This window comes from Ciconia boyciana, chromosome 16, assembly GCF_034638445.1.
Source record: "Ciconia boyciana chromosome 16, ASM3463844v1, whole genome shotgun sequence".
In the NCBI taxonomy this organism is placed as follows: domain Eukaryota; kingdom Metazoa; phylum Chordata; class Aves; order Ciconiiformes; family Ciconiidae; genus Ciconia; species Ciconia boyciana.
This window is the reverse complement of record NC_132949.1, coordinates 5,974,464-6,118,642: the sequence shown is the minus strand read 5'-3', so window position 1 is coordinate 6,118,642 and position 144,179 is coordinate 5,974,464.

The following is a 144,179-nucleotide window of genomic DNA, read 5'->3' as shown; positions in this document are numbered from 1 at the left end:
GGCAGGGGCCAGCCGGGCAGCGTCGGTGCCACTTGCAAGGCCCCGAGAAGGTACCTGCAGCAGCACCGGGCATTGCGCTCTGGTGGCAGAGGCAAGGTTGTCGGGAGGGGAAGCAGCGGGCAGGGCAGCGTGGAGGAAGGAGCGAGGCCGTGGTGGTCGTGGCTGCGTGCAGCTGGAGGCGGGCGCCGGTGGTGTTGGTGTGGGGCTCGAGGGGAGTGCAGAGCGGGGCAGGTGGAGGAGGAGGAGGAGGAGGAGGGGCGAGAGGCTGTTGTGGTTGGGTAGGGGCGGGCGGGGTGGTGTGGGGGAGCCGGGGGTGCGAGGCGTCGGGAGTGGGGCGCGGCGTCGGGGCGGCGTGGGCGCGGGCGGCGGCGCGTGGGTCGGTGGTGTGCGCGGGGGCTGGGTGGGAGCGGTGGGGCGCAGGGCGGCGCGAGGGCTGTAGGGGTCGCTGTGCGCCCCCAACGCTGGGCCTCTCACGTGGACAAGCAGAGATGCCGAGTGCCTCTGGTCCCGAGGGCCCGGGGTTCGAGCCCCTTTTGCCCCCGACGGGGCCCCGCGCAGCTCTCCTTTGCCCGTCGCATCGCCTCGGCCGCACGCAGCCTAGCGCGGCACGGGCAGCTTTGGCGCTCCTCCTTCAAGTGCCGTTACCCTCCGCCCGCAGGCTTTTTGCCCTCTCTCTCTCTCTCTCTGTCCTCCCCTTCCCAGGGGAGAGGCCCCAGAGCGACAGGCAGGAGGGGCGTCCGGCCGCTGCCCGGCCTCAGCCCAACGCCAAAGGCATAGGCGAGGCTGACCGTGGCAAAGAAAGGCAGCAGAAAGGAGAAGCAGGGCTGTGGGCGCCGCTGGAAGCCCGCAGCGGCTCCAGTCCCGAGGCTGCCTTCCGGAGCGGGGGGGCTGTAAGACTCGGCACACCCCAACCACCTACACCTGCTCTGAGGAAAACTCTCCTTCCCTAACTGTCGTACCCATGAGTCTTTAACCTCTGACACTGCGTGAACTTCCTTAAGAGAGGGAGGGGGGGAGAGAGAGAGAGACTGAGAGAGCTGGGTAGTTGACGATGTCTACTGCATGGTCCTGGTTACGGAAGCATGGCTAAAGGTCCCCAGCTCATTGCAAGGAGGAGAAGGACAGCCCCGGACTGCCCAGGTAAGGCCAGCGCCCCAGCCCCTGCAAGACCTCTGTGAAACCCTCCCCTCATCTGGCATCTCAGAGAAGTCAGTGTCGCCAGACCGACTCCAGGGACGTTGAGATCAAGAAAGAAGCAGATGGACGATGACGCCGGAGAATCAGAGTTGCTTTGCAAAACAGTAGTACGCGTGTGCGCGTGGCTGCACACGCGTTCGGCGGCCCTTGGTGAAATCGTGTTGTAGCTGAACGCCGGAAAGGCGGAAGAAGCAAGCGTAAAAGCGCATTCGGGGTGCCCCGAGTTGAAGGGGCCACGTCACGCGCGTGACTAAGGAGCCGCTCTTGTAACGGTCTCCTTTGGGTCCTAGCCCCTCTGCTGGGTGGGCAGGGGCCAGCCGGGCAGCGTCGGTGCCACTTGCAAGGCCCCGAGAAGGTACCTGCAGCAGCACCGGGCATTGCGCTCTGGTGGCAGAGGCAAGGTTGTCGGGAGGGGAAGCAGCGGGCAGGGCAGCGTGGAGGAAGGAGCGAGGCCGTGGTGGTCGTGGCTGCGTGCAGCTGGAGGCGGGCGCCGGTGGTGTTGGTGTGGGGCTCGAGGGGGAGTGCAGAGCGGGGCAGGTGGAGGAGGAGGAGGAGGAGGAGGGGCGAGAGGCTGTTGTGGTTGGGTAGGGGCGGGCGGGGTGGTGTGGGGGAGCCGGGGGGGTGCGAGGCGTCGGGAGTGGGGCGCGGCGTCGGGGCGGCGTGGGCGCGGGCGGCGGCGCGTGGGTCGGTGGTGTGCGCGGGGCTGGGTGTGAGCGGTGGGGCGCAGGGCGGCGCGAGGGCTGTAGGGGTCGCTGTGCGCCCCCAACGCTGGGCCTCTCACGTGGACAAGCAGAGATGCCGAGTGCCTCTGGTCCCGAGGGCCCGGGGTTCGAGCCCCTTTGCCCCCGACGGGGCCCCGCGCAGCTCTCCTTTGCCCGTCGCATCGCCTCGGCCGCACGCAGCCTAGCGCGGCACGGGCAGCTTTGGCGCTCCTCCTTCAAGTGCCGTTACCCTCCGCCCGCAGGCTTTTGCCCTCTCTCTCTCTCTCTCTCTGTCCTCCCTTCCCCAGGGGAGAGGCCCCAGAGCGACAGGCAGGAGGGGCGTCCGGCCGCTGCCCGGCCTCAGCCCAACGCCAAAGGCATAGGCGAGGCTGACCGTGGCAAAGAAAGGCAGCAGAAAGGAGAAGCAGGGCTGTGGGCGCCGCTGGAAGCCCGCAGCGGCTCCAGTCCCGAGGCTGCCTTCCGGAGCGGGGGGGCTGTAAGACTCGGCACACCCCAACCACCTACACCTGCTCTGAGGAAAACTCTCCTTCCCTAACTGTCGTACCCATGAGTCTTTAACCTCTGACACTGCGTGAACTTCCTTAAGAGAGGGAGGGGGGGAGAGAGAGACTGAGAGAGCTGGGTAGTTGACGATGTCTACTGCATGGTCCTGGTTACGGAAGCATGGCTAAAGGTCCCCAGCTCATTGCAAGGAGGAGAAGGACAGCCCCGGACTGCCCAGGTAAGGCCAGCGCCCCAGCCCCTGCAAGACCTCTGTGAAACCCTCCCCTCATCTGGCATCTCAGAGAAGTCAGTGTCGCCAGACCGACTCCAGGGACGTTGAGATCAAGAAAGAAGCAGATGGACGATGACGCCGGAGAATCAGAGTTGCTTTGCAAAACAGTAGTACGCGTGTGCGCGTGGCTGCGCGCGCGCGTTCGGCGGCCCTTGGTGAAATCGTGTTGTAGCTGAACGCCGGAAAGGCGGAAGAAGCAAGCGTAAAAGCGCATTCGGGGTGCCCCGAGTTGAAGGGGCCACGTCACGCGCGTGACTAAGGAGCCGCTCTTGTAACGGTCTCCTTTGGGTCCTAGCCCCTCTGCTGGGTGGGCAGGGGCCAGCCGGGCAGCGTCGGTGCCACTTGCAAGGCCCCGAGAAGGTACCTGCAGCAGCACCGGGCATTGCGCTCTGGTGGCAGAGGCAAGGTTGTCGGGAGGGGAAGCAGCGGGCAGGGCAGCGTGGAGGAAGGAGCGAGGCCGTGGTGGTCGTGGCTGCGTGCAGCTGGAGGCGGGCGCCGGTGGTGTTGGTGTGGGGCTCGAGGGGGAGTGCAGAGCGGGGCAGGTGGAGGAGGAGGAGGAGGAGGAGGGGCGAGAGGCTGTTGTGGTTGGGTAGGGGCGGGCGGGGTGGTGTGGGGGAGCCGGTGCCCTCCGAGGCGTCGGGAGTGGGGCGCGGCGTCGGGGCGGCGTGGGCGCGGGCGGCGGCGCGTGGGTCGGTGGTGTGCGCGGGGGCTGGGTGGGAGCGGTGGGGCGCAGGGCGGCGCGAGGGCTGTAGGGGTCGCTGTGCGCCCCCAACGCTGGGCCTCTCACGTGGACAAGCAGAGATGCCGAGTGCCTCTGGTCCCGAGGGCCCGGGGTTCGAGCCCCTTGCCCCCGACGGGGCCCCGCGCAGCTCTCCTTTGCCCGTCGCATCGCCTCGGCCGCACGCAGCCTAGCGCGGCACGGGCAGCTTTGGCGCTCCTCCTTCAAGTGCCGTTACCCTCCGCCCGCAGGCTTTTTGCCCTCTCTCTCTCTCTCTCTGTCCTCCCCTTCCCAGGGGAGAGGCCCCAGAGCGACAGGCAGGAGGGGCGTCCGGCCGCTGCCCGGCCTCAGCCCAACGCCAAAGGCATAGGCGAGGCTGACCGTGGCAAAGAAAGGCAGCAGAAAGGAGAAGCAGGGCTGTGGGCGCCGCTGGAAGCCCGCAGCGGCTCCAGTCCCGAGGCTGCCTTCCGGAGCGGGGGGCTGTAAGACTCGGCACACCCCAACCACCTACACCTGCTCTGAGGAAAACTCTCCTTCCCTAACTGTCGTACCCATGAGTCTTTAACCTCTGACACTGCGTGAACTTCCTTAAGAGAGGGAGGGGGGGAGAGAGAGAGAGACTGAGAGAGCTGGGTAGTTGACGATGTCTACTGCATGGTCCTGGTTACGGAAGCATGGCTAAAGGTCCCCAGCTCATTGCAAGGAGGAGAAGGACAGCCCCGGACTGCCCAGGTAAGGCCAGCGCCCCAGCCCCTGCAAGACCTCTGTGAAACCCTCCCCTCATCTGGCATCTCAGAGAAGTCAGTGTCGCCAGACCGACTCCAGGGACGTTGAGATCAAGAAAGAAGCAGATGGACGATGACGCCGGAGAATCAGAGTTGCTTTGCAAAACAGTAGTACGCGTGTGCGCGTGGCTGCACACGCGTTCGGCGGCCCTTGGTGAAATCGTGTTGTAGCTGAACGCCGGAAAGGCGGAAGAAGCAAGCGTAAAGCGCATTCGGGGTGCCCCGAGTTGAAGGGGCCACGTCACGCGCGTGACTAAGGAGCCGCTCTTGTAACGGTCTCCTTTGGGTCCTAGCCCCTCTGCTGGGTGGGCAGGGGCCAGCCGGGCAGCGTCGGTGCCACTTGCAAGGCCCCGAGAAGGTACCTGCAGCAGCACCGGGCATTGCGCTCTGGTGGCAGAGGCAAGGTTGTCGGGAGGGGAAGCAGCGGGCAGGGCAGCGTGGAGGAAGGAGCGAGGCCGTGGTGGTCGTGGCTGCGTGCAGCTGGAGGCGGGCGCCGGTGGTGTTGGTGTGGGGCTCGAGGGGGAGTGCAGAGCGGGGCAGGTGGAGGAGGAGGAGGAGGAGGAGGGGCGAGAGGCTGTTGTGGTTGGGTAGGGGCGGGCGGGGTGGTGTGGGGGAGCCGGGGGGGTGCGAGGCGTCGGGAGTGGGGCGCGGCGTCGGGGCGGCGTGGGCGCGGGCGGCGGCGCGTGGGTCGGTGGTGTGCGCGGGGGCTGGGTGGGAGCGGTGGGGCGCAGGGCGGCGCGAGGGCTGTAGGGGTCGCTGTGCGCCCCCAACGCTGGGCCTCTCACGTGGACAAGCAGAGATGCCGAGTGCCTCTGGTCCCGAGGGCCCGGGGTTCGAGCCCCTTTTGCCCCCGACGGGGCCCCGCGCAGCTCTCCTTTGCCCGTCGCATCGCCTCGGCCGCACGCAGCCTAGCGCGGCACGGGCAGCTTTGGCGCTCCTCCTTCAAGTGCCGTTACCCTCCGCCCGCAGGCTTTTTGCCCTCTCTCTCTCTCTCTGTCCTCCCCTTCCCAGGGGAGAGGCCCCAGAGCGACAGGCAGGAGGGGCGTCCGGCCGCTGCCCGGCCTCAGCCCAACGCCAAAGGCATAGGCGAGGCTGACCGTGGCAAAGAAAGGCAGCAGAAAGGAGAAGCAGGGCTGTGGGCGCCGCTGGAAGCCCGCAGCGGCTCCAGTCCCGAGGCTGCCTTCCGGAGCGGGGGGGCTGTAAGACTCGGCACACCCCAACCACCTACACCTGCTCTGAGGAAAACTCTCCTTCCCTAACTGTCGTACCCATGAGTCTTTAACCTCTGACACTGCGTGAACTTCCTTAAGAGAGGGAGGGGGGGAGAGAGAGAGAGACTGAGAGAGCTGGGTAGTTGACGATGTCTACTGCATGGTCCTGGTTACGGAAGCATGGCTAAAGGTCCCCAGCTCATTGCAAGGAGGAGAAGGACAGCCCCGGACTGCCCAGGTAAGGCCAGCGCCCCAGCCCCTGCAAGACCTCTGTGAAACCCTCCCCTCATCTGGCATCTCAGAGAAGTCAGTGTCGCCAGACCGACTCCAGGGACGTTGAGATCAAGAAAGAAGCAGATGGACGATGACGCCGGAGAATCAGAGTTGCTTTGCAAAACAGTAGTACGCGTGTGCGCGTGGCTGCGCGCGTTCGGCGGCCCTTGGTGAAATCGTGTTGTAGCTGAACGCCGGAAAGGCGGAAGAAGCAAGCGTAAGCGCATTCGGGGTGCCCCGAGTTGAAGGGGCCACGTCACGCGCGTGACTAAGGAGCCGCTCTTGTAACGGTCTCCTTTGGGTCCTAGCCCCTCTGCTGGGTGGGCAGGGGCCAGCCGGGCAGCGTCGGTGCCACTTGCAAGGCCCCGAGAAGGTACCTGCAGCAGCACCGGGCATTGCGCTCTGGTGGCAGAGGCAAGGTTGTCGGGAGGGGAAGCAGCGGGCAGGGCAGCGTGGAGGAAGGAGCGAGGCCGTGGTGGTCGTGGCTGCGTGCAGCTGGAGGCGGGCGCCGGTGGTGTTGGTGTGGGGCTCGAGGGGGAGTGCAGAGCGGGGCAGGTGGAGGAGGAGGAGGAGGAGGAGGGGCGAGAGGCTGTTGTGGTTGGGTAGGGGCGGGCGGGGTGGTGTGGGGGAGCCGGGGGGGTGCGAGGCGTCGGGAGTGGGGCGCGGCGTCGGGGCGGCGTGGGCGCGGGCGGCGGCGCGTGGGTCGGTGGTGTGCGCGGGGCTGGGTGGGAGCGGTGGGGCGCAGGGCGGCGCGAGGGCTGTAGGGGTCGCTGTGCGCCCCCAACGCTGGGCCTCTCACGTGGACAAGCAGAGATGCCGAGTGCCTCTGGTCCCGAGGGCCCGGGGTTCGAGCCCCTTTTGCCCCCGACGGGGCCCCGCGCAGCTCTCCTTTGCCCGTCGCATCGCCTCGGCCGCACGCAGCCTAGCGCGGCACGGGCAGCTTTGGCGCTCCTCCTTCAAGTGCCGTTACCCTCCGCCCGCAGGCTTTTTGCCCTCTCTCTCTCTCTCTCTCTGTCCTCCCCTTCCCAGGGGAGAGGCCCCAGAGCGACAGGCAGGAGGGGCGTCCGGCCGCTGCCCGGCCTCAGCCCAACGCCAAAGGCATAGGCGAGGCTGACCGTGGCAAAGAAAGGCAGCAGAAAGGAGAAGCAGGGCTGTGGGCGCCGCTGGAAGCCCGCAGCGGCTCCAGTCCCGAGGCTGCCTTCCGGAGCGGGGGGGCTGTAAGACTCGGCACACCCCAACCACCTACACCTGCTCTGAGGAAAACTCTCCTTCCCTAACTGTCGTACCCATGAGTCTTTAACCTCTGACACTGCGTGAACTTCCTTAAGAGAGGGAGGGGGGGAGAGAGAGAGACTGAGAGAGCTGGGTAGTTGACGATGTCTACTGCATGGTCCTGGTTACGGAAGCATGGCTAAAGGTCCCCAGCTCATTGCAAGGAGGAGAAGGACAGCCCCGGACTGCCCAGGTAAGGCCAGCGCCCCAGCCCCTGCAAGACCTCTGTGAAACCCTCCCCTCATCTGGCATCTCAGAGAAGTCAGTGTCGCCAGACCGACTCCAGGGACGTTGAGATCAAGAAAGAAGCAGATGGACGATGACGCCGGAGAATCAGAGTTGCTTTGCAAAACAGTAGTACGCGTGTGCGCGTGGCTGCGCGCGCGTTCGGCGGCCCTTGGTGAAATCGTGTTGTAGCTGAACGCCGGAAAGGCGGAAGAAGCAAGCGTAAAAGCGCATTCGGGGTGCCCCGAGTTGGAAGGGGCCACGTCACGCGCGTGACTAAGGAGCCGCTCTTGTAACGGTCTCCTTTGGGTCCTAGCCCCTCTGCTGGGTGGGCAGGGGCCAGCCGGGCAGCGTCGGTGCCACTTGCAAGGCCCCGAGAAGGTACCTGCAGCAGCACCGGGCATTGCGCTCTGGTGGCAGAGGCAAGGTTGTCGGGAGGGGAAGCAGCGGGCAGGGCAGCGTGGAGGAAGGAGCGAGGCCGTGGTGGTCGTGGCTGCGTGCAGCTGGAGGCGGGCGCCGGTGGTGTTGGTGTGGGGCTCGAGGGGGAGTGCAGAGCGGGGCAGGTGGAGGAGGAGGAGGAGGAGGAGGGGCGAGAGGCTGTTGTGGTTGGGTAGGGGCGGGCGGGGTGGTGTGGGGGAGCCGGGGGGGTGCGAGGCGTCGGGAGTGGGGCGCGGCGTCGGGGCGGCGTGGGCGCGGGCGGCGGCGCGTGGGTCGGTGGTGTGCGCGGGGCTGGGTGGGAGCGGTGGGGCGCAGGGCGGCGCGAGGGCTGTAGGGGTCGCTGTGCGCCCCCAACGCTGGGCCTCTCACGTGGACAAGCAGAGATGCCGAGTGCCTCTGGTCCCGAGGGCCCGGGGTTCGAGCCCCTTTTGCCCCCGACGGGGCCCCGCGCAGCTCTCCTTTGCCCGTCGCATCGCCTCGGCCGCACGCAGCCTAGCGCGGCACGGGCAGCTTTGGCGCTCCTCCTTCAAGTGCCGTTACCCTCCGCCCGCAGGCTTTTTGCCCTCTCTCTGTGTGTCTCTTCTGGCCTTCCCAGGGGAGAGGCCCCAGAGCGACAGGCAGGAGGGGCGTCCGGCCGCTGCCCGGCCTCAGCCCAACGCCAAAGGCATAGGCGAGGCTGACCGTGGCAAAGAAAGGCAGCAGAAAGGAGAAGCAGGGCTGTGGGCGCCGCTGGAAGCCCGCAGCGGCTCCAGTCCCGAGGCTGCCTTCCGGAGCGGGGCTGTAAGACTCGGCACACCCCAACCACCTACACCTGCTCTGAGGAAAACTCTCCTTCCCTAACTGTCGTACCCATGAGTCTTTAACCTCTGACACTGCGTGAACTTCCTTAAGAGAGGGAGGGGGGGAGAGAGAGAGACTGAGAGAGCTGGGTAGTTGACGATGTCTACTGCATGGTCCTGGTTACGGAAGCATGGCTAAAGGTCCCCAGCTCATTGCAAGGAGGAGAAGGACAGCCCCGGACTGCCCAGGTAAGGCCAGCGCCCCAGCCCCTGCAAGACCTCTGTGAAACCCTCCCCTCATCTGGCATCTCAGAGAAGTCAGTGTCGCCAGACCGACTCCAGGGACGTTGAGATCAAGAAAGAAGCAGATGGACGATGACGCCGGAGAATCAGAGTTGCTTTGCAAAACAGTAGTACGCGTGTGCGCGTGGCTGCGCGCGCGTTCGGCGGCCCTTGGTGAAATCGTGTTGTAGCTGAACGCCGGAAAGGCGGAAGAAGCAAGCGTAAAGCGCATTCGGGGTGCCCCGAGTTGAAGGGGCCACGTCACGCGCGTGACTAAGGAGCCGCTCTTGTAACGGTCTCCTTTGGGTCCCTAGCCCCTCTGCTGGGTGGGCAGGGGCCAGCCGGGCAGCGTCGGTGCCACTTGCAAGGCCCCGAGAAGGTACCTGCAGCAGCACCGGGCATTGCGCTCTGGTGGCAGAGGCAAGGTTGTCGGGAGGGGAAGCAGCGGGCAGGGCAGCGTGGAGGAAGGAGCGAGGCCGTGGTGGTCGTGGCTGCGTGCAGCTGGAGGCGGGCGCCGGTGGTGTTGGTGTGGGGCTCGAGGGGGAGTGCAGAGCGGGGCAGGTGGAGGAGGAGGAGGGGCAAGAGGCTGTTGTGGTTGGGTAGGGGCGGGCGGGGTGGTGTGGGGGAGCCGGGGGGGTGCGAGGCGTCGGGAGTGGGGCGCGGCGTCGGGGCGGCGTGGGCGCGGGCGGCGGCGCGTGGGTCGGTGGTGTGCGCGGGGGCTGGGTGGGAGCGGTGGGGCGCAGGGCGGCGCGAGGGCTGTAGGGGTCGCTGTGCGCCCCCAACGCTGGGCCTCTCACGTGGACAAGCAGAGATGCCGAGTGCCTCTGGTCCCGAGGGCCCGGGGTTCGAGCCCCTTTTGCCCCCGACGGGGCCCCGCGCAGCTCTCCTTTGCCCGTCGCATCGCCTCGGCCGCACGCAGCCTAGCGCGGCACGGGCAGCTTTGGCGCTCCTCCTTCAAGTGCCGTTACCCTCCGCCCGCAGGCTTTTTGCCCTCTCTCTCTCTCTCTCTCTGTCCTCCCCTTCCCAGGGGAGAGGCCCCAGAGCGACAGGCAGGAGGGGCGTCCGGCCGCTGCCCGGCCTCAGCCCAACGCCAAAGGCATAGGCGAGGCTGACCGTGGCAAAGAAAGGCAGCAGAAAGGAGAAGCAGGGCTGTGGGCGCCGCTGGAAGCCCGCAGCGGCTCCAGTCCCGAGGCTGCCTTCCGGAGCGGGGGGGCTGTAAGACTCGGCACACCCCAACCACCTACACCTGCTCTGAGGAAAACTCTCCTTCCCTAACTGTCGTACCCATGAGTCTTTAACCTCTGACACTGCGTGAACTTCCTTAAGAGAGGGAGGGGGGGAGAGAGAGACTGAGAGAGCTGGGTAGTTGACGATGTCTACTGCATGGTCCTGGTTACGGAAGCATGGCTAAAGGTCCCCAGCTCATTGCAAGGAGGAGAAGGACAGCCCCGGACTGCCCAGGTAAGGCCAGCGCCCCAGCCCCTGCAAGACCTCTGTGAAACCCTCCCCTCATCTGGCATCTCAGAGAAGTCAGTGTCGCCAGACCGACTCCAGGGACGTTGAGATCAAGAAAGAAGCAGATGGACGATGACGCCGGAGAATCAGAGTTGCTTTGCAAAACAGTAGTACGCGTGTGCGCGTGGCTGCGCGCGTTCGGCGGCCCTTGGTGAAATCGTGTTGTAGCTGAACGCCGGAAAGGCGGAAGAAGCAAGCGTAAAAGCGCATTCGGGGTGCCCCGAGTTGAAGGGGCCACGTCACGCGCGTGACTAAGGAGCCGCTCTTGTAACGGTCTCCTTTGGGTCCTAGCCCCTCTGCTGGGTGGGCAGGGGCCAGCCGGGCAGCGTCGGTGCCACTTGCAAGGCCCCGAGAAGGTACCTGCAGCAGCACCGGGCATTGCGCTCTGGTGGCAGAGGCAAGGTTGTCGGGAGGGGAAGCAGCGGGCAGGGCAGCGTGGAGGAAGGAGCGAGGCCGTGGTGGTCGTGGCTGCGTGCAGCTGGAGGCGGGCGCCGGTGGTGTTGGTGTGGGGCTCGAGGGGGAGTGCAGAGCGGGGCAGGTGGAGGAGGAGGAGGAGGAGGAGGGGCGAGAGGCTGTTGTGGTTGGGTAGGGGCGGGCGGGGTGGTGTGGGGGAGCCGGGGGGGTGCGAGGCGTCGGGAGTGGGGCGCGGCGTCGGGGCGGCGTGGGCGCGGGCGGCGGCGCGTGGGTCGGTGGTGTGCGCGGGGGCTGGGTGGGAGCGGTGGGGCGCAGGGCGGCGCGAGGGCTGTAGGGGTCGCTGTGCGCCCCCAACGCTGGGCCTCTCACGTGGACAAGCAGAGATGCCGAGTGCCTCTGGTCCCGAGGGCCCGGGGTTCGAGCCCCTTTTGCCCCCGACGGGGCCCCGCGCAGCTCTCCTTTGCCCGTCGCATCGCCTCGGCCGCACGCAGCCTAGCGCGGCACGGGCAGCTTTGGCGCTCCTCCTTCAAGTGCCGTTACCCTCCGCCCGCAGGCTTTTTGCCCTCTCTCTCTCTCTCTCTCTGTCCTCCCCTTCCCAGGGGAGAGGCCCCAGAGCGACAGGCAGGAGGGGCGTCCGGCCGCTGCCCGGCCTCAGCCCAACGCCAAAGGCATAGGCGAGGCTGACCGTGGCAAAGAAAGGCAGCAGAAAGGAGAAGCAGGGCTGTGGGCGCCGCTGGAAGCCCGCAGCGGCTCCAGTCCCGAGGCTGCCTTCCGGAGCGGGGGGGCTGTAAGACTCGGCACACCCCAACCACCTACACCTGCTCTGAGGAAAACTCTCCTTCCCTAACTGTCGTACCCATGAGTCTTTAACCTCTGACACTGCGTGAACTTCCTTAAGAGAGGGAGGGGGGGAGAGAGAGAGAGACTGAGAGAGCTGGGTAGTTGACGATGTCTACTGCATGGTCCTGGTTACGGAAGCATGGCTAAAGGTCCCCAGCTCATTGCAAGGAGGAGAAGGACAGCCCCGGACTGCCCAGGTAAGGCCAGCGCCCCAGCCCCTGCAAGACCTCTGTGGAACCCTCCTCATCTGGCATCTCAGAGAAGTCAGTGTCGCCAGACCGACTCCAGGGACGTTGAGATCAAGAAAGAAGCAGATGGACGATGACGCCGGAGAATCAGAGTTGCTTTGCAAAACAGTAGTACGCGTGTGCGCGTGGCTGCGCGCGCGTTCGGCGGCCCTTGGTGAAATCGTGTTGTAGCTGAACGCCGGAAAGGCGGAAGAAGCAAGCGTAAAAGCGCATTCGGGGTGCCCCGAGTTGAAGGGGCCACGTCACGCGCGTGACTAAGGAGCCGCTCTTGTAACGGTCTCCTTTGGGTCCTAGCCCCTCTCCTGGGTGGGCAGGGGCCAGCCGGGCAGCGTCGGTGCCACTTGCAAGGCCCCGAGAAGGTACCTGCAGCAGCACCGGGCATTGCGCTCTGGTGGCAGAGGCAAGGTTGTCGGGAGGGGAAGCAGCGGGCAGGGCAGCGTGGAGGAAGGAGCGAGGCCGTGGTGGTCGTGGCTGCGTGCAGCTGGAGGCGGGCGCCGGTGGTGTTGGTGTGGGGCTCGAGGGGGAGTGCAGAGCGGGGCAGGTGGAGGAGGAGGAGGGGCAAGAGGCTGTTGTGGTTGGGTAGGGGCGGGCGGGGTGGTGTGGGGGAGCCGGGGGGGTGCGAGGCGTCGGGAGTGGGGCGCGGCGTCGGGGCGGCGTGGGCGCGGGCGGCGGCGCGTGGGTCGGTGGTGTGCGCGGGGGCTGGGTGGGAGCGGTGGGGCGCAGGGCGGCGCGAGGGCTGTAGGGGTCGCTGTGCGCCCCCAACGCTGGGCCTCTCACGTGGACAAGCAGAGATGCCGAGTGCCTCTGGTCCCGAGGGCCCGGGGTTCGAGCCCCTTTTGCCCCCGACGGGGCCCCGCGCAGCTCTCCTTTGCCCGTCGCATCGCCTCGGCCGCACGCAGCCTAGCGCGGCACGGGCAGCTTTGGCGCTCCTCCTTCAAGTGCCGTTACCCTCCGCCCGCAGGCTTTTTGCCCTCTCTCTCTCTCTCTCTCTCTGTCCTCCCCTTCCCAGGGGAGAGGCCCCAGAGCGACAGGCAGGAGGGGCGTCCGGCCGCTGCCCGGCCTCAGCCCAACGCCAAAGGCATAGGCGAGGCTGACCGTGGCAAAGAAAGGCAGCAGAAAGGAGAAGCAGGGCTGTGGGCGCCGCTGGAAGCCCGCAGCGGCTCCAGTCCCGAGGCTGCCTTCCGGAGCGGGGGGGCTGTAAGACTCGGCACACCCCAACCACCTACACCTGCTCTGAGGAAAACTCTCCTTCCCTAACTGTCGTACCCATGAGTCTTTAACCTCTGACACTGCGTGAACTTCCTTAAGAGAGGGAGGGGGGGAGAGAGAGAGAGACTGAGAGAGCTGGGTAGTTGACGATGTCTACTGCATGGTCCTGGTTACGGAAGCATGGCTAAAGGTCCCCAGCTCATTGCAAGGAGGAGAAGGACAGCCCCGGACTGCCCAGGTAAGGCCAGCGCCCCAGCCCCTGCAAGACCTCTGTGAAACCCTCCCCTCATCTGGCATCTCAGAGAAGTCAGTGTCGCCAGACCGACTCCAGGGACGTTGAGATCAAGAAAGAAGCAGATGGACGATGACGCCGGAGAATCAGAGCTGCTTTGCAAAACAGTAGTACGCGTGTGCGCGTGGCTGCGCGCGCGTTCGGCGGCCCTTGGTGAAATCGTGTTGTAGCTGAACGCCGGAAAGGCGGAAGAAGCAAGCGTAAAGCGCATTCGGGGTGCCCCGAGTTGAAGGGGCCACGTCACGCGCGTGACTAAGGAGCCGCTCTTGTAACGGTCTCCTTTGGGTCCTAGCCCCTCTCCTGGGTGGGCAGGGGCCAGCCGGGCAGCGTCGGTGCCACTTGCAAGGCCCCGAGAAGGTACCTGCAGCAGCACCGGGCATTGCGCTCTGGTGGCAGAGGCAAGGTTGTCGGGAGGGGAAGCAGCGGGCAGGGCAGCGTGGAGGAAGGAGCGAGGCCGTGGTGGTCGTGGCTGCGTGCAGCTGGAGGCGGGCGCCGGTGGTGTTGGTGTGGGGCTCGAGGGGGAGTGCAGAGCGGGGCAGGTGCAGGAGGAGGAGGAGGAGGAGGGGCGAGAGGCTGTTGTGGTTGGGTAGGGGCGGGCGGGGTGGTGTGGGGGAGCCGGGGGGGTGCGAGGCGTCGGGAGTGGGGCGCGGCGTCGGGGCGGCGTGGGCGCGGGCGGCGGCGCGTGGGTCGGTGGTGTGCGCGGGGCTGGGTGGGAGCGGTGGGGCGCAGGGCGGCGCGAGGGCTGTAGGGTCGCTGTGCGCCCCCAACGCTGGGCCTCTCACGTGGACAAGCAGAGATGCCGAGTGCCTCTGGTCCCGAGGGCCCGGGGTTCGAGCCCCTTTGCCCCGGACGGGGCCCCGCGCAGCTCTCCTTTGCCCGTCGCATCGCCTCGGCCGCACGCAGCCTAGCGCGGCACGGGCAGCTTTGGCGCTCCTCCTTCAAGTGCCGTTACCCTCCGCCCGCAGGCTTTTTGCCCTCTCTCTCTCTCTCTCTCTGTCCTCCCCTTCCCAGGGGAGAGGCCCCAGAGCGACAGGCAGGAGGGGCGTCCGGCCGCTGCCCGGCCTCAGCCCAACGCCAAAGGCATAGGCGAGGCTGACCGTGGCAAAGAAAGGCAGCAGAAAGGAGAAGCAGGGCTGTGGGCGCCGCTGGAAGCCCGCAGCGGCTCCAGTCCCGAGGCTGCCTTCCGGAGCGGGGGGGCTGTAAGACTCGGCACACCCCAACCACCTACACCTGCTCTGAGGAAAACTCTCCTTCCCTAACTGTCGTACCCATGAGTCTTTAACCTCTGACACTGCGTGAACTTCCTTAAGAGAGGGAGGGGGGGAGAGAGAGAGACTGAGAGAGCTGGGTAGTTGACGATGTCTACTGCATGGTCCTGGTTACGGAAGCATGGCTAAAGGTCCCCAGCTCATTGCAAGGAGGAGAAGGACAGCCCCGGACTGCCCAGGTAAGGCCAGCGCCCCAGCCCCTGCAAGACCTCTGTGAAACCCTCCCCTCATCTGGCATCTCAGAGAAGTCAGTGTCGCCAGACCGACTCCAGGGACGTTGAGATCAAGAAAGAAGCAGATGGACGATGACGCCGGAGAATCAGAGTTGCTTTGCAAAACAGTAGTACGCGTGTGCGCGTGGCTGCGCGCGCGTTCGGCGGCCCTTGGTGAAATCGTGTTGTAGCTGAACGCCGGAAAGGCGGAAGAAGCAAGCGTAAAAGCGCATTCGGGGTGCCCCGAGTTGAAGGGGCCACGTCACGCGCGTGACTAAGGAGCCGCTCTTGTAACGGTCTCCTTTGGGTCCTAGCCCCTCTCCTGGGTGGGCAGGGGCCAGCCGGGCAGCGTCGGTGCCACTTGCAAGGCCCCGAGAAGGTACCTGCAGCAGCACCGGGCATTGCGCTCTGGTGGCAGAGGCAAGGTTGTCGGGAGGGGAAGCAGCGGGCAGGGCAGCGTGGAGGAAGGAGCGAGGCCGTGGTGGTCGTGGCTGCGTGCAGCTGGAGGCGGGCGCCGGTGGTGTTGGTGTGGGGCTCGAGGGGGAGTGCAGAGCGGGGCAGGTGGAGGAGGAGGAGGAGGAGGAGGGGCAAGAGGCTGTTGTGGTTGGGTAGGGGCGGGCGGGGTGGTGTGGGGAGCCGGGGGGTGCGAGGCGTCGGGAGTGGGGCGCGGCGTCGGGGCGGCGTGGGCGGGCGGCGGCGCGTGGGTCGGTGGTGTGCGCGGGGGCTGGGTGGGAGCGGTGGGGCGCAGGGCGGCGCGAGGGCTGTAGGGGTCGCTGTGCGCCCCCAACGCTGGGCCTCTCACGTGGACAAGCAGAGATGCCGAGTGCCTCTGGTCCCGAGGGCCCGGGGTTCGAGCCCCTTTGCCCCCGACGGGGCCCCGCGCAGCTCTCCTTTGCCCGTCGCATCGCCTCGGCCGCACGCAGCCTAGCGCGGCACGGGCAGCTTTGGCGCTCCTCCTTCAAGTGCCGTTACCCTCCGCCCGCAGGCTTTTTGCCCTCTCTCTCTCTCTCTCTCTCTGTCCTCCCCTTCCCAGGGGAGAGGCCCCAGAGCGACAGGCAGGAGGGGCGTCCGGCCGCTGCCCGGCCTCAGCCCAACGCCAAAGGCATAGGCGAGGCTGACCGTGGCAAAGAAAGGCAGCAGAAAGGAGAAGCAGGGCTGTGGGCGCCGCTGGAAGCCCGCAGCGGCTCCAGTCCCGAGGCTGCCTTCCGGAGCGGGGGCTGTAAGACTCGGCACACCCCAACCACCTACACCTGCTCTGAGGAAAACTCTCCTTCCCTAACTGTCGTACCCATGAGTCTTTAACCTCTGACACTGCGTGAACTTCCTTAAGAGAGGGAGGGGGGGAGAGAGAGAGAGACTGAGAGAGCTGGGTAGTTGACGATGTCTACTGCATGGTCCTGGTTACGGAAGCATGGCTAAAGGTCCCCAGCTCATTGCAAGGAGGAGAAGGACAGCCCCGGACTGCCCAGGTAAGGCCAGCGCCCCAGCCCCTGCAAGACCTCTGTGAAACCCTCCCCTCATCTGGCATCTCAGAGAAGTCAGTGTCGCCAGACCGACTCCAGGGACGTTGAGATCAAGAAAGAAGCAGATGGACGATGACGCCGGAGAATCAGAGCTGCTTTGCAAAACAGTAGTACGCGTGTGCGCGTGGCTGCGCGCGCGTTCGGCGGCCCTTGGTGAAATCATGTTGTAGCTGAACGCCGGAAAGGCGGAAGAAGCAAGCGTAACACCGGATTGGGGTCCGCCCGAGTTGAAGGGGCCACGTCACGCGCGTGACTAAGGAGCCGCTCTTGTAACGGTCTCCTTTGGGTCCTAGCCCCTCTCCTGGGTGGGCAGGGGCCAGCCGGGCAGCGTCGGTGCCACTTGCAAGGCCCCGAGAAGGTACCTGCAGCAGCACCGGGCATTGCGCTCTGGTGGCAGAGGCAAGGTTGTCGGGAGGGGAAGCAGCGGGCAGGGCAGCGTGGAGGAAGGAGCGAGGCCGTGGTGGTCGTGGCTGCGTGCAGCTGGAGGCGGGCGCCGGTGGTGTTGGTGTGGGGCTCGAGGGGGAGTGCAGAGCGGGGCAGGTGGAGGAGGAGGAGGGGCAAGAGGCTGTTGTGGTTGGGTAGGGGCGGGCGGGGTGGTGTGGGGGAGCCGGGGGTGCGAGGCGTCGGGAGTGGGGCGCGGCGTCGGGGCGGCGTGGGCGCGGGCGGCGGCGCGTGGGTCGGTGGTGTGCGCGGGGGCTGGGTGGGAGCGGTGGGGCGCAGGGCGGCGCGAGGGCTGTAGGGGTCGCTGTGCGCCCCCAACGCTGGGCCTCTCACGTGGACAAGCAGAGATGCCGAGTGCCTCTGGCCCCGGGGGCCCGGGGTTCGAGCCCCTTTTGCCCCCGACGGGGCCCCGCGCAGCTCTCCTTTGCCCGTCGCATCGCCTCGGCCGCACGCAGCCTAGCGCGGCACGGGCAGCTTTGGCGCTCCTCCTTCAAGTGCCGTTACCCTCCGCCCGCAGGCTTTTTGCCCTCTCTCTCTCTCTCTCTGTCCTCCCCTTCCCAGGGGAGAGGCCCCAGAGCGACAGGCAGGAGGGGCGTCCGGCCGCTGCCCGGCCTCAGCCCAACGCCAAAGGCATAGGCGAGGCTGACCGTGGCAAAGAAAGGCAGCAGAAAGGAGAAGCAGGGCTGTGGGCGCCGCTGGAAGCCCGCAGCGGCTCCAGTCCCGAGGCTGCCTTCCGGAGCGGGGGGCTGTAAGACTCGGCACACCCCAACCACCTACACCTGCTCTGAGGAAAACTCTCCTTCCCTAACTGTCGTACCCATGAGTCTTTAACCTCTGACACTGCGTGAACTTCCTTAAGAGAGGGAGGGGGGGAGAGAGAGAGAGACTGAGAGAGCTGGGTAGTTGACGATGTCTACTGCATGGTCCTGGTTACGGAAGCATGGCTAAAGGTCCCCAGCTCATTGCAAGGAGGAGAAGGACAGCCCCGGACTGCCCAGGTAAGGCCAGCGCCCCAGCCCCTGCAAGACCTCTGTGAAACCCTCCCCTCATCTGGCATCTCAGAGAAGTCAGTGTCGCCAGACCGACTCCAGGGACGTTGAGATCAAGAAAGAAGCAGATGGACGATGACGCCGGAGAATCAGAGCTGCTTTGCAAAACAGTAGTACGCGTGTGCGCGTGGCTGCGCGCGCGTTCGGCGGCCCTTGGTGAAATCGTGTTGTAGCTGAACGCCGGAAAGGCGGAAGAAGCAAGCGTAAAAGCGCATTCGGGTGCCCCGAGTTGAAGGGGCCACGTCACGCGCGTGACTAAGGAGCCGCTCTTGTAACGGTCTCCTTTGGGTCCTAGCCCCTCTCCTGGGTGGGCAGGGGCCAGCCGGGCAGCGTCGGTGCCACTTGCAAGGCCCCGAGAAGGTACCTGCAGCAGCACCGGGCATTGCGCTCTGGTGGCAGAGGCAAGGTTGTCGGGAGGGGAAGCAGCGGGCAGGGCAGCGTGGAGGAAGGAGCGAGGCCGTGGTGGTCGTGGCTGCGTGCAGCTGGAGGCGGGCGCCGGTGGTGTTGGTGTGGGGCTCGAGGGGGAGTGCAGAGCGGGGCAGGTGGAGGAGGAGGAGGAGGAGGAGGGGCGAGAGGCTGTTGTGGTTGGGTAGGGGCGGGCGGGGTGGTGTGGGGGAGCCGGGGGGGTGCGAGGCGTCGGGAGTGGGGCGCGGCGTCGGGGCGGCGTGGGCGCGGGCGGCGGCGCGTGGGTCGGTGGTGTGCGCGGGGCTGGGTGGGAGCGGTGGGGCGCAGGGCGGCGCGAGGGCTGTAGGGGTCGCTGTGCGCCCCCAACGCTGGGCCTCTCACGTGGACAAGCAGAGATGCCGAGTGCCTCTGGTCCCGAGGGCCCGGGGTTCGAGCCCCTTTTGCCCCCGACGGGGCCCCGCGCAGCTCTCCTTTGCCCGTCGCATCGCCTCGGCCGCACGCAGCCTAGCGCGGCACGGGCAGCTTTGGCGCTCCTCCTTCAAGTGCCGTTACCCTCCGCCCGCAGGCTTTTTGCCCTCTCTCTCTCTCTCTCTCTGTCCTCCCCTTCCCAGGGGAGAGGCCCCAGAGCGACAGGCAGGAGGGGCGTCCGGCCGCTGCCCGGCCTCAGCCCAACGCCAAAGGCATAGGCGAGGCTGACCGTGGCAAAGAAAGGCAGCAGAAAGGAGAAGCAGGGCTGTGGGCGCCGCTGGAAGCCCGCAGCGGCTCCAGTCCCGAGGCTGCCTTCCGGAGCGGGGGGGCTGTAAGACTCGGCACACCCCAACCACCTACACCTGCTCTGAGGAAAACTCTCCTTCCCTAACTGTCGTACCCATGAGTCTTTAACCTCTGACACTGCGTGAACTTCCTTAAGAGAGGGAGGGGGGGAGAGAGAGAGAGACTGAGAGAGCTGGGTAGTTGACGATGTCTACTGCATGGTCCTGGTTACGGAAGCATGGCTAAAGGTCCCCAGCTCATTGCAAGGAGGAGAAGGACAGCCCCGGACTGCCCAGGTAAGGCCAGCGCCCCAGCCCCTGCAAGACCTCTGTGAAACCCTCCCCTCATCTGGCATCTCAGAGAAGTCAGTGTCGCCAGACCGACTCCAGGGACGTTGAGATCAAGAAAGAAGCAGATGGACGATGACGCCGGAGAATCAGAGTTGCTTTGCAAAACAGTAGTACGCGTGTGCGCGTGGCTGCGCGCGCGTTCGGCGGCCCTTGGTGAAATCGTGTTGTAGCTGAACGCCGGAAAGGCGGAAGAAGCAAGCGTAAAAGCGCATTCGGGGTGCCCCGAGTTGAAGGGGCCACGTCACGCGCGTGACTAAGGAGCCGCTCTTGTAACGGTCTCCTTTGGGTCCCTAGCCCCTCTGCTGGGTGGGCAGGGGCCAGCCGGGCAGCGTCGGTGCCACTTGCAAGGCCCCGAGAAGGTACCTGCAGCAGCACCGGGCATTGCGCTCTGGTGGCAGAGGCAAGGTTGTCGGGAGGGGAAGCAGCGGGCAGGGCAGCGTGGAGGAAGGAGCGAGGCCGTGGTGGTCGTGGCTGCGTGCAGCTGGAGGCGGGCGCCGGTGGTGTTGGTGTGGGGCTCGAGGGGGAGTGCAGAGCGGGGCAGGTGGAGGAGGAGGAGGAGGAGGAGGGGCGAGAGGCTGTTGTGGTTGGGTAGGGGCGGGCGGGGTGGTGTGGGCGAGCCGGGGGGTGCGAGGCGTCGGGAGTGGGGCGCGGCGTCGGGGCGGCGTGGGCGCGGGCGGCGGCGCGTGGGTCGGTGGTGTGCGCGGGGGCTGGGTGGGAGCGGTGGGGCGCAGGGCGGCGCGAGGGCTGTAGGGGTCGCTGTGCGCCCCCAACGCTGGGCCTCTCACGTGGACAAGCAGAGATGCCGAGTGCCTCTGGTCCCGAGGGCCCGGGGTTCGAGCCCCTTTTGCCCCCGACGGGGCCCCGCGCAGCTCTCCTTTGCCCGTCGCATCGCCTCGGCCGCACGCAGCCTAGCGCGGCACGGGCAGCTTTGGCGCTCCTCCTTCAAGTGCCGTTACCCTCCGCCCGCAGGCTTTTTGCCCTCTCTCTCTCTCTCTCTCTGTCCTCCCCTTCCCAGGGGAGAGGCCCCAGAGCGACAGGCAGGAGGGGCGTCCGGCCGCTGCCCGGCCTCAGCCCAACGCCAAAGGCATAGGCGAGGCTGACCGTGGCAAAGAAAGGCAGCAGAAAGGAGAAGCAGGGCTGTGGGCGCCGCTGGAAGCCCGCAGCGGCTCCAGTCCCGAGGCTGCCTTCCGGAGCGGGGGGGCTGTAAGACTCGGCACACCCCAACCACCTACACCTGCTCTGAGGAAAACTCTCCTTCCCTAACTGTCGTACCCATGAGTCTTTAACCTCTGACACTGCGTGAACTTCCTTAAGAGAGGGAGGGGGGGAGAGAGAGAGAGACTGAGAGAGCTGGGTAGTTGACGATGTCTACTGCATGGTCCTGGTTACGGAAGCATGGCTAAAGGTCCCCAGCTCATTGCAAGGAGGAGAAGGACAGCCCCGGACTGCCCAGGTAAGGCCAGCGCCCCAGCCCCTGCAAGACCTCTGTGAAACCCTCCCCTCATCTGGCATCTCAGAGAAGTCAGTGTCGCCAGACCGACTCCAGGGACGTTGAGATCAAGAAAGAAGCAGATGGACGATGACGCCGGAGAATCAGAGCTGCTTTGCAAAACAGTAGTACGCGTGTGCGCGTGGCTGCGCGCGTTCGGCGGCCCTTGGTGAAATCGTGTTGTAGCTGAACGCCGGAAAGGCGGAAGAAGCAAGCGTAAAAGCGCATTCGGGGTGCCCCGAGTTGAAGGGGCCACGTCACGCGCGTGACTAAGGAGCCGCTCTTGTAACGGTCTCCTTTGGGTCCTAGCCCCTCTCCTGGGTGGGCAGGGGCCAGCCGGGCAGCGTCGGTGCCACTTGCAAGGCCCCGAGAAGGTACCTGCAGCAGCACCGGGCATTGCGCTCTGGTGGCAGAGGCAAGGTTGTCGGGAGGGGAAGCAGCGGGCAGGGCAGCGTGGAGGAAGGAGCGAGGCCGTGGTGGTCGTGGCTGCGTGCAGCTGGAGGCGGGCGCCGGTGGTGTTGGTGTGGGGCTCGAGGGGGAGTGCAGAGCGGGGCAGGTGGAGGAGGAGGAGGAGGAGGAGGGGCAAGAGGCTGTTGTGGTTGGGTAGGGGCGGGCGGGGTGGTGTGGGGGAGCCGGGGGTGCGAGGCGTCGGGAGTGGGGCGCGGCGTCGGGGCGGCGTGGGCGCGGGCGGCGGCGCGTGGGTCGGTGGTGTGCGCGGGGGCTGGGTGGGAGCGGTGGGGCGCAGGGCGGCGCGAGGGCTGTAGGGGTCGCTGTGCGCCCCCAACGCTGGGCCTCTCACGTGGACAAGCAGAGATGCCGAGTGCCTCTGGTCCCGAGGGCCCGGGGTTCGAGCCCCCTTTGCCCCCGACGGGGCCCCGCGCAGCTCTCCTTTGCCCGTCGCATCGCCTCGGCCGCACGCAGCCTAGCGCGGCACGGGCAGCTTTGGCGCTCCTCCTTCAAGTGCCGTTACCCTCCGCCCGCAGGCTTTTTGCCCTCTCTCTCTCTCTCTCTCTGTCCTCCCCTTCCCAGGGGAGAGGCCCCAGAGCGACAGGCAGGAGGGGCGTCCGGCCGCTGCCCGGCCTCAGCCCAACGCCAAAGGCATAGGCGAGGCTGACCGTGGCAAAGAAAGGCAGCAGAAAGGAGAAGCAGGGCTGTGGGCGCCGCTGGAAGCCCGCAGCGGCTCCAGTCCCGAGGCTGCCTTCCGGAGCGGGGGGGCTGTAAGACTCGGCACACCCCAACCACCTACACCTGCTCTGAGGAAAACTCTCCTTCCCTAACTGTCGTACCCATGAGTCTTTAACCTCTGACACTGCGTGAACTTCCTTAAGAGAGGGAGGGGGGGAGAGAGAGAGAGACTGAGAGAGCTGGGTAGTTGACGATGTCTACTGCATGGTCCTGGTTACGGAAGCATGGCTAAAGGTCCCCAGCTCATTGCAAGGAGGAGAAGGACAGCCCCGGACTGCCCAGGTAAGGCCAGCGCCCCAGCCCCTGCAAGACCTCTGTGAAACCCTCCCCTCATCTGGCATCTCAGAGAAGTCAGTGTCGCCAGACCGACTCCAGGGACGTTGAGATCAAGAAAGAAGCAGATGGACGATGACGCCGGAGAATCAGAGTTGCTTTGCAAAACAGTAGTACGCGTGTGCGCGTGGCTGCGCGCGCGTTCGGCGGCCCTTGGTGAAATCGTGTTGTAGCTGAACGCCGGAAAGGCGGAAGAAGCAAGCGTAAAGGCGCATTCGGGGTGCCCCGAGTTGAAGGGGCCACGTCACGCGCGTGACTAAGGAGCCGCTCTTGTAACGGTCTCCTTTGGGTCCTAGCCCCTCTCCTGGGTGGGCAGGGGCCAGCCGGGCAGCGTCGGTGCCACTTGCAAGGCCCCGAGAAGGTACCTGCAGCAGCACCGGGCATTGCGCTCTGGTGGCAGAGGCAAGGTTGTCGGGAGGGGAAGCAGCGGGCAGGGCAGCGTGGAGGAAGGAGCGAGGCCGTGGTGGTCGTGGCTGCGTGCAGCTGGAGGCGGGCGCCGGTGGTGTTGGTGTGGGGCTCGAGGGGGAGTGCAGAGCGGGGCAGGTGGAGGAGGAGGAGGAGGAGGAGGGGCGAGAGGCTGTTGTGGTTGGGTAGGGGCGCGCGCGGTGGTGTGGGGGAGCCGGGGGTGCGAGGCGTCGGGAGTGGGGCGCGGCGTCGGGGCGGCGTGGGCGCGGGCGGCGGCGCGTGGGTCGGTGGTGTGCGCGGGGGCTGGGTGGGAGCGGTGGGGCGCAGGGCGGCGCGAGGGCTGTAGGGGTCGCTGTGCGCCCCCAACGCTGGGCCTCTCACGTGGACAAGCAGAGATGCCGAGTGCCTCTGGTCCCGAGGGCCCGGGGTTCGAGCCCCTTTTGCCCCCGACGGGGCCCCGCGCAGCTCTCCTTTGCCCGTCGCATCGCCTCGGCCGCACGCAGCCTAGCGCGGCACGGGCAGCTTTGGCGCTCCTCCTTCAAGTGCCGTTACCCTCCGCCCGCAGGCTTTTTGCCCTCTCTCTCTCTCTCTCTCTCTGTCCTCCCCTTCCCAGGGGAGAGGCCCCAGAGCGACAGGCAGGAGGGGCGTCCGGCCGCTGCCCGGCCTCAGCCCAACGCCAAAGGCATAGGCGAGGCTGACCGTGGCAAAGAAAGGCAGCAGAAAGGAGAAGCAGGGCTGTGGGCGCCGCTGGAAGCCCGCAGCGGCTCCAGTCCCGAGGCTGCCTTCCGGAGCGGGGGGGCTGTAAGACTCGGCACACCCCAACCACCTACACCTGCTCTGAGGAAAACTCTCCTTCCCTAACTGTCGTACCCATGAGTCTTTAACCTCTGACACTGCGTGAACTTCCTTAAGAGAGGGAGGGGGGGAGAGAGAGAGAGACTGAGAGAGCTGGGTAGTTGACGATGTCTACTGCATGGTCCTGGTTACGGAAGCATGGCTAAAGGTCCCCAGCTCATTGCAAGGAGGAGAAGGACAGCCCCGGACTGCCCAGGTAAGGCCAGCGCCCCAGCCCCTGCAAGACCTCTGTGAAACCTTCCGCTCATCTGGCATCTCAGAGAAGTCAGTGTCGCCAGACCGACTCCAGGGACGTTGAGATCAAGAAAGAAGCAGATGGACGATGACGCCGGAGAATCAGAGTTGCTTTGCAAAACAGTAGTACGCGTGTGCGCGTGGCTGCGCGCGCGCGTTCTCGGCGGCCCTTGGTGAAATCGTGTTGTAGCTGAACGCCGGAAAGGCGGAAGAAGCAAGCGTAAAGCGCATTCGGGGTGCCCCGAGTTGAAGGGGCCACGTCACGCGCGTGACTAAGGAGCCGCTCTTGTAACGGTCTCCTTTGGGTCCTAGCCCCTCTGCTGGGTGGGCAGGGGCCAGCCGGGCAGCGTCGGTGCCACTTGCAAGGCCCCGAGAAGGTACCTGCAGCAGCACCGGGCATTGCGCTCTGGTGGCAGAGGCAAGGTTGTCGGGAGGGGAAGCAGCGGGCAGGGCAGCGTGGAGGAAGGAGCGAGGCCGTGGTGGTCGTGGCTGCGTGCAGCTGGAGGCGGGCGCCGGTGGTGTTGGTGTGGGGCTCGAGGGGGAGTGCAGAGCGGGGCAGGTGGAGGAGGAGGAGGAGGAGGAGGGGCGAGAGGCTGTTGTGGTTGGGTAGGGGCGGGCGGGGTGGTGTGTGGGGAGCCGGGGGGTGCGAGGCGTCGGGAGTGGGGCGCGGCGTCGGGGCGGCGTGGGCGCGGGCGGCGGCGCGTGGGTCGGTGGTGTGCGCGGGGCTGGGTGGGAGCGGTGGGGCGCAGGGCGGCGCGAGGGCTGTAGGGGTCGCTGTGCGCCCCCAACGCTGGGCCTCTCACGTGGACAAGCAGAGATGCCGAGTGCCTCTGGTCCCGAGGGCCCGGGGTTCGAGCCCCTTTTGCCCCCGACGGGGCCCCGCGCAGCTCTCCTTTGCCCGTCGCATCGCCTCGGCCGCACGCAGCCTAGCGCGGCACGGGCAGCTTTGGCGCTCCTCCTTCAAGTGCCGTTACCCTCCGCCCGCAGGCTTTTTGCCCTCTCTCTCTCTCTCTCTCTGTCCTCCCCTTCCCAGGGGAGAGGCCCCAGAGCGACAGGCAGGAGGGGCGTCCGGCCGCTGCCCGGCCTCAGCCCAACGCCAAAGGCATAGGCGAGGCTGACCGTGGCAAAGAAAGGCAGCAGAAAGGAGAAGCAGGGCTGTGGGCGCCGCTGGAAGCCCGCAGCGGCTCCAGTCCCGAGGCTGCCTTCCGGAGCGGGGGGGCTGTAAGACTCGGCACACCCCAACCACCTACACCTGCTCTGAGGAAAACTCTCCTTCCCTAACTGTCGTACCCATGAGTCTTTAACCTCTGACACTGCGTGAACTTCCTTAAGAGAGGGAGGGGGGGAGAGAGAGAGACTGAGAGAGCTGGGTAGTTGACGATGTCTACTGCATGGTCCTGGTTACGGAAGCATGGCTAAAGGTCCCCAGCTCATTGCAAGGAGGAGAAGGACAGCCCCGGACTGCCCAGGTAAGGCCAGCGCCCCAGCCCCTGCAAGACCTCTGTGAAACCCTCCCCTCATCTGGCATCTCAGAGAAGTCAGTGTCGCCAGACCGACTCCAGGGACGTTGAGATCAAGAAAGAAGCAGATGGACGATGACGCCGGAGAATCAGAGTTGCTTTGCAAAACAGTAGTACGCGTGTGCGCGTGGCTGCGCGCGCGTTCGGCGGCCCTTGGTGAAATCGTGTTGTAGCTGAACGCCGGAAAGGCGGAAGAAGCAAGCGTAAAAGCGCATTCGGGGTGCCCCGAGTTGAAGGGGCCACGTCACGCGCGTGACTAAGGAGCCGCTCTTGTAACGGTCTCCTTTGGGTCCTAGCCCCTCTCCTGGGTGGGCAGGGGCCAGCCGGGCAGCGTCGGTGCCACTTGCAAGGCCCCAAGAAGGTACCTGCAGCAGCACCGGGCATTGCGCTCTGGTGGCAGAGGCAAGGTTGTCGGGAGGGGAAGCAGCGGGCAGGGCAGCGTGGAGGAAGGAGCGAGGCCGTGGTGGTCGTGGCTGCGTGCAGCTGGAGGCGGGCGCCGGTGGTGTTGGTGTGGGGCTCGAGGGGGAGTGCAGAGCGGGGCAGGTGGAGGAGGAGGAGGAGGGGCGAGAGGCTGTTGTGGTTGGGTAGGGGCGGGCGGGGTGGTGTGGGGGAGCCGGGGGTGCGAGGCGTCGGGAGTGGGGCGCGGCGTCGGGGCGGCGTGGGCGCGGGCGGCGGCGCGTGGGTCGGTGGTGTGCGCGGGGGCTGGGTGGGAGCGGTGGGGCGCAGGGCGGCGCGAGGGCTGTAGGGGTCGCTGTGCGCCCCCAACGCTGGGCCTCTCACGTGGACAAGCAGAGATGCCGAGTGCCTCTGGTCCCGAGGGCCCGGGGTTCGAGCCCCTTTTGCCCCCGACGGGGCCCCGCGCAGCTCTCCTTTGCCCGTCGCATCGCCTCGGCCGCACGCAGCCTAGCGCGGCACGGGCAGCTTTGGCGCTCCTCCTTCAAGTGCCGTTACCCTCCGCCCGCAGGCTTTTTGCCCTCTCTCTCTCTCTCTCTCTGTCCTCCCCTTCCCAGGGGAGAGGCCCCAGAGCGACAGGCAGGAGGGGCGTCCGGCCGCTGCCCGGCCTCAGCCCAACGCCAAAGGCATAGGCGAGGCTGACCGTGGCAAAGAAAGGCAGCAGAAAGGAGAAGCAGGGCTGTGGGCGCCGCTGGAAGCCCGCAGCGGCTCCAGTCCCGAGGCTGCCTTCCGGAGCGGGGGGGCTGTAAGACTCGGCACACCCCAACCACCTACACCTGCTCTGAGGAAAACTCTCCTTCCCTAACTGTCGTACCCATGAGTCTTTAACCTCTGACACTGCGTGAACTTCCTTAAGAGAGGGAGGGGGGGAGAGAGAGAGAGACTGAGAGAGCTGGGTAGTTGACGATGTCTACTGCATGGTCCTGGTTACGGAAGCATGGCTAAAGGTCCCCAGCTCATTGCAAGGAGGAGAAGGACAGCCCCGGACTGCCCAGGTAAGGCCAGCGCCCCAGCCCCTGCAAGACCTCTGTGAAACCCTCCCCTCATCTGGCATCTCAGAGAAGTCAGTGTCGCCAGACCGACTCCAGGGACGTTGAGATCAAGAAAGAAGCAGATGGACGATGACGCCGGAGAATCAGAGTTGCTTTGCAAAACAGTAGTACGCGTGTGCGCGTGGCTGCACACGCGTTCGGCGGCCCTTGGTGAAATCGTGTTGTAGCTGAACGCCGGAAAGGCGGAAGAAGCAAGCGTAAAAGCGCATTCGGGGTGCCCCGAGTTGAAGGGGCCACGTCACGCGCGTGACTAAGGAGCCGCTCTTGTAACGGTCTCCTTTGGGTCCTAGCCCCTCTCCTGGGTGGGCAGGGGCCAGCCGGGCAGCGTCGGTGCCACTTGCAAGGCCCCGAGAAGGTACCTGCAGCAGCACCGGGCATTGCGCTCTGGTGGCAGAGGCAAGGTTGTCGGGAGGGGAAGCAGCGGGCAGGGCAGCGTGGAGGAAGGAGCGAGGCCGTGGTGGTCGTGGCTGCGTGCAGCTGGAGGCGGGCGCCGGTGGTGTTGGTGTGGGGCTCGAGGGGGAGTGCAGAGCGGGGCAGGTGGAGGAGGAGGAGGGGCAAGAGGCTGTTGTGGTTGGGTAGGGGCGGGCGGGGTGGTGTGGGGGAGCCGGGGGGGTGCGAGGCGTCGGGAGTGGGGCGCGGCGTCGGGGCGGCGTGGGCGCGGGCGGCGGCGCGTGGGTCGGTGGTGTGCGCGGGGGCTGGGTGGGAGCGGTGGGGCGCAGGGCGGCGCGAGGGCTGTAGGGGTCGCTGTGCGCCCCCAACGCTGGGCCTCTCACGTGGACAAGCAGAGATGCCGAGTGCCTCTGGTCCCGAGGGCCCGGGGTTCGAGCCCCTTTTGCCCCCGACGGGGCCCCGCGCAGCTCTCCTTTGCCCGTCGCATCGCCTCGGCCGCACGCAGCCTAGCGCGGCACGGGCAGCTTTGGCGCTCCTCCTTCAAGTGCCGTTACCCTCCGCCCGCAGGCTTTTTGCCCTCTCTCTCTCTCTCTGTCCTCCCCTTCCCAGGGGAGAGGCCCCAGAGCGACAGGCAGGAGGGGCGTCCGGCCGCTGCCCGGCCTCAGCCCAACGCCAAAGGCATAGGCGAGGCTGACCGTGGCAAAGAAAGGCAGCAGAAAGGAGAAGCAGGGCTGTGGGCGCCGCTGGAAAGCCTGGGTCTCGAATGTGTTTTTTATACATGTTTTTTATACTTTTTGATCTTTCAGTTACAACGTGATTTGCTGCGTTTTGTGTGGGCCTCCACCAGCACCCTTTTCCGCCATACTATCTCCTTTATGCCGTTTTCTGCTCCCCCGCACTCTTCTCTACCGTCCATTCCTGGACTCACTAGTTTTTTTAGCACGTTTATCTTTCTTTTGGTTTTTGTGGTAGAATTAAAGAATTGCGATGTCATCCTATGCTGGGCAACTTAGTAGTTACATCACAGGGTCACTGCCATGAATAGTTTGCTGAGCTTTTGGAAGGCTGCTTTTATTCCTTAATATTTTCTCCTTTGCGTTTCATATCCTAATAGCTTTCTAACCTCCATGCAAATCAGTCCTGAATAATTTTTTTCATATCCATCTGAGTAAGTTTCATATGGGTAAACAAGTTTATTTCAAATTCAGGTGCTGAGAGTTAACGCTGTGTCTTCCGGGTCACTGCCTGGCTTCTTAATCAGAGAAGTAATTAAGAGGCTGGAGCACGACACCAGTTGATGCTCACCCGTGGAGCGAGCAGGGTGCCAGGGCTTGGAACCACACAGGCAGGAGGAAACGTGATTCTGCCTTCTTTTTTTTCTGTAGCATATTTGCAAGATCCTGGGCTCTACCCTGTCAGTAAAAGCTTGGCTTCTAAGTAACACTTTGGAGTGTTTCTGTCATTGATGCTATGAATATTTGCAACAGCCAAAGTCCTTTGGAAAAGCCCATATTGCTTAGCTATCAAGGTCACCTAATATGCAAAGGCTTTGGAAAGCTTTTGGTTAAGTGTAAGTAAAGTTTTACGATACTTTCTGCATTTAAATGGGGATTAAAAACATTTCAGGCTGTTTCAAGTAGCATTTGTAGTTTTGCAAATAAAATTCTCTTAATCCAGATTTAATGTTAGGATTTCAAGGAGTTGGAACAAACAGAGATACAGACAACGCTGGAATTGCTTGTCAGTGAAATTACTTCCTGTTAGAAAAGCAGACTGAATGTTTTTTCTTGCTCTTGATTCTCAGTTTTGAGATAAAATGCTTAATGCCCAAATTACACAAGTCAAGTGCGCTTCTTATGTTTGTCATCCTTAGCATTTATTCACACAAACTATAGAACACATGCACACAATATTGTTGTTTTATTATTTATTAAACTTGCCTTTTTGTCCCAATAGAAAAACTAGAGCTCACTTCTCCACCAACAATATCAGCCAGCCTCAAAGGGTGGAGGGCAGCTGGAAATGACATTCTCTGAAACATCCTGTAGGATGCTGGGAAAGGTAGAAAAAGGGAAGGGAAGTAAATTTCTATTCCTGGTTGGGGTGATAGGATGGGCCCTGGCTGCAAGGGCCCTCAGTCCCTGCACAGCTGGCAGCAGGTCTGTGAGACTGTTTTCAGTGTAATGTAGTCCTCCCTTTAAACACGTTTGTTGCATTTAAAGAAGGTGCAGACCTTGCTGCCTTCCAGTCAGCTTTGGCCAGACAGTACATGTAGCCCTCAGCCTTCTCTGGCTATCTGAGCACCAGCAGTTTGACTCGCAGCTGCCGCAAGGACACCAGCATTTTGGTGGCAGGAGAGATGTGCATCCAGTTGTGCGACAAGGCAGTGACTGCTACAGCTGGCCCCCAGATAACCCAAGTGAGCTCATCCTTTACGCTCTGGCTCCCAATTTAATGATGAGGTTTTGAGGTCTATGCTAGATCTTGTGATTGCTTACAGAAACATTTCCCCAATCAACTCCCTGATGTTTTGGGTTTTTTTTTTCCATATGTAATGAACATTCCTGCATAGTTTGCTTCAGGAAAATATTTGAAAAGTTCCACTATTCAGTATGGAAGAAAAACAGATTTTAAAGCTTTGGAAAGCTTTTGTAAAAAAGAACAGTCATTTTTGGGCCAGCTGTACTTGGCAGTTTCTGTTCAAGCTGGGGGATGCTGAGCTGGGGGGGTAGCGCTTGGCAGAGTGCTGCGGCAAAGCTCGTCTGTAACACCCTCATTATTTTCCGTGTTCTGTTCTCTCACTAATTTCATCTATTAAACAAATAAATGAGTGATTATGCCAGATGAGGGTTTTTTTGTATGAGAGGATCTCCTTCTAGCATTGCCATCTTTTAATGGTAATTATGCAGTCATACAGCTGTTGCCTACAGGCAGGTTTGAAATAATAATTTTATAAGGTGTATAAATCACACCATAAAAATAAATAAAGAGACAAGCGTCTAGTCAGAAGGCAATAGAGGAATAAAGCTAGGGACCTGCATTACAGAATACCTTGATAGACTCAGATTACAGTCAGTCCTGGCTATAATTGTGCTATGTGTTTCCATGATTGCAAAATCAAGCAATTAAGGCTTTGGAGCTTAAAAAGAATTACACATGTGCTGAAGTGTCCATACCATGGGCAAGTCAAGGTTTTTTGGTTTTTATTGGTTTTTTTTCTGCTCGGATTCACAGTGCAGAGTGGGGAAAAATTTGTGATGCAGAAAGTCAAGTAGATGTGTCATGTTTTGGAGGATAAAAGCAGGCCAGCATGAAAGCTTTGAGAAACCCAAACCTCACACAGTCCCAAACTGACGAACTCTGCGTGCAACACTTAGCTAACACATTGACTCATACATTTGGATGAAGATCCTTCCCAACATATGGTCTGAAATCGGTCTCTCCTGTAAATTTCATGGAGTTATTTTCTTTATGGCTTTACTCTTCTGAAGCCTAGTAAAAATGCCCATTCTGTTTATTCTGGCTATTTAGTCTAGCAATTATGTAATGTTCATGAAACAGAAGCAGCACATAATTTTTATGGTTCATAATATCTCTCCCCAGCAAAAAGTTGGCCACTTAGAGGAATTTTCTTATCCCAGGATGCTTTTTTGGTCATTACTTTTTGGCAAAACCAAACTGCTGCAGCCGGGAGGGAGTAATTTGGTAACTGATTGACTGCTCTTTTCTTGCTTATGAGGATTCATAACTTCTATTGCTTCTCTTCCCTGTTTCCCCTTTCTTCTTCCTGAGGTGATGATAGGAGATAAATACCTAATTTTGGCTTATAAAGCTGCCAAATTTTGGGATGATTTTGTTGTGGGTGTTCTCTTTTTCAAGAGATAATGGAGGAGACTGCATGTGGAAAAAAGGAAATTTGTGACAGTTTAGCATTTAGGGAAGGTGTAGAAAGTTCATGGATATTTTCCATCCCCTGGATTACAGTTCAGATGTGTTTGTACCATACAGATATGATTGTAATATCATTATGTTTTTATTTAAAAGCATGGGACACTAACAGAAAGATGTAATCCCAGACTTGGCGCTCATTTTCATGTAAGCTCACAGTAGTTCCATTGAAGTCAGTGGATAAGCACTGGTTAAAAGGAAAAAGACAAAGGAAAATCAGGAGTCTTTCTGTTTAACTGCTATGAGAAAACATGCTGTACATCTGAATTTTAAGAAAAATATAAATTAAGTAGAGAAGGCAGTTGAAAAATTCATATTATTTGGTTGGTATATGGAAAATGGACATGGATGAAGACTGTAACCTTTATTTGAATGACAGTTGCAGTTACAGGGATAAATATTTATAAAAAGGTGTGAATTATTTATATGTGTTCCAAGGTAGCAGAGTTTAATAGCATCCTTTCCCTGGACTTGTTACACTGTAAGCTGGGGGTCACATGCATAGTGATACGGTATCTGATATTAGAGGATTTGTGTTTGACATGAAGAGACTGCAGTGGAGCAAGGGGAGCAGCTTCACGTTTGAGTTTGTATTCGGAATAGGTGCAAAAGCTCTGAGTAAAGAACATTCAAGGCCCCATAAATCATTGATCTAATGTTATGCTACAATGGTGAATTATGCTGGTTTTGTCTCTGCAGTTAAACAGTGCAACAGATGGCAAAGATTTGCACAACCAGTTAAAATTCTTGGCAAAGTAATTTTTTTTAATTCGTAGCTGAAGAGTTAGTTGAAATACACTGGAATATTTGTACCAAATGGGGGGAAAAAAACCCAACTTTTTTTTATAATCTCTCTTCCACTTAAAAAATAAAACTTGACACTTTTGCCTAACAAGCAGTGCTATTACACCAGCAGTTTCCATTCATGCTTGCACTGTGGTGGGGAAAACTGCTAGCCTCAAATTATCCAGGAAGCTGTTTCCAAAGGGGAAATGCATAGTAGGGAGCAATTACACCTGCTAAGTCAGCTCAGGAAACCCGGCAATAGGACAGCCGTGTCGTGTTTGGCTGCACAAAATACCAGCCTTGTTCTTTTACTTATTTACAGGTTGGCGGTTCCCAGATCTGGCATTCTGAGCCCAATAGGTGTGAAGGAAAGTTAGGCCCTATTCCTGAAAGTGAATCCACAAGGGGAATATTACAGAGATATCTACTCTAAATACAAAGTAGCCTATATGCTTATTTCTCATCTTTACTTCATTACTGTGTTATAGTCATAACTTTACACTACAAAGACTGTAATTATGTTGTAGTTATGTTAAAATTACAATGCAATTTCAGTGCATTTTAATACGTAATTATCTGTTAGTTAATAAAGCTGAACAGTTACATGTTTAGAGTCCTTTTTACTCCAAATGCATAATTCTGAATAGATGTACTATTAAAATCCAGGTACTAACAAAACTGTACTGCTCCCCTGATCGTGCTCTAAGGGAATTGGTGCTAATTTTAAGAAGTGAATGCAAACCACCATTTAACAGCAGTGCAATTGCACAGTTATGTTATAGGACATCATGCTTTGCTGGTCATTTTCTGCACTGTGCTTGCATGTACAGAGCCGTACGTAAAGCAGCAAGGATTGGGATGCGGGTTTGTTCCTGCACTATTTTTGCTGTTTCTTGAGTGGGTTTTGCAGTGAGGACTGTGTATTCACAGCTGTGCTGAGTAGCACATCCACAAACTGTATGAAAGGTACTGGGGTGGCTGCATCTTCTCAGTGCCATGTGTGGCCTGCCCTGCCTGTGCTCCTAATGCCATGGCTGAGAGCACTGTGGACATAAACTGGGGGAGCTGGTGTAGGGGCTCACATAGGAGCTCTCACTGTACATCACACAGGTTGTCCTCATTTCCTTCCACTGCCAAAGAGAATCAGCCGAAAGGTTTGGGGAGGCTTGTGTGGGCTGGTCCTTGGCCAAGGCAAATAGAGGAACTTGTGGGTCAAATGCCCCTTCACATTGGTGCCCTAGTCAGATCACCCTGAAGGAACTGAGTGGACCTAAAAAGTTTCCTGTCTCTGAAACACGTCTAGCCTGAGCAAGGGCTTGGATTAGGGCTGACAGTGGGGCTTGCAGGACTATCAGGCCTCAGGAGGTTTCTCCAAGGAAGCTTCATGTTCAGGGTCCTGCCTGTGCCCCATGGACAGCCTGCCTCTGGGCCAAGGGATGGGGGCCAAGGATGAACAGATGTGGGGGACATGCCTCCCAATGAAAGACTTCGCCGCAAAAATTTTAGAATACTTGTCCTTGGGTTCTTTGGTGGAAGAAATACGGACTGTTATTCCTCTGAGGACCGTCAAACCTAGCTTCAAGCTAGGGCTGTGTTGATGACTCACTTCCCTTTGATTTTTTTTTTTTATTATTATTATTTTTGTCAGTAAGACACTGCACTTCAGGGGGAGGGGGAAAACCAACCTGAAGATAAAACAGATAATATTTGTTTATTTCTCTACGAGTTCGCCCTCAGAAAGAAGAAAGGCGAGCAGCCTAGCCTCACTTGAGATAGTGATTTTTCAACACTTCTGATAAATTTTTTACAGAATTTCTCTCCAGGTTCTTCCGTATGATTCCTGCATGCAAAACATTTTTAACTTCACTTGATTGTATACTCTGTGCTGCTCTCTCAAACAAACCAGCACATGCATCTGCCTAAAGGATGCGAAGTCCTTAGTGACTCAGGCCTGGATACAGCTGAATTTAAGAAGCAAACTCCCACTGAAGTCAATGTAATCTCAGTATCAAAAAGATCTTTGGGAGTCTGCATCTGCATCAGCGTATGTCCCTGAGATAAAAGACTGAAGATGCTGCCTTGTAACATGGTTAACTAGGAAGCAAAATTATTTTTTTAATATTGTGATTAATTAATTCTAAATTTGGTGACCCTGTAATGACACAGAGAATTTTCCTGGTTAACATCCCTCATTCTCGCTGAGTCTCCATGAGGACAGACTGGTGATGTTTGACCTTTAATTGTACCTGGCCATTTTTCCTGGATTTATGTGGTGCTGTGTTATAGGCTTCTTCTATATTTTTAGCTGTCATAAATGTTGAGCCTTAATTTCCCTTTGCAGATAAGCTGTAGGTATTTGTAATTTGGACAAAAAATTACTAAAATTTCCCCTCTTTTGTTTGATTGGAACAGCTCTTGACATTTGCTCAGCATTATGGATTTCTACCTAATGCTTTCCACTACCTTTAAACATTTCTCAGCATTGCTGCTGAGACAAAAAAATAAAGTTGGTTTTCCTCAATCATCTATTTAGTTACAAACTACTGATTGCCACACTACTGGTACTAGTTTTTAGGTTTTTAACATATCCTGTGGATTTTCATCTGGTATTTTTGTTGTTTCAGTGAGTAGCTGTGACCTTACATAGCCTTCTACTGAATATGCAAAGGGTTTCCAGCCATATTTTGCAATATAATTTAGTAGAAAAAAACCCCCATTTTTAATCTCAAATACAATTTTACATTCATTTTTCACAATGAATTAAAATGATACTTTTCCTAGTAGCTAGCTGCAAAATGCACATGCATTAAAGAAACATTCTACCTTTGCAGTTGAAAATAGTTAAAATAATATATTCAGAGTAATTAAGAATAAAATAATTTTAGGCTGCTTATAAAAATCCCTAAGGCTTTCTAAGGCAAATGTGGAATTGGAATTCTTCTCTTTTAGCTTAGAGTTTAAAAACATTCTGCTGCTTTGTATCACAAGATGTCCCAGTGTACTGCCCTCAAAAACATCCATCTGTAAAAGGCAGAACAGAAGCTGCACATTTTCCCCTTCTTCACTTTATTTGTACATAAGGCTTTTTTTTTTTTTTTCCGGTTGTGGTTGCCAGAAGCTGGAATAACTTGATTTGATGGCATTACAGAAAAAAGTTTCTCAGGTCCATATGCAATCATCTGGGTCTAATATGATCCAGATCAATTTCCAAGAGAAAAATCTGATCCTCAGACTTCTCTTGTTCCATTTTTATTACCAACTTGCTGTGTAAGGTGTTTCTCAGCAACCTGGCCCATTTTCCCCCTTATTTGATAAAGGTACTGTTCTTGACATATTTATAGGAACAAGTAGGGGAAAAAAACCCTCAAAATGCAAAAGCATACTCAGCTGGACAATTTTTTTTAGTATTGTCATGAACTTCATAATGCACAGCTGATTTCTCTAAGGATACGTATTCCAGTTAATTTGAGATCTTGCCCAAATGTTCAGTGCTATAATTGAGAGTTTGCTAGGGACAGAAAAAAAATTGAATTGTACACACAGCAGTTATCTAAATGAGCAGATATTCCATGACAACAACATTTCTTTTTGATAAAGTAATTTTAGAAAGAAACTATTAAAACTGCATTGTCATGCAATTCAAGAGATAGAGCTGAAAATAGCAGGTTTCAAAACCTGTAAGGTTTGACTTCTCTAAATTTACATCAGTGCTTAAATCAGTCTTTGATTTTTGCTTGGAGAAGGGGGACATCCTTTCTGTTTTCTGTTACTTTTTAACTTTAAAAAAACTGAAAAACATCCTCCTTTCGATAAACTTATAAAAAAATGGGTCAGAAACAAGTCATTATTTTTCTTAGGATTGAGTCACTTGAGTGAGAAAGATTAAAAAGAAATCCCCAAACCTCTTATCTTCCATAAGTGAGTGACAAGATCAAATTAAACAATGTCACATAGGAGGCCTTGGGGAATAAATTAAGGTCAGCACACTTGTGAATAATTGATTTAAAGAGGGCACAGAGGGATGTAGCCGGCCACAACTTTCCTAAAACAATGAAAGCTTTGGGGGCTGGGAGGTGGATGTTTTATTGCTTTTCAAAGGTTTCTTTGATGGGCTTCCTTTTAGGAAATAAGAAGATGCTGAGAGGCAAGTGATTTCTAGTGCTTCCTTAATGACTGTGTTTAATTTTCTTGGTAAGTGCTTGAAATCTGAAACTGAGAGGGAGGGGGAGAAGAAAGGGAGGTAGATGAACAAGATCAATGACTTTTAATTTTCTCTGATGTGTCTTTGGATAAAAATTAAATCTCCTGCAGCTGAATTTGTTAAAATAGGAATGGATACTGCTATTCTTCATCCTGTGAGACGTTATTTACTACAAGAGTAGAGAATCTATTTTTTCTTATTATGGCAAGGCTTCTATTTTTAGCCTTATTTCCTAAAGAACCAATACTGAAGATTTACTCATGTCTTCCTTTATCCCTCGCTCCTCTCCTCAATGATTTGAGTCCATTGACTGAGTTCAGCCCAACTGGCAGAAGGGTAGGGCTGTCTCAGAAGCAATTAACTGTTGTGGATTTTGCAGGAGTAGGTGGCTGGGTAGAAGTTGCTGCAAGCACTCTTTTGAGGAAGAGGAGAGCTCAGACCCCTTTCTAATATAAAATAATGAGCACAGACAGAGGTGTTAGGAAGGCTTCAAATGCAGGGAGAACCTGCAATCGGAGCTGGCACCTTATCAGACCTCAGGACAGCCATCCACAAGATGCAGGTCCACAGCACTCCAGCCCTCTTTAATTCTGCTGCTTGCAGAGCAGCCCGTTTGTTCTGTAGCTATAGATGTGCAAGTACTTTGTGTTTTCACAGTTTTGCAGCAAGGCTTCTTGCTGCCCCTTTCTGTCAGCCTTGTTTTGTACAGGTTGCTAACAAAAATTCAAAGCAGGATTTGAAAAGAGGATGTTGATATAGATGAAGCATCCAACTGTGACAGTGAGATTGAGGGAGGCTGGCTTGACTGCCTGAAAGAGGAGAGACCACATCAGGGCTGAGGGATTGATTCCTGGCTCACAGGTGGACTCCCCAAATCCTCAAAATAGTGTTGCCGTGAAAAGCCGAAATCAGGACTCAATAGTCGGGATGACTGTTAAGCAGGTATTCTTTATTGCAGCACTGGTGATCGCTCCGCCAGGTTAGCACAACACATCAGTTCATATACAGAAAAATCATACATATTCATCACATTTCCTGAAAAGGGCAGTTTTATGGTGATGAGTTCCCGGAATTCATTTACATAGTCCAAGCATGTGCAGTAAAATTAGGGTTAGGGTCTTTTCACCCTCCCGGTGGTCTTCCATAGTCTTCCTCACGTTGTCCACTAGCTGAACTTTGGGCTTCTTTTCTCCATATATAGCCTTTGAGTTAGCTCATCAGTCCTGCGGCCTCGGAATGTTACAAGGGGGGCGATTTAAGCTAGTTCTTTGGTGCTTATCTTCGGCACAATCGTCCTGAGTTCCTGTTATCAGTGATTTAATTAGGAAGCCTAACGAGTTTGCTCAAGCCCTGTTCAGTCTTACCAGGTAAGAAGTTACAGGAAATGTCCTATCATCAACTCTGCTCAGCAGGTAACTAAAACTATCTTTGCAGGGGAAGAGAACAAAAGAGAACAAGGATGCAAGTGAAACTAAAAACTGCAAGTCTATGTATCACAGTAAGGTCTTAGTCAGGGATTGTCAGGGATTTAACCCTTTCAATAGTCTCGTGAGCCTTGGCCAGTGTTTCCCACAACAGAAAACAAGTTAAGAGTATTTCTGAGCTGGGAGGGGAATCACAGAGCCCTAGGACCCTTGTTGTTTGCCCCTAGGGCTTTTGGTCAGCCAGGGTTGAATTTGGGGTTGCTCAGGGCTTCCTGGTGGGGATGACTGCTCTTGGCAGGCCCGGGACTAGGGAGAGAGGAAGGAGAAAGGTAAAAGGTTGTGGGTCTGCTGCTGTGCTACCTGCGGCAGTAGCACAAGATTAGCAAACCCTGAAGACCCCTCCCCTCCTCTCAAGTGCACAGAAGTGCAGGGGCTGAGTCTCTCCAGCCAGAGCTGGATAAAAGGTTGGAAAACACTGTCCAGTTATTCCTCGAGCCAAAAATAAATAAGTCTGGTGTAAATGGGTAAAATTCTCTGAGATGAGTGCCTGGGAAGGAATAAACTAATGAAAGGGTCTACCCTGAGGAAGAATACTTACCAGTTTTGAGGCTGAAATGCTATCCACGCTTTAAAGGCTGGGACATTTTGAACAACGCTTAAGCTAAATTGTCTGGTTTATAATATGAGATGGTAAATTCCATCTTGCTCACAAATTAAGTCCATGCCCTGAAAGCTGTGAAGTAGTTAGGTTTTGAGTTGGGTCTTGTTAGGTCAATAATCAGATAATATCTTCATATCTTTTCTTTTTCCCCATGTTTCAAGAATAATGGTGCTTATAACCATAAATATTAATTTCTGATCAATATGTATGCACTCTGGAGGCCCTAGGTGTGAATAGCAATATCTAATTGCAGAAACTAGAATATTCATTACATTCTTTCAGATAATCTTTAGGTGGGTGTACTAAGATTCATGTATGTGCTAGCAGGAGGGTTTTCTGCAGAGCTGTGAAAGGCTTTTTTGAAATTTCCCTTTAGCCAGGAGGATATCACAATGTACAACTGCTAGCATGAAGGAAGAAGCAGAGAAAAAGGCTTCATGTGTCTGAAAAGGCTTCATATTAATGTACCATTGCAGATATGTTTTATATAGTTAATTCTACCTCCCTAACTACTCCATTAGTATCTTAAAAACTATTTTTCAAAGTCATTACAAGTTGAGCAGCACTGACAAAGTAACCTTTATGTTACGATAAACCGGTACTGTTCTAAAAATGAGGTAATGTGGGGTTTTGCTTCTTTCGTTGTAATTACCCTAAACCTCCAGAAACTTTGCATACTGTGGAAAAAGCAAGGTGAAATGTGGACATGACTAAGTCCACTCATTTGCTGCTTAGCAACAAATTAACATGCTTTTTTTTTTATGAGGGCTTCCTGAAATCATAGGAAATAAAACAGAAGGTATCTACAGGAGGCAATCTATGCTATCCCTTCCCCCAAGCCAGGATCAGCTATAAATATGTTACTGCTGACTGATGTTTGACTTGGCATTATAATGCTGTGCCACTTTCTTTGTATTTATAGAAATATGCTACTTTCTCATTTGCAAATGAGAAATGCATCTACGTAATTAATAGACTCAGTGTGTGTTTTGTCTCTTTCTCAAGTTCAGCTTCCCGCATAGTAAAAACTTGTGATGAATCATACAAATTTAGGCACTTTATAACCTCTGTTTTCAGACTTCTAAGGATCTTGTCTGAAGACCAGCAGGAACCTCTCCAAACTAAAATCCCAATATGTTAATCTTTGCTTAGTGGGTGAGTGGGTTAACTCTCAGAACAGTCAAAAGCTGTTTGTGACTTGGTGAATACAGAACAGGCAAGGCAGTACATCCGAACCTCGTTGCAGAGATCCAGTAGCCCACACCACTTACTGTCAGCTCTACATTTGGCAGTCATGCCCAAATTTGTTGCAGCTGATGCATCTTTAAGTAAGATTCATTGACACATAATTTATCTGCTTTTCCTGCTGGAAGAAACATTAAATAAAAAAGATTCTTGTGTTGTGTATAACCCAGAAAAAGATTAGTTTAAGGCATAGTGAACACAGTGCAGGCAATCTTAAGGAGAACATCTGCTAGCCTAGCTTGGTGGTTTTTTTTTTTCCCTCCTTCCTGAATATGCTGACAACAGTTACCTGATTTCAAATTGAGATGCATTATGAACGCCAGGCCGGTTATTAATTTTGACTAGTAGTCACTGTTTAACTCTTCTATTCTGTTCACAAAAAGCTTTGAGTCTTTTCCATGAATCTTTTTACTCAAATCCATACTTGCCATACCTGAGTTTTGTGCTCTTTTTGCTGTTTGCTGCTGACTACTTGTGTGTGGTAGCATCCAACTGGTTAATTGAGCCAAGTGATATTGTTTCCGATTTCTGACTAAATGCCCAAAACTTTTTTAACAAGGGAATAACAAGGAGTTAGTAATGAATTAGCAAGCACTCTTGATCCCACAGGAATATCTTTGTTTGCATGAGAATATATGCATACAGGAACAGCCACTCCCCAACCATTTGTGCAAACAAAAACATGTTCCCTTGAATATTCATGAACAACAAGGGGCACAAACATGGTTGAACCAGGCAGCTGCTCAGAATTCATACAACCGTTTTGTAAACACCATTTTGCAGTATTTGACCAGCTCTAGGTACTGCTGTCAAACAGGAGCACAAATGAGCTGAAATGTTGACAGTAGTAACAGCAGGTTAAAAAAAAAAGTATCAGTGATACATTTATACTTGTTAAATGTTACTATGTATAAAGGCCATCAATGATAATGAGCCTAATTCAACTTTTTTTGTCTTTGATGATGAAATATGCTAACATAACACATCTCATTGATTAGGCACCTTTTCTCAGACTAGTTTTGCTGTCTCATCTCTTCAAGTATTTCCTTCCTTCATTATCTTATTTCCATTCTGCAGTCTTGAATGCTGGAATAAATTAGTTGCTTGAAAATTGGTCCTGTATTAAATATTCTGCTTGATTTCGTAATCCTTGTTTCTCCACTGGTGTCCATTCTTTCCAGCAGTGAGCAGAATGATGCCCTAGGACTGGAAGTGGAGCAAAAATCATCTTTTTAGTCTGTGCTGCTTGTCTGTCTCTTGTTCAGCTCCCCTGGATGATGCTGTTCTGTTCAGAAATGCCACTATTTTAGCTGGAGAGAAGCAGAATGTGGCTGTTTATCAATGGGCAAAACTTCCCAGGTTGGTGAAGAAAATGGCAAGGCAAAATAAGTCTTTGAGGGTTGTGATGACTAAAAAGGGAGACAAGTTTTTAAGAGTAGCCTGGAAACAAAAACATTTGTTTTTGAACTGCTAACTTCCCAAACCAATGTAGTCATTCATCCATGAAGCTAAATAAACTTAGCTGCTGCTTATGTCTAGGAGAGTTGTGGAAGCTCTTTTTTTTTTTTTTTAAACCTGCATGTAATCACTCCGTCTGCTGTTTTATTTTGTGTAAAAGTGCAAATTAGAAGTGTTTTCTGGGATTTCTGGAGCTCTAAGTGAAAAACTATTTGAGATCTACATTAAATTCATTGCCTTAAATTGAGCAGATCTGAAATTCTCTAGTATTGTACAAACAAAAATAAAATCCAATATTATTACCTGTAGGATGTGACATGATTCAATAGGTATGATGCTGACCGAAAAATGGGAAGGCCTGTGTTCTAATAGTCACTCTGCAACCAACCTGCTATGTTAGTTTGTGCAAACTGTAGTTTCCCCATACACAAGAACAGGGGAAGAGAGCTGTAATTAATTTTCTTTATTGTATATGGTGCTGAATTAATAATTTAATTCTTTTTCTCTGTATATATTTTCTAAAATAAGTGAAAGACAAGGCACTGTGTGCATCTTACTTGTGATCCTCCCCCCCTTTCAATCAAGTAATCTGTGTTAAATAGGATAATGTTCTTGCTCCATCTAGACTGTCCACCTCCTGTTGAGCACTCCACATAATTTGATGTTGCTCAGTTACACTGATACTAATATTATGGTAGGAAGGCAGATGCAGGAGCTAAAAAGTTGAAGATTAGTACAAAATAATACAAATAAGTTGGTTCTGCTGATGCGGTTTACCACATTAAGTAAACATTCTTGGGAATTATTCAGAAGAAGGTGGAATACATTTGGAAAAAAGTGCGTATTTGCATAATGCAGCGAATTTCTCTGCTCTTGTGCACCACTGAATGTAGATGAGAGATTCATTTAAGAAGTTTACAATTCTGCATCCATTCTAATGTCTGTTTATAATAAATAACTGTGAATGTAGTTTGAAAAGAGGAAAGTGATCTCTACAGCCCTTGGGCATTAGCCGCTACCAGTGAGATACATTTTTAGCATACTCTGTTTATATTGAAATTAGATGTTTGCCATGGAAACCTATGTGTTACAATATACTACCTCGTTCTGAAGTGTAGAAAAGCTTTGCAGTGAAAACCATGAATACACCATCTAGTGCTTTTTTCTGAAATTATCTGTTCTAAGTATGATTTCTTCATGTTTCTGATTGACTTGATGAGGATTGCTCTAACCACTCAGTTTGTGTGGAGGATGGGAACCCCCCTCCTCCACATACAAAACATTAGCTTCCTTCGAGTCCTCTTTTCCCACCAAATTCCAGACTTTTCTATGAAGGAAAAGCCTGAAAAATATTTTTGAGGAAGCAGATCTGTTTCTTATAGGCAGAAATAAATATTTTCTGCTTTTTATTTTGATTTTCCATTAGATGATGTAGAACTCAATATTAAAAAAATACAAAACAATCAAAATTTTCCATTTGAAAAATATCAACATGAGAAGTTTTGGCTTTGCCCTTATGTTCTCTTTGCGCTCTCTTATTTAAAGAAAAAAATTCTAGTGAATGTCAAGTAATATTTACAAACTGGGGTTTTAGTTTTGATGGACCTGAACATTGTGGTACAATGTGATTGTGTTTTTAGAGGAGTTCTGCTCACTATTGTATCCAAAAGCCACTTGCCAGTAACTGGAGAATTGCTTCTCTTCTTGAGGTCAGGCATGGTATGCGAATTCCAGCAGCCTCATCCTGAAAAAGAAAAGTAGTGTTTACTGCATCTGTTTGACAAAGTTGCAGCACTTATTCTCCCACCAAAGGGTTTCATCTAAAATTAAGAGACTGTTGTGCAGCCTGAGGCAATGTTGGACATCGCTGCTTCTTTAGCTGAGTTTCTGAGCAAGGAGGAATGAGTTTGAGCGTTATGTGGCTTTGAGCTTTGTGTGACTGAAACCACTGGTTACAGGTATGAGTTTTTCTATACCTTTGTGGCTTGAAGCAGGTGCTGCACATATGTTAGAACACAAACTCCAATAGCAAAATTTGTCAGAAATGCCTTAGCGGCTATGGGCTTGGACATTTTGTGTTTTGCAGAAATTCATTAGAACGTAAAACCCCACCAATTGCATCATTCTCTTTCTTCCCCCTCCACTTCATGTAATGGAAAATTAAACTAGTGCAGAGGGGGAGGGGAGGCTTTTCAAAAGAATATACATTGAAATAATGGTAGCACTTTTTCCTTCTTTCTTTCCCTCACTCCCCTCCCCTCTTCTCAGTTTTAGGCTGTAGCTGTCTGAGAGCACCAGTCTTTTGGAACATACCCTAGTGGGTCTTATGTTCTCATGTCCTGTGGATATTCTGTGGCTTGACAGACTCTTCTCTGAGCTGTTTAATGGACTCCCATGCTGGGATTCCATCCCCTCCTGCACCCAGATGACTTTTCCTTAGAAACAGTCAGCCAGCTGTGCTTTGGACTTTCTTGTAGGCTATGATGCTGAGCTGAATAGTGTGCAAGAAACCTTCTTTGTCAGAGGTGGAACAGGATACCTTAACCCAGACCCCTCTGAGATCACAGTAACCAGGCTACACATAAAAGCATCCATCTCAACCTCTAGGTTAACATTATTGTATCCACTCCTGTATCTGCTGGTTTATGCCTCACTTGTCCTTCTTGAAATACTTTCTTTTTTTAAAAGAATCTCAGTAAATGAAGGGGGAAACAGGGCTTGCTGCAGCCAAAATGGATGAATAAATTAAAGCACTAACTCTTACAGAAAGCAGTTTAATAACTAGTGTGGCAGGCATTGCTAATGTTAAACCCACTTTGAAGTCTGTTATGTAGGTAAACTGGGATTTCACATCAAAAATATATTTACATTTGCACATGCTAGCCTAGCTTTTGTTAATAGCACTGGAAGATTAGATGTAAATTATCTGAGACCAGTAATATAAATGCAATAGTCTGAAGGCATTTCTCAAGGAGGCTCTTAGAAGACTAGGGAGGGGGAGGGGGGCAGTATTCAAATTCCTAACCATGTTCCTATCATCCAAAGCATATTTCCAGATGCCAAAACAATCTCAGCTAGCAAAAGTGAAACTCATTTGCTCAAGCTTCCCATTTGCTGAACTTGCCTAACAAGACACTTGAGACTTAAGTTTATATTTTTTACAATGAAAATTAGATGGAATGATGCAAAACCCTTCTTGATGTCTCCTCCCTTGATGCTTCTACTTCTCTGACATCAGGTGGTTTAACTATAACATCTGCATCTTACCCAAAATCTGGACTGCAGTGCTGTTCTGATTACTGCTTGGGGGAAAATAATTCCTGGAAGTACTGGGATTTTAGGAGAATACTAGGTAACGTCAGGAGACTACTAGATTGTTTTCCCATTTCAAATCTTGGAATTGTATTGGGTAAGACGGACACGGTTGGATTTCTTGTCTGTTGTGTACCTTTAGGCTAACGCTTTTACTTAGGCCCAGATTCAGTCTCAGATGAGGTATTTGATTTTAGGCTTCTATATTTGAGAATCTAAGTTAGGAAGTCAGTCCTTACTAGCAGTGTAGGTGTAGTGTGAATCCTATGTGGAGGCATGGACCTCTCACTGATTTTTAGAGGGAGCGTATGTTTTCATTATAGACAGTTTGATTAGCAGCTGAAAGGAAAGTAGGATACAGCCTGTTCTCCTGAGGTAATTGTGCAAGCAGTTACACTATTTTTTTCTTCAAAGCCTTATAGAAATTTCAATTTATTCTCACAAAGGACAGTCAGGATGAGTGAGGCTTTAGGTCATATTTTGACATGAATTCATTCTTATTTCTAGTTCTGGGCAATCTTTAGTAGCTTTCCCTTTGCCTACCATGAAAAGCTCAAACAATAATACTGCTACTTAGAATTAGACTTACTCTATTCTCTTTTGCCTGATGAGCTGCCGCCTTCTAGAACACCAGGGATGAGTTTCCATTCTGAAAACAGGCATGATTTTTTGCAGTACTTTCTGATTTTTAAGGCAAACCAGAATCTTTAACCATTTTTGAAGCGCATACCAGATTCTTCATTCATGACCAGTCTGATATAGAAAGTAATACAAGCCTGATTCTTCTTTCAATGGGAATGATAGGGAATGAAGGATTATTCCACTAAAGATAATTTAATTAATAGAAGTCTTTTGCAAGTGAGAATCAAGTTTACTCTCAGGAATGAAAATTAAAATGAAAAAATGAGAGCAGATTCTTAAAAAAAAAAAAAGGCCAATTAAGAACTTTATAATCTGGTTTTCAGAAGCTCTTAATCAATGAAGCCCTTCTAGGTTTCACTGAGAGTCATGGGTCCCCAGTGCTTCTGACAATCAAACCGCTGCTTTTAGCTTTTAAGCAACTGTCAGACATATTTTGGCTGCGTCAAATTAAAATGAAAAAATTCAGAAGGAGTTTGTCTTTCACGGATAAGCATCGGAAATTTGGCACTGCTTTCCCTTGGGGTTCATTTCAAAAGTCTTAGTCTCTGTGTTATATCCTAGGTTTAAGTACTTAGTGTCACCTGTTTCATTGGCTATTTGCTGGGTGTAAGGTGAAATGTGATATTTGAAGTACATAAATAAATTGAATTTCTTATCTGTGAATTTGTGGGATTTTTAGACTACACTTTTTTTTAAAAATGTACTTTCATTATCAGTGTACCTTTTTCTGTTTTGGGGCTAGTTTGGTTTATAGCCCCCTTCTATCCCTCAAAAAAAATTTTAAACCAGAAGATACAGCACAGTTCTCAATAAATACCTTGACTGAAATTATGAAATGAAGGTTACTCGCATACTTTATGGGGCCTTTGAATAGCATCAGATGAATAGCCCAGTGATTGATTCTGATCACAATCCACATATTAAAGAGTTTTGCAGCATTCTAGAATTCGTGCAGCTTTTCACAGGAGCTACATGTGTACCTGCTCCCTGAAATGTTCATAAAGTCAGACCTTGGAAGCATAGTTACCTTGAAAGAAGCAGACCACAGAAAAAGTGACTGGGTCAAACTCATTCTATATTATACCAGCATGAATCTGGCCTCACAAAAAAATGGAGGAAAACCAGAGGATTTTGTCCAAAATTTATTGGAAGAACATCTCAAGCCAAATCACACATCACATATCTGTATCCAAAAACCTAATGCTGTGTGTCACCGAATGTAGCATCTGTGCCATCTTCATTAGTCAGTTCCCTAAAAACCAGACTACTGATGAGGATGGACGCCCATTCCTACAAAGCTCCTTCTTGTTATTTTGTTCATTTTACCCTAAGTGGTACAACCTCACTTTGTTAGTAGAAATGAGCTGGAAAGTGAGGATCACTGATCCCCAGTGGTTTGAGAGAAAAAGGAGTGATAGCTTTGGGATTTTCAACAAGTCATAAAAACGTTAGTGCCTTGTTCCCAGGCTTGGTCATTCGACTTATTCTGGTCTTTTGAAAATGATAGGCTCAGTGCATTCATGCTTCTTCATTTCCTGTTTGTCAAAATGAAAGAATTTCCACCTTTCAATTGTCAAGAGTGGTAATGAGCTCAACCAGATAAGTATGTGTGGAAATTCTTATTTACTGGACTCTAACTATATAATGCAACCGTAATGTTTTAATAGTTAACATAAAACATAATGGTCACTCAGCTATTTTCAGAAAGTAATACATTGCAGGAGGGTCGTCCATTTGATTAAATCAAAACATGTTTTAAACATCAATTTGCACTAGCTGCTACTGGCTGGAGAGCACAGTTGCTGGTATAGAGCATTTTGACAATACCCTTCCATAGCTGTTACAAAAGCTCTTGCTGACACTAAACCCCTTGCTAGCTCAGCAAAGATGTAAACACCATCACAGCTCAAATATGAGGTAACTCCTGTTGTAATTACATGGAATGATTTACCAAATTGGCTGGTTAGAACTAAAGCAGTTGGATAATGAGAGAGACCATTAAATGGCAAGATGACATATCCTGCAAAGGGTAGAAGTGGTCTTGTATGACCCTCTCAAATTAGGTTTGAGTCAAGTTCAGTGAGCTAATAGCAATTAAAAGGACTCTAAGTTAGCCTTTCTGCGAGGTGGTTTTATAGATGGTGGACATTCACACTGGCATGTAGGAGGTCTAGCAGAAAAGGTGACCTGCTGAAAAGTCTCCTTGATTAGACTAGGCTTGGAATGACTGCTTCAGGAATAGGGGGAATAGGTTCCCCTAACACGAACCACCTACCAGGCAGATGTCTGTTGCTCAGTTAGTTACTGTTTTATGCTCCTTTTATAGTTGATGCTTTGAAGGAGAGATTAATCTGATTTATTTTCAGTGTTTACTTAAGTATGAGATAAATCTTGACCTAGAAATGCTTTTGTCTTTTCTTTGACTAGATGGGGTTGGGGACTATTTCAGGTCTCACCATCCAACTTTAATCAGTCATTTATATTTGAAGAACATTAAAAGGTATGGGGAAATTTTAGTTTCTACAGCACATCCCAACATAATATTTTATTAATATGTGGACATCAAGGGTAAGAAAATTATGTAGTGAGCAACATCATTCCTATCTTTCTTCTTTCTTTGATTTCCTGTGACTATGAGTTAGACTGGAGGGTCCCACAGGTCAGGGACCTTGGGACTAGACTCTTACTCAAGCAAAATCCATCTGAAGTGTTTGCCTGGCTCAGGAGAAGAGAATATAACTTGCCTGTATAAGCAAAGAAAGAAATCATAACTCATTTGAAATCTTGACACTCAGTTAGTGATATTTCTCCTGTGCACTGTTGCCTCTGTGTGGCAGCTGAAATAAGTAGAGAGATGATTAAGCCCCTGCTATGGTATTGCCATATATAGATGTCTGATTTCTGCCACTTCTATCTCCTGTCACTGTTCAATCCCTGCAGTGATTTCTTAGAGGAAACTTTTCTTTAGCAGAAATAGCAACAGCACCTCATGGCTGGTCTGCTGCAGCCGTGTAGCGTGGCTGCTTGTGGCGCTGCTCCAAGGGTGCTCTCCTGCTGCATCTAAGCAATTATTTCTTGATCTATTGCTAATTCTATGTTAAGGAAGGAATTTCGGGTCCAAAGACAGAGTGGGCAGATAATCAGTTCTGTGTTCAGCTCAGTGAGTTTCATGCCAAAAAAAGAAGAAAAGGGATAATAATGCCATCCCCCTCATTTTCTGCACTGTCCCCTCCACTGATGACACATAACTGATAACTTTCAAAAATTCTTACACATGTATGCACATTAGTATCTTTGCTGACTATTCGTCTAGTGGGATGCCTGGTGATTTCTGAGCATATGTCAAAACATGTCCTAAACCATCTTTTTTTTTTTTTTTTTTTTGTTCTTCATTTTTATTTACAGTAAGTCTTACTGCTTCTCAGTTTTCCTTCTTGGCATTTCTGTTGCAGTATTTATCAGCTTTAGCTAAACGATAGCAATATACTGGAGAAAGAGATCCACTAGTCATATTGATCCTCCACTTATTCCCCTGTCACTCCCAGGGGATAATGACAAAACTGTAGCAAAATCAAATGGCAATTTACAGTTGTCTTTTCAGAGCATCTCTGCCTCAGTCTTGTCATATGTAGAATGTCAGTAACATTTTTAAGTGTCTTAAGTGCCAGCTTCCTTTCCTGCTTTGAAGTTCCTCCTTTAATTTACCTAAATTGGGCATCTCACAAGTTGTTTACGTATCAAAAATAAAATGAAATCAGCATCAATCTTCCTTTTAAAAATCAGAATTTGAGTCTTCTTGAGCCATATCACTGTTTCCCTAACACAGGCTAGATGGGAGGTAGTTGAAAGGAAACAAATACATGCAAAGGATCTCTGTCAAGGACAGTAATTTTAAAAGCAATGGGCATTCACTGTAAATGTCTTACAACAGTTCAGAAAAATGGTAGAATTCCTCTATTAATCCATAGCTGGCAACAAATATCGTAACCATCACTGCCACCAAGAGCAGGTTGCTCTGTGACACGTCATCATTCCAGGAAATTAACAGAAATAAAATAAGAGATATGATGTCAGAGTTTAGGGACCTGAAAGAAACTGAATTCAGTTCCCTCTTATGCTTATGTAACTAAGTGAAAATGTTTCTCTGAAATCTCAGATTCCCTGGAAGCAAAACTGCTTCCTTGAAAAGACTAGAGTTTTCCTGGGAATTAAAAGAGAGCATATGAGTATGGTATGCAGAATTTTTAAATTATTTTTTTTCTTGGAAGCTAATGGCTCTCCTATACCTATGTACTTTCCCTGTTGCAGACAGTTAAAAAAAAAAATTAAAAAAAATATTGGTGCTTTGACTACTTCTCACCTAGTTTCTCCCCCCCTACGATGAAATGGGCTTGAAAGCCAGGACAAATTATTTCCTATTACTTCTCATCTCATTCTTTTTGAATCTGTTGTTTTAAACATTTTAAATATTTGTCTAGTTTGTCTCAAGAAAAAGGACTAGAAAGTTAAGGAGAAGTGGCTATTGTTGACCATTTTTTCCCTAAGGTAAGCCAATATTCTCATGTTTTCATGTCTTCAGGTCAAGGAGTTTGAGAAAGAAGTACCAAATATCACCCACCTGTGATAGTCATGAGTTGTCATTTCTTTCAGTTCTTAAAGTTGCACCTCTTCATTTTACAGGATGTTGTTAATATACATATAATGTATATAATATGCATCAACTCCAAAAGCTCTTAATAGCTTTATTCTGAGAATGGAAAAGTTCTCCTCAGGTGGCATTCCTCCAGAACATAACATGCATTGCCAGAACTGCAGCTTTCTGTAGAGGGACATACAACAGAGCTTCAGTAACATACAGGCATGCTTACAGTTGCACATGGTACAAGTGTTTTATCTATGCCTGGTCACTGCAGTGTTTATATGGAATTATTTACTTCCTTTAAAAAAAAATTGAAAAATTAAAGAAACTAAGAGCATTTCTTAGGGTTTTAATTTCCAGTATTCCCCATGTCTCTCACAACAGCAATTTTTTTTTCTCAGGCTCTTTTTTAAACTATGATTTTTGTTGTGTTCCTCTATCAAACTGAAGCCTATACTCTGCATTGTGAATTGGCAAGTTGCCGCATACAGCAGATGGACTTGAGCATGCTTCTGCCAAGGAGCTAGCATGTGCACCAAGCTCTGTGCATGTGGCATCCATTTCCTAACCAGAATGTCAAAACAGCTGTCTGTGAAGGACTTGTGCATCTGTACTAGCAAGATCTGCCAGAAGTCCTATGATTTGGAGCATGGTTTCTATCTGAACAGTTTGAACAGTTTGAATGTGCCCAAATCTGGAGCAATGGTCTCGGAGCTCTGTGTGATTTACACCAGTTTATAGGAGCATAATCGTGGAGGATGGTGAGGGTTTGTGTCTGATGCACATCCACCTAGCTGTGTTTGTGAAGGTGCTAAAGAAGTGAGGGGAGGGGGAGTCAGATCTGTTTTGGTAACCATTTTAGAGTGGTTTCAGAAATTCCTGGCTCTGTCAAATGGTACAGAAATGTAAAAAGCCATTTGGATGAGTGGGGAGTTTCGGAAGATTTCAAAGGAAACAGATGCAGCCATAGCTAGTGCAAAGGGAAGGTGCATTATCAGCAACTGGCAGGTCCTGGGGGGGAGAAAGCAGAGTATTCCTGTCCAGCGATGCTTCTGAGCCTGGTGGGAACCACCTTCTTCAGTCAGTTCCCTGCAATTTTATATAAGCTAGCATGCTTGCCTGCTTGGCCTTCACTTTCATTCATGGGGTTGGTTTTAACAATTACCCCCAATTTTTTTTTTTGTAGGGCTTTTCTCTTAATGAATAAACAAAAGTTGAAGAACTCATTCTGAAAAATATTTTTATTTCTCCATTTTATTAATCTAGCACTAGCTGTCTGACCTTTTGTTTCCCACTACAAATAATCACTTAAATTTTCTCAGACATTATGAAACGGCTGTAATGAAGGCATAGCACTTCCCTTTTGGAAGAGACAAGAAACCAGCCATTTCTGTCTGTAGCTGCATCTTGCCAGTGAAGTTAAAAATGTTTTGGAACCTTCTCCCCAATAAAAGTTGATATAATTGCTCTATTCCGGATGGTTTTCTCCTTATTGTTCTAGTGCTTTTACTCTCAAAGGCCAAATGGCATTTAGAATGACGAATGTTTTGCTTCCTCTTTCCTTCCCCAAAATACATGGCAGTAATGTCTACTGGAGATTTCTGAGGTGACCAAAAATGCATATTTCCTGATCAGTTTTGCGTTCATTTTAAATGGCCCTTCTTGGGAGATGCAGCAGATTGTCAGGTCACATGATTTTCTTTTTCTCTGATGGTACTCAATCCTGTAGACTGGGAAGCTGGGATGAATTGTTTGTGGTAAGATCAACTAACTATTGAGATCCATGGGATCATGTTCCGTGGCATAGTTTATCCCACAGCAACACCACGGACTCTTGAGCACTCTTCCACTAAACGTTAGACATGTCCCTGTAGCACATCTTTATGTTTAAGAAACGTTAGTGGTCAGTAGGGCCCAAAGAGTTTGGGATGGCTTACTTTATACTATTTCTTTGTACTCCCCTCTTATTTTGAGGAGAAGTCTCAGATTCTTAGGTATCACTTTTCATTCCTACTTTGCTTATGTTGCCTGTCCCTGTAAATCAGTTCTGGCTTTGACTTTAGATAGACGTAGGGTGACCATTAAATTGGCTTGTATTAAAGTGAGGGCTAGCTAAATGCATTGAAGCTACATCAATATGTTGAAGCTAATACAAACCACTTGTAGAAAACCAAAGTAATCTGAGGGTGCTATTAATTTTAGAAGAAGACTGCATCAAGGAATTAAGGCTAATCCATTAAACTAGAATTGTTTTGCTGTGATTCTAATGTAAGTCATCAGAAAAGTAAAGATATTGGCAGCAACTAAGCAGTTTCACCAAGATCAAGCCAAGGCTTGAGAGATGTCCTCCTCATTCTTGTGGGTTTGCAATTGTTTTTGTTATTCCTTATACAAAATTAACCACTAACACTGGAAATAATTCAGCTCTAGACCAAAAAATTAACTCCTTTTGAGACTCCCCTGATGTCTACATAGAACACATAGGAAAACACAGAACTAGGTAATTATGTACAAGAAGCAAACACTGAAAAAAGTAATAAAACAGGATTTTTTTTTTTTCTGACAGTTCTTTTAACTATTGGTGCTTTCTACAACAACAGGTCAAAACTGTAGGGAGGAGTGACTTTTAAGTCAGAATTATCCTTTGAAGTTTTGCAGGTTAGTATGCCTTGCTTTTAACTATTAGAGTCCGTCACATACAAAGTGTGCCTCTGCCTTGTCTTTGAAGGTAAGAGGCAGTCACCTGCTATGGGACTCTGCACCCGCAGACCCCAAGCTTCACAAGAACAGCTCCTGCTTCCCCTGTTTTTTAGGGAGAGATGTTTTCATGAGGAAGTCCTTATTTTGAAAAAAAAATTTTTTTTCATTTATCAGAGTATTTCTAGCAGTTTCCCTTCCATTCCGATGCTACAGCATATTCAGGCATAGCTGGGATGAGGCTCCAAACAGCCAGTGCCTTTCACTGGGCACAAAGGAAGCAGTTTCCCTGGCAACCGCAACCTCAGAAAGGTCCCAAAACAGCACTTCCACCTGCCTGAGATTTCTTTTTAATTTAGGAGTTTGCACATCGGCTTTGCATGGAGAATTGGGTTCTGTCTTAGGGCTTTATTCATAACATAAGTTGCTTACAGGAATAATGTAATTTTTGTGTATGAATTTATACTTTGGACTGACTGGCTTACCGGAAAGATTGTCGACTTATGTAGTGACAGCGGATGCTGCAGCAGCACATGGTGGGATTCAGGTAGGATATACAACACTTAAGCTACAAAAATTAAAACACTGCACAGGAGAAAAAAATCTGTCTAGAGAAGAACTAGTTTGCTCCTATGTCTATGTTAGAAATTATGAGATCAGGGAAACTACCAAACTTGCATATATCTTTGGGTTTTACTACATTTGTTGACTTTTAAGATGAAACAGCCAAAGAGAAGGCCCTTGCATAAGGAAATACTAAAAGCAGGTGATGTAACTCTCTTCACCCAGAGGCTGGGCTCCCCTGCCCCTCAGGCTCACTGCTAAGTTCACACAGGGACGGGTACTTTCATAAAGAAAGGCTCACTCCTGCTTCTGGGGTCACTCAGAGCAGGTCCTGTCAGTTTTTAGACGGTTGATGCGAGATCATTGTGGCTTTAGTGGAGCTCAGCTCCCTTTACCCCCACGCAGGCTGGGGTGCCCTATGGCTGCCTCTCACCTGGGGCCAGCCTGCCTGCCCACAGGGTCTATAAGCCGCTTCTCCAGAGCGTAGGAAGATAAAAGGAAACCCTGCTGCTGGTTACCGGAGGGGTTGAAGCTCGCTGTAAGAATGTCTGCCATTGGAAGGGTTGGAAAGCAGCTAAAGTGAAGGCCTGTTCTTGTGGCACTGCGCCACTGCCGTGGGCGCCATCTTGGGCCGGCAGAGCCCCCCGAGCCCCACACAGGGCTGGCACTGGGAGAAACTGAGGGATGTTCCTCCGGCCTCAACACCTCCACAATTAGCAAAGACATGAACTAAAAGACACCATGAATGCTGCAGTGGCAGGCTGCAAGGTTAGACTCTCAGGAGACTGAACCTTAACAACCATTTTATTTCAACATGCAAAAGCAATTTAAAGCCCAAACATGTTTACTCAGCTCTTGGCTTTCAGATATCATCAAAAATAGCCACATATGAAAGGAATCGATCTTGTGCTTCCCACTCAGGGTGCTGTGGAAATGCAGGACTGTCTCCTTAAGAAGAAATAGCTGTGCCATGCAGGTGACACCAATTACCCCCAGCCCAGGCCCTGCTGAGCAGGAGGAAATTGCAAAGAGCTACAGCAATAAGGAGCTGGAGCCAGGGCAGCCCGAGGTATGTGACCTGAGGGAGAAGAGGTGAAAGAAATAACCTTTGAACTCCAAATATAAGTGAAAGCAGAGCATTAGTTGCATGGGTAGCCATGCCTGGGTGAGTAAAACTCTCTCCATGGTTGTAAGCTAGACCTTAGAGGATGAAGGTGAAGCCTGAAATCAATGTTTCTTAATAAGACAGATGTTCCTCAAAGGTACATCGTTGCCTTTCCATGTTGTATTTTTAGTTTAGTTTTGCAAGACTGTCCTGCCATGGAAGCTTTCCACAGGTTTGACTGGTGCTGTTTCTTGGTGCATCTGGTGATGCTTGTTCCTGCTGGGAAGTTTTTGGGATTTGTGTGCACAGCAGTGCTTCTCTTGTTCTCCTGGAGACTAAAGCTTACCAGAGTATGTTGAATGAGCGAGACACCATCATTTTATTCTGCTTTTGGTGTCAGGCTCCTTCTTCAGCTTGTTATGCTTTCCTAAAGGTCTCTGCTTCTGTGAACTGGCTGTCCCAAGACCATTTTCCTGGGTAGATTGTGTGTCACCTTCAGATTGATCAGTGCCAAATTTTGTAAGCAATCATGCTTTTTTTCTTTTTGTTTGTTTTTTTTTTCCCCTGTGTAAGAGATGTGTCTTTGTGCAGCACATGGATGTTCAGATCCTAAGTAAAGGGATTTTCAGTCACTGCTGCAACACAGGGAAATAAAAACAGAAATCATGTTCTATTGCTTTGCCAAAATTGTGTTTATGTTATAAATCTTGTCCTAATATTTCCCTTTTCATGAACTGCACCTGGAGAGGGGCTGTTTGTGCTATTTAGCTTTATGTATTGCAGTCAAAGCAGACAGATAGCCCCTCCAGCAGCTCTGGTGAGTGCCTCAGAGGCATAGGTGCTAACCGAAGCAGCTGAGGGTGATAACTGAAACCAAGCAGTGTGGCTGTCCCTCCTCCACCTGAGTTCCCAGTAGCCAATTAATATTTCTCCAGCCTGAGTGATGAGGCTCAGAGTGCAGCTCTGTGCTTAACAGGGAGGAGAAGAAAAATTCTTCACAGCTGCAGCAGCTATTTCAATCCCTCTTTGACAGAGCTCTTTTAATATGACACTCTTGTCTCCCTGGCAGAGATGGATCCCGCTAGCATGGAGGTGTATGTCGTGTTGTTAGGAGACTTTGTGACCTCGTCTCTGTTGTTATTATCCCAATAATTAATATGTCACTTACTTGGTAAGACTTCACAATATAACTGGTTTTGCTGTGAATGAAATAAAGTCAACCCCAGAAGCAAGTTTCCTCCTGATTCAAGTGTGGGCAGAGGGGAGGAGAAGTTTCTTGTCTTTTCCAAGTCTGTGCTCAGAGAATGACTCTAATACCCAGTGGAAATGCTCTGTCAACAGAGAAAGACTAATGAAAAGGAAGAAGTTTTCAGGTATAGCAGGAGTCAGAGCTCTGTCAGCTTTCCAAAGCACTAGCTTGATTAGCCTCTCTCTTCCTCATCACCTACATAACAACATTTATTCATTTCATATAATGCTTCAGTGAAACTCATGAGTTCTCAAGCTAAATACTGGCATATGTGAACTCCACGTATTAATGTCTCCCTCTGGTTTACATGTCACTAAAATACTGCAAGCCTGCTGGGTTGTTGGGTTATATATATGTGAGAGAATAAATCGAAGAAAATAAACGGTGTGACAGCAATGTAATGAGGAAGCAGGCAATGATCAGCCTAATGGGAGGGTCAAAGACATAGCCCAATAAATAAAGGGGAGATGGAAGTGTCCCCATCAGCTAATATGTGGACATACTGTTATCTGTTCACCAGCTGAGCCCCTGCACAGCTGTGGGGATCAGAGGAGCCTGTGTGCTATTGCTTGCTCTGCCAAGGGTGAGAGTAATCAGTTTGAGCTCCCAGTGCTCTGCTTCTCTGGCAGGCAGGCCCCTGACTTCTCTCTATCTCATTTATCCTTGCTAGAAAAGCAAGGAAACTGGTGCTTGAGAGGAAAGATGAGTTACTTGCCTGGTTTTGTCTGAGCTTGCTTCCCATGCCCTGCTGCAGGTCCTGCTTGCAACCTTGACTAAATTGCTTGGGCAGTGATGTCCCTTTATGGATTTTGGCTGAAGGGTGTTAGGGACCAATGTTCCCACTTCTTCCTCTTAAAACTGTGTTTAGTAGGGACCTTGGTTTCCAATATTAAAATTCCTCAAGTTTCTTGGAGTTTTGCCTCTTAGTGTACAGAGAATTCTCTTTGTGATTGAGCTGGTTAGTACCTAGCTTGGGTTCAGTGTTTCTACTGATGTAGCTGCTTGGCTGCCTTCTTCATTATAGGGGTATAAAAATTAAGCGTTACAGTGATGTGGTGAATTTTTTTTTATTTGTGAGCTCCTTTCCCCCAGTGCTTCAGAGTTTCTTTTGCAAGTGCAATAGTAGTTACCAACACAGCCATCTTTTTGTGGTATCTTAAGGAGTGGATGTACTTGATACTATCCGTATATAAGATTATGAAGATGTAGCAGAACAAAAATATCGCTACTCTGTCTTATAGCTGCATTTCTTATGATTGTTCTTCATTAGTTCTCATCATCTCAGTGTCCGTCCTCTACTCCTGCTCCAGCTTGCATTCATCCTTTTTAAATGTGGGAGATAATTTCATACATAGGTTTTCAGGTAAGGGCTGGCACAGTGGTAGTCCCCCTTGAGTGGGTAGGTGCATTGAGGAGCTTTGCACAGGACCCGAAATCTCATGTGGTGAGTGAAATGCTAGTCTTGCAACGTGTGGTGGCTGGGGTTTTTGGGTTTTTTTGTTTGGTTGTTTTTTTGTGGGTTTTTTGTTTTTTGTGTTTTGTTTTTTGGGGGGGGTGGGTGGGTGGTGTTTGTTTGGGGTTTTTTCTTTTCTGAGAAACAAGGTCTGTGTAAAGGACTGTTGTGGTTTAGCCCCAGCCCGCAACTAAGCACCACGCAGCCGCTCGCTCACCACCCCCCACCCCCGGTGGGATGGGGGAGAGAATCGGAAGAGCAAAAGAGAGAAAACTCGAGGGTTGAGATAAAAACAGTTTAATAGGTAAAGCAAAAGTCGTGCACGCAAGCGAAGCAAAACAAGGAGTTCTTTCACTACTTCCCATGGGCAGGCAGGTGTTCAGCCATCTCCAGGAAAGCAGGGCTCCATCATGCATAACGGTTACTTGGGAAGACAAACACCATCACTCCGAATGTCCCCCCCCTTCCTTCTTCTTCCCCAGCTTTATATACTGAGCTTGACACCATATGGTATGGAATACCTCTTTGGTCAGTTTGGATCAACTATCCTGGCTGTGTCCCCTCCCAACTTCTTCTGCACCTGGCAGAGCATGGGAAGCTGACACGTCCTTGACTAGTGCAGCAACAACTAAAACATCTCTGTGTTTTCAACACTGTTTTCAGCACAAATCCAAAACATAGCCCCATACCAGCCACTATAAAGAAAATTAACTCTATCTCAGCTGAAACCAGGACAAGCTTTATTCCTGTAAGTTGGCTGTGCGTGGTACATGTGTGGATTTAGTCTTAACATGGGTGTATCTACACTGGTCTGTAATGTGGACCATCTTGATATTTTCCACTTTCTAGGGAGAAGTCATATTGACCGAGAGCTCGAAATGCGCATAAAGTTGTCTTCCGAATTTCCTTGCCTCTTAGCTTTATTATGACAACAGTCTAAACAAAATTGTCCTGAACTTCCAGTTGCTGATTTAATCATTGTTGACTTCAGCATATTTTTAAAGTGTTTAAGGCAACTAGATGGAGGTTGAAATTTTAGGCAAAAGATTTTTATCTCTTTGCTACAAAACAGTAAATGGGCAGTTAGTGTTTGTGGACACTGCAGAAACGAGCAGTACTGACTGTGCCGTGAACTGCAAGTCCTTTGCTTGGAGTCGGCTACCTTGAGATGACATTGTGGGATTTTTTCTGTCCCATGTTGGCTTGCACATAAACATAAGCACTTTCAGACAATGTTTGTGTAGAATTAGAAGAATAATGAATTAGAACTGTCAATTCACTTCCACAATTGTTAAGGGTTAATGATAACCATGTTATTTCTGTGATATTCTTATTAAAAAGACTAAGAAATGTGAATGGTTTCATTTTGCATTCTCTGAGTACGTCCACAAGATGTGTGAGAGCAGAGAAAATTATAGCAGGTATTTTACCAATTTGCTTATTTATCTTTTTAGATGCTCCTATTTTTCTTGTAATATTATTTGGTATCTCGTAACATTATTGGGTCCTTATTTTACATGTGCATGTACACACACACACAGGCACTCGGTAGATAATGCATGAACCCAAGACCTGACAGCAAAAGACAACAAAAAAACCAAAGGGACCATGATCTCTAACTCACAGGAAGGAAACTGATGTTCAGTGAGAATAGCTCAGTTCATGTAGAAATTTCTGAAAGTGGTATACTCCCAGCACACACCAGTACAATTTCTATACTTTGGAGTCTGAGGTTTTGTATGTATGCTTGAACTCTGTAGCATCTTAATCTGAATTGTTCCTGAGAGGAGAATAATTGCAGTATCTAGCTATGATGATAATGGACATTGTAGAAGTACCTCAGTGGAAAAGTAGATACTATATATTGTGATGATATCATCTGAGGTCGTCTGAAGGTTGAATAAATGAGAGAATCTCAGTATTAAGGGGGGGTAGGATGTGTCAGAGATGAAATAGAAAAAAAATTGAAATTTTATGGAAATAAGATGAATCATGAGGCAAGAGATGTAGGGCATACCCCATAGGTCACTAACAGAGAACAAATTTTCCTTCCTCTTGCATTCAAGTTACACGTGAGAGCTTTTTGCAGTCAGACTGCTGCCCAGTATTTTTGCTGCTGCTTTTTGTTCCATTTGGATGTCGATGTCTAATTAACTTGATGATGCCAGGTAATCTACTCTGGCCAAGGAGAGCATAGCACAAAATAAATCGGGGAGAACAGAAACTGATGGTGTCCTTTGTATGCTTTCAGTTCTAGGCTGACTGCAGGTGCTCTTAGCTGCCATGTTTTCTTGCTTGGGGAACTTGTTTGGCACAGACTGTCCTTCAGGTTTTCAAATTTATATAAAGGGGGCATATCATCTTGCAGGATATTTAAGATTAAAACCTTCAAAGGAAACCACCGGATTAATGGTAATGCATCTCAATATCAAGGGGACCATCTTCATTATGCAAATGTGAAGGTGAGACACAAAAATGATTTGGCAGGACCTGTGGTGGAGGAATGAGCACAATGTTTGGGGGTTTTTTTTGAGTCAGTGTCTGAGCTTTAACCATGCTAGTGCTGCTCTTCTACATGAAGAGCAGGTACAAGAAGTCTTGTGAAACCATTTGCTTCATATCACGTACTCACACCCCACTACGTGAGTGCCATGCAGCAGAAAAGCAGAACAAGTGTATTTTTAAACCCCTAAGAAAAAATTTGTTGAAATATATAAAGCTCTTGAAAACAAATCTGTTATATGGAAGTAAAAGCCATTAAATCAATGCTGTGCTCCTCTAGTAATTTCTATATATCTTGTACTGATACAGAGATAAACATGATTTTAAAAGCCCACAGATTCATTAACATTGTGTGACAACCCAAAATATCTGTACATTACAAAAAGATAATCAACAGATCGATAAGCCTGCCTGAAACAGTTGTCTTGCAGTAGTATTGAATTTTATTTTTTGCACCAAGTCAGTGTTTTCTGAAGGGATGATTTTCCAGTAAAGCAGAGTTGTGTCATAACCAGTTGCCGGGCCACTGCTTTTTATGGCTAAGGAAGAAGAAAGATCTGGTCTGATTGTATCTCCTAATTAGCAGGGAACTTGATCTGAGTCCAGGGCTTATTCATAGGAAGGAAGCCAGGCTGTCTGAATGGAGAAATTACACATCTCCAATGACCTTGGATCCATACTATGCTTCTAGTGACCCTAGTCTCCCCTGGCTTCAGCTGTGCTGAAGGAGAGCTGCACCATATGGTGGAGAAGTGCTGTGGAGGAAAGGTGTCAGCTGATGACTAAGAATTACTTTTTAATTCTGGCTCCAGACAAGAGAAAACAGAGGGGAGGGTGCAATCCTTTAACTCTGGTTTCATTTTTACACATTCTCCAATTTGGATCTCTTCTTTCCATCCTTCAAAAGTATCCAGGGACGTGGAGGACAGATTAGCACATGCACTTGCTGATTGCTGGAGTTCATTAGAAAATGCCTGTACTGTAACCCATAGCGATTTGTCCATGCAATGGCATCGCTTGAAATGTTGCAGAATTGATAGAAATCAAAACAGTGTTGACTTTGGGTCTGTTTTTAACACTGATTCCTAATTTAAATAAATACCAGATGGGACAGAGGCAGCTTGTCTAGGTAATTACATTATCCCCACTTGCACAATGCTGTACTGTGGCTTCGGCAAAGATATGCATGGAAACATCCAACAGCTGGGATGCTTCCACAGCAAGGAGAGGCGAGGCAATACCAGCCAAAGTGGGAACAGAGGGAGAAAGGTAGTTCACCCCATGCCCAGGATTTTGGTACAGCCTGGAGAAGCTTTTGAATGTCTAGGAATAATTAAAATTAATGCAAGAAATATGCATATAAATAAATGCCTGGCTAAAAATTACACTTAAGTGTGAAATTTAAAGTACTTTTGCAAACACCAAAAGAAGTGGCTGGGAGCTTCTGATACCTTTATTTTATAGCAGTAGAAATGGAAAAGGGATTCAACATAAAATGAGAAAGGGCAATTAATTAGTAAAAATCCAACCAGTAGCACATCAGTCCAACTAATGTATTTTAGATTTCTTACTTGGAGACATCAACTATCATAGAAATGTCATTAAACATGATTAGTTTAATTATTTTGTCCTTAGTGAAGAGTGCTAATTAACTTGGCTATGATAAATATGCATCTGAATATAATTTTGAAATCCCTACAGATCCTAATTATTCTTAAATTCTGAGGTGTAGACCTTGCTATAATAATCCTTTTTTAAAGTAAAGATTTCTTCAAGGGTACCAGTGATTTCAAAGGTGAGTAATTTTTTTCTTCTGAAAAAAAGGAGGCAATTTTTGATCAAAATCTGAGGTGAAATTATGAGGGCTCTGAAAATAACCTTGAAGCGTGTATCTTGTTCCTAGCCATGGATTCTGCCTATGAATTGAAGCCAAATGAAAATCTGCAAAGGGGGATTGGTTAACTGCTAACCATTGTAGCAGCTTTGAATATGTAATCAGTTTGTACATAAGAATAGCATTACTTACACTTGAAGGTAAAAAGGAACAATATATGGCAAACCCTCTTAAGCATACATCAGACCTTAATTTGGGGCCATTGTCTTGTAATCACAATGGAGTGAAGACGATCCTCCAAAGTAATTTTAAAATCCTGCATGCATGCCATTTCTGGCGACTTGGAGTTCATGATCTCCCTGACTATTGACTAGATCTATGACTCTGTTGAAGACTGAGTCAAGAGAGGGGGGAAAAAAAAGCTTTCTCTGAAAACTTTTAAGCATCTCTTTGGTTTTACTGCTTAGAAAACTTTTACTAGAACAAGCCTTTTTGCATTAAAATAGAGGGGCTAATGATACTATTGGGTTGTCTGTTCTACAGTTTCCTTTCTTGGCTTCTTGACAAGCATAATTATAAATTGAGGTAGATGCAATTCCTTGATGTTAGAGTGAAGTTAAGGTGTGCTAATTAAAAATGGAGTCACTATAGGTGTGCAAAGGTGTTTCATAGATTTGCTTGGTTTTTTTATTATTCAAAGTTCTTCGTGTCAGGATATGTTACTTTCTAATCCTTGACCCTGTCAGCTAATCAAACAAAAGCATGCCTGTCTTCTAATTAACAAAATAATTTCCCTTGTGGATACAGATGTTCGTATAAATCTAAGATAAACATCAGTGCAATTAAAGTGCAGTTCAAGTTTCTGAAATTTGCTTTGGAATACCAAATGTTGTAGTATTAAGTGTTTGAGGAACTGTTACTCAATCGCTCAAATGATTCATGCTTTTTTTGTAGTAAAAAGGAGTGTTTTGCATAAATTTTAGTATCAATACTAGAAATAGTGCTTTGGCCACATTGTGGCCAGGAAATGCTCTCTGTCCTCAAAATGACATACTTATAAGCTGAAAAATACAAGATGAGTCTGATTTTTGTCAATGATCTATCACTAGAGCCTATTAAAGTTACAAAAATACATGGGTTACGAAAAGCAAAAAGGACATAAGTGCCTCGACTTACAGTGGTAATGAGTACAACAGTTTGCTGGAGTAGCTGTAAATCAGATGTACTGTAGCTATAAAAAGCCCATAAGACAGTTGGATGTGATCCTGGACTGCTTCTGCAATATAGAAGCTGTGCATACAAATGAGAAGTCATCCATATTGTATTATAGGGAGGACTGCATTATTGAAACTGGAAAGATGATAATAGGAAGTTGTTTTTGGAAAACTACTGAAGCTGAGCTTCATTGTGTTGGCCACCAATGTAGGGCAATTACATTTGGGACATCAATATCAGTTAAATAGAGGAAATGCAATAAGGAAGGAATATGTGATCATTAGGATTATAAATGAAATTAAATTCTGCAGATTAGAGGACTGTATATTTTAACTTGACACCACCCCCCCCTTATTTATTTAACTTTATGCTTTATTACTTTAACCTTTTTTTTCTTTCTTTCTTTCTCATGGTCTGGCTAATGCTTATGACACCTTCATCCTGCATACTGAGCTTAATAGAACTCATTAAAGAAAGCCAGCTCTTGGAGTAGACATTAAAAAAATCAATGTACCATATATAATATAGGGCTGAAAATGAAGGAAGATGGACAGTACTGAGGCTGAATGGATTGCTAGACGCTCACCTGGAAACAAATTATTTCAGGAAAAATATTCCTATAGATTAAGGTAACATCTGGGACTCAGAGGACCTGCATTCAGTTCCTGACCCTGTCATGTCTTTGCTCTCCACCTGTAAAAGCAGAAAAGCCTTCTTTCCTCTCCTCCCATTCCCATGTGCACTTTCTAATTCTTCAATAATTTTTAAGTGGGGTCTGGTTTTCAGTGCAGTGCACTGAATTAGCATTCTGATTGCATTTGGAGTCTAGATGTTAATTCTAGCGTTTGTATTATTGTGACAGCATTTAGTATTACCACTTGTTATGGTAATATTAATGGATTTTCTCACCTGAGCATTATGTTGGGAAAAGGCTGGGACTGCATGTACCTAGTCTTGTTTGGGATGATCTGTTCCATAGGAGCCATAGGCTAGATCTAGTGAGGAAAAACCTATAAACTGGAGCATGGTGGCCTGGATTCTGTCCTCGTCTGTGCCCTGCTCTGTGACCTTGCAGGCTGGTTTGCTAGTGATGTGTCTCAGTTTCTTAGCATGTGGGTGCAGAATAGCAGCTCTTGTGTGATGTGAGACGTGGGTATTTGCTAAGTGTCTTGAGCCCTGGAAGAAGATTCCTTAAAAGTGTGATGAATTGATAGGAGCTGCCCTATCTCCCAGAGACCAGTTAAGTGTCATAGGTGCTTTGAGTAAGCTTTTTATTTTCTTCTAGTTCTTTAACAAAACAAACAAACAAAATCCATTCAGAGAAGGAGACACTAAGAAAAAGGTGGAAGTTTGAATGTAGGTGACAGGATTTTGATTTGAATGTGTTACAGATTAAAGATCCATAAATCATTGCAGTGCTGAATGGTGGGAGATCACGCAGACATGCAGTTCCAGTCAGAGACGTCCAGGAAGAAATTAGCACATGTAGCCACGGAGAGGGGAAGCAGAAAAACTGTTGGCTTGGGACTTTTCATCTAGCTTTGTTGTAAGTTTATTGTGATGCTTCTTAAATGCCTTAGCCAAGATAATGGACCCTGTTGTATTAAACTGCACAAGTACCCCATACCAAGCAGTTCTGGACTTTGGAAACTTTGTTTTTAAATGACAGGAAATGTCGTGGGGAGGGCAAACGAAGACTAAAAACAGTGTTGAGAAGGTGCTGTAGCAGAGATGACACTATATCCATTGAGCCACACTGCCTCCATAGGGTTTGGTTTCTGCTTTTGATAGATGCAGGAATGCATCAGATGGCTGCCCAGGCCTTCTCTGCAGGTTGGTCCCATGATGTACTAAGGGATAGCCCCCCAGAAGCTATGAGTTTGTTTATTGTCAGTTATTGGTAGTCTTTGAATGGAGGATGGGCAGTAGTACTGCATCACCATCAGCACAAGACTGAATGTTGGATTGCCTATAGCAGCATGCTGCTCTGGAGTACATCTGTGTTTGTGAATAGTTTAGGTATTAGATTATAGAGCAGATTTATAACACAAATGCATGGGCAGTTTAACATAAACCAGCACAGCTGAAAGAGGATAATTGTGAAAGAAAAACTGTAGTCTTTCACCATCTTCAGACCTCTCAGCCCCAGGGAGTGCAGAGCCCAAGGAGGGAGGACAGGGTAGTAGGTAATAATTGTTATCCCTGTGCTCTCCCTTAGTCTGGCTCTTGCCAGGAAGATTTGCTGTCTGAAAGAACTGATCCATTAAAACTCAGTGCAAGAAGGACCTTATGCACTGGGTTTATCCTCATTGAATCTTTGTACTGCTGAGAGAACTGTCTGCAGGCTACAATCCTGGGTTTTTTTACTCAGTGCTTTTTCCCATAGCAAACAATAATCATCCAGAGTTTTGGTGAGTCTTGTCATATAAAGGCCATTTTCTTACCTCAGGGACTAGGAGGGAAATATGCCTTTAGATCCATCTGTTCATAAACCAGCGGTGATATATTGGTCATTCAAATTCAAGATTTGTGTGGGCAAATGAGTTAATGCACAAATGCAGTATTTACTGCAATGCCTGTTTGCTGTTGGTACCAGTTAGCCAGTGTGGGAGTCACTTCTTTTCTTTTTACTGTATCTACTATCCTTGCAGTACTCCAAGGCAGGTAAGGTTATTTTAGACTTTGTTTCTTTGCTAAACTGATTTTAAAAGTTGCCTTGAAGGTGGATATTCACACTATCCATCCAGAAACCCACCCAACCCTAGCTGATTGTTTTTTCAACACATGCAGACAACTAAAACAGCCATTTAAAATTGTTGCAATTGAATGTTCAATTCATAGATTAGTATGTCAAAAAGTAATTGTTGGAACATGTTCCTGTTATATCAGGTAATGTGAGTCTAATTTGATTTAACCATTAAGCCTCCCTTTTCCTGAAATGCTGGCTTTTGAATCTTTTTAACTTCTCACACTTGGAAAATGCCAATAGACAAAAGCTTGCACTTTAGAGTGGGACGTGAAAATATCAGGTGTAATATGTAGGTGATAAATCTGCTGGGCTCTTTAACAGCTTTATTGATTTTTGTCTGGTGATATTTCTGTCAGGAAGAGACCTCTAATCAAACTTAAAGTGGTGTTACATATAGCCCTAGCAAAAATAATCAGAAATTCTTTATCTGCAATAAGTATATTTATGTACTGTGCTCTGCAGTTTGGGTACTGTTCTCTTCATTATGTTGGAGTGCTGAAATACCACTCTGTTCCCCAGAGGCTGAGTGAATGTTATTGGTATGTTTATTTGCTCTTCTCATGTACATGGCACCTGTGGTGATTAATGGGAGCAATGTACGTTTAACCCTCACAAAACGCTAATTCCCAGATGAGTGAAACTTCCCAGAATTGACATCAGAGGGCCAAATTCCTCTCATAAGCTTATTTTATAGACATTCCCATTGATTTCCTCCTGTTTGGTGGAGACAAAAGACAGCTGAGATCTAGCCACTATGAAAGCACCCAGAAGCAGCCCAGGGGTAGGTAAACTCCCCAAATTGTCATAAGACAATTGTCATAAGACCTTCTTTCAAGAGAGTCCTCCTCAGGCTTTCTCTAACTTTCTAATACTGGCTCCACCTTGTTGGGGTTGGCAGGTAACAGCAGGGTTTTCTTCTATATTTTGTTCTCCTGCAACACTGGTGGTTTTTTCTGCCATCACATGTTGTTTGAGCCCAATGGATGTAGAGCAAATGCCACCAGTGGGTAAGAGCATGTCACAGTTTATCTTTTCCTTGTGAACCCCGTCAGTGATGGCAGGTATGCAGGGAACAACAGAGTTGAGTGCCTGTGTGGCAACACAGTAGTATAAGTCAGGATCTTCTCAGACTTGATGTTGGGTAAAAGCAGGCAGAGTTGATTTCTGGAAGCCAATATAATGGTAATATCAAGTTCATAAATTCCAGTCTACCTACCACACTCTGTCTTTTTTTTGCTCATTATTAGTTGAGAGTAGCTGATTGGCTGTAACAACTAGACAAGCTCTAATTCAGTCTGTGTTATATCTGACAGAATGCTTTCTTCCATCTGGGTATTCTTTAACAGAAAATATAGGCTTATCTCTTTCTTTCAAATTCCATTGATATTATTTACTACTGGAAATAGTGTTAAGTCTCCTGGGCCTCCTTATTTTCATGCTAGAGCTAGTTGGCAAGGATGGATACCTGTCATGACTTAACACACACATCAAAATAAAATGAAATGGGAACTTTGCCATTTGTCAGTAACAGAAACTATTGAACACGGAGTCATTCTCATATACAGTTTAAGAAAAAAAAGGAAGAAGAAAGCTCTCATCTGCTAGAGTACATAAAAGAAAGTATTATTAAAAAATGTTGAAGCTTCATCCTTCTTGCTGTCGTTTTTGAAGCGGGCCAGAACAAAAGCTGGCATCTCAGCAGTGGAGTTGGATACATGCAGAGGGATCGCAGCCAGCGCGGCATGTGCCTGCTGATGCGCACCCACGCCACGTTAGCTTGCTCAGTGGAGCTGCTCTGACTGTGTGCTTTGGTCAGGATACTGCCTGCCAGATCCTGATGTCTTAAAAATACTGATTCTTCCAGACAGAACCTTCGGCGTATGTGAGCAAAAATAATTAGAGAAATTAAGGGAGCAGCAATAGAGCTACTTTGAAAGAAATTTGAATAAGGACATTACACAGCCTTTCTAAAAATAAATAAATAATTGGGGGGGAATCTTTTGGGCAGTTATGTATAAACTCTTTACCACTGAGAGGCTATATAGGTGTTCTGTTTGCAACGGCGATTGTAAGGAGGAGAAACAAAAATGGTATTAGGACTATTGAATTACTGTATAACCTGCAGAAGCTGAATTATTGTGAGCAAGTACAAGTAACGTGTCCAAATACTGAAGAACGTGGCAAATGTACTATAAAGAGGAAAATCGAGGATCTCAGCAGGGAAACTGAGAAAGAAGGGAAAGGTAGTGTTTATCCCCTAGATAATAAGCCATTTAGGGGGAAAAAACATAGAATTGTTCTTCAGAGAGGCCTGTTACACAGAAACAGTATAAAAGTACAAGAATACACATTAATATAACTGATATGCATAGACAGTGAGCAAATATCCACTCCAAAAAATGTTAATCTGCTGTTTGAATGTCCTCTTTTGCAGTGAGCTGGATGTTCATGAAAACTGGAACATAAATCTAGGGGAAACGTGAGAGAAGGAAAAAATGCAATGCATTTATCCAGTTTATTTGAAACCTGCTAATGATAGTGTATGCTTCTCCCTGAGATGCTGCTGGTAAAGCAAAGGAAGTGTCAAAATTATTTTGTGTAAGTGACTTGCAGCTTTGGATTCACAGGCCTTATCCTTCTGTCTGATGTGTGCAGGATACGTTGACCTGCTCATCACTTAAACCTTTGATAGCAAGGCTGAAGGCATTTCTGAGGCAGACACGTTCAGTCAAAACTTACTGTGCTTTACATAAAATCCCTGGGTGAATTTCCAGACCTCGCATTAAATGTTTATCAAAGATGATCTGTCACTACGGTACTTGTGTGGTCCCTAACACTGTAGAAGTGGCTCCTATTTTGTTTAATCTTCGCAAGCCTGTGAAGAAGAGAAGCGTTATCGGCTCTTTTTTTATTGATGAAGGGTCTGCAATGTCCTTTGAGCTTCCCTAAAATGCTCAATCCGCAAATGAACCTGATTATTGCAATGCCAAACAGTGCAATGCCTAATGGCAGGCACAGCTCCAGACTCTGACACCCGGTTCCTCTCGGCAGGATGGAGGGAGGTCCCCTGGGGTGATATACAGCACGTGGGAAGAACTTGGTGTGCAACTGCTGAGCAGTGTGCCCAAAATGTGACCCAGAGGTGGAATACTGATACACTGCTAAAGACAGAGAAAGGTAGAGTGTTTCTGAGAGGAAGGGAACCTTGATTTTGCCCAATACCTGGGTAAATACCCAGTTTCAAGGCTACTACAATGTGAAGCAAGGTTGTTGATGCGTGCTAGTTGTTTGCAGAACTGAGGATGTTTTTGCTGAAAAACAGAGCCCTCTTCTGTTAGCTGGCACTAATACAAGAGATCATACCTTTGCATCAGCAATTAGATGGAAACGTATTCACAAACACTGAGAAGTCATCCATCATCAGGCAATGATGCACGTATACCCTAATGCATGGCAGTAGTCTATTATTTATCCATTAGCTCCTCCAAGAATCTAACCCTTTCCCTCAGTATTCAATGCCAACATTTTTGCCGTTACTGTTTGTTTTGCAAGAAGCTGAAACTGTGCCTATCCCTCTTATGAATTTGAATTGTTAATGTGAACATTTGAGCTCATTATAACTCTGAAATGTTTCCTTTGTTACCAGTAACTGACAAACCTGTGCACACTGCTCAAAAAACAGTAAGTGCTATTTCTAGGATTGTATTTTGTTCACTGCTGTGCACAACAATATGCTCTTGCCTTTGCTAATGAAGTTTTTCTTTAATGAACACAATTAGAGCTAGGCAAACAATGTAAAAATATTTTCTATGAATATTCATCCAGAGTCTTAAATGAATTCCCTCCAGTTATGTTTGCACCCTTTCATTGTCCTCTTTTAGTGAAATTTTCCAAGATTCAATCTTTGATGCTCGAGTAATGAGGGGGAAATTAAGTTTCAGCTCAGGGGTTATCCTTCTAATGTTGTCTAACTTGTTATTTCCTATTGATACTTGCATTTCTGCAAGAATGCCTGGGTGGGGGAGTCGTGTTGGACAAGAAATGTGCATCTGTCCACTGTAACAATGAGTTTGGAGGTGAGACCCAGGCAATATAGAGCCAAAAGCAGGAATTTCTGGAGGAGAGAAGAGGGTGAAGAGGTAGGTACAGCTGGTTACTCCAATGGGAGGACAGCAGCTGCTGAGAACAGGGCTTCTGTGAAGGTGGTGTTGTTGGTTTTTTCTTTTTTTTTTTTTTGGTCTCTTAACAGCCAGTTCAAGAATTTTAGGTACTGTCACTGCTGAACAGAATCCTGATCAATGTACATATGCACAGAGTACTTTGAGAAGTAGTACTTCAGATTTCAGTATTTAAATAGCAAAATAAAATAAAACTTTAAACTCTTGTGAAAAGCCATTGAATAATCCCAGATGGCGAAGAAAGCTGAGGGGTTAATGATCTGGTTTTAGATGTTTTCCTGAAGAGAAAAGCAGCAGCAATTAAATCAATTATAAACTCTTTGCTAAATTCTAATTACATTTAGCAGTGTGGAAGAGCGCAGAGCCTCTGCCGAGGATTGCAAGTGGGTTGTGGAACCTTTCATGTGTACAAGTGTTGGTGCAGACATCTCCTCTGGGAGCATCTGAAGTCTCAAATCATGTCAAGGCTGCTTGGTGGTCCATGTGAAGCCTCCAGTCAGTCTGCAATGAATGAGGATCTGTCTGCATCGGGGAAGAGGCAACTGCTATAGCTGATGTTAGTGCTCAGATTCTAAAGAAATCTCCAAATGAGGCAGATGTTACCCAGAAATTATAGGATTGGTTCTTTTTCCTCCCCTTGTTCCCCTCCTTAAAGCACAAAACTCAGCTTCAATGTTAAATTTCCATGAAATTTCAGTGGAGAAATGGTTTTTCTTTTAAATTCTTCCTTTCTAATTTCCCTGAAACTTTCCTGTTCCTAAAGTTTATCCTAGGCTGCTCAGACGCTTCCTGATCAGGAGTCGTCTAAACTTACCTCATGCCTGTACTGTAAAAGTTCAGTGGTTAAATCAGAAAATGAGTAGATACAGTAATCAAGATTAGGAAAAGAGGTTTCCTGGCCAGTTTCTCTAGCATGTTTTATAAAGACAATTTAAAAAAGCGAAACTATCAAACATTTCCAAGGCAAGTGGTCACTGGTTGATGCCTAAATCAATTCCATTTTTGGAGTTTGAGGGTTTGGAATAGGAAGGAATATTGAAAGATAAATGTGAAGACCTAGCCATAAATACAGAGAGCTGTTATTTTGAGGGCTTTAGGAATTTAAGCCTAAAGCCAACCAGCTGATGTATAAGCCAGGTGTGTAAAAGCAGATTATTATGCATTTGATATAGAAATCTCCCACAAGGTCATTTGAAGTTATAGACCATTTGGTTTGGGGGTAGTTTTTTTTTCATTCCTACATAGTGTCTTCCAGTCCTCAAGTTCAGAGACATTCAATAAGTATGATATGAGAAACAGGTCTCTTATTTTGCGCAGTGTGGTAACTGAACAGAAATAGAAGAGCCTCTATGGAGCAAAGCTTGAGATGGTTTTAGATTTCAAGGTATACAGCTGCAGAAATCCTCTTACTGCAGAGAAATTATTAAAATGAAAAAGCCCTAAAGTATTCAGAGGACACTGCTTAATATCCTGATATTTGGTTGTGGTTAAACTAGCCAATTCTTTTTTGTTGTTGTTCATTATCTAACTATGTGGAAGCATGTATCTAAATCAAAAAGCCTGTTGTAATCATTTTTAAATGTTACTTAGATTACAACGTTGACACAAGCTGGCTTAATATTAAAAGCTGCTGCTACACTGTGCTCTTTCCTTGGTGAGCTGATTGCAGGGCAACACCTGAAGTCTGCTCAAGGTATAACAGTTATGAGGACATATGTTGTATATGGTGTTGGGGAGGGAGGGGGGGCACAGGCATGCATGGCTTAATTTCCTGTTTGCTCATGTAAATCAAATATTTTTGCTAGGGGCACCAGGAGAGGAGACAGTGTAGCTGCAGCTGGAGAGGGCACTTGGAAGTGGAAAGAGAGGTGTTGTGGAAAAGGGAGATGTGCTGTCTACACCTGTGGGCCTGACTATAATGGAGCACTTAAACATGTGTTTCAGTTCATTCCTATTCAAGAGAAGCTTTTAGGAATGCAAATGATGCCACCTTGAAATGCAATGGCTGTGCAGTTAAAGGTGCTCCCTAAGACAGGCCAGCTGGCAGCACTGCGAGGGTGCTGTCTCCTGTCCCTCCTGCAAGACCCCCTGTCTCTTCCTCCTCATTAGACTGCTAGGAAACACTGCGAAACTCAAATCTTCCCTGTTCCCTCCTTGCCTCCCTGCCTCAGAACTGGTTGCTAAAATCCTTATAGTTTTGCCTAATTAATGTTGCTAACCTGGATGTGGTATCTGCAGACATAAGAATAGTAATTACCTTCAGTAGGGTTAGTAGAGATTTTTTTTTAAAGGGAAGGATGGTGTGTTCTTTTGTGCAAAAATAAGGCAAGAGGTTCCCCTTTGACGAAAGCTTGCAACTTTGTGCATCAAAAAGTCTTTGTGGTTGATAAGAATGTATTTTTTGAATGATTTCCAGCTTCCTCTGTTAACTCTGACCATGTTTCCCACGGGCTTCTTGTATCTCAGTGTCAATAACACATGCTTTCCAAGGGCCTTTTCCAAATGCTCTTCCAAGGTCCAGGTTGAATACTTCGAATTAGATTCACTTGATGTAAAATGCTGGGTATTTACATCATATATCTTCTTTATATTTTCTCCCCTTGGTTCCCATTTAAGGATTTTTGTATTAGTCAGCCTTTCCACTTAATGCCAGCTCGTTGTCAGAAGGCTAATATTGAAGACTCTTGTTGAGGCAGTTCAGTAATAAACAGTGGGAAAAACAGAAGTGGTTGACAATGCACTTGAGCAGAAAGGGTTTTCCTTGAGATTTTCTTTTAAATAAAAGCTCCAGCAAACTCATTGCTAGATCAGCAGCTGCTCTGAATTATGTTCCAGGAGAAATGACTTTTTAGAGAGTCCTTGTTGCCATAATGGAAAATCTTTTAAGAAACATGCATAGGCTGTTTTTCATGAGGGAAATATGTATCTGACTTCAGTAAACTCCAAGGGTTTGTATTGTGTTAATTATAAAAACAAAAGGACAGGATCGTGGGTGCCCTACTAACACTCTGCTTCGACAAGGTACTTAATTTGAAGCATGACCACCATTATTTAAAAGCTACAATTGCTTGTTCATGTGCTTTGCTGTAGCAGGGTCTGAGGCTGATGATGATGGGCAATGTTGAAAAGCTTCTCTTACCCGTTTCCAGCAGAGATGTTTTAGACTATTGCTTCTATGAATTAGCATTTCTGTGTTGTTTTGTCACTGATGCATCGTGCTGGCTGGTTTGTTTTGAAAGGAAAAATAATCAACCAGCCTGGCATAGTGATGGCTGCAAAGATTTGTTCCACAAATTATAACCAGTTTCCTGTCTCTGACATATAGCATCAAAATATGCAAGGCATTAGTAACTAATTACTACTTTTTTAACCATTCAGCAAAAGATGTGAGCTGTGACTATTGTGCCAGTTTAGCATATAAATACCATGGTAGTTTGTATACCTACAAATCATTATTTGTGTATTCCTCTTTGTAATCAATGAACATCCTTTGTTATAGGTGTTTATAAAGCACTGGGCATGTTGTCAGAGCAATGTGAATGATTAATAACATTCACATACAGAAGGATAATAATGCACTACTGTGCACTCAAACTAACAGCTAAATACCACGTCAGAAAGGCCAGCTAAATCCCTGGGTTTAGATTATTTCTCCCCCTTTATGCAGAAGGACTTGTAACAACTGGAAGGTCAGAAGCTGTATTCCTTTCACTGCTCCAGCAGGTAGATTATACACCAACCTGACTGAAGTAAACACTTTTTGGGTGTTTCTTGGCAGCTCGTGGGGTTTGTGCAGCATACGTTATTAATGCAGATTTAGAATTTTGGGGGTTGAGCTGAATGAATCAATTTGCACTTTCATGCAAATCAAACTTTAGACGATTTAGAAACAGCTAGCTGAGCCATGGAAGTTTTTTAGAGTTTCTTACAGCTGAGCAAAGAGGAGCTGTAATTCTTGTCATGTAGGAGACATCTTCTGTTCCTTGGTGCCCCCTTCTGTCTTCTCCTCCCCACTGAGATTTGTTGTGAGAACATAACATTTTTGAAAGATGTAGTCTGGGGAAAGAGAAGGTGTTAGTTAATTTACTCACTGCTCAGTATTTTCTCCTATATGTCTTCTCCTAACAGTGTTCTGAATTCACCAACTTTTGTATTCAGTATAATCCAAATTTGGATGCTGCTTAGTTGTGTTGTGTAGAGACTAGGTAACTCTTTGAATTGACAATTATTTTAATGCCATGAATTCTCTTTTGAATGAGTCTCGTGACCTTTTTTTTTCTCACCACCCATCTGCCCTGCCCCGTTAATGGCTAAGAAAGCAACTAAATAAACAGGCCTGTAAAATTATGTCCAGTTTGCAGCAACAGGTGAAATTTTTTCCCTTCACACAAAAAGTAGTGGTTTCCATGAAAGTCTTTTCCAGAGCTGGGTGAATACTGATCTCTTCTCCCTAGTTTTAATTGAATTTTAAAACCAATTATCCTTCATTGTTTCTCTGCACTCTGTTTTGTACTTTCCCTCTCTAATATTTTAGCAAATGAATTAATTGGTCAACCACAATTCTTGCCCTTTGTAGTATATCCAAACTCCTAATCATTTCCTACAGAAGCTCAGGATTTGTTCCAAGTGACACCTTTCTCAAGCACCCATCCTTTCTTTTTTTTTTTTTCCCCCCCAAACTAACTTCTTTTCACATTAAGGCTATAGGTCATAGCATAATTTAAAAAATAACTGTCTGAAACAGTAAGCTTTAAATGAACATTTAAAATAAAAATGGGGAAGTTTGTGCTCTTATTTTTTAATTCATACTCAAGCAACTGCACTGGTTGCTGCACTGCTGCTAAACTGAAATTAACAGTTCATCCTCATATACCTAAATATTTAAACGATTTTAAATATGTTCATATGATTTTTCTACTAACTTAAGTTTTTCCAAGTCTGATCTTTTAGGACTTGGAAGGGTGTAGTCAGGGATGCTAGGTAACTTGTCTAGTCAAAATGTTGCCCCTTTTAATGTCTGGCTGTCCTGGTTTCGGCTGGGATAGAGTTAATTTTCTTCCTAGTAGCTGGTATAGTGCTGTGTTTTGGATTTAGCATGACAATAATGTTGATAACACACTGATGTTTTAGCTGTTGCTAAGTAATGCTTACACTGGTCAAGGCCTTTTCAGCTTCCCATGCTCTGCCAGGTGCACAAGAAGCTGGGAGGGGGCACAGCCCAACTGGCCCAAGGGCTATTCCATACCATATGGCGTCATGCTCCGTATAGAAACTGGGGGGAGCTGGCCAGGGGACAGCGATCACTGCTCAGGGACAGACTGGGCATCGGTCAGTGGGTGGTGAGTGGTTGCATCACTTGTGGTTTTTTTTTTTTCCCCCCTCTTTTCTTGGGTTTTGTTCCTCTCTCTCTCTGTCTTGTTGTTTTCCTCTTCATTACAATTTATTATTATTTTTTTATTTTCTTTCGATTAGTAAACTGTTCTTATCTCAACCCATGAGTTCTCTTACTTTTGCTCTTCTGATTCTCTCCCCTATCCCAGCAGAGGGGAGGGTGAGTGAGCGGCTGTGTGGGGCTTGGTTGCTGACTGGGGCTAAACCATGACACTGGCTAAAGACCAGAACCAAAGCCAGGAATTAATTGGTGAACAATTCCAGTAAGAAGCCACACCGGGAAGTCTGTGACCTGCTCCTGGATGATGTGCAAAACACAACTGCAGCTGCAGACCCTTCTTCTTTCCCATCTGCCTTCTGGCAGGTTCATGCAGCCATTAGCATGGGTTTCTCCAAATTCTGTTAGCGCACTTTTCCCCCGTTATGTACTGTTCTGTATTCATCATTGTAGGTCTGCAAATATGTATCAGGGCTGGCAGAGATGCAATGAAGGCACCTTAATTAGCCATTAGTGTTCACACATTTTATTTTTTGTAGTTTTACCTCAAGTGTCAAAAATCACAGGCAAGGTCCTTCAGGATGAAGTAGTTCAGAGCATTCACTAAAGGTCATGCTTTGCTATTCTGCCTCCAGAATGAAACTTCTTTCAGTCTCTCTAATTAACACACACAGATTTATGGGAAAGATAGTTTTGTAAAAATCAGATTAAGTCACTGGAAGATACTGCAGATAACTCGAGCACTCTGCCAACAAAAAGCATTTTTATTCCAGCTAATTATTTTTTAATGATACTATTAGTAATTGGAACTCACTGTACACAGCATACTCCAGATAAAGATCTCAACAAGTTTTACATAATAGTAATGTGAAGCCTCGCAACACACTTAAGATTAGGGTGAATAGGTTTCTTTTATAGCCATTTTATACACAAGTCACACCCAGGCTAATGCACTAGTCCCAAATCAAACTCCATCAGAGCCACAAGCTTCAGCTTAAAGGTTGTCTGGCTCCATGCCCTGATCACTGTTCGCTGTTTTACTTCATTTGGTTTCATTCCCTCAAGGTGGTGTTTGTCATGGTCTCCTAAGGACTTTGATGCAGCAGTTTAGTCCTGTGCCTTTCACCTGTGCAAGAAGTCGCTGCTTGAGATCTCCGTGCTCTAGCACCAGTCACCTCAACCCTGAATAAGCAACCACAGACAGGGAAGGAAATCTTTGCGTGTAGTCTGCCAATGACTAATATATACTACTTCACCTAGTGACAAACAAGAAGCAAATGAATTGTGATTTTTGCAAATCATTAAGCTGCTGAAGGAATAGAATGAAACATAAGCAGAGTAATGTGTTCTTAAACTGTGTGCCTCTGCTCTGAGTGCCATGTGGCCTGGACTGGCAAGGGGTGGGAGCGCCTGCCTCCCCTGGGTGCCTGCAGTTGTTATTCATAAATATCTCTGCCTCAGCAATAAACCATCTCTCAGTGCTCCAGAGTAGCAGCCTTTATTCTCCTCAAGATAGGAAAACCTGTCCTATATAACATATTCATTTATAAGGGGTTTGGGCTGCAGGTTTGTTTTTTTCTTTTGCCTGTATTTCAGAATAGTCCCGCACATTTTAAAAAAGAAAAAGCGCAAGCATTAAAAGCTCTATGTCACCCTATGCTAATTAAATTTATGATTAAAGCTGATTACAAAAGCTGAGTTTTGTGGGTTTTTGAGGGGAGATAGGACTTGGTTGGGACTGAGGGTGGGAGAGATGACTTGTCTACTTGAAAAGCTCTCTGGCTTTTCTACAGGAAAAGCATCTTTCCAAAGCACCAGGAAAATCTTTAGGGATAAGAAACTCAACCTGAGTACAGGAGAAAGACTTGTCCAAAGACTTATTTACGTATCTAGGCCTAAGACTGTGGATGAGAAGATCCTCTGTTTACTACAGGAGGGCTAACTTGGAAAATAAGGACCTGCCATCTGCCTCTTTCTCAGTGCTTCCTGCAGGGGAAAAAACAAAACAAAAAAAACAGCCCACAGCTCTGCTCAGTTCCTTTCTTCAGAGATGCGCTGACCTTCTGTTCCACATCTTCTCTTCATTCAAATCTATGCAAAGATAGGAGTTGCAATGCTTGAATTTACTAAACTATTGTCCCTTCCATGTAAAATAAGCTGGTCCTGTCCAGTTCTTGGAATTTAACTCTGTACGTTTATTCTGTGGTCAGGCTGGCCACAAAGCAAGTGGTTCTCTAGCAATATTTTGTTTAGACAGGCAAAGACATATTCTTCATTACCATTTTTAAGATATTTTTGGTGTTTGAATCTATGCATGGAAGAACAAAATGTCCTTTCTCACTGTCTTCTGTAGAGGTGCTTCAACTTCTTAGCTTTTTTTTTTGTCCTTAAGTCCTGGACAGACACTCATGTATACACAGAGGGAAGATATGTAGGCTTTGGGATTTTGTTTTTGTGCTCACTGGAAAATGACATTCAGTAGTCATTAATTCATAAAATTAAATCAATCCATTGTAAAGCTATGGCTGCAGTAGGTGTTTTTCCTTAGTTGTTAAATTTTTTTGTACTTCTCTGCACTTGAAAGATAAACTATAGGGAGAGGATTTCTGCAATATGTCATCCTGCTTAACTACTTTTTACCTTTGATATAAAAAAAACCTCAAAACACAAACCAAAACACAGTAAAGAAGCAAATCAGCTAGTCCAAAAACAGCCCTTGGTGTGCTGGTCAGGAAGTGTGCTGAAAGGCAAACGTCTGCAGGCCATATGTCTCTCAGAAGAGGGATAAATTCTGCCCCTTCAGATCAGTAACTGAAACGAGTGACATTTTAAGGTTGGCAAGAATTTTTTTTTTTTTTCCTCTTTCCCTCTTCAAGCTGGAAACAAGGGATTAGAGCTCATTACTGCTTAGCCAGAAAAATAAACCACAGTGGAACAACCAGTGCAAATTATCATGGTCCCTCTGTACGTACGACTGTCAATGGGACTGGCTGCACCGTGACTAGCATGGATACAGCATAGTCTCTCAGAAACTGTTTGTTTTAGCAGTCTTGCTGCTTTGGTGTGTATTGTCAAGTGAGTAGGTGGCAGGGCATAGTGCCCATCATTGATTCTTTTTTTAGCGGGTACTAAGTCACTTAAGTACATGATTTCTGTTCTGTAGCATTATTGTCTGCAATAATCGAATTTTTTTTTTTCTTCAATAGTCTTCTCGTAGTTGTGTGGCCTGCTGTACAAGTCTGGTATCTGTCAGATACCAGACCTGAGATACTCCTGTCTCCTGGTTTGTGTTGTCTGTTGTACACTAATGCTAAGTGCCAGGTCAGATAATGGGACGAGATCAGAGTCATACACAGCTCTGAAGTGACATTAGATCACCTCATAGTGCTGCTAACCAATCTATACTGCTGGAGTCTTTTGCCTGTCAGACATCTGTGAGCATTTTCTGTCTTGTCCGATTCGATTTCTTCCTGACATAATCGGAGTTTTTACATTTGTCCTTACCGTTTGCTTGGTGTCAATCGAGAGAAAATCTGTTAAAGAATAAAACACTTCATAACTTTCTATGGTTTGTTCCTATTTCTTTAACTGTTTGCTGCCCATTCCTTGAGGACAGAGTTGACAGATGCTGTGCCTTTTGTAGTTGTTATAGCTGGATCTTGTGCTGAATTTGAGCCAGCGGTTTTTGGAAGTCAGTGGTGCTTTAGCTGTCTTAATGGTTGTGTGCCCTTTTGGGGCATTGTACTGAAAGTATCAAAATGCTAACTGTTGTGTCTCAGTCTAGCCATGATGGTATTATCTGATATCTGTGTGGACTGCCTGCTGTGCAAAAGGTTCATGGCATATCAAGATCCTTCTTATTACAGTTTGATCTGTGCCCACCCTGTCTCCCATGGTTGTAATGTAGATTCGTACTTCTTGGCAGCTTTTCTTAAAAACGTGAGTAAGCCTTTTGTCTTGCGATGTTCCTGATTACTGGTGAACTCCCCTAGACTAAGGAGCCATTAAATTTATGCTGGATTTTTAGAAAGGCACCTATCCATGATATTAAAGAGCTTTTGGTAGCATTTTTTTACAGGCCTATGCACAATACACCTTAGGACGCTTTTTGCTTTATGTGATCTTTGTGTGAAATATGTCTTCACAGTTAGCATAACTCGCATTTGCACTATGTGTCTACCTGGCACTACCGAAGAAGACCTAAAGGATAACACCTTGGCCTCAGTCTTTGTGCTTGGGGAGTAGAAACACAAAAATAAGAATGTACTTGAGAAGAAGTGAAGATCAATGTGTTGTGTCAGCAGAAACTGAGAGGCTGTATTTCTGCATTTTACAAAGATCAAATGCATAGGAACATTTGTTAAATTCTTTGCAGGTTTTAATTGCCATAATATTACTGAAAGTTGGCATTTAGACAGGGAAAAAAAATGGTCAAAAATTAAGTCCTATGGAGCATGTGTCAAAGCATTGTATCTTGGATGTGTAGCCCAATTGCAGACGAAACTGAGGACTAGTATGCTTCTTGGATATAGAGCTATACTACACTTGCCTTTAGAAAGGCAGTAGCACAGCTACATAGTAAGCTCTAAAAAAATTCTTCAAAATGAGTGTTTTGATATTAGGAAGCTTCAACCCACATCTTCTATAGAAAAAGGTCACACCAAGTACTGTTAAATATAGATCCAGAACTGTGTGAGCAGAAGCTTTCTGTGCCTAACCAGGGCATCAGCGCACGTAGGCTGGAAGCCAGGGAAGTGAAGTGATGTGAGTTAACTTACATTTGGTAAAGCCAGATTTTAGCTTAGTGTTGCAAGGCAGCTTGCCCAGCATTAGTTGGGTTTTAATTGCTCTATGTTTTTCAAGCAAGCAAATCTTGACAGGAGCATCTGTGATAAAAATGGACTGAAAATGTCTACTCTCTTGAAATTAAACAGCCTGTCTTTTCAAGCCTTTTTGTTCTTGAAGATGCGATTTTGCTCTGTTACGCCAGGTCCAGTTCTCATTAGTTCATATGGAATTACACTTGGAAGTGAAGGACAGATTTGACCTCATGGCTATCATTCTTATTCTTCACTCTGCAATTACCAACACAAATCAATCTGGAAAAAAACATGTACCTACTTTACTTTTCATTAACAGCTGAACCATACCACGTTTCTAAAGGGGACAAGGCCTAGTAAGCACACTTCTTGCCTCTCTCTTCTATTTTATTTTTAATGTTACTTGAATGCTATAGACACCTCAGTAGGTAATCAGGATATCCTTAATTAGAAAATCTACTTAAATGGGACATCTTCGAGGGAACTGAATTAAGCCTGGTGGTATTTAATTATATTGCTTAGGGAAGGTTCAGTTTCTCTTATCGACACTTTCATCAACACTGTGTTTTGTAAACCCTTCCCCTACTCAAAATACCACTTAGCTGGGACAAACCCTGTTCATCAGAGTGAGTGAGTACTGCTCATAGGTTCTCTTCAGTCAACCTGTATGGTTGCCAGAGCAGCTTCTTCAGTTATGTGCAAAACAGGATCCTAAGCTGGACCTGGCCAAGGTAAAATTCACCACTGTTCAGAAAGCCCGGAGCAGGGTGATGCATATCACGTCAGTTCTCAAAGTGGCTGAGACTGAAGTATTGCACAGACTTCTGGGGTTTAGCTGTGGGTCCTAATACCCCAGCAGCACTATAAAAACTTTACTGCATAAACTAACTGTTTGGTTTTTTAATGCAGTTCCTCACCAACTAAAGCTGTGTGGAGCATATCATAGTACTGCTTGATCTGAGCTTTAAATTGGATCAGAAGGTGTATACCTCTTTGATACATAAACTTATATTCAAATCTATGCCTCAGTATTTTTCAAGGTTGTTGATTATGTCACAGTATGATAGCACACTATTCGAATGGAAAGCAGAGGGGAGGGAAAGGTTTAGATGTATCGCTTCTGACACTAAAGCCACACATATGACAGTGAAAAATGAGAATTCAAGCATCAGTGCCACTGCTAGAATTAATTTGTGGTTCACAGTGTGAACTGTGATTTGTGATGACCATGTATTTATGTTAAAAATATGTCATTGCAATAGAACAGTGCTTCAGTTAACTAGGTCCATTTTCAAATGAAAGCGTCAAACTTGCAAATCAAGCAGTTTGTTGTTAATTGCCGTATTTTAATGTCTCTTCTAATAAAAGATATTGTCTGTCTCTGCATAACTTAAAAAATGCTGAACTGGAATGTCTGGAATATCTGCCAGCATTATGACTTGTTTTTAAAGATGTGGTGCTAAAATAAAATAAATCTGAGCTTCCCTCAAATTATCACACACAAGGATTTTGCTGATGGAAATGTTATTTGTTAAATGAAATGTACATACTTCAAACTTTCTTCGAATAAGTCTTGTGGCATCCCTGCTTTCCTAATTTCCTAGCCTGCCTCCAGCAAAAAACTTTATTAATGTGTCCAGCAGCTTACAATATTTAATTAATTTGCATTCGCAAGCTCTTTAAGGGCAAGCTATTTGGTCAATTTTGGCTAAAACCCCTAAGTTTAAAAAGTTAGCATTTACAAAATCAAATACCAATGACTCGGTATTTCTAGTGTCATTATTTGCACTAGAGCTGTTGTTGCTCTTCCTCTCCCAAAGGAGAAAGAGCTATGTTATGCAAAAACCAAACGCTGCAGCCTACAGCAGGTGCATATGAATTAGAAAATGGAAAGATTCAAGATTGGTTATACACAAAAGTGAAGCCAATTAGTCTGTTTCATTTTCTGGTGGAGAGTAACTCAGAAAGGTTAAGCATCATAGCAAATTTTCTATTAAGTACAAGAGTTAGTTTTCTATTTTCACAGTCACTTTTGGTACATGGCTGGTATAATAGGTGACATACCTGGCATTGTAAAGACTGGCATGAATAATATAATGAATGTAATGCCTTTGTTTCAGCCTTCCAGTTGCAATACTTGGCATTTATTCTTAATGACTGCATAACATCAGGTTTTGTTAGTGCTTCATATACCAAACAGATAATACTTCTCATTTTGAAGAAGAGATATCCAACTACACTAAGTGCTAAATCCTAAGTTCTGACCTTAGGGTCCTATGATAGCCTCAACTCTGCAGCTGAGGAGACATGCAAAGGTAGATGTATACAGACTTTGTAGTTGTCAACTCCTGAGCCACCCATAGGAGCTTCCAGACCGACAAGAGATGCTGCTGCTTCCCCACATATGACCCAAAACATGCTCTAGCTATGTTCTTCTAAGTGTTGCCCACACATTAAACCCTCCTTTCCACCTCCCTCTTACACATTTGTGTTCCTCTGTAAATCTGTTCCTGGCTGTGCATGTGGTTTTCAGAGGTAACTGATAGGAGCAGCCTAAACTGGTATAAACTCAATTTAAACTGGCACTAGCCAAAGAGCAGGCTGCAGTGACATGAATTAGATTTCTAGCTGACTTAAAACTTGCAAAACTGCTGAGCGTAAACAAAGCTGAAAGTCCAACTTGAGTCTGTGCTATTCCATTTACAAGCAGCTACCTGTGAGCACAGCCTGCCTGTTGCAAGACATTTCTATTGATTTTTTCATGGAAATTGTCCCATTGATAGTAGGGGCTGTCCTGTCATAATGAGGTTTGAAAAGTAGCTTGAAGTACATTCAGCAGCAAGCAAATACTTAAGCTAGGCAGTCAGCCAGATTGGTCCATCCATCTTTAACCAGAAAACCGTATTTCCCATAATATTCGAGTGAAGCCATTAACCAAGCTCAGTGCTTTGTGCTTTGAATTAGCTTGAAAAACAACGTACCTTTTAGTCCTTTCATTCTGGTTTTCAAAAACAGCATTTAATGCCCGTTTCAGAGACAAGTAATTGCAGCGATTTCTTTGGACCTGGTCATATCAGGAGTCCTTTGAGGCAAAATCCTATAGCAGTGCAGGAGGGAAGGGGTTGGGGGGGAAAACAGCCGGGCTCGATCCTTAGCCCAGGCTCCCTGTGAGCTAGGGCAACTTCTGCTACTGCAGGAAAGATTTCTGGCAATCAAACAGCACAAACACAGAGTGGATTTGAATAATTGCATCCTCGCTTATGCACAAGTGGTACATAATAGATATTTACAAATTAGGCTGCTTTTCAGACATCAAAACAATTATGTGTTTGGAAGATGGAGTCCTGCTAATTTCATTTGGTACTCCAAAATGAGAATGAGTAACACGAAATGAGGTACAGTACTGACTCCATGCAAATCTTTCCATTGTAGATTGCTATAAATAGAAGAAGTATAGGTAATCCTATTCATATGGCCTTCATAGATAAGATCTGAAACAGTTTTATATACTGGAGCCTGTAATGCTAGGTAAGACAGATGTCTGGTGTTTTAACTCAAAGCAGAGCTCTGAATGGGTTTTGATCGTTGAAGCTTTTTCCACCACTGGCTTGGACTGTGTTAGTTGGGGAGCAAAAAAATCTTAAAATCTTTAGTTTTAGACCTGGTTCTACTAGCTATTTACTCTGCTTGTTCCACTGGAAATGTTTCTGAAAATAAAAATTTGAGATATGCCATATTCTGTACTGGGTTGGGGGAGAGAAGTGAGATTGAAATTATTAATTCTTCTTCTAACAGAGTTGTTTTAGTTTCAGTTGGTGTATTGAAACAGGACATCTAACTTCATCAATAACTTTATGAGGAATTCACAGGAGTGGTAAAAAGAGAGGAAGGAGTTTCATTTCCTGGGATATTTCACATATGTTTTGGAAGAAAAGGATTCAGTCTGAAAAATCCCATTTCTTCCTTGGTTTTCTTATCTATATATTGGGTTGGGAATGATGCATCTCGGCTTCAGAAAGAATTAGATATCCTGACTATGAGTAGCACAGTATACATGGTATTACTTGACCTTTTTTTTTATCCACAAGGATATTAGAAAAGACTAGCTCTTAAATTAAGCCCTCAAGGCTACCTTTTTTATTATTATTTTTAAACTATTTTTTAAAAAAACAAAAGATCCAGTACCCTGCAGCAAGTACGTAAAAGCACTAGACAATAGTTGAACTGATAAGTGGTTGGGGCTGTTTCTTTTTTCGTTACTTCTGGACTTGGTGATGCAGAGGACTGAGCTGACACTCCCAGGTGGGTTAGCTGAAAGCAGATGCACCTTTTGGAGTGTGGGGGAGAGGAAGATGCAAACAGACAGGGCTTGGTGCCCTCTCAGAAATGCAGTGCACGCTTCCCTGTGCAAGGCTAGGGTGGACTCAGACCTCCGCTCTGCTTCCAGCTCACCCACTGAGGCTTGGCTGCCCTCCTCATCTGTGCAACCCTTCCCTCCCTCTTCGTGTAGTGATTTGGTTGCAGCCTTAATTTGGCCATCGGGATTTTTGATGGAGATGACCAAATGCCAGAGGTGGGGAAAAAAAAAGAACAACCCAAAACAAACACACACAAAACAAATCAACAACAAAATCTGACATATTAATCTTAACTATTTGCTTGAATCTCCACTGGAGCTGCTTTGGTGACCCTGGCAACTTGTCATTCCTGTTTACTTTCTCTGTACGTTCAAGCAATCAGGTTTTATTTGCACGAGTGCCTGCACTTTTGCAGCTGTGTAACAGACATGCTGTGGTAGAATACAGGACATTTCTGAGACAGTAACATCATCTTCTCTCTTCTCTGTTCATGTTCAGGTTCTTTCTCCTTGCTTCTTGGCCCCATCCTATCTCTTCAAATTTTAGTGACCCATATCACACAATTTTTGCTCAGGAAATAACTTCCACTGAAGGTATAAGAGAGCCTTGCTGCTGTGGATTGCCCTTTCCCCTGTTATAGCATGTGAATAACTCCCCTAGAATAGAAGCTGCTCCTAAGCTGCAGTGGCAGAATGGGGTCCCAGGGTTTAATCCAGTGACTCAGTGCATTGTTGTTTAAAAAGCTTTTCTGTAGAGGGAAAAATGTTTCAAAAGTTTAATACTTTGTAGAGATAAACTGTTCCTTTTAAAGTCATTGTTGTCTGGTTCTGATACATCATCTCTGAAGAAATAATTCAAAACCCTTTTATGTCCATCTCTGTGCTGTCTGCAAGTGAAATATTTAAAGCAGGCTGCGTGCTTTAATACTGAATTCAGGGTAGGGACTTCTGTGAGGTTAGGGCTCGCATCTGACTTTTTTTTTCCCCACTATTTTTATCCTCTGTGCATTTTTTTTTCTCAGATTATCCTTATGTTATAGGAGGTCAGAGCAAACACGAAGTACCCTTTTGAGAGAAACAGAGATATTCAGCAAGGAATGATTTAAAGTAACAGCAGTAGTTCTGTGGGGAACTTGCAGCTGCATGGAGTGCTGCTGGTCCTCCTTTCCTACACAAAGACAGTAGTGGTAATGTTAGAAGGGGCCCAGCATCTCCATTTCCTGGGATATTGTGTTTTAAAAAAAAGTATTCCAAAGCAGAATGAAAGCAAAGAATCTCCAATCACCTATGAAAAGAAATAATTTTAGGTCCATTGCAATATTAAACATCAGCAGTATAGCTGTACCATAGAAGAAATGTCTAAACAGAGCTATTTGAAACAAAGGAGAAATGACTCGCTAAGAAGAAAACAAATAGAAACATTTTAATCTTATCCAAATGGTCTTATTTATGTCCTGAAGTTTCCTTGAAACGCTCACCTGCTGGGGGAAGTGCATTTCTAACAAAATAGCTTAGAAGAGGAACTTTTCGTTGAGAATCTAGAAAGGATTTTAAATACATATATAAAAAGATCACAATCTTGTTGCTGTAGTACAGAAGTCAGCTGCAGATTGCCTCAGTTTAAGGGGAAAACACCTCTCCTCGCAGCTGATCCCCAAGTCTGTGTACCATGGGATGTCTTACACGGTCTCCTAAAGCCACTGGCTTTGGCTCTGAGCTGGTTGTGCTGCCCCGGTGCAATACTGAGTCTTTCTGTCCCTGAAATAACCTGGAAAATATTGGGAAACATCAAGTTTTATTATTAACTTTATTATTTATTATTATTGTCTTCTGTATCCATCTGGGCCACAATTTTGAGTCTTGACAAGAAATCATTTTCGTGCATGTCAAATGATCAGATTGATAATGCCACAAATGGGGCTGCGTACCACGAACTGGCCTGAATTCTGAATCTCGCCTTGAGTCAAAATAAACTGGAAAGAGTTTTGGTTTTCTCTGTGAATGGTTGTGGCCAGAGGTTGAGATTAGTGGTTTGCAGGCAAATGAGCAGCTTTCCAGTGGGTAAAACAAGCAGAGGATGGAATCGGTCCAAGCCTGAGGAATAAAACCTTTATTGAGGATGTGCATCTTAAAATGCATGGCACCTAAGGTCTTGTTTAAGACTGGGTGAGTTTCCAGTGAATAATGGACGCTTTGTCTAATTTTTCAAAGGCAGCAGTTCCTGGCAAGCATAGAAAAACAAAAACATCTTTGCATTTTCAAACTGTGTTTTTCAGACTTGGAAACTGAGAGCTTTTACATTTGATTGGGACTTAAGAACTACAGATGATGGTTTTTCTGGCCTTTTGGCACTAAAAGTTTCCACACACATTAAGCTTTGAAAGCTGCAGAGTTTCACTTTAAAAGCTAAATCACATTTAAATTGTGGGGGCATATAATAGCCCACGAAAATGCTAATGCTATTTTTCTGCTGTTTAAATGCCAGCCAGCAAAAACTGAGCCAGACACTTGTGGATCCCCACTGAGCATGCCAGTCTTTTTTTTTTTTTTCTTTTTTTTCTTTTCCCTTGCTCTTGGCAAAGTACAACTTTCTCACTAATTTGCTAAGAAGAAAATTGCTTAAATTGCCTAAACAGAGGACTTAAGCTCATTCACGGTAACAGCGTAATTTTAATTGCGCATACCCTATATTTTACAAACATTGGTATCAGCAGGTCATCTTTTAGGGTTTCATCAATGAAAAGGAATCCTCTTGTGCATTAGAAAAATGCACTGGACTAGGAGATAATTGCAGAACACTTCATATCTTCAGATATGGGTGAATATAAATGGATCAGGCTTACAGAAGTCTTGGAGTCACAAGTGTGGGTCTGCTAAACTGAAATCCACTGGGATGCACTCAACCATGTCAGCTGGAAGTTTTGCCATACAAACTTCTGCACGTTATTCTTTCATAAGGGTATGACTTCCTTGTCAAGCACAGAATACAAGCAGAAACCTCAATATTGGATACAGCAGTAAGTAACTTAAATGTTTAATGTGCCCTTTGCATTTCTATCAGTCACCTGTTGGCAGCTGCAGGCAGCTATTCAGAGAGAGATCAGGACATGGTATAGCAGGGGCGGTGTGTGTGTGTTTTGAGCAGGTAGGATATTGCCAACCCGAAACATTGAAGAATGAGCCTGGTCTCCCTTTCTGTCCCCAAATAGATAAGTTTTTTAAACTGTAACTTTAAAAAAAAAAATTGTGATGGGACTGTTACCTTTTAGGCTGGTTTTGTTTTATTTTTTTCAAGGTACTCTAGGAAGGAATGTACATAAAACTAAACAAAAATGCAGGGATTTAAAAGGTAGGAGGCTCATAATAACGCTCTGTTAAGATTCCTATGATGCAAATTACATGTTCTTGTTTCTTCTTTTATACCAATATTTTCTTTGATTGTTGTTTCCTGAAGCCTTGCAGCCAATGGACTCGACTGATAGTGTTAGCAGGAAGGGAATAAAAGAGTGGGGTTGGGAGGACCACATTTGATTTTGTGTAATTAAAAAAGTCTTTTTAAAAGTAGGAAGTAATAGTAGTTTTGCCATTCTCCTACGTATTTCTATATTTTTATACATCCTTAAGTTTTTTTCTATTTTAATAAACCTTCATTAGGTATGTCAAATAAATGCAGTCCACGGACACCCTCCATGCGATACCTCTATTCCTTATTACAAACGAGTTATCTCCACGAAGGGCTATCTTTTTAGGGCTTTAGAGCCTCTTCACGTAGGAGACTGACAGCACTGATGAATCAGGTCAATGTTTCTGTTGTATATTTGAAAGCAGTGCGTGTATATTAGTATGTTCTAATATTTGATCTTTTGCATATATGGCTTAGCTGGTTTATGTGATATAACTGTCATTTGATGCATGGCTCCACTAGAGCTCACACTAGATATATATCTATGTTGAGATCAGATTAATGCATACAACTTGTTCTGTGAGTAATTTCTAAAACTAACTTGGGATGTTAAAAGGATCGGCCTACCTTCCTCTCTGAAGCAGGTTTTCTCTGAAATAATGAGTTGACAGCATTTGAGACTTGTTCCAAAAGCAGCCTGTGTTGTTAGGTGCTTAGGTCCAGCACTATGTTGGGGGTAAGGACATTACCAATGTGTGGCTTGCTTCCGTGCCTGTGGAATTTAAAGGGGGAACTGCACTGAGAGAGCGGGGAGGATGCGAGAGTGCTGTAAAAAGGCAATAGATTTAGTGGTGGTTCCTGTTACTAAATCCTTATTGTGTAGGTCCAGGTGCTGCCCTAACATGGCTCCATTAGCTACTGAACACTGGATAGGGCTGAGGCCACAAACGGGTGCTCTCTGTGACCCGTGGGACAGCCTCTTTGCTCTGGGGTTTAGGCACACAGTGCAATAACCATCAAATCCCCCATAACTGTTTGAGGAGATGGTGTTCCATGTTCTCCTCCTGGCAACTCAGGCGTGGCCCTGAAACGACTTCTGCTTTTCTGCTGCCTAGCTGCAATGTCACAAGGAAAGAGTGTTTTCCACTCAGATACACAGGATCTGTCACACTTTCCATTGCAGTGTCTGTTCCTAGCATGACAGTGCTAATGAGAACAGCATATGACAACTAAACATTTAGGTGCAATCAATGTAATGAGGAATATGGGTCAGAATCGCCTCTGTTGTCATTTCCATCACGTTAAATTGCAAGCATGGCATCTCATGTGCCTTCCTCCGATGCTGATTCTGAGCATTAAGGATGAGGCTGATGGGACTTCCTCAAGCAGCTGTTTGGTAATTCTGGCTGGGAAGCACTCTCCCTGCAAGCAGTATCACACTCTGCTCAGTTTGTTAAATATATGTTGAGGGATTTACAGGCTCAGGCTAGAAGAAATTGGTAGTGTAGAGCTATATCATGCAAAAGGAAGATTGTGCCCCCAGAGATGATAATCATTTCCAGTGTTCTGTGGTAGAAAAGGGTGCTGGGTGCACATTTTCCTGCAGGGTACAGTGGCTGTCAGCCAGCATGGAGAGTAGTGAAGCATCCTTGCAGCCTTTCTTATGCTCTTCAAACAGAAAGGACACAGTATGAGCAGGAAAAGTGTATATTCCTGTTGGTTATGTTATCTGCAGTTGATTTCTTGCTGAGAAGACTAAACTGTTCAGTTCTCTAGGGATAGACAACTTGTGCGTCATTTATTATGGACTTGCTCTGCCCATATGCCAAACCGACCAAAGCAGTGGTGGGACATCTATGTCGTGGTTTAACCCCAGCCAGCAACTAAGCCCCACACAGCCACTCACTCACTCCTCCTCAGTGGGATGGGGGAGAGAACCAGAAGACTAAAAGTGAGAAAACTCGTGGATTGAGGTAAAGGCAGTTTACTAGGTAAAGCAAAAGCTGCGCATGCAAGCAAAGCAAAACAAGGAATTCATTCACTCCTTTCCATGGGCAGGCAGGTGTTCAGCCATCTCCAGGAAAGCAGGGCTCCATCACACGTAACGGTTACTTGGGAAGACAAAACACCATAACTCTGGATGTCCCCCCCTTCCTTCTTCTTCCCCCAGCTTTACATACTGAGCATGACACCATATGGTATGGAATAGCCCTGTGGTCAGTTGGGGTCAGCTGTCCTGGCTGTGTCCCCTCCCAACCTCTTGTGCCCCCCCCAGCCTCCTCGCTGGTGGGGTGGGGTGAGAGGCAGCAAAGGCCTGGACTCTGTGTAAGCACTGCTCAGGAATAACAAAAACATCCCTGTGTTATCGACACTGTTTTCAGCACAAATCCAAAAAATACAAGGTACTATAAAGAAAATTAACTCTATCCCAGCCAAAACCAGCACAATCTAAAAAACAAATCCTTCTTCAACTTGGGTATACATTTGCTGTTGAGAAGTTGTATCTAGTAGCTTCTCTTTGCTCAAAAAAGTCATTTAGACAAACCCCGGATCACATGCAAGCACCTACCTTTCCCCTTTGATTTGAGGACTTTCGGGCGCAGTGGCACTGGTCAGTAAGAATGAATCATATGAATCCAGTTCCTCATGTAACACTTCTTATTACTCAAGCAATGTTACAGCACCAAGGTGCTGGGCAGGCTATTGAATTGGATTGCATCTTGTCCTTTAGCTGTTCTCACTCAAGTAATCAAGCCTCAAGTGAGTATGTGCATTTGCTAATATATGTGCTGCAAAAACACCCATATGACTGTGTTAAGAGGAATACTCCCTTTCATTAAAGGTTACAATTTTTCTTGGTTGCTAGCAGGTTTTTGCTGAAACCTGAAAAGAGGTGTCTCAGAAATTGCCAATGTGGGTCCTGCTGCTCTGTCTTATTCTCTTTCCACATCTTTCCTTGAATATTAGCTGAGTATTAAGTTGTTCAACAAGGTTGTCAATGTGAATATGTCCTTTATTCCCACGCAAACAGCCTTGAAAGAAAAAGTACGAGGCAGTGAGAATTAATAGGAAGGCAGTATCATATGTGCTAATTCCACTTTACTTCTAACTGTTTTATTGAAAAAGCAATGAGCTTTTTGTTTTGTGACAAGGCCTGTGACTTGGCAGCGTAATTGGTGCAAACAAGACTGCCTGGACAAGCTTGATTTAAATAGCATTTAAGTCTGGGAGGTAGGAATGTTGCACTGTGCAGAATCTAGTTTTCAAGAGTTTTTGGAGAAGTCTGAAGGTGAAAAATTTCCATAAGTGATTGGTGAAGCACAGGGTAATGCCAGGTTTTCTTTATGTCTAAGAAGAATTTAAAACTGAAAGGCACAAAAATAACAAAACCCCTCTCTTTATCCTTTTCGTTTGTCTCTGATTTCCACAGTTGTGACTTCCCAGCTGCCCTGGCTGCTCTGAGATCTTTTGAGCCCTAGTTCACTCTGAACTTCAACCTTGAATTGAATCTGTGTCACTCCTCGTAGGAAGGGAAGAAAAAAAATGCGTAAGTGTTAACCATGGCCTTAGGAAATGCCACCTGGGGATGAAGCTTAAGTATTAATCTTTCAACAATTATGTGGCACTTGTTCTCAGGACATACAGGTAACCCTCCTGCAATCACTCTACCCAGCAGGCAATGTCTCTGCTTAATTTAATGTCTCTGCTTAATCATCTCTCATCTATCTTTGAGCTTTCCCAGGCACCCCCACAGTAACAAATCTAGTTCATCCCTAAAGCTATATGTACAGCAGATTGAACAGATGATACACTAAAGACTCCCCTTTGCTGCTCAAGGTGGAGGTACAGGAAGGCGATTTAAACCATTGAATGCTTTTCCTCCTTTTCCTTGATGTGTGTTTCTTCCTTTTGTCATCGTGTCCCCCCTGCCCCTCCCCCCCCAGTAGATGACTGCTAACTCCATGTCCCCACTGCCTCTACTTCTCTTGGGGATAGCGAAATGCCTTTGTCCCCTTTTTACAAAATCCCACTTGCAATCAACAGCCAGCTCCAACTCCTCTGAGAGTGCTGCTGCTGCAAGAACTAGTCCTGGCCTCCAGTGGGAAGGTCAGTGTTCTGCAGGGTCAGGAGCTTGGCCCAACTCACTGTGCGGCTACGCAGCCGCTACTGCCGAGACAGGGAAGGGATGAGGAGCACATGGGCAGAGGAGGGGAAGAGGAGAGGGCTGCCCCATGAAGCAGAAGCTTAGTAACTCAATCAGCTTACACTGAGAGTGTAGCTGCACTTTTAACATATGTTTAACTACATGATCCACTGTGGTGTAAAGATACCTGAGCTGTCTCTGAATGAGCTGCCTTCCTCATTTCTTAAGTCCCAGATGCAGTATAGCTCCATTAGCATGGCAATACACCCAAACTAATGAGTTTGGGTAAAGATGATGCTGCTATATTGCCTTCCCTTCTGGTGCTAGCTCATTTCCAGCCAGCTCAGATGTCTCTTAAGTGCTGTTTTGCATGATACAGATAAACCCTAAATAACCTGTGCAAGGCAAGCATGGAGTACAGTAAGACACAGATGAATCTCTGTTTCCTGAGCTATCCCTCTGATCACCAGACTAAGCCCATTAACCTCTAATATAGTATTTTGTATATAAGGTAGGTATATTGATGTGTGCAGCCATTGTACTACTCGCTGTCTTGCCAAAGCTTTTGGAAGTTAGTGATCTGAGCAGAAGGGAAAGGTCTCAGATAGGAAATTCTGAAGCTGAAAGGAGAAATTTATCTCGCTGCAGTATCTGTTAATTTTAGTTGGAGGTTTTTCTTTTTTTCTTTTGTGTCCCCGTGTTCCCCCCACCCCCCAATACACTTACCAGATGTTGTTGTTCCTTAACTAACTTGAAAGCCTCAGGTATTCAGTGCTTCTCTAAGCTGTAAATCTGGGAAGCCCCTTTGGAAATAGCAGCTACAATATGCTAACAATGACTGCATCACACAATACGTTGAGATGAAAAGGAGATAATTTCCTTGATCTCGCTTCAGAAGACTGGTATGTGTCTTGGCAGAACTCATTTAGATGTTGCTCTCTGTAATTAAAGAGTGTATCATCATGCATACAGGGCATGGTTGAAAGAAGGTCTCTGGGAAGCTGAATTAAAGTTGCACAGACAGCCTTAATTTTGTCATTTCCTAGCGTTCAAATACTTGACTTGCAACTTTAATAGTATTTCCTTTTTTAAAATTATTTACAAGCAGTTTCCTATGGGAATTGATTTTCTTGTTTAACTTTGAGCTGCCATCAAGTAAAATGTAGTTCTTGGTCACATAAAACATTAGCAGGGCTGGACCCACTCGTCACTTGGATTGTTGACAAAGTAACAGTGGCTGTAGGTTGCCATCCCATGACTGGACCCGTGCTAATTTGAGATAGGCGCTTAGCTGCTGGGTTTAACAGATGGTGAGTATCAGAAGTCAGGAACCTTGGTTTCCATTTTTGGTGCTGGTTTACTCAAACTCTATGTCCCAATTTTTTTTTGTTCCTTTGATTTTTGGATTATGAAAAAGTACATTATTCTAAGAGCATTTTAAGAGCAGGAGTTGCCAGCTTCTTTCATTACAATACCCTCCTTCTCTCAAATCTGGAAGAGCTATTTTCATCTATCCCCTTGTATCTGGCTTCACACTTTTTAAATCTCTATCTGATCTGTTTATGATTATTAGTGCAATCAGCCCCCTTCCTTCTTGGACTAATTAATTAGAATAGTCCTAATGACTTTCTTCTGGAAGCACAAAAATAACTTTGGGTAGGTAGAAACCAAGGGAAAAGAGATTCCAGACCAATACATTCTTCTATGCTTCAGTCATATTATGTTCATGCATTTACATCGTATGTAGTTAATTCTTTCTACAAGTAATATGGCATAGTAGTTCAATGTGTAAGCACCCATGTTTTCTCAGTGGCAATATACATGACTCAAAGCAGAAAATATGTCTGCAACATTGTCTCTCTATTGCCTTAAATCGGAGGTATTTGTCTGTACTGTGTAGATCTGTTTCGTATAATTTGGTAGTTGGTTAGTGCAGTCCTGTCTTGATGAATCATGATGACTTGATGACTACTGTTAATATCACACCAATGATTCCTAGATAAATGTGAAAATGAAGAGTGGTTGCAGGAAAAATACTATGATGGAAATGCATTCAATAGATTAAACAATGCAGCATAAAGCTAAATTCCTGAATGGAAGTTTCATCATTTCCCACTGGTTAATCAGTGCAGGGGTAGGGAAGGGGGGGGGGGGGGGGGGCATTGCGCTGGTTTGGGGGCAGCATGCAAAGGGCAGTAGAGAGGTCCAGGAGGTGTAGGACTCTTTAGATAACTGAAGTCTAAAGTTTTGCCTAATTTTTCAGTTAGGGCTTTTTAGATTCCAACATGGGAACAATACAGAAAAATGGTTTTGAATACAAAGACCATCCTGTTCTCTTAATAGTCCAGTGTAAGGTAATGTAACATCTTCTACGTCATTCCCCTTTATCATGTGTAATCAATGTTATACTTAATGCGGCATGACTTTTCAAGTGATTAAAGACCTGGTGGGGACATTAACAATGTAAAACTTTATTTGCATTTATACTAATGATTTTATAATGTGAGTTTTATTATATTAATGAAGACTGCTGAGAGAAGGGAAAAACAAAGCTGAAACTCCCCTAATGTCTTTCTTTAATAGAGTACCCTCTGCTAACACTTTGTTGACATAGGTGCTTATTTGCGTAAAGGAAAATATGGGCGTTTGGAACTATTAATTATTGAATGCTCGATGTACTTTGTGGTAATTACTATATTAATTGAGTGCTATTTTAGGCAGGGGGTTTACAGAAAATTGTTTATACAACAATTCAGAGGGGAGAGAAAAGTTTTTAAAATAGCTGCATTTGTATCATCATGGTGCCGTATCTCAATAACAAAATACGGGATAAAAATACCTGTGAGAGCAGCTTACCTTTAGGCAGATGTATCCAGAAATACCATTAACTGCTATCCCTGCTCTGTATTGTTTCAGTGAGTTACAAACCTTTTTAACTGGAACAGAAAACTTGCAAAGGGAGAGCTGTTGGCTGTTAAGTCCAAGTATTGGCAGGACCTCCCAAGAAAGGGAACTAGCCCTGGATGTGATTTCTGAAAAGTAACATCAGATGCTTATTACCGCTTCCAGATGTTGCCTGAAGGAGAAATTTAAAAACAAAACAAACCCCCCCTGAACAAAATAAACGGAATTATTGGAATGGAGTACACTTGAAGCAAATTTTGTCTGATATCAGGCAACGTAATAGCGTAAGAAATGAAGTAGCAGCTCCACTCAACTCCTTTGATTTTTGCAGTGTAACTCTGAGGCTGCCTTCATGTAAATATCTATGCCAGCAGTTTGCTACATTTTCACAAGATAGTTTTCCCAAAACTCTTCTCAAAACTAAGAGATCAAAACCCGTCATCTTGTTGCTATGTCAAGTATAACCCTGGCATGAAAAATGAAGATATGTTAGTAAAACACAGAAGTCCACTGAGAATGTAATAATAGATTTGATTATTTAAGGCAAAAATATTACAAAACCTGTCCATATTGTTTTCATTCTGTCTATTTAATGGCTTCACCTAAACTCTCTTGCTTTGATTTCCCTCCACCTCCCCCAATGGACTAGCACAGTTACTACCAGCAAGCTGGTTTTCTGTAATTTCTGCAAATGATTGGTTATAGTAATTGGGTTTCTTGGCAGACATCCTTAAAAGTCAGCTTGCTGTCAAGAGATTTAATTTCATTGCATCTTACTCTAGCACACATGATGTGACCTGTATTAATTAGGAATGCTATGAACAGAGTTTGGGGAATTAAGGATGCAGTCAGGCATCATGGGACCATAAGGCTCCCCAAAGAACTAGAGGTTTGTAGCAGGAATGTCTTGACAGAAGCAGGTAAAAATATCAGATGAGGTCTGCCAGAACCTCTCCTTCTTGAACAGCCAGTGCTCTACAGTAAATAACTCGGGGGATGCTGCTGGAAAAGATGGTTCAATGGAGGAGGCAAGTGATGTTGGGTGGGATTGTGGGAATGGACTGGCTGTTGACTGGGATCTGCAGTGGCAGAAAGCAGGAGCTGGAAGAGAGAGAGCCCAAAGTCTGAATTCTTTTGAGGTCTTTTTCTAACAGCATAAATCTCGATTAGAGTACAGTGGACTCTGAAAACTGTAGCTCAGCTTCAGCTATGACATATATGATTTATAGCTCTGAATCAAGTATTCTCTAGGTATATCTTCCAAGGACTACTAAAGTGAAGACAAAGATAAGAATTGAATTCAAAGTATTTTTATCAGGCTTTAGAAGACAAGAAAGACCCTCACAACCCAACTGAATCTAAAGGAAGTAATTTTGTTGGATTCAGTGGATGAGAATCCTCAGTTCTCGAGTTTTTTACAGTTTTGCACACATGAAACAATGATTTTAGGCAGTGTATGTTCAGAAGAAGTTACTTACAGCATAGAATCACTATTGGACTAAATGAGTGGAACTCTGGAAAGGGTTCTGTTGAAATCAGTAGTTCCTTCTTATAGTGAAGGCTGATTTTTAACACAGTGAATATTATAACAATACAGCAGCAGGAAATAATTCCCTAAAAACTCGTTTAAGTAGTCTATTTCAAGCTACAAAGATCACTAGTTGTGAACTTACAGCACCCTTTAATTAGGCTTTGTATCAGACTGATTCTTCAGCAACTTACCTCATTACAAAAGTCTTATGTAGGAGTCTTCCTGCACAAGTTACCCAAAACAGGGCACAACCCAAAACTTTAACTTTTCAGTTTAGTGGAAGTAAATATTTATGGTCCTGGAAAGCGTATGTTGTCATTTCCCATCTACAGCTCTGTATAAACAGAGCATTTAAGTGAAAATGCAAATGTTCTTTCTTCTGCACTTCTGTGAACACCTGAAAGATATATAATAGCAGAGTGCATCTTTTTCAAAGGATTTCTTGAAATCAGTTTAAACTTCTCTAAAGATTCTAGCAGGAGGCAGCTGAAGAGAAATGAAAAAGAGTCGTGCCAAGGAAATTACGTTACTGTCATTGTTAATTTGCTTTAAATAACCGTGAAAAGTAGTAGTCTATCTTCTGTTAAAATTTCCCATTGGCTTACAACCAAGTGGTGAATATTATATTTTATAGACTCTGACATGAAGTCTGTGTTTAAATATTTATCTTTTGAACAGCTATGTTTACAGCTAAAACCTTCCTCGAACTTAAACTTTAGCAATAATGTGATATATTCCTCTTCTGAAGTTGTCTCAGGTGAAACTATATTAGCAGGTCAGGTTTTACAAAGTTCTTCAGATCTCTGAGATTATTTGCTCAAATGGAGGTCAGTACTTTAAAGATCAAGGTGAAAATGTATGCAGTAGACTACATTCACCCTTGCTTGTAAATTTGGTAGAGCCATTTGGACTTTACCATAGAACACTGTTCAGTATCGACAGTATTGCATATAAGCTTCGCTGCTGGGTTTTGAATGAACAGAAGAAATTGAGGTCTTGTCGATGTCCTATGAATTTGCCAGCTTTCAAAGCCTTTTTGCAGACCTCCCAATTGCCACTGTCATTGCAGTGTTTGTGGTGACAGTTCAAAGCCATCAGCTTAACACTGCTGACAGTGTGGATGGAGGGCAGGCCACTGCTGCAGTAATCAAAATACATGGCTGTGCTTATGGCTAAGAGATAATTAAGTCAATGAATTGAGCTTGTTTTTCTTCTTAAATATTTGTATTTTCCAAACCGCAAAATATGTGTGAGTACCAAAAATGAGCAACCAGAATGCCCTGCAGAGTTTTGCCAAATAAGAGGAGTGCTTTCCCCCTTGTACTGTGTAAAGGAGGTGTTGAAAAGTGTCTACTTTCTTATAAAGGAGCCTTTGAATTTATTGTATCTATGATTGTGGTTCAGGGAACAACATGCTTGAGCAGGTATAAATTTTGGTGGAGAGTCAGCTGGGCCTCATAAAGATGCCACTACGAAGCCTGCAACTCTTGAGTACTAAACTTGTTAGTGTTATAATATCAAGGGAAGGCATAAATCTGTTTTAGGTGCCGCATCTATCCCATGCGTATGTGAGTTCGTTTGGCACTGGATATTGTTGTTACAACGTCAGCCGTATGAAATCAGGAAGGATTAAGCAGGATAATATTTGTTTGAAAAAAAAAATATCCCTGACAACTAAGTTCCAAAGAAGGGGTGAAGTACAGCCCTGTGAGTCTTGGAAGCTCTGGCGGGATGCAATATGCTCAGGGCAGCAGCAGGGGCAGGGATGGTTTGAGCCAGACCGTCAGTTGTGGGTGATGTAGCAGAGAATGGTGTAGGAAGACAGACCAAAGTGCTTTGTAGTTCCAGGTCTCGGTGCTTCAAGCAGCCTTTGCTATCTGAGTGTGGACTACAATTGCAGATCCTCAGAAGCAGCTAGGGGGCTGTATTTAATATCTTCACCTGGAACAAAAAAATCAAAATACCTTTTCAAATTAGGCTTCAAATTCTGCTTTTGCATGCAAAGGCACTTTTCCCAATTGTGGATGTTTAAGGACAAGTAGCTGCAAGATTTATTTTTTTTTTTTACGTATTTTTTTGTTAAAGTGAATAGTCATGTTGAAACTGCTAGGTGATTTACAGTATCAGTATGTACCAATGAACTATTCTGAAAGTCAAGCCCTTATTTTGCTCCAGGTATTTCATCTCCACTGCTAGTGAAATAAATTGATTGATAGCAATTAGTCTTATTAATGGCACAAATGCTATCCTTATGCTGAATAGGTTCTGTAGGCTTTGTCTGATTGAATTTATTTGTGTCTTCCTAGGTTAATCAAATATTTCAAAGAAAGGCGATCAGAGAATACTAAATTCTTTGAGTCTATCAGTATTCTGAACAGCTGTTTCTAGCTATCCAAATTCACTTGAGCTGATGTACATGTATTACATGAGATATTTATTGCCCAAGTAGATTTTAATTTTTTGTAAATGCAGTCGTCTTGCAATTAATAAAGCTGTTAGTAGATGCTGTTTGCAGGAAGCAATGTCCTTCACAGAAATGCCAAAGTCATTTCACAAAGAAAATTTAACACATTAGGAAGATATGGAAGAAAAAAACCAACAGCCTGATGCTCAAAATTACACTAAGTAATTTTTCTTTTTGTGTATTTTTAATTTAGGTGTTTCTGAATTTCAACCCAGTAACTATAAACAGATATTTCTAAATGCACCATGTGCTTTTCTCGGATCTTGAAAATGCTATTTTCCAATATGTCTTTAAATTGCAGAAGTATGTCAAAGTATATTTCAAAATAAACAGTTTATTCAATAACTTCTGAGAAAAAAAAAATTACATTTCCTGGATAAGAATACGTGCAATTGTCCCCTTGCTGACATCTCAGAAGTATGACATTTTAAGGATTGTAAGGGTGGAATCTAAATAAAAGTAATTTTTGATTAGAGGTACGTTTGCTGTGGGTGTGCGGATAATTTTGTAGAGGAAAAGCTACACCTGTTTTGTTCAATGCAGAGTTTAGAAGACAGAATTTCATACCACTAATAAATTGCAAGGTGTGTGGGAAAGTTTTTCCTAATTGCAAGTTGCACTTCTGCTTTTGATGGTCAACTTCCTAAAATAAAGTGATATCATGTCACGTTATTCAGATTATCCTTTATATCCCGGCTGCTTTAGCCAGTGCTCTGCTCTGGCCAGGTTTTACCAGAGCTGTAACCTGAAAAACACAGTTGCAATTTGAAAATCCATCCTGGACTTAGTCCTTTTAGTTGTGCGCAAAGTGTGGATGGGAGTGTGGCTGCAGGTCGCTTAGGAGAGGGGAGAATCGCGCAGAGGATGCTCCTGTTGTGTCCCAGTGAACACAAACGTAGCCTCCAGTGTGCGGTGCTTGTGCTGGACCCCCTTCCCAGTGGGAACTGTCCTCTCTGTGCCTGCTTCAGGGCTGGGTGTGGGATTGGTGATATTAGTATCTGGATCTGTTGTTCAAATTCTTAGTTGAGCATTAGTGGTTGAGTAGTGGCAATGACAGCAGTCAACCCCAATCTCCCAAGCAGTGAGGGGTTAACTACACCCACCTGCCCCTGAAAACATCCTTGCAGCATGTTATTATATAGTGAAAAATTCCAGCCAGGCCAGAGGAGAGCTGAAGGTTTGCTTCCCATTTATCGTGGAGAGGAGTGAAACTCCATTCTTTACTTTTAATAAGTAAAAGTTAAGTAAGAAAATAATTTTATTAATCTCATTGAGGTTGCTTTGTTTTAACAAGCAATAAAAATTATAAATAATTAAACAACCGGGGAAGCCATGTGGGTTATTAATGCAGGCCTAGGGCACATTGTAAGTCATGATGTTGAAGGCAAATTGACTTTAATCAAAAGGCCTGCATTAATTACTTAGTCATTCCAGGCCCTTTTCTTTTTCTTGCTATGCTAATATCAAATTTTTTGTTTATTTTTGCTTCACATGAGCAAACACTTATATTTTGGGGACAAAAAACCCCTTGAAAATCTGCAGTATAGATTTTAATTTAATTAAATTTGCTGAGATTGAGTCTGTTGTAGTTCCCAGCCGCAACACATGGCTTTTCAGCTTCAGTGTACAGAACTTCAGTTTTTTGGAGCCCCCTCCAGCCCTTCAATCCCTGATTATGACGGACAAAGTTTTCATGCATGGTATGTTAATCAAAACCACTTTGGACAAAGTGTGATGGAAGTCTTCTGCCTGAACTTGTATAGGCCAAGCAGAGCGGAGCCAGGTTGTCTTTAAATTCATACCTGAAGGATTCATATTTATTGCTTTACTGGTACTTCTTGGGCTTGGTCCTCCCTGAAGGCCTTCAGAACAGCTGAAATGTAGCCCTGGGAAGGTCAGTGGGAGGCTGGTGCAAAGTACAAACCTCATTTAAGCTCAGTGTTGAATGCTTAAGCATTGCAAAGGCCTTGTCCTGTCATTGCACCGAGGGCTGAATTCCCTTCAGGGTGAGAAACCCAGACTGTTAAAACAAAATGCTGACTTAGCCACGTGGAAACATGTTCTTTCAAGTCTTGCATTAAGATAGATAAATAGATTTTTATATGTTTTTAAGTAGCAATAAAACATCAGTTCTCATTAACTGGGACCTTACTAATACTTCTGACTGGGCACAAATGAGATGCGTTTGTGCAACAAACATGTGGCTTTTGTGGAACACTGTTCTTCCTTGGTATATGATATGATACGTCCTGTAAATTTTGATAACTTGGATGGATTCAATCCAGAAATCTTTGAAGAATGGAATTTGTAGTGTATTGATTTTTTAAAAAAACTTTTTTTTTAAAACACAGCACATTGTTTATACTGCAGGCCAATTGTCACTACTTTTCCTGAGATACTTGAAATATAGGTATTTTGTATGCATCCTTCATATGTATATGTATGCATTTAAGTGTTGTAGCACAGATATTAATCTTCCTTGTAATCTCCCAGGTCACTGCTCCCATTTAATATATTATTCTGATCCACTTGAAGAGCATGACAGGGAGCTGGACAGATTAGCTTTTGGTGCTGCAGCCCGATGCCACCTTAATTCATTTGAAAAGGGAAGAAAAGAAACCTATGAAAAGACTTCAAACTCATTAAAACTCAACTCCCTCTGCAGCAACCAGACTTGAAATAGTGGCTCCAGCTTTTAAAGGGGAAGGTGGACTTTTTTCCAGATTACCTCTGGTGACTACTGCTGTGCTGTCACTGCGGCTTGAAGGCACCAGCAGTACCACTGGTCTTTTTATTCTCCATACAGTGTTTGGCAATGGATGGTGTATTTCCAAAAAGGTGCTGCTGCTTTTCTTCTTTTTTCTCGTAAAGCTGTCACAGTGCTCACAAATCTCACAGCTAGATTTATTTTTTTTTTAAATGTCAGTTTAATTACATTTGAGAAACGCGAGGGAAGCGAAGGGGAATGGCTTTCAGGAAAGCCTGTTTAGGTGGGCTCAGGATTCATAACTGAGGTCTCAGTACCTGCAGAGAAACATCTGGCCACTTCATTAAGGTGCTTACACAAGAAATTAGCTCTTTTGAACATCTAGCTCTAAATTCATATACCACGCTAGTCTTTATAATTTTATTTTAACTTAGAAGGCAAATTCGTGAGACCTTCCTCTTCCTCTCTTCCCCCTTTCTGTCTCGTAGCTATCTCCAGCATTTGGAGGCAGTGAAGCTGTCCAAGTTTTATTGTACATAAGACTAAGTGGTGAGATTGTGGAGCTAAGGGAAGGTTACCTGTCTGAAACAGATAACTATTACTGCCGTCAGAAGTTTCCCGAGGGGAATGGAATAAGCAGGGCCCAAGTCCAGCTAAACAGTCTCTTACAGAAAGGTTAAAAAAAGAAGCATTTACAGTTGTAGCTAAAATAAGAATAAGGCTCCTTCTGTCCTATGAAGTCAGCTACGGAGTTGTGGTGCATGCATAGAGGAGAACGTTTCCTTCCTCCCTGGGGGTGAAACCCTGCAAGCGTCAGGATGGCTTCCCTTTAGCTGGCTACACAAAGAATTTGGGAAGAGCAGAAACCATGGAATACTCTTCAAGCTAAAATGGGAGTCTAGTTCAAAATTAGTAGCACCCAAGATCTCTTACCAGCTGTATCTGAGGGCAGATCAAAGATAGTACAGAGGAGAAAAATAATTTATCTGTCATCAAGACAGACTGAAACTCAGTGAAGCAGCTCAGAGAGAACTAGAGCAGCGGATAATTATCCTGGAGCAAAGATATAAATGTAGGAATGATGGGGAAAGTTACCATGAACTGTGATACCAATAAAGAATTAAAGTATTTAAGCAATATGAGATGACAGGCGGTGCATATCCAGATAAGTATAGCATGCCTCAGGTAATGCTGTAAAGTGTCTTGACAGCAGGTTCACATTTAGATTCTCCCAGGTCTTACACCTTTATCTATCAATCTCAAGTGATTTTAATCACCCAAAAAAGCATTGCCCAGAGTATCCTGTGAAGGAGCTTGAGACAAGTGATTAGAAAAGGGAACCTGCCACTCAGAACCTCCTGTGTTCTGCTTCTGTTACTGGCCTGAAATATAATATACCTTTACACAGAAAAAATGGATGCCATGGTGTGCATCTGTTAGACTACTTCAACCAGCCAAGCAAAAATGCCGGTACATTTTTGTTTAAGATGCTACATAATAGCTGAACATATGATTGCATCATAAGACCATGTGTCATGACCAAAAGCAAGTAATAGGTTACTATAGTTTGAGAATATGCGTGTGTTGGAGCTGCATCACAGTTTCTAAGTGCAGAATCAAGGAGGAGAAAAGGAGATACTATTTCTCTTGAGTGTACTATTTCTCATAAAATAAGATTCTTTATGCAAAAGTGTTTTGAAGATGTATTTATCCAAAAGAAAGGACGTGGAAAACTATCTAGAAATATGGCAGAAATGTGTTTAGATTCTAAAGTTTCTTCTGCAAAAAGGAGTTTACTCAGCCTGTGCCTGAGCCATGACTGCTGGTTGCTCAGCCAGCAGTACTGACACACATACAGAATAGCAAGCAGGTGTCCAGCCTCCGTTATGGTGCCTTAGGAAAAGGAACCTGCTTGGGCTCTGAGCTTTCTTTGAAGGCCTGTATACCAAGACCTTTTCTTTTTGTTGTTGTTTCCTTTTTCTATCCTGAAATCTTATACTGTGCTACTGCTTCTAGACATCTTGCAGTTAGCCACAATGCAAATTAAAAAGCCTCCTCACAGTGCTGTGCTAGTTTAATTGCTAAATGAAGACAAGCACCTGACAAAAATGTTAGCAACATGACTTGTACCAGATGCAGAGATACTTATTCATTCAGATGAGGCAAGATTTGTAATTAACAGGAGCGGATTTGATTGTGTAGGCTGTTCAAGCTAGCGTCTATCTCAAAATGTCTTTGCAGAAAATTCAAACCCTGCCCTTAACTGCTGAAGATCTTTGATGCACTCCAGTGAATTTACCTGGTGCAGAAAGTCTGAAGACTTGCGATGGATACTTTGTTAGATGGGTGAGAGTATCACTTGACTCTCATATTCTGTGGCTAATTTGGGGTAACTGTAGGTCCATGTGGGTAAACAGGGTTTCTTTAGTATGTATACAGTCATTGGTACTGGGCAGTATGGGTAAAAATCCTCTCTGTATATGGATGGTTGCGAGTCATACACCAAACCACAGTCCTAAAGTCAGGCCTTTGCACTTCAGACCTGATACTGTTGTTAAACAGAGTGATGCTTAAGCCAGGGTTTAGGCAGAAGTTAGGCAAAGCATAAATGGTGGCTTTTAGCTGGATCCAATTCACAGTTCTCATGTGCAAAGAACAATACTCTGGGAAAAACTTCCATGATTTCCTGAGTTCAACATTTTCCATGCAACAACATTCAAAAGGCAACAATGAATCATGGTTTCGTAACTTTGCCTCAGTGGGGGGAAAACTGTTAGAACTGCTTTAAAAGAAAAAAAAAAAGTATTAATACAGAAGTGGCACGTGGCTCCTCTAGAGTTCGCTCCACTTTATTGGAGTTGTCACAGCCTGATAAACACTTGATAACAGACAAATTGGTAAGTGAATTGGATAGATAGAGATCCTCTTACTGACACCATACAAAGCTTCAAAAACTCTCCCTACTTTAGACTGCAATAAAAACATCAATGGAGATACATTTTGCAATGCTTTTGTATCTAAAATAGGGTAGACTGGACTATTGCATTTTTCTGAGTTTCTAGGAAATCTGCATTTTCATATGCATATTTTACAGCTGTTTTGACAGCCAGTATGTAAACATACAGAATAAATATGGCTATCAGCTAAGAGTATCTCTAGACATTGTCATTTTCATTTAAGCTTGTTGATGATATACAAAATAATCACAGGAATATATTTACTGAAAGTAATGCAGGTTGCTATGGTATATTATAATATTAAAAGTATAAATTCCCTCATGTGGGGAAAGGAATGTAATACGCAAAAGCTTCAGGCAAGCGGGAAAGCTGTCATTATGTTTGCCAGTGAAAATGCTTCACCGAAAAGGTGTTGTATTCAGATGCTTGATTTCATGTATAGAGGGAACTCCAGGGGCCATGTCATCTCTAGAACTAAGTCCTAGATGTTTTGCGCTTGTTGACATTCATTGCCACTTTCCAAATATTAGTTAAAGACTTTATCTTATGATTTGTTTTTCTGTCTTATCAAGAATGCTTGAAAGTGCTTACATGCATTGCTAACTTGTTACTGATAAAAAAAAGTCCATACTACTACAGAAAATTCTGGTATTCCCAATTAATATCTCAGGTGTAAAAAATTACTCTCTAAAAATGTGTGAATGTATTTAATGTTGAAAAGACTTTCTATAAAGTTGAGGCTTTAAGGAGCACAGTCATGGCAGCAACATGGCAGAGCAGAAAACAACTTTGTGTCAAGCACAGGAAGGAGAACTCAGCTGGGGGAATAGCTAAGAAGTATAAACTTTTTTTTTTTCATCCTTTCAAGCATCAGGAAGCAAATTGTTTGAGAAGGCTTCCTTAACAGATTAAAATAAGAAAAGTTGCACGGGATCCAAATATTCTATGTTTATTCTGACGAGATAGAAATTGTTTTAAATGTTGGCACATAAGAGCATAAATTAGTGTATAACACCCAGGAGACCCAAGGGTATTGTTCTACCTCCAAAACATTATTAGTGTTAACTTTTATAATAAGTATATGTTTTATCAGTTACAAGGAAAGTCCGTTATAACAAAATGCCAAGTACATTCACGCTGTGTTCTGAATAATTGAGAAATTCCATAGAAATTATACTAAATAATTCCTTAATGTCCTACCAGCTTATTCTATAACTTCTACCACAGTAATGTAAAGATGACATCAATAAAGTTTCCATAGCAGTGAATGCACCTGTTTAGGAGAGGAGAAAAATATAGAGCTGTTTGGATGCCACTAAGAATGTAAACCTTGCTTTCAGAAATTGTTTGAGATGACAAATCACCCTGACTTTTAGTGCAGTGTACCCTTGCTACCTGGCTATGGGCACACAGAGGCATTCTTCTGAAGTTAGCGGGGGGTGCAAATTTGCAGCACACTAGCTGTTCTGCGGCAAATCTTCCTGTGCGGGATCTTTCCTGTGGTTTGTCTTATTCCTCCTTGAGGGAAGCTGCTCTCACCCATTCAGCTGTGCTGATGGGGATAGGAGTAGTTTGCAGCAGTATCACAGAGTAGCTAGCATGTTTCTACAGTCCCCTGTGCACGTGGGTCACTTTTTAAAAAGGAGTGTGAACTCATGAAGCAATTGCTTTTAAAAATGCCCTCCCCTCCACCCTCAACGGGAAAGGTTTTCATTTCCATCTTTTTAATGTTTAATCCCGTGCTATTTATAAGAACTGGTTTTGCAATCCCAGTACTTTATTAACTGTAATTACTCTGAAATGTGCATCATTGCCCTTTACGTGTGCCGTATAATACATACAACAGAACATATTGAGCTGCTTCTGCAGTGAAGTTGCACCAGCGATGAATCTGGCGTGCTGTATGCAAACCAGAGAGCACAACGTTCCAACAGCTTTTTGTTCCCCTTGGTCTCGTTCCCAGCACAGTGGCCTAGATTTGAAGTATACCTATTAATATTACCTACTAGACACAACATGATGAATAAGAAATCCAGTGGTGTTTTTTAAATTGCCATATAGTATTAATGATTCTTTTAAAGAAAAATGTACAATCTTCCTTTTTAATTCTGGGAGAGGAACACATGGCTGTGGCTTAATTATTTTTATTTTTCAGAGTATTTCATGTTCTATAACCTTAAAAAGCACTTATGCTCCCTTCAGATGAAAATACTTGTGTATATGAGAGAGAGATATTTTTTGAGGCTGAAGAACATTTCTTTCCCATAAAATGAATAAGGAATATTATTTAAATTTCACATATAGCTTTGGAAATCTTAGCTGTACAGTGAGAGGACAGCAAGACGTTTGTGTATTGTCGTCATTTAGCTCCAGCCGGCAACTAAAGCCCCACACAGCCGGTCCCTCACTCCCCCCTGGTGGGATGGGGGAGGGAATCAGAAGAGTAAAAGTGAGAAAACTCGTGGGTTGAGATTAAAACAGTTTAATAGGTAAAGCAAAAGCCGCGCATGCAAGCAAAGCAAAGCAAGGAATTCATTCACTCCTTCCCATGGGCAGGCAGGTGTTCAGCCATCTCCAGGAAAGCAGGGCTCCATCATGCGTAACGGTTACTTGGGAAGACAAACACCATCACTCCGAACATCCCCCCCTTCCTTCTTCTTCCCCAGCTTTATATGCTGAGCATGATGTCACATGGTATGGAATAGCCCTTTGGCCAGTTTGGATCAACTATCCTGGCTGTGTCTCCTCCCAGCTTCTTCTGCACCTGGCAGAGCATGGGAAGCTGAAAAGTCCTTGACTAGTGCAGCAACAACTAAAACATCTCTGTATTATCAACACTGTTTTCAGCACAAATCCAAAACATAGCCCCACACTAGCTACTGTAAAGAAACTTAACTCTACCTCAGCTGAAACCAGGACATGTATCCATTGCATCTGCCCTGCCACACCACCTCCTCCAGCCTTATGGCCATCTCCCTGCCTATGCTCCTTTCAGCCTCCCTGCACTCCCTCCAGCCTTCACCTTAATACCTGCTCCTTGGAGCCAAGAAAGAGAGAGTAATTGTTGCAGCCAGCATTTTACTTATAGCTACATATTTGGATTTTTTACTGCGGAAAATTATTGTTGCTTTACACTGATTAAATGAAAAGGATTGAAGTCCATAAAGGCTTGGGGAGAAAAAAAAATCCTTAAAGTTGTAGAAGAATGCAGGGCAAGTGAGGAAGATGATGGTCAACAAGATTTGATTAATTATTTTTTTTTTTAATATGTAAGACAGTCTTGGAAGCATTCTGTGTGCATTGGAGGTGATCAGGATGGCATTTGAACTGGCCAATAACTGTGACAAGGCAAGATATGAAAAAGGTGTTTGATGCAAGGTAACCTGATGTTCGAGATTATCCCACATCTGGCAGGCTCAGAACACCAACGCCATTCCCTGGAACATCTGGCTATGACTAGGAAGAGCACACAACACTACATGGCCCTTTTCTATGATTTGGTATAGCAATTTCTAGAGCTGCATCTGAGAATTTTCCACTTAGCATATATTCAGGAGACAGTCGACGCACATGTAAAAATCATCATCTGCAATGTGAATTTTAGATCTTAAGCATCTTACTGTAATTACTGTACAAGCTTTTGACAGAATGATTTTTTAAAAAGAATAAAACTGCTGGATGCATTTGGGGGCACTAATATAATAGTATGAGGTTGAGATTAAATGCACAAACATCTTAGTAAACTGAAAGCTTTAATTCTTCAGTTGGATAGCACAATCTGTTATCCTAAATTAAATTTCCAAAGGAGTATTTTTTTTCAGATATTACATACTTCATAGTTGACAGGGACACTATCTAATTAGCTATTTATATGCAAGGCATACTAGGGGATAATTAGAAACATGGATTATGCAAAGGCAATCAGACTGACAGAGGGCAAAGGAAGCTAACACATTAAATCAAATTTGTATATATGCTTATATAGTTTATCATGCGTCATTTGGGTTGTATGACATTAATACTTCATTTAATATGTTGTTATGCATATTACTGTAATCCACTAATTTGTAAATTAAACATGTGCTCTCCTAAAAACAGTATCTATTGGCCCAATGGATCAGTTAGGCCTGCAGGAAAAGGCTTAATTAAGTTACATATGTATTCCACCCCTTGGGAAATGCCCTACACATCTCTAATTGCATTTGTCTGTGTTCAAATACAGGCTTTATGGGTTACTGCTGTCCTCAGCACATCTTATCACATACTCAATATTTGTATTGCCAAAGCAATGGTGAAGGCACTGTGAAATGTGTGGGTAGTTGTCGCTGGGCCAGCCAAAGAGATGGTGCAATGGGGAAATGTTCTTTCCTCGAGTTACATAGAGGAGACACACCATGTGTCTGAATTCAAGCAGATGGGAAAAGAGGGTCATTTGCTGTGTAAAGATGTGTAACTTTAATGTGTAACTTAGCTTATGGAAGTAATGGGAGAGGTAGGCTCCTAAATTAGCTGCTCTGAATCCCTCTGTGAAGGTGGTTAATCTTTTACTGTATAGAAAGTAAATCTTTGACTTTAAAGTTGAAGTTAATCTTTGACTGTATAGAAAGTCTAAGGGGCTTGGTCAGCCAGGTGGTGTCTAAATGAATGACAGATTGAATGTCTTTCTCAGGTGTGCAAATAGATAAGTTTTCTCCACTTTGTGACCACCTCAGTCAAACAGATTTTATAAATGAAGGTTTGTTCAGGATGTGTCAGGCCTACAGCAAATATGTGCATACCTATGCAAATCAATACAAGTCTTTCTAAACTTTTAGAAAGTTGGCAAATTTAATTGTTTCATTGGCAATTGGAAAGTCAACAGTAGAATCAGGAACAGCTGCTGAAATCTAGATTATTTCCTCTCCTGTAAGGTTAAAAGACTATGTCTAGTCTGCTTTTGCTACCTTTTATTAAACATTTAGAAGAAATTGTCTCTCCTTTTTGTGGTGAAAGGAGGATCAATTCTTTTAAGGTCTAATTGTAGGAAAATCATGTAACAAAAGCAAAGGATGCGTGAAAGCAAGAGATATAAGTAATTGTGTCTACAGTACCCATGAGACTAGTGGCTTTTTAATCTGTGAGGAAAAAAGAATCTGTATTGTATTTTGTCCTGAATGACACTTAAAGTAAACAGTGGATGAAAATGCATTTTAGGTTGATTCAGATCAATTCCTTCAGAGGAATTCCTGTTGTTCCCTTTCATTTTATTCGGATAAAGTGTGGTTAAGCATTTAGGGATTATTAGCACTAGATCTTGGGTAGCCATCAGCAGTTTTTTTCTCGGAAAGAGCTGGTGTGATCATGTAGGAGTCTAGATATGGCTGATGTCGAAATTGCATTTGAAAAGCTACTCAAATAACATTTCTTCCTCCTTACGTTTGAATAGCTCTAATCTATAGTGATTCTACACAGATACATGTGAATTTGGGTGGGGGGGACAGGAGAGGTTCCTCTTCATAGCTTGGAATTCCTCTGGTAGCTCATACAGTGAAACTGGGGCTATCCTCCAGTTGATTTCTCATGGGAATTGGCAGTATGCTGCTTCTGACATAGTGTCCTTCCAAAACATCACAGACTCTCCTTTTAGTCATACTGTGGCTCTAATTTGGGCCATAATTTGCCCTAACTTGGGCAATAATTTTACTGGCATATAAACCTTGGCATAACTGAATGCAGAATTTACCTCCTGGACTTTTGTATGCTTTCCATATTAATTCATTGGTCTGTAGTACAAGAATATTTGTCATCTTAAATGGATTTCTGAGTAAGAATCAATGGATCATTAGTTTTAATTATAATATATCACTGTCATACTAGTGCAATTTATATCTAATGAAATTAATGTCAGTGATATACTGTACTGTCATCACTAAATTCTGCATGATAACTATAAATATCAAAACCTGTTTTCTTTACATTATTTACAGATTGATTTATCCAGTCCAGCCTAATTAAACAGGGACCATTTTAAAAGTGAGTGCATATTAATGTTGGATGAGATACAAATATACTGGCCCATCCAGCTCTGAGAAAGGAACACCTAATGTAGGAAGTTACATATAGATCATGTGGTGTGGATAAAGGATTGGACTGGGAGTCAGGAAACTGAGTTTTGTTCCTGCTACTGATACTGCATTGTAGGTTATCTTTTTCAAAATCATTTGCATCTCAGCATCTTTATTTGTGAAGTTGCTTTCCTTTTTGTGAAATTGTTTGATATAAACAAGAAAAGCTGCTATATAATAGCTATTTGTGGTTCTTAATAATAGTGTTTCTTATCAAGCATGTTTTACTGGATCAGGCCTAGAGTCTTCAATAACTTCCAAGGTAAAGCCTTAGACGTCAAGCTACCTGAATGTCTGTAATGATTGCCCTCAGCTTACGTATCTTGAAATTAAACTATCTCAACCCATTTCACTTCTGCAGATGACAGCACAAGCAAACGTCAAGACAAATAGACTAAGTTGGTAGCCATTGACAGACAGATAAAACAAAACTGATTAAGGGTACAATAAGTCATTTATATTACTGTCTCACAGACGGGCGACTATTATTTAATTGGTTAATAACAAAAAAATAAAGCAAGATTAATAGCTTGCATGAAATGAAAGTAACTAGTACTTTACTGCTTTAAGAAAGCATTTTTTAAGTCCATTCAGTGCTCACCTGCAGCACCACTTGCACTAACACCAGTCTAATCCTTATGCAACAACAAAATTTAGGACTCACAGCAAAGGTTTCTTGAGACAGGCACATACCTGAAGCATTCCTCTGAAAAAATATCAAATTAGGCATATGATGACTGGGGTTTTTTGCTTTCAAACTGGAGCTACTAACAGAGAATTGAGGTTGTTGGGGGGTTTATTTATTTATATACGACCACCTAGTTTCAGTCCAATCATAGCTAGGAGGGAAGATGCCTGTTCACCCAAAATGTATCTTGACAGAGTTGGGTAAGTTATACTTCATGCCATATGATCAATGCTTTTGCAAGTCTGGATGGTGATGGTGCTACAATGATTCATTGGCAAATTCTTAACTTCCCTTTCCTGAGATGAAGGCAGTGAGACCACTTGTTCTAATGAAGTTAAGCCTGCATTTGTGTTACAGAACTGGGGCCTTACTTCATAAACATACTGGATTTTTGCTATCATTTCTTTGATTGATTTTTCATTTTCTATCACTTGTCTAGCTTGAAGTGGCAAAATATTTAAGGTTTGCACATGCATGTGAAGTAGTGCTTCAATATTTGCAGTTGGGCATGAGTTACTATCAGTGATCTACAGAAGGGATTTTCAAAGTTTTACCACAATCTGCACTCCCCCCCGCCCCACCCAGTTTAATGAGATGCAGTCTGAAACTTAAACTATTAAACTGCAAACAAGAAAGAAAGAAAAAAAAAATCTGCTGGCCACTGACAATATGCAAACAAGCTATCCTTGGATGGTCGTGTCCCCTTGTAGAGGAGTGTGAAAGCCAACAAGTTCTCTACGTGTACAGCAGCAATTTGATGCAGGCTCTGTCTATCTTTTATCTGGGAAATAGCTGTTCCCAAACTTCTCTGGCAGAAAGTCACTCTTACTGCAGGCTGTGGCTAGCCTTCGAAATTACTGCATTTTCCTCTTGTGATGACTATATCTGTAGGTGCTCTGCCTGTAAATAAGGTAAAGCTCGAAAGTCAGTTGAAGGTAATTCCCCTCAAGCAGTCTTCTAGGACTCCAGAACCTACATGAACATCTGGAGGATCAAATGACAATGCTTTCCCCTCAATTTCTGTAGCTAAAGAAAATGGTCATTTTGAAAGCTTTGATTTACTCCAAAGTAACATGGCATTCTAGTCTAAACACAGCTTCCTTTTAATGAGATCCATTGTTAATTTACTTGCCTCTGAATCTTGTTGCTCATAGTTTTCTACTCTTGAAGGCTAATTAATTTTAATATGCTCTGTAAGAATAGCTCTATCTCCTCCATTAATGAAATCTTCACTTGGATAGCTCAGATTATCCAAATCACTTTGGCAACTACGGATATGGAACAAGGCATTAGTATAGTTCACATTTATTTCCTGACTCTTCCTGAGAGAAGTTTGCAGCTGTTCTTTGCTGAGGAATGGTGAATAGTATACATTACTGAAATGAAATATCTGTCTACATGAGAGCATCTCCCCCCTTTCTGCCTGATATGCTTCTATGATGTTTTGTTAAATATAATTATGGGGTTCCCTAAGAGAATCCTTACCTGTCTGACTGAATGGAACTGGAGAAATGGTCCTGTGGACAGAGCCATCAATGTGTGTCTGGAGGGGGAAGAGATTTGAGAAACAGAAGAATGCAAATGCTGCACGTCACTGTCACTAGGGATATCATGAATAAGTGTCTGAGATCACTGGCAGAGCTAGCTTTGTGTTTGTGTGTTTTGTGGTAACTAAAAAATAGTTCTCTAGTTTCTGAATTTCTGTTTACTCAAAAAAGGAAAATGGGAAAGGTGTGTGTTCATGCTTGGAAAAGCTTGGTAACTGCTAGAATGTCTACATAATTTTCCAAGAAAAGTTAAAAAGGTGTCTCCTCCACTTAGAATCATAGAATAGTTTGGGTTGGAAGGGACCTTTAAAGGTCATCTAGTCCAATCCCCCCTTCTTCTCAAGAGTTACAACATGAGGAGATTGAATAAAAATTTTTTTAGAAAAAGTAATTCAACCCCTCAAGGATGGGAAGCAATGAAACATGGAATCCATTGATAAATACTCACAATTAATATTTTTTGTTTTCTTTGCAGTACGTGAAGTTCTCAGAAACATCTCCAGCTTTGCGTTCCGAAGTTTCACAGGAAATTCAGGCAGAGTGACCGCAAAAAATATTGATGTATGAACAGTTTGTGACCCCACTTGCTCCTTGCCCCACTGTATGAGAAATCCCATACGGGATGCTCCCCTGCTCCTGGTCCAGGACTGGTTCTAAGTCTGCTGATGCTGGAAATAAGTCTTGCTCTGAACTTTATGTTGCTTGGGACTGGCACTTGTCTGGCAATGCTGTTACTACTGCCTGCCATCCAGACCAAATCAGGAAAAAGAGGTAAGAATCATGACACTCATTCTTGTTATATGCATTATTCCTTCACTTCTGTATACAAAATATCCTCTCTAGTCCATCACATTCATCATGCTTAGATGTACTTTGTTATGGTCGATAATCTATTACTTTAGATATCTGATTATTGAGAGCAAGGATTGTTGGCATTTCTCTTTGGCAAATGGAATTTCCTGCCGTTTTCTTCCTTTTCTGCTTAGGTGAAAATATTACAGCTTCATAGATGGTAAATTAAATGTCAAATATAATTTGGCATCTAAACCATGAAGTCTATTTCTGTCCTAAGAGCAAACCTGACAGATGCCTTCATGTCCTGGCTGTATAGAGAGCTATACAGGATGATAAATCACTTTTTAGTATGTCATCACAAATGGTTCAGCATAACTTCTTTATGAAAGTTTAGGATTTTTATAAGTGCTTTAAAAAGAAGCATATTTTTATACAGCTAGTAAAGTCAAGTCCTGGAGCTTCTTCAATCAGTTTCAACTTTTTTTTCCCCCTTCTTTTCCCTTAATCATGTAAACATGCATCTAGTTTAGATTATTCAGGTGTGAAGTGCTTTGTTCCTAAGGTGTTTGATCACAACGTTACCATGTGAAATGCCCGTAATTCCTTTTTAAAAATAGAGCACCAGTAAAACAAGGTACAATAGGAGAGTGATAACTTCTTTAAGAGAACCCCAGAATTCTCTACCTGAATCTTACTAATAGGAAGAATAAAGCCTAACCAGAGTTGATTTTTTTAATCCACATCACAAAGCGCATCTCAACTTTTTTCTTTTTACTAACATGGCTTCCATAAGGCTGTCAGTGATGCATCTTCAGATGTTGCATCACATCCTTGTGCACACATGCAGAGGAACACCTTAAAATGCCAAAAAAATTGTTATTAAATTGTTAAGGAAAAAAACCCAAAACACCCATAAATTGAAACCTTGGTGTCATAACAACGCTGGTAAAATATAACAAATATTCCTAATGAAAGAGGTGTTCTTCTTGAGGAAGCTATACATTGGGATATAATTGACATAATGGTTGAAAATTAAGCATATGGTCATCTGGTGAATAACTTTCCCACAAATACATTAGCCATAACAACAAAGCAGCGCTTAAAATAATGACTGTCCATGCAGAAAAGCGTCAGTGAGTGTCTGAATCAATAGTGACATTTAGTATTGCAATAAACTACACAGCCAACCAAAGCCATTGTATCTGGGTAGATCATAACAGACTTTAGTCATAGCAGACTCAGTAATGTGCAGAAATCCTGAGCTATCTAAGTCGATGGCAGAAATGATTTTTCTTTAGCCAGTGTTTATTTTGTCATTGTTTTCTCAGCCTCCTTAAGTACATGTCAGCATTGACCATTAGAGAGATAAAAGAGCCTGAGTAGATCAGTATCTGGCTGGAATGCTGTCTTCAGTCTTTCAAAAAAGAGAGATTAAATTTGTATGCTGGGTCATTCATGCAGTAAATATGATGAAGGAGGAAAGCAGAAAGTTTTATATAAAATTGATAGTATTTTCAGAACAGAAACATGGGAGTTAATGTATTGGATCAGTGCAGTGTCTATGTAGTCCATAGCTGTCACAGATAGGGTTTAAACCACAGGCTTCAGAGGCAACCCAAACAAAAGACAATTGTATTATAAGGAACTCTAGGGGGAAATTCTCTCCCATCTTCAAGGGTAGGAAAAGCTCTAGAAATTTTCTCTGAAGCACAGGAGTTTATATGCCTTATAAAGCATTGAAGGGCTGAGGTTTTTGCTTTGAATTTATAATTACAACCCTAGATATTATTGATATTCTTGCAAATGTCTAATCTCTCTATAGCTCCTTGTGAGCTTTTGGACTCTCAGATACACTCAGTCAAGAAATCCCACCGTCTGACTGTTCGTTTTTGCCATCAGTTTTGAGAATGACAGGTAGTGCTGCTGGAAAAAAGAATGTGAGCTCGTTAGCTTTGTTTCCCCTCTGCAAAATGGGCGTAGTAGCACTGTTACCATAATAGTGTTCGTCAGAATATCCATGTCCTCGATACATCAGCCACATCGGTTCCTAAGCTGTGGATCCACCCAGAGGCAAAGGGAAGCAAAGTGTCATTCCTGAATTTATGCACCAGGTCAGTGGCAGCTCTAGGAATACAGCCCTGCTCACCTAGGCTAATAAGCTGCCCATTAGACCTAAGTCTCTGCCAGCCACCGCTAAGTGATAAACATGACAAAGTATACAACTTATCCGGTGGTGTGCAGTAAAGCACTGTACTTCATGGTTCTTTAATCTCTGATTTTTATATTGTGTATGAAATTAACAAAGGAGGAGTAAAAGCAGTGAATATAATGCAGATGTCTATGCTGATAGATAGTTAACAATCAAAACGTAACGTGCCAAACAAACGTAACTAGGGAGAGTCAAGTGAGTATCTTTTTTTATTCGTATTCTTTCTAGCTGCCTAAAGGTGAGTGCTATACTAAATTGCATAAAACACATGCAGATTGATATTTCCTGGCAACATATTTACATAAAAGGAAGTTAAAACAAAAACCTTCCCCAGAGAAACACTCTGTGCCCAAGACTATATTCACATTCATTTTAACCCATTCACTTGTGACTGAATGGGTTACTCCAGCCTTGCTTACAGTAATTGATTGATGACTCTCCTCCCTCTTGCAAGGATGTAACGTAAGAAGCTGTGTAAAATGGAAGATGCTTTGAAGTGTCAAACTGGCATGAGAGAAAAATCTAGTCCCTGATTTGAAGACTGCTGCAGGTGTTTAACCATCTGTATCTCTCCAAGAAGTGAAGGTTGCTAAGTGACCGGTACTACTTGTCCAATACTGAATCAACCAAACTGTTTATTCCTGCCTCTTTCTGCTGCTGAGACCACTTGCGTGTTGTATGAGTGGGTCCTGAATATGCTGATGTCTGCTAATCACGATGCACAGAAGTGCAGCCAAAACTATGCTTTGCACATAACTTCAGCCAATAGTTTCCCCATAGATTTTCTTGGAGGTTGCTGTGAAATTCATGGCAAGTGTAGCTGGCTCTCATTATGCTAAACAGCCTTTCAACAAACACCTGAAGGCAAGCAAATAGCTCAGTATGTGATGTCAGTGTGGGGGCTAGAAAGTTCTGCGTTTCCTTAATAGATGGTCTGGGAAGTGGTATGATAATGTACTGTTACTAACCAGCAAAGGTTGTTTCCTAAAGTAATATTGATAGAAAAAATTCCACCCTATTTGCTATCAACTCCATCCATATTGTAAATGGTAAGAAATATGGCTACAGTAAGAACTTTACATCCATATTCCCAGTGTCACGGTATGCATTATAGGAATGCTTTGCATTGGCAGTCGAGTACAGCAGCTAAATAAAGAAGGAAAAAATAAAGAAGGAATGAGGATCCGACTCTGCTCCTAGCTGTGCCATGTACAAATGACCTTGTGCTCTGCATTGGAAGTATGAATGCAACAATACCTGCCTTGCTAAAGTACTTTGAGAAGTCTTGTAAAAGAGTAGAGTATTAATACTCCTATCTGGTAACATACAAACACAGTTTTGTTTTATAAAACAGTATTAGAAGAGAATTATGTGCATATATATTGATGAGGTGATAAAATGTGGCTTGTTCTCACTAAAATATTCATAGCTAGGGGTACCTTTCCCATCAAGTGACTAAAAAAGCTGATGTAATGGAGTTCCAGATTTACTGTCTTCCGGAATAGTTTTGTATGAGGTGTTTTTCTTCTCAGTTTGCCGCTCATCAGGGAATTGTTTTTAAACTGCAGGTGCAGGTATTTACAATGTAAACCAGATCCTTGGTTATTCAGAGATGGTATAAAGGTGGCTATATGTGAATGATCTTGCGCGGTTGGCTTTGGGAGAGAATTAGGGTTGGGGCGAGCTGGGAATTCTGGAGGGGGATTAAGATTGGGTTGAATTTAGAGCTGGAGTTGAAGACAGCCCCAGGAGCAAGTGGATATTTTTACTGGCTCTGAACTGGAATCAGCTTAGATGTTGATTGCAAGATGTGGACTCTGAATGAGCTAAAACTGAAGCCATGCACTGAAGCTAGGTCCTTGTGCAAGGGTTGTTTGATGCTAAATTCCAGTCTTTCAGTTGAAGTCATGTGGTACACATTCTTAGCCTCTGTGCAACCTGTTATGAGATTATTTTATGATTGCATTTGTCAGTTATGTCTAAGCTGTCATTTATTAATCTACCAGGTCCGTAGCTCCTAGCTCTTTGTATTATTATCTTTTTCTTCCTTTAATATGTTTAAGTATGGGACATGTTCTGTGGAACTGCATTCTCCAAGAATATATCTTTTCCTGCTTCCAAATGCCTAGTAATCCTAAAGCATTTCCATCCTGGTTTGTTGAGGCACATGTAGGGTTATGCTGGACTGCTTTAAATAAACAATTTCTCATAAGAAGCTCCTGAACCTTCTTGAAGCTGTAGCCATGGCTCTGGTCTTGATTTTGGCCAACTGTCTCCATGAATGCTCTTTTCCTTTGATATTTTCTTTTAGTTTTTTTCTTCTACTGTTTTTATTATTTAGCAAACTGCTTACCATTCACCTGAAGTGCCTTTAAAGAATCTGTCTTATGGGAATATCTTGTAATAAAATATACTGCACAAGGACATCTTTTGACAAGGGTACAAAACAAGACTGGTAGTTTTATAATCTCTAATTGTGAAAAACAGTAGAAGGTAAATTATATGAGCAACCGTATCTCAGACCCCAAAAGATGACTTGAGTTCTGTGAAAAGAGATTTTCTGAGTCATACTTGATGTATCTACACTCCAAAACCCCAACAGTGGCTGTCTGCAGCAGTCACTACAGCAGTGTAGAGTTCAGCCGCTCTCCAGCATTAGAATAGCATTTGCTCCCCAACCCCACACTGCTGCTCTGCACCCTACAGAAAGTACCGTACAGAGTGGATGGCACATGGATGAGAGTGTAACATGATGAATCGAGAACAAATCACAAGACTGCTTTTCTACCCTCCAGTTAATGAGAAAATAGGCCAACATCTCTTCCAAAGGCACATTCCTTATAATTCTAATTAGTAATATGTATACAATTGATTTGCATACCTAAAGGAAGAAAAACTCCCTCTGAGAAATGCTAGAATTACCAGCTTAGGAAGAATAAAAGATGATTCTCTGAAGCAAATCTCGTATTTTTCTGCTGCAATTAGCTGGGGTTTTTTAAATTGTTTATTCTAAGTCTTTAAACGTCTTTTAAAGTATCAAGTGGCTGACTCTGCACTTGGAATCAAAATACAGCTGATTTCAAATCAAAAGAGTTTTAAGATTCTCCTTAGATCCACAAAGTTGTTCTGATGATGCAAATCTTTAAGCTGATATTATGTCAAGATAAACTGAAAAAAACAAACCAATACACTTATTTTTATGTTTCTTTACATTATGAAGCATACAAGGACAGAAAAAGATGTCATTTTGTGTGTCTGTGAAGTATCAAACACCTTTTCATGACTCATAAATTATGAATAGTAGGAGTATTTGTTAAAATTATATTGCAGGAAAAATCCCCGGCATTCACGTAATGTCTTGCATGATCAAGTGCTTTACAGACATTAATTAGAGTTGTTTTGAATCAGTAAAACAATATTGAGGCAGGTCTATTAAACAGCCCAGAGTGAATAATTATAATACTGAAATTATACATACCAGTGTTTCAAATTGCATTGTAGGAATGATATACATGATCTATGGCTATTAATAGTGTTTACTGGACTGAGCAATGCTCTGAGTTCCAGTTCTATGTAATTAAAACCTGGCACAGAAAATAAGAGTGTTGTTATAACTGTAGCTGTTTGTTTTATGTTAAAAGAGATATGGAATGTTTAACATATGTTGAAACAAGTCATATTTGTAATCCAACATGTATTCAGTGTTTTAAAGCAAATCTGTGGCAGAAATATGTCTAATCTAATGCAAGTAACTCAAAGTTCAGCGGGAGAACTGCAGATTCAAGCAGTAGCTCTGGAAAGATGTTCAGAAAGTTGCTTGAGGATGATATTTTCCTTCTAAGCTTTTGCGTGTAGCAGTAGTCTTTAATCTATGTTTGACAGCCTTGGAAAGCAGGGTCCTGCTCTGTGGCTAGCATGCTGTGGAGCTATTTTCATACAAATACGCTATTTAGAGGTATGACTTCATTCAAATTATTTAGATATTAAATTCTTTCCTGAATTTAGGGCTCCTTTTAAGCCTTTATTCAAACCTCACAATTGAAATGCTGCACAACAGCGTGCATGAAAATTCCCAGTGACCAAGTTCTTCCAAAGCATAATGGACTTTCGATAAGATGTTGTGCTTTCAGAGGGAAAACAATAATTTAGCTCATAGTATGGTAGGCAAAGTGTGTTTAATTTAGAAAGTAATGTGGTGTGTGTATACGTCTATATGTACATATGTGTATATATAATAATCCTCCAAATGTAAATGAAAACACAATCTATTAATGTGCTGTAATTGTTCATGTTCTACCATGCAAAATACTAATCCTTGTTCTAATACATTTTCATATACAACCATTGCTTCACCCACTGATCTGTGATATATACTATCTAGCTTCTAATTTTAATATAATACTTGGGATCTGAAAATTCAGGCAAATAATTTCCATTGTTTCTTACCAAAATTTCTTGCATCTTTCCAAGAAATGTAGATGGTTGTCTTCATCCTGGTTGCTGGCACGGGAGATAATTTTCTAGATCATTTGCTAGAAAAAACGTTGCTAGGTTATTTGGTTGTTTTATTCAGGGATATCACTTGAAGTTAATTTTATCAGATAATATCTATGAGAAGACTGAGTATTTCTTTTCAAAAAAACCCAAACAGCACAAATACCAAGCCCACTCGCAGCACATCCATATTTATTTGTCATAGCGCTGCTAAAAGCAGGAAGCAGCCAGTGACTGAGCCATCCATCAGTTGGACACATCACGTATTTATCATTATTATGAAAATGTGGATTGATGGCCAGAGAATACATTTCTAAGTTATCAAGTCTTCCACTGTTCATATCTTTGTAAAAGGGAAGCACCAGTTTTTCAAGGTTGTTGTACAGGTGACCATCACCGTGGTCTGAGGTTTGACGTTGCAGAGAAAATAATAAGATAATGTTGACACTAGGTACCAGTTTGGGAGGTATCACCTGTCCCGTAGAAGGGGAGGAAGAAAGAAGAATTAGCTGAAATTAGGTTGCTGTTATTCTGAGTGCCTTATCGTGTCCAGTCCTCCATGAATGGCTTTTATTTTTATTAGCAAGTTTACTGAAATACATAAATCTGTACTGAATACTGAATGTGTACATAATGCATACATAAATGTGTACATAAATACTGAAATACATAAAATGTGATTTTTGTCCTCCGCAAAAAGAGGCAGTGCCCAGGTCACGGTCTGTACAGCAATAGGATTTAGCAGAGACACTTGTGAGGTACAGTTGTGCACTTACAAGCTTGGCATGCGCTACCCACTCTTTTCTCTTAGTTTTTATTAATTCGGGGGGAAGAGTACAAGTATTTCTAAAACAATATTTTTTTTTCCTATACATGACTACGTAAAATACATATTGTGATGAGAATAAAGCTAAGAAGCTGGGGACTATCTAAGACCATAGGAACAGGAATCTGTAAACAAGCTCATCCAATATATTGTCAACAGGAGACATGTATTTATGGTGAAATGGCTTTCGGAGTAGAAACTATTGGGTCCTCTTCTTTTATCTTTTCTCTGGCAGAGGAATGATTTAAAGTGAACTTCAACTCACATTTCAAATAATAGATGACAGGAGCTCAACCGTTTCAATATAATTCATTATACTGCATATGTATGGGGGAGATTTTAAAAGAAAACTAGGGAGTTATATTTCCAGGTGAGCCACTGGATTTTTAAATGTGGTATTTCCTCCTCACTTTCCTTCTATTAAGTTTATTGGCTTCCATGAGTGGAAGACTGCACTTTTGTGTCAGATATTGCTCTTTGTCTGCTCTTTGTCTCACGCCAGCTCTAGAGCTAGGGCTGCAGAGTACGGTACTTTTTTTTTCTTTTTTTGTTTTGGTATTCTGACTGTTGTTCAACAGCTTAATTTTTTTTTGTGGTTTTTTTGTTGTTGTTTCTCAAGTATTAGTTTCTTGCTTTACTCACATAATGTACAACTCACTTTGCTGAAAAGCTGTCAGTGCTCAGAGCTCTCTCCTTGCATGTGTCTGAAATACATGAACTCTAATTCTCTTCAATATCATAACATTGAAAGTAAAGTAATTTCATTTATCTTTTTTTAGATTTCAGGGTTGGTGTTTGGGGAGGGAATGTTCTTATTAATCTATTTGACTTGAATCCTGGATAATGACTTTCCCTATTGAAAATATTCCTTTAAGTGCAAATCACAGATGAGAGACTTCCAGGAAAGCCAAGCTGAGGGTGCTGGGTGCTTTCACAGCCTGGTACTCTTCTTGGGAGTAGAATCTGGAGCCTTAAATTTTCGTTGGGGGCAGATGACCAGACTGAAATCCTGGGCATGGCAGAGGATGACTGCCATACTTGAAGTGAATCAGAGGCTGTTCACAGGTTTTTGTCCTAATTTTTAATGGATGAGGTCCCCATCCATTACTTCAGAGATGCTTCGATATGATTTGGACCTGGCATACCAGGCCCTTAATGCATATGCTGCATGTAAACCAAAGCAGATGCTAGCATAGAATGTGTCAGAGTTGCTCTAGGAGAAAAATCAGTCTTTTGTGGTTCCAGGCAGTTTTCTTACATGAACAGAATGTTTTACTTTTGGAGACAACGACTTTATGACATGAATGACAGATATGCTTTCTTTTTGAAGGAAACAAAGTGCATAGTCAGTGTTTTACTTTCCAGTGAGCTACAAACTTATGGTGATCTTCGGCTGATGAAAGCAAAAAGAAATTATTTTAAAATGATGAGGGTCAGGGCATTTTGGCACAGTAGAACTGAATGATATTGCCGTCATAGATTGCTGCGTGTTAGAGTTGTCTGGAAAGGCTTTCATCGAGTTATTCACAAAACCAGAAGATACCAGAGTAAACAGCAACCTGGGACCTGGCAGTGAGTGAATCTTGGGGCAAGCACGATATGTGTGCCAAACCAGCTTAAGTGACAGTATTCTCTTTATATCCATTATGTTTATCACCTGTTCTTCTTCTTAATTCCCCTTTCATTCAATTCATTTCCCTGCTCTTGGGAAAAGTCACATTTAATAATGCTAACCTTTACAAAAAGTATATGCATATTCATGAAAGTTCATGAATTATTGGCAAAATTTAATTGAGTCAACATTGATCATGGCAAAAGGCAATTAAATGTACTTGTCTTGTGAAAAAATCAATCTCAACTGAATTTTTTTTTCTTGATGACATATAATTTGAAATACATTTTGATGAAAAATAAAACATTGAAGGATATAGACTGAGGATCCTATGTTTCCTATCGATAAAGTTCTATCCTTGTTCATAAAAGTAGTGTATTTTAAAACCCTAGAAATACAAGAGATTTTAAAAGGATCTGTGGTGTTAAAATTTAAATTCAGAAATCCCAGAAAGTTTGCAATGCATTCAACTTGTCTAATTCTAGTGAAAGTGTCTTCTGCCTCCTTTTTGTCTTTCTGTGGGAATTGACTCACTGTCTGTAGGGAACATTTCCATCACTGTCACAAGATGTTCAAAATGTGATGACTAGCATGTGTAAAAATTCTTGACACAACAGTGTCCTGTCAGAAAATACAGATTAATCAAAATTTAAGTGTTTCTCAGGGATACGTAAACTTCTTCTAAATTATAGGTGAAAAAAAGTGTAGGTTAGTAGATTCAACTTTGTCATTGCATTTCACCTCATTCCACTTGGACTTTTATATATTGTCCCTTTTTATTATCCTTTCAATGAAATGTTTCCGTGCTCTCAGGACTGTACCGCTGACAATTTCTGCTCACCTGAAAATGTTGAAATTTTGTGTTTTGTTCTGATCTGACACACAAGTTTCCTTCTATTTCCACTGGAATGGAAGTTCTAATTTCTAGCCGTCATCTGGATTTACAAATCTGTTCTCAATTTTTGTGTGATCAAACCTATCCCCATGGAAGATTGATCTACAGCATAGCAACTACTTTGAGAAATCCACCAATCAATGTAAACCCATTAAGATGTTGCAAAGATTTTCTGCAGTAATCTTATGATGATTTTTTGCCTCATATATGCCTTAAAAGATCCTATTTCTTGAGCTAAGTCCTATATTGCAGCAGTCCTTATATCAGACTCCTAAACTTGAAGTTGAGCTTGGAGGAAATGAGAGAATTTTTCTAGTGCTGCCAAAGGAAGAATATGATGAGTCTTCCCTTGAGGTCTCGGAAATTTCCTGGGCACACATAAGCCGCATACCAGTCTTTTTGCTACAGAAAAGAGCATATGTGGCTTCTACATTTTTTTAAATCCTATTTTTGTCAGTGTCCGCATTTCACAGTCAAAAGAAGCTGCAAGAGGTAGTCTATGAACATGTTTATGTAGGCAAATTTGAAGTAATTTGCATTTCAGGTATTTGTGTGCAGGTCCTATTGATGGTAATGGGATTTGCGCACATAAATTTCATCACATCAGAATGGGAATACATCCCTTGCTATAACTCACATTCTCCCTTTCATTTGGGATCTTTTTATATTCAGCCATTTATAATTTATTCTCCCAAACTGGTTTTGAATCTCAACAATGGTAACTTGAAAAATTACATCAATCTGTTTGATGGGAATTAACCTTTTTTCCACACTGTTGGTCCATGAGTCAAATTTCCTTGATAAGACACCATTACTTGCACTGACTGGTAATAGCACTAATATTTTTTGTCAGTTGTAAGATTTCTGAAGCATATATTTTTAAATTCAATCCAGTGGTCTCATTTTAAAAAAGAATTTTTAATTATTAAGCATTTTTCCCCCTAGAGACAGAGCCATAGCTTATGTGAGTCTGCTGAATAATTTTTTTCATTGCTCTTTCATGTGTGCACTTATTTCTTGGCTGGGGATGTGATCAAAAGTTGCCTGGGGTCATTCACTTGAACAAGGATTGCTTTAGGTCTACTGGATGCGACTGTTGGCCCGTGCATGCTCACCTCCTGTGTACAAAATTGCAGGAAATGAGATGAACCTGAGGAAAGCCCAGCAGCTCTGAACTCCAGCCTTTTCCAGAATTTACCCCACTCCAGCTGCTGACAGAGGGTGTAAGTAAAACCATGAGGAGAATTAACCATCAGGAAAAAGGCCGCCTTTTACTGTTGTTTCATCAATAGTTCCTAAAGAAGTACATCTAGAATGTATTTCAAGTAGGTGTCAGAAATTACAGCTTTTTTTTTTTTTTCCCCAAGTACATATTTCCCTCCTAAAAATATGTGGTTACAGCTGGGAGAACTTTTGTAATTTTGTGTAGGCTTATAACTTTTGAGGTACTGAACAAATGTAACACTTCTATTATAAAAGTATTCAAATAATCCACATGCATTCCTAGTCTTGAATGTAATACAATCTTCAGGGTTTTTTCGTCTTTTTATAACAAATTTTGCTATTTTTCCACCAAACTTTGCTCCATGTCCTTCACATCCCTCACACCTCCTCTTCTTCACCTTTTTTATTTGTTCCAGTATCTTTACTCTTTCCCCTTATTTTATCCCCTTGTTCAGTGAACTTAATCCTTGGGCTAGTGAACTTGTGTGCAGCTGCAGTGAGGGAGTTGCTTAGGGAGCTGTGCAGCACTGATAGATTGTGCACAGCTGGGATTAGGTAGCACTGAAGTGTGGGCTTTCTAAATTGCCATCTGAGATTCGGGCATGCCGGGAGCCTCATCAGGTTGGTGTGTTATTGGATGCATACTGGAAATATCATACTGTACGTTTTGAAATAATAACAAGAAAATAAGTTTGTAGCTTCTGCTCCTAATACCGCTCCTTCAGGGGGACGTGTTCTGCTTAATCAGGTAAAACCACTTACTCCTACTGTGTTTTCATTTGTAGGATAGAAGAAAGCAGAACAAAATGCATAGTAATTACTTACTTCCCTGTGAATACATGTACAGTAATTTTTTTCAATTTTAGTACTGCAGCTTGCAAGCAAATCTGGGAGGTGTGGAAGGGGTTTACATAGGGTATGATCCCAACAGTTCATACAATTAGCAAGAATTAACATATATTGCCATTATGCTGAATTTTTCATTGCCACTTTTTTAACAGCCTGTATTCTAAAGAAAACCGAATTCTATAATTGAGCATATAAATGTGGTGTTATTTCATATTCATGTTATCTTGATGTTTGACAGAAAGATAATTTTAATTATGCAAGTTGGTATTTGTTAGCCTTTCAAGAGCATTTCTTGGGTGTTAAGCCTTATTGTTTTTCCTGCTGCTGTTTTCCTTGAAGGAAAAACTCAAGGACTGCATGCTGAAGGACATATTTTCTGCACTGATAATAGTTACATTTCTCCTATACACCAGAAGATACATTCCTACAGAATTGCTCTTATTTTAGGTGAAGAGCATCACAAAATGAGAGACAGCAAAACTACATTTTTTCACAAAAGAACATGGGATGAGCCAGGTTCTTATCTTCATGCACTTGACAGTAGTGTCTGGACTTGGGTAAAATGCCTGTAAACTACTCTCTGATGAGAAAAACAATGATTTGCATCTGTTTTAAAAAGACATAATTGACTATCATGTAAGATAAAAGTAATGTGCACATCTCTTTTGCAACAACTTCCACTGCAGTCAGTACAAAATGGCTGCTCATCTCTGAGACAAATCTTTGGTTATTTCAAGGTGTAATATAGTGAAAATAATGAACTACTTAATTGGCTATAGTTATTTTTCTAAAACAGATTTTAAACTTTTCCTAACTTCTTGTTATAGAAAAGAATAACTTTCCTGAGAAACAACTAGTCAGACAGTCCAGTGATAGATTTTCTTCTTCTTTTACTGTCATTTCTCCTCTCCACTCAACCCTGACGAGGTGTTTGATCCTGTAACAATTACAGTAAATCTTCGGCTGTTTTTTGGCAAAGTAGAGCAGTGTGCTGAGTCTCGTTGTTCCTCACCATTTCCACTTTTAAGAGCATCCCACTGATAGGAGCTGGTGCCCCTCCATAGCACAGAGGGGCCAGCTCTGTGGGGGCTGGCATAATTTCTGTATTACTTCAAGGTTTCCAAAGACAGAAGGGCTTTCACTGTGGCAAGGATCTCTCAATCCTTCTTACACTCAGAGATACAAAACCAGCCACCTGAGTAGTACTGCATCTAGGTTATCTACAGGGAACAGGGGCGTTGGTACACCTGGGAACTGTCTTTACAGCTCTTTACAACTGTCTTTCTAATAGCCCCAGGAAGGGAAAAATGCTAACCCAGGGGAAAGCCTCTCTGAGGACTGTGCAAAGTTATGTACTAGTAGGGAAAAGCAAGAGGATCCCTTTGCAGAAAAGAAGGACAGAAGTGACAGAGGAACGCAGAGGCTAAAGAGCACTGTAAATATCAGTGACGTGTTAAATATCGGGTCTGGAAAACAGTAGCCTCACTGTTTTGCAGTGTGCCCTTTCTGGACCAGGAGGGATGAATCAAGCTTCCATGTAAAATGCTGAGCTCTCTTCTTGAGCAAAACTTTAGCAATATGTAGATCATTGACAAAGTCATGAGACCTAGTTTAATGGTTGTTGAGTCTGTCTTTCATACACGTGTGGCTAAGGCATTTTCATATGGCTGCAGTCAGTTTCTGACTCTTGTCTGGTGTGCTAAACCAAGTGAAACAAGAACATGAGCTGGGAATGAGAACGTAAATGTGATTTCATGGCATGGTGATCAAGAAGATACAGTTCTTTATTCATATAGGCTTGAGAGAAGACAATGTCAGAGGAATGAAAACAAAAATACCCTCAAATTTGTTTGCATAGTAATGTTTCACCTCTGTCCAATATCGGAACTACTGTTCCGTATGCTAAACCATGCCTCTTGATTACTGCAGACAGGCTGTGTCCATGGAAAACCCCTTCCGTGTTCTTGGGTTTTATTCACTCTTCTAAAAATAGAAAACCTTTGTTTTTGTTTTTCTTATAGAGATTATTATTAGATCTAAAACCTTTCTCTATGAACAAAAATTATGCCCTCACTATTCTTTCTAGTGCTCAATATGTTAGTTTTTTCAAATGTATGATTTAAAAACTCATCAAGTATTGAAAAGTACATTTGGGCTATTATGGGATCCTTTAAAACTCTTTTTGGAACACAAGCTGATTTTTAAAATATTGCTTTAGTGATGGGACTACTGGATTTCTTTTTAAATTATTGTCATTCTTTTAGGGGTGCTGAAACTCTTGGCTGTCTAAACTCAACATCTTAGGTTCAAATGCAGCAAAGGTCAATAGTTAGCAGACATTGCTACATTCTGAATATTTGCATAACACAGGTATTGTTAAATAGGCTTCCTTGGTATCAGGAGAAAGGCAAGACCCCTAGGCAGCAGAGGAGGTGGGTGCTGCTGTTGGTTTGAGCCTGCCTTGCTGGAGCAGATTTCCAACACACAGAGGTCCCGTGCATTGGCTAAGGCTGTGGCAGGGGCCTTTTTTGCCAGTAAATGGATTAGCTGGATCAGGACTCGGTGGCATTTGTTTTGGTCATGTTCTTTGCAAAGGGAATATTGAAGTATACAAATCTCAGGGGTTCTTGGGCTGCTACTTTTCAATCACACCAAATTCAAATAGAAAATGGTTCTTTTTCAGCCCTGTGCAATCAGGACTCAGAGTGTACCAGCTTTCCAAGCACTCCAGATTATTCACAAATAATAGAGACTCTGATTGTTTAATACACTGATAAGAATGTGTTTAAAAAATAAATTATCTGCTAGCTGCTGGGATTGCTCAAAATTCCATTAAACACTAATGAGAGAAGGCATCACAGACAAATTAATAAACACCCTACGCACTAACCTAGAAAATACCAGCCTAAAACCTTTGATGCTAAACTGATTAAAATGAGAAACATATTTCATGTGAAACTGTTCAGCATATTTCAGTGTATTAATTGAGGCATAATGAAAATAGAAGATACAGCATAGAAAAGGAATAATAGACTACAGTCCTGCAAAACAGTCATATACAAATGCAGCCTTAGTTTCATGTATATAAGCAATTCCATAGCGCTAGAAAGAGCATGTAAAAAAGTTAAATATATTGAGATTTTTAGTGCATTTTGGTTGGTGAAATCAAAGAAAGGGAATTTTTTTCAGTGAATTTGTGCACATGTTATAAGATCATAAATTCTTCATATGTATGAAAAATCATCCAATCCTGCATCTCCCATTGGTTCTGAGGTAGGTTTATAAGATAACTTGCACTGGGGACGAGGGGAAGGTTGAAGGGAAACAATGTTGGATTTAAAAGACAAATCTCACGTATTATACCTTGCTTAGATAAGCATAAACTATAAAAGCAAGAAAGAAAAGAAAACTGGTTGCAGTAATGAAACAGGAAGATGCTGGTGCATCTGTCCAAGGCATTAAGTGAGTTCAATACTTTGCCATTCAATGAAAAGTGGTTGCCATAACAACCGTCATACCTTGTGGTAGCTAGAGATGACGGAGATATAACACATCTCCTAAAGAAGCTCGGCGCCAGCTTGTTGCACAGCACAAAAAAAAAAAAAAAAAAAAAAATTTTGTTTGTGTGAGGAGTCCTGGCCCAGATCATGTCACCTGGATCCTTATGCAAAGAGGAGTCCTGGGCACAGGTATTTGCCCCTCTGACAAAGAGAGAGGCTGCTGGTGCCTGCACTTGCATCCCTTGGAGGAACATAGCTGGGGGAGTAGGGATAAGCTGGCAGGCAGGGAAGGGCTATCTTCTCCCATCTGGAGCAAACAAGACTATGGCTCCAAAATAAGTATCTTCTGCTTCTGTGAAATCTTTAGTGTAGCCATGGTTGGAAAAATCAGTCAGTCTGGCCCAGCTAAAGAGCTGTGAGAAAGAAGGGAGGCCCCCAAACTAACTCAGAGTCAGAGCTCCCACCTGGACACTTCTGACGGCAGGTGCACTTCTGCCCATCTCCTTCATATGGGTTTGGCCATCACAACCTTTTCAACAGAGAGCTCCCTGCCTCTCCCTGAGCCCTTGTACAAAACCTTATTCAGGCAAGAGCCTTCCGTGAGATTTTGTGTGTGTATGCAATGATCTTAAACACAGGTTCTTTTGCAATAGCAGCACTGCAGCATTTAGAAGTGGTCTTTGGCATTCATCTGTCTATTCATCAAATGACTGTCACCTGAAAAATGTACTGCTTTGTGTTACACTTCATCCAGTGAGATATATGTGCGGAGATAGTGTATGATTTAGTATGGTCATGCCCTACAAGTAAAAGTGTCATCAGATCGTGATGCAGAGCACATGAAGTCTGACTGAAAATCTTCCATGCCTACAGTTGTCATTATCTGGGGTGACAATCTTGCTGGTGTAGAGAGCCAGTAAGCAGTACGGGGAGACTCTGTTCAGGCACTATATGTACAACGAATCATGTCCATTCATCTTCACTATATATTTGTGATCTATGTGTAAAAATTGGGCCCTAGATACTAGTAGCTATGAATTGAGCTCTTTAAAATTAGTATTTAAAAGAAAAAAACACAACCCAACCAAAAACCACAGTGTGGTGTGTGTGTGTGTGTATATGCATTCCTTGATTTGTATTCAGTTTCTAATTTTTTAAGTAGTGTTTGGGCCTCTCGTTCTGTAGGAACAATTTGATCTAAATTATATGTATTTTTAAACAAAAGTGAGCGATCTCAGTTATCTGTTCAATGTCAGCAATGAAGGGTTCAAAGTCATTGGTTACCATGAGGCAATAAAATCACAATCTTCATCTCAGCCAGGTCCAGATCCAAAGCCTCTTTAAACCAGCAGGAGTCTGTGAATTGATTTCACTGGACTTCATAGTGAACTAAATACCTGTTCCTCTTCAGCTTGTAATTCTTTTTGACCATTGTTTCAAAGTTCATGTTTAAATATATTCTTCCACAAATGAAAAATATTTTTTTGCAGCATTTGGAAAACTGGTATAAAATATGTCTGTTGTTATCTGTATGAATCAAATCTGCATCAGTGAGATGTGACACAAAGCACAAAGACTTCTTTCATTGAAATCAGTAGGAGCAGGAACAGCCCATTATTCATTTTTGATGGAAAGGGAAGAGGAATAAACAGTCCACAATAAAGCAGTAGAAATTAATAACTTGCACCCCAAACAACAGGTGCGTACTTGGAAGTGTCCGAAAGCAGGCTTTTCTTCTGGTATTCATGGATCTTATTTTTTTCCTGGCAATGGAAGATGGTAATATTTGATGGTGCTAGAAGTTCTATTTTTGGTTAACTAATAGACTTCACTTCAGACTTAGCTATTTTAGGTGCAGTATATTATTTATATTAATTTAATAAATGTGTTAGTCACAAACAAAGGATTTCTTCATCTTTAGTTACATATTGTCATCAAATAAATTGCAGACTAATCATACTGTATTTACAAGACATGAATTTATTTATTCTGCACTGATTCATTTTTTTCCCTCAAGTTAGTTCAGTGTCTGAAAGACAAGGAACTAAGTATGTTTTAATATTTCAAAATAAAGCACATAAATCTTCTGGCAAGTACGATGTATGCTGTCCTGGTTACTGCATGCTTACCTTAACCAAGCTTTCCATCTGTTAATTGAAAAATCCCTACACTTTTATATTGAAAGATTATATGAATGTCATATATTTCTCTAAGAAAAATTTTCATTTGTGGGTAAGGTAAAGTCTAAATGTTATTAAAATATTTAAGGAAAATCAAAGGATATATTAAAACGGAATCCTCTTTATTTCAGCCTAATGGAGCAGAAGGCTTTGAGTAGTAAAGGAGCTGAAAGTGTAGTATAAGTGTGGTACAGAATGCTTATCTGTGGTGACCAGAACTCATTACTACTACTGTCCATTTCAATAATAATTTTTATTTGGGTTGACTGAATCTATGGAAAATTTTTTTTCTTTAGGACTGGTTTGCATCAGCAGTAAAGGTAGTTTCTAGGTAGTTTCTAGGTACAGGCACATTGCTTTAGACAAATGAAAAATTGTTTCCCAGTTTTGCACCTTCACCCAGTTCTGTAGGGACAGTTTCTTTTGGACGGCTCTTACATCTTTGGGTATCATTTCTGTAGCATTCTTAATGTTTCTGTGGTTCTGTTCTTGATTTGATGAAGCCAGAAGCATAGAAATGCCATAAGACCAGAACTTATGCAATAGGTAAAGCTTTGTTTGAAACCCAAACAGTATTATAGCTTTTGTTTTGGATTCACCCTAGTTTGCGCTGGAAAATCTAAACTAGAGCCAAGCCTAAACCCCTTATTCAGGCATCATTATTATCAAAAGCAGCACTAAGTAAGGACACAAAGATTTGGTCATTAATGATACATTGGTTTGCTTGCCAGAGTAATGCAATAAAACCCCACAGTGTGGAACTGACATAGAGTCTCAGAATAACCACCAACATTGCAGAACTCTCTGAAACAAACAGTAATACATTTTTCTTACATCTTTCTCATTAACTTTTTAAAGCCTCTGCTGGCTTTGTGGGCTTATTGCAGTGAGTTTGAAATGATGTATGAAGTAAGAAAGGAAAGGCAGGTTGTACTCCACAGTCGCTACTGTGTGGTGTTGGATCATGTTATACCGAGCTCATAAAAAGCCAGGACAGGTCTGAGCTTTATGAGAAAGAGAAAGAAAACTTCACTGCAAACATGTTATTGGTACTCCTTCACACAGCGAAACTGGCCATGATTAGCGATTGCCCTAATGCTGTGTCTTTGCTATGTTTTTCCTGCTCCCTTCAGCTGGTAAATTCTGCAAAAGTGGACCTTCCTCAGCTCGTACCTACTTCAGGATGTTACATCCATACTGAACTGATACCTCGTAGGGCAAAACTTAAATCATGACTCTGTCAATGTCTTCCTGCATGACTTTGCCCAAGTTATTTAGGGAAAGACTGAAACATTGCTTAGCAGGAATAGCCCTGTTCCAAGGATGGCTTTTGTTTTTTATCCAGTGATTTACCAAGCACGAGCTCTACTTGAACACATCATTTATTTTTTCAGTTGATTTACTTGTTTCAAGATAGCTTTTTCTTTTGTTTTGACTCTTACTGCTCTTCCATCCATTTCCCACACATAAAGGAATGTAAGAAGACCACTTTTCTTCCACTGATTGTTCTTCTCTGATGGACTGAAGGACACAAGGTACACTTTTTTTCCAGCTCTTAACACCATTAGTCCCACATTTTGCTTTGCACTGTAATACAAATAACAGTACTACCTATATATGGCAAATAAAGTTTTACATGGGAGTGTGGATCTTTTTAAATATTCTAAAGAGACAGGTGCAGCCAGGAAAAAAGCTAGAAGGAAGACACAAAAAGGTACAATAGAAAATGAAGGAAAAGAGGGAATAACATATATATATATATATATATATATATATATTCATTTGTCTGATCCATTTCAGTCTGGATCTTATTGATCTATGATGTTGATATCATAGTTCAGACTCTACCTGAATTTTAATCAAGCTCATTCATGTGTGTTTGTCACGTTCGTTGAGAGATGTTGATTGAATGTTAATTCGGTTTGATGCGGAAGACAGGGAAAGCAGAGCATTGGTAAGTGAAAAGTTCAACCAAAATGCATTTACTTCCAAAATAATGGACAAGCTTCAGCCTCACAGATATGCAAGTGCAAGTAGCTTTGATGGATGTTACAGCAGTGATTCCACTCTCAAACTATATTTGCAGCAAGATAACGCAATTGAATTAGTAATAAGTTATGGTGGATAAATGCACGCTTGTGGAGAAGCCGCAGTTCTTGTGCCCGTTCCCTTGCGCACATATGAGAGACTAAAGAGTATGCAGTAACACCACGTACGAGATACACTAATGCACTTACCACTAAAGATACTTGGTCCAGCGTGACCCAGGAGGTCTGCAGACTTGGGAAGTGGAAGGGAAATTGTAAAGTTTGGGTTAGAAATGTAGTAGCACAGCATGAGAGGAGCCTATCCAGCTGTGTAGAATGGGAGTTCTTGTCATTTCTTATTAAATGTATCCTACAAGTCAGTATGAATCATCAAACAGGAGTCTGTCTTTTATTCTGGTTCCAGATCCTGGCATCAAAATTTACATTTTAAATGAAAGGAAATAATTGTGGATAATCCCTTCTAATTCGATTTGAGTTTTAAATAATTTTTTCTCTAATGGTATTGGCTTTATAATAAAGTATGATCGAAGGCTGTAAAATAAAGAGAAGATGAAGGGGAATATAAACTTTGAAGAAGCCTGATGATCTCTAAATAATTTTGCATAATAATTCGAAATAGTCAGAGGTGCAGGTTTTATGCCTATTTACACAAATTAAGTCTGCAATTCATGCACAGTCACAAGCGGGCTCCAGACATCTTACAAAGTCCAATATAATTGCCTCCTGGTCCTTTTCATTAGCTATCAGCAGGTTGTTACAGCTAGGTTAGGAAATAATGAAGACCTTATTCTTCTTTTCAACCTATAATACTTTTTTCTACTGCATGTATGTGGTACTTAAGTCAGTTTAGCACAATTTTAAAATTTAATTGTAATTGCAGTATATGAAAGCAGTCTGTCAGTATTAGCACAATCTTTGTACTTATTTTGTGAGGTGCTCAATTTCTTCAGGAAACTCCTAAAAGGAAAAGACTAAAAATTCATTAAATGGCCCAAGATTAGAGGGATTAAGGACTACTCTATGCAGACTGCATCTGCCCAGGCTCAATCCACAGCGCAGGGCTGTCCTTTTACCATTATCACCTGCTCTTCTGTACTGTGCTTGTTGACACTGTGAGCAGCACCATCTGCTTCTCAGAAAATGATGTGTCTAGACATCTTTGAGTGCCATTCAAGAGATCATCAGAAGTGGTGTGGATTACAGGTCCCTGTGTCTCTCCGAAGCAAAATAAGCCTTCTTACTGTGGATTGAGTTGACCAGGCTGCTCCCAGACTTGTTGGACCACTGCAGCAGCAGCACATCTTGTACAGGTTTGCTGGGAGCAGGCTGCCTCCTGTCCTGTGCAAGGGGCACACAGCGCCAAGAGGTGCTGCTGGGCACGGCCAGTGCCTTCCTCATGGACCACAACAGAACGGGTCTTTGTAGGAGCTTAAGCAGCCTTTGGTATAGAGTTATTTTTTCTCCCTACCTATTTCAAACAGAAAAAGCTCTTGTTTAGCTAATTACAGAACAGTAGGTCAGGAGATGCTCCTCGTTTAAGGTGGTATCATTAACTGGGTATGAAGAAAGAGGTACTGAATTTCCTTTACTCAAAGGAGTCCATATGCACATTTCCTTTTAAGGTAATATAATAGATATAACAAATTATGTGAAGGCTTTCATTTGTGTATTAATAGAAGCTCTATTCGATATAATTGATCAGTAGATTTGATGAGGTTTGGCAATCTCTTTTTGGAAAAGCTTTGCTACTTTTTAATTGAGATCTATAGAGACTTGGTTTTCTTTTGAATCTCTCTTTGGCAATAATATTGTCATCTTTCCATTTGTACCTAGCCTTTATTGCTGAACCTGCACATGTCTTCCAGATGCTTTCCTGTGAATCCAAAGTAAGTTAGGGAGATGATCCAAGGCCCTGGCAAGTCAGAAAGAGGTTTTTTTCCTAGCTAGTAGGCTTTGGAGTAAGCCTGGTGGGTAGTCAGATGCTTGTTGAGAGGTGCTTCATACCCTGAACCCATTACACTATTGCACTGTTGTCTGTCCTTAGGCTGCCTGTTAATTTTTAGAAAGAGTTTAAGTTGTTGGTTATTGGCCTATAAAGTTCTTAGACGTTTGGGGGCTGTCTGAGACTCCCTCTAAGTGAATCTGCTGGACCTGCTGATCAGCGATGAGGCATGGGACTGAGTGACATTTTCCAGGCGAGATACTCAAGATGGAAATTCCCTATAGAGAGGCCACATGTTAGGACTCCAGCTGGGCCAAGATAGCCTGATCTTTTTGAATGTGCCAAACAGTGCAAGGGAAATTTATACTTAATTGGGGTTTTAGAAAGGATGATGGCTGAGACATGTTTATTATAGAGTGGTAGGGAGCTTAGCTGATTTGGAGTGTATTTCCAGTTTGTTATGTTTGAATCCAGAACATGCTGAACTGGTCTTAATACTGGTGTAATGTTTTGGCTCATCCTACATTTAAATGGACAGGCACATATGAGTACTTAGAGGTTGACAGACACCTCTTAATAAAAACTAACTATCTTTAGTGTGTGTGTTTGGGTAGGCAGGGATTTTCTTCTAATGGTTTCTCACAGAAAGAATCATAAATTTCCCTTCTTGATCAACGTATGAAAATCTCTGCATTGATTCCCTTGATAAATGTAGGCTGTTTTCCTAGCAATTCACAGTCATGATCATTTCTAGTGTATTGCCATGCCTGTATGTTTAAGTTGTGAACCTGTATAATAAAATATAGTTTGAATCTCGGTGTTCCTGCCAAATCTAGTTAAGCATGTGGATGATTTGCTGACATGTTTCAACAGCAGGCTCTCAGGAATGTGTCCCTGTAAATCCTCTTCTGTTGTTTGTTTGGCCAGGGATGCTGCTTGTAAATGGGATGCTACTTTGTGCTGTCTTGTGATTGCTCTTCAAACCGTGATGTGTTTGCTCAGCCTTCATCTGAAGGAAACAAGCAGCCTGGGGAGTATTTTATAAGGCAAGATGTATCTCTTCAATATTAAAGTCGCAAATCTGTAAGGAGGGCAAATATTCTGTCGCTAGGATGCCAATTTCCTTTTATGACTCCCTCAGTAATTACTGAGTAATATTTATTATGGAGCAGTGTACTAGGGAATAAGTGGGTTTTTTGTAGATGGAGACCAAAGTGAAGCTAAGGTGTTTGATAACTGAGATCTGCATAGTGAATTCATGAATGTTCCTGATGTAGGACAAATAAAGCAGAGATGGATTTTAAAAGCCGTTTTGTGAAAAAAAAAAAAGCATAGTCAAAAGTGTTTGCAACGGATGCTAATTTGGGATGCAGAGCACAACTTGTTCCCCCTTGCAAAATTGGCTTCTGCTTCCCCACTGCTCCACGTGCATTTCCTCTGGCATGAGGAAATCACATTAAATGGACTGGGTTTCCATCAAACTGCTTTGACCTGATAGGACAGTTGATATTGAAAAGATACTTAGGTTATAAACGCTTCAGAGTTTGGATACGATGTCTTTGCGTAGGTCGATCCTAGCACAGTTGGACTCTTATCTCTGACTCAAGCTTCTAGGCACCAATACAACCAACAATAATGCCTTCTATTTTACTGACACAGGAAATTTTTAAGGCAAAGAGACCATTACATTATCCAGTAAATGCACTGGGCTGTTACTGTCCTCCAGAGACCTGCATAGACGAGGATGATAGTGCTGGATTGGGGATGGAAGAATCAAACTCAGGTCACACCAGTATAGGCCTAGGTGCAATAAACACCTTTTCTGAGGGATAAAATCCCTCCTGTGTAGTTATATTTGCCCATTGCCACTGACCTTGGCTGGGATTTCTAGGTCTTACGATAATACTGATGTTATTAAAACTGGCTGCAATCTTTAGAAATATGTTCTGTGAAAGTAGGCAAAGCTAACTGTATCTACCCATCATTCATAGTTTTCCTTTCCAAAGGAAACTCTACAATGAAAATGTAGAATGTACATATGGGCAAATGTGCATATCCATTCTATATATAAACTCATACAGTTTATATATATGTATTTTATGTTTTTATTCTATGCACATATGAGTAAGTGAGTATATATACATATACATGCGTGCGCATGCTATATTTTTTTTCCTTTTCTGCAATTCTAGCAATGTGAATGTTAAAAGCTTATTTTAAATGAAGTTAAGACTTTGGGCAAAACCAATAAAAGCAGTTTAATCAAAAAAGAAATGACTAGACTCTCATGCCTAAATGTAGAATATCACAATTTTTCATTTTTGCTAATGAATGGCATAAATTTGGAGCGACAGCTGAAGATTTCAGCCTTTGCTTAGAACTTCCTGACAAGTCTCAAGCCATTAATATATTTTTCACTGTTTAATTATATTTAATGTTTTAGGACTGACTAAATTAAATGGGTATGGTAAGCTTTTAAAATTCATTGATGCTATCTCATTTTAGTAAATGCAGGGATGGAATAATGCCCTAAGCTTCAGCCTACGTACTAGTACTTCACTCTGAATATCCATGTCCATAAAGATAGCAGTCTCATTCCCCTCCTTCTATAATACATTAATATTTTATGGAGCAGAACAACACAGAGTCAATAGACAATTTCGTATTATGATCATAGTGACATAAAGCCCAGTATTTGGCATGCTTCTCATCTCCAAAACCTCAAAAGCCTCCTGTCTGTACATGATTCAAGTTAGATCTTGTGGCTACATCCTTATTGTCTCCAGACATTCGGCTGTCTCACAGAGTGACTTGCTGCAGGGAAGTGGTGGAAGCATGTCTGGCTACCTACAAACCAACCTGCACGCTCAGGTATGCATGGTCCCATGTGCTCTGGCAGATATACTGCAGCCAGGCATATGCCAACAGCCACCAGCAGTACTTTGTGTAGTGGAATGACTGCTAAATGAAAGGGAAGAAGTTGCTTATCTGGGCTATTGATATTAACATGATGTGAAATGCATTGGGTTACGTGTCTGCATTTATAAACATAATTAACAATGCTTAATTAAGGACACTTAAGGAGAGGAAGAATTACTCTGAGCTTTGAAGTGCCAAGTAGTTTGCGGAATGAAGTTGAGAATTTGGATCAACAGGGCTGGAAATGAATTGGGCTCTGCAACATGCTATATAATTGCTGCAGATGTCTGGGTGACCCGACGAGCCAGTTATTCCCCCTCCTCCTCAGACACCTCCGACGAGTCTGCAAGTTGCAGTGGTGAGAGTAGTAGATTCTTCCCTTTCCCGGCTTGAAAGGAAAAGCAGGTTGAAGCAGAGGACCGATGAGGTGCCACTGCCCTGCTTAACCTCCAGTTAATGCCTGTTTTGAGAAATCGAGCAGGGCATAGGCTGTCTGCTAGTTCTTTTCACCAGGATGAAACTTCAACCAATATGTTTAACTTCAATCTCTATTTATCTGATCAACGATATGTAAGAATGTAAGAGCTACACTTGGGTCAGAGCGGGGGTTTCAATATCTCAGGTATTCAACCTTTGACAGAGACCAGTAGCAGACACTTTGGAAAGAAATAAAGGATTTGGATAAGCAGGGAGGGAGCACTGCTGGTGCTGGTTTTGGCTGGGATAGAGTTAATTTTCTGCATAGTAGCTAGTACGGGGCCATGTTTTGGATTTGTGCTGAAAACAGTGTTGATAACACAGGGATGTTTTTGTCATTGCTGAGCAGTGCTTACACAGAGTCCAGGCCTTTGCTGCTCCTCACCCCACCCCACCAGCGAGGAGGCTGGGGGGGCACAAGAAGTTGGGAGGGCACACAGCCGGGACAGCTGACCCCAACTGGCCAAAGGGCTATTCCATACCATATGGCGTCATGCTCAGTATGTAAAGCTGGGGAAGAAGAAGGAAGAGGGGGACGTTTGAAGGGATGGCATTTGTCTTCCCAAGTAACCGTTACACGTGATGGAGCCCTGCTTTCCTGGAGATGGCTGAACACCTGCCTGCCCATGGGAAGGAGTGAATGAATTCCTTGTTTTGCTTTGCTTGCATGCGTGGCTTTTGCTTTACCTATTAAACTGTCTTTACCTCAACCCGTGAGTTTTCTCAGTTTTAATCTTCTGATTCTCCCCCGCCATCCCATTGTGGGGGAGTGAGCAAGGGCTGTGTGGGGCTTAGTTGCTGGCTGGGGTTAAACCAGGATAATGGTATATACCGTCACAGCTTTCTTCCATGGCACAATGTTCTGTTCAGATTAATTCAGATATTTCACCAATATATTTTTAGCTATTGAACATGAAAATGACATGGAGAAATGAAAGGTGTTTCCCATGCTCAGAGAAGGATGCTTACTGCAGGCAGCATTAGGGAGCTCAATTTCCCTGCTCCCCCTTTCATCCTGACTTTCTGCCTAAAGCACCTGGCTCAGTAAGCTGTCACAAAGACAGCAGCCCTTTTATTTTGCAAAACAATCCACAGTTGTTGGTTTCAATTTGATATTTGTGTTGCTTTGGTGTTTTCCTCCAATATTTCTGCTCTGCCACTGTTGGAGGCTTCTTTTCTGCAGCGCTGCAGCATGTCTTAACATTTTGGCCTTGGGTTGTGGCATGTGTGTACTGTGATTGATTGTGTTCATTAGGAAGGTTGGCTGTTGTTTGTTTCACTATCAATAGATACATTAGCAAACAAGATAAGTGAAGACCAGCAGACTTGCTATAGTAATTACTGTAGGTTCAGATAAAGCATGTAGCATTGGAGCCTCAACCGTAATGAATCCTTGTTGATATGAAACAGGAGATTCATTATATATCAGATGTTGCAATCTTTCCACAGCCAAATGGGAAGAATTGCAAAAGAAGAAAACACCTAGTTCTTTAGGGCAGTATATGTAGCACTTCAAATAATGAGAGCATTGTTAGTGCATGACACCAACTTTTAGCTGAAGCACTTTTTTGGTGGATCCAAAGTGTGGATGTCAAAGTATCTCACAAAATTGAATCGATTTTGATGAAATCTTCTTATTGGAAAACACAGCAGCAGCAAAATTTATTTCACTCCAGCACAAAATCTTTGGACAGTGTTTCTTACACCTTCCCATTTTGAAATGTCCTTCTTTTACTTAAAATGCAGTTAAGTCCTTGACATTAAAACAAAATGTTTTCCAGACACCTTTAATGTTCTTCACTATCCCTCCCACACTCTATGTTCAAATATTTTTCCCTAAGCCAGGCTCTCATGCTTGTTTCTTCATCTCAGGCTGTTTCTTTCCACTGGCTCCCTTGTTCTCTCCTGCTGAACTGGAAAGAGCAATTGCAGAGGAAGTGCTGCTGATCCCAGCACGCTCATAAAATGTCTTTGCCAAACTAACGGCTTTAGACTTGGCTGTGCTAACCAAGCACTCTTACATTCTTAGGTCAGCCAAATGGGAACAAGGGATTTGTTTTGTATTAAAAAAGCCAGCAAAGGGCACATCCCCGCCAAGAGAGTGACCCCTCGTATCAGTTGCAAAGCCCTTTTCTCAAACATGAAGGCTACTTTTTTTTTTTTTTTTTTAGTATGGCCAAAATTTTGATATTACCCCCTTCCTAGAAACAACTGAACCATTTTGTGGAGCTCCAAATATTTAAATCTTGACCTCAGAACATGTTCTGTTCAGCAGAGATGCACTTTCTCAGAGATGTGATTTTGGTAGACTCTGGTTTTACAGACAAAGGACTAAAGAAAGGATGGACATGCAGGCAGAAACAAAATTACCCTGATACTGAGGTTTCTTGAGCAGGAGAATATCTGTGGAAATACAAAGCTGAATATGGCAATTTAACCACAAGAAGAAAAAGCCAAGAAGTCTTTGTGTCATAAACAGGTTGGCTCTTCAAATCTAAGGTGAACCTCCCATTCTGCATCTTTTTCTCCCTTCAGTCTCTCATCTGTAATATCCAAAAGCTCTAGGAAAAGATTAGGACCTTTCCCAGGGGATATGAGGGAACTGGGATCCCCCTGTCCTACACTGTGAGGATCAGAAAACCTTTTAGATGTGATGAACTAACTTCTGGTGCAGTGAAAAACTCTTATAACAATCAAATATTGTTCGCTCATAGCTTGTGGTTCTATACCGTTTCAAGCAGTCAGATTACCAAAGATTTTTTTATACCCCAAAAGGAAACAAGCAGCAAGTTGCTACAAGATACAATTTGAAGAAGCATAAAACATTTGTCACAATTTTAATTAAGTAACAGTTGCTCAGTATCTGCAAAACCTACCCCCTAGTCACTGTTTAACTAGTAGTGCAGGGGATGTACATCACCAGTACATCACCTGCAGCAGGTGATGTAGTTGTCTGTTCCTGCATCATTTTAACAATTCCTAATGTACTTGATAAAGATTTGTAATGGCACTGATGCTTTAAAAAGCTGTTCTGGAAAGTATGCAACAAGAATTTGCAGTCCTACATGTTATGTGTGCCACGGGAAGTTTTTAAACCCAGCAGGCAGAAGAGAAAGTACCTTAAAATAAGTTATTTTAACACCAAAGAGGCTCTTGGAAGCTATTTGTGATCATTATCCAGCTATCTTATCTCAAGCATCAATTTCTGCAATGAGGTGCAAAGAACAGATGAACAAGATGAATCTTAGTTACCTTCAAAGGGTGGGGAAAGTTTCGTAAAGAGGATTAAATATAAGACAAATGAGAGAGCCCACTGAGAAGAGATTTACAAGCACTCAGTACCCACATCAGAGGTGATAGGTGAAGTGGTAAAAGTTATTTTGCCTTAATTGAGACTCCCTGATGCCGCTGCAGACTCATTTAGATCACTCACCCTCTCATACTCCTCATGTAGGAGTGATTCTGAGGGACTGTAGGTTGGTACAATAGGTATAGTGAAAAGCCAGAATGAAAGATATATATTAGAGGTACATTATAACTTTAAAAACCGTTAACTTCAATGCAGTCATACCTTATTCATGGCATTATTTGCTGCCATCCTAACTTTTTGAGCCCCAGGCAAGCGAGCAACATCAGCTTTGTCTTAGAAGTGTTGCAGAAGTATATGGCATGAGCCTGTAAGTTAAAATGAGTGAGTCTTAACGAGCCCAGAGTGATTGCTTATACCTACATACACGTGGAGTAAGAGCATATAAATCAGAGCTGTCATTCTGGATTTCCTTGAGTTACAAATCAAATCAGTATATCCTGAAACAGAGGTAAGAGCTATGCTGTGGTGCAAGACAGAGCGGGGAAAATTTAAACAGTATCAATTGAGGGGGGGACCTGTGCAATAGTTTAGAAAAATCAGTAGTTATATTGTAACCTGGTCTTAAACTTTGAAGTTCAGTGGGGCTATCCTGCTCCTGTGGTTTATTTGGAATCAGGTAGATGGAGCGGGGTGGGTAAAGTTGCAATCACTATTTTTGTGGATCACCATGACAAACTGAAGCTGCTGAATATCTATGTGTGGAGACTGTACTCAAATTGTGTGCTATACATGGGAGAGTTTTATCTCCTGTCATGCTTTGTTTAGTTTTACTTAATATTTATCTAAACATCACTTTTTTGGAGCAAAATAATAGTCATATTAATATAAACCTAAAAATTGTTGACTGTTTCAACTTCAGCTCTAAGAATTTAAACAAATAAATTCACAGGAGAATTTTGTAAAAAGCTTGTATCCTTCCTTTGTTTAATGGTTTAACATGGGTAAAACATTTGTTATGACTGCAGAGGAACTACTCTGGCACCTTCAGCAGCATAAAGGATTGACTCAGGAGAATAAGTTGCCCAGAAAAGCAATGACATAGCAAGTCACCCATTACTATAAGTTTGCAAAGAGAATATGGTTGACCTCACATTCACAGTGACATAGGTTTCTTAAGAAAGAGAGAGAAGCAGTGTCCCAGCTATCCAAAGGTGACCCATTGCACTGAAAAGTCAGCACACAATTGAGTGGTGAATGAGGGCTGCTTTGAGGGTGGAAGCACCTGTAAAAAAGGTGTGTCTGGATGGAGAGCAATTCCTTCTATGAGAAACCCTCATGTGATAGTAAGTCAATTAAATGCCTTTAGTATTCACCTTGGGTCTCCAGCAGAAGCACCATGGTTGGAATGTCCAACCACCGTGGCTGTATCTGGAAAGTCCCCATGTGTGCAGTGGCTTCCAAATTAAGAGGATGACATTCTTCATTTTTTTGTGTGTATCAGGTATTTGGATGACCGATGGACCAGAAAGGGCACGGCAACACCTCCATTAACTCTACGTACCTCTGTCTTAAGATGTCTTTTCCTTTCTCTGATTTTCTGAAATTTGTCTAGTTGTGGATTTGAGCTCTGTAGGACTATACTACTGCAATTATGTTCAGCTCTGGCTTGAGGGAATGAAGCTCTGAAGAAGTAGCTCTGTATTGTAAAAAGATGATATTAACTGTAGTACATGGCATAATTTCTGCAGCAATTTCAAAATTATGTATCATCAAATGCCATGTCACATCCCTCATAATGGTCATTAGCAATTATGTCACATTGAATCACAGAAAACATAGTGAATTTGGTACTAATAGAGCAGAAAAAAGTATTTTCTGGCTTATGAGTCTTGTTCTGTAATGTCTGTAACTGGACATTGCAGTTTAGCACTGGGAGGGAACCTTGTTTCTCTGTAGCTGTGTGCTTGCTTTTAGTTTTAAGAAGACATCAATTCTAGAGAAAATTCTGCCAATATTAGGCATGCAAATGTGATAATTTATGCAGGACAAGCATGTTATCTGTCGAGGCAGCACTCCTCTGCCTTGTGTTCACAGTGCTTGTAAAATCAAGACAGCAAAACCCTGGTGTGCGGCCACATGTAACTATTGACCAGTCTAGCATGGCTTTGCTGCTGCAGGAAAAACTGCTATACCATGAAGTAGAGGAAGAGGTGCCAAATCTCATAGGCTTGAGATTTTTCTAGAGCAATGATTATGTACTTGCATTGGCAAGAACTAGCCTGGTGGACAGATATGTTCATCGCATCAGCACTCCTTTATTGCCAACTCGTGGAATACTTTTGCAAATGCCAAGAAAATAAGTATGAACTGTCTGTTGGGGTATTCAGGTAGGAGCTAGCAGACTGTCTCTTCTGTGCTACGGTGACATTGCTAGGGAGGGAAGAATCATATATTTAATGGAAATTCTGAGAATGGCTCAGAAATGGGAACAGGAAGGAGAGTGAAGCATCAGCGCAGAGTGGTCATTTCTAAGGAAAAGCATTACATGACAGAAAGGACAATGAGAAGAACGAGCAGTAAGAAAGACCAGAAAACCAGATTCCCACACCTGTGCTCATCATGTCATAATCATGGGGAAAAAATTAAGCTCTTGTTTGCGTTAAAGTCCCACCAGTCATTTGATTAATAACGACACAAAAGACAAATAGCAACACAATCTAAATACCACCCCAGAGAGAGGGGAACATTTCTTTTTATTTTTAAGCGTCCAGTGATCTCACCAGATGTTGGTGTGGATTCTTCTTGTCTCAGTTTTCAAGCTAGACTCATAACTGGACCAAATGAAAGTTTTTAAGGTTTGTGGGTGCCTTTAATTGTATGCTTTGTAAACACTGTCTGCCCGACAAGTTT